Source organism: Panthera leo, chromosome B2 (assembly GCF_018350215.1).
Source record: "Panthera leo isolate Ple1 chromosome B2, P.leo_Ple1_pat1.1, whole genome shotgun sequence".
NCBI classification, from domain to species: domain Eukaryota; kingdom Metazoa; phylum Chordata; class Mammalia; order Carnivora; family Felidae; genus Panthera; species Panthera leo.
This window is the reverse complement of record NC_056683.1, coordinates 17,872,482-18,016,660: the sequence shown is the minus strand read 5'-3', so window position 1 is coordinate 18,016,660 and position 144,179 is coordinate 17,872,482. Positions and strand designations below refer to the sequence as shown.

Genomic DNA, 144,179 nt, shown 5'->3' with positions numbered 1-144,179 from the left:
CTCCTCCAGCTGAGGGAGGTCCCTGGAGAGAGCTCCCATATGAGCAGCCCCCCACGCAGCAGCTTGGGGCAGGGGCGAGCACCCGGGTCCCACGGGGACCATCCACTATTTGCCAGTGCTATTCTAACTTTATCCTTTTAAAACAAATGCTTTTCATAAGAATTAATTTGGATAGGAGGAGAGGTGGATACTTTTTTAAATGACTTTGTTAAGAGCAACTTTAAATTTTTTTTTTTAACGTTTATTTATTTTTTTTGAGACAGAGAGAGACAGAGCATGAACGGGGGAGGGGCAGAGAGAGAGGGAGACACAGATTCGGAAGCAGGCTCCAGGCTCCGAGCCATCAGCCCAGAGCCCGACGCGGGGCTCGAACTCTCGGACCGCGAGATCGTGACCTGAGCCGAAGTCGGACGCTTAACCGACTGAGCCACCCAGGCGCCCCTGTTAAGAGCAACTTTAGAGTTACAATGCGTTTGAGAGGAAGGAACAGAGACTTCCCACCCACCCCCTGTGCACATACCTCGTGGCCTCCTCTGTCACTGCCATCACTCATCGGCATGCTACATTTTTCACCAAGGATAAGCCTATATTGACCCATCATGATCACCTAACGTCCGTAGTTTACGTAAGGGGTCACTCTTGGTGTTGTACATTCTTTGGGTTTGGACAAATGTACAGTGACATATATCCAACCTTAGAGTATCATACACAGTATTTTCACGGCCCTAAAAAGGATACGTGTTCTTAGCCAGCCATTTCCTTCCAGACATACGCACCTCCTAACGCTGACCTACTGTTGGAATATAGATAATAGTATTTTCTTTCTCCAAGATGCATTTTTTCCGTTTTCTCTTTTACTTTTTATGTTTAAACTTTTATTTATTAATTTTGAGAGAGTGAGAGTGCAAAGAGGGGAGGGTCAGAGAGAGAAAGGGAGAGGGAGAAAAATCCCAAGCAGCCTCTGCACTGTCAGTGCTGAGCCGGATGTGGGGCTCGAAGCCACGAACCGCGAGATCATGACCTGAGCCAAAACCAAGAGTTAGACACTTCACTGACCGAGCCATGCAGGCACCCTTCCGTGATGCGGTTTTTAAATGAGTAGATTTTATTTGGTAATATGTTGAAATAGCATTTCTCTTACGTCTATATTCTTTATAAGAGTCCTAGAAATCTTATATTACCAACCTTTTTTAGCTCTCTAAGTGACTCTAAAGTTGCTCTTAACAGGGGCGCCTGGGTGGCTCAGTCGGTCAAGCGTCCGACTTCAGCTCAGGTCATGATCTCGAGGTCCGTGAGTTCGAGCCCCGCGTTGGGCTCTGGGCTGACGGCTCGGAGCCTGGAGCCTGCTTCCGATTCTGTGTCTCCCTCTCTCTCTGCCCCTCCCCCGTTCATGCTCTGTCTCTCTCTGTCTCAAAAACCAACCTTTTTTTAGCTCTCTAAGTGAAACCTATGTATTCATTAAAGAAGCTTTTTATTAAACAATTATGTGCTTGGCATGTTGCTAGAGATATAGCCCCGAGGAGGTCACTCAATGATCCTGGTTGTTAGCACAAATGATGTAACATGTGGTGTGTGTAATAATGGAAGAATAAAGTGATTTTGGAACAGTCTGGAGCAGCTGGGAGCAAGGGAGTCAGGAAAAGACTTTACGGAGGAGAAAACTTGCATGTGCAGGAATCTAGATGGCGGGAAGGAAGGGTGGCAAGGGAGGAACCCAGAACAGGAGTTTGTGTTTGGCAGGTCTGGGGAGCAGTAAGACATTTCACTGTGTCTGGAATTGGTGTTTTAAGTGCATCTGGGGAAGGGGGCTGGGAGGTGATGTTTAGTTCCTAGCTCCTACCCCCAAAACTTCTCTAACAGTTTTCTCATATTTTGTAGAATTCCAGCGGAGAAGAGAATTTCAACCCACTTAAACGATTCTCTAGCGTGTTCAGTGGCGGCCCGGGAGACACGTTGGCTCCAGGCTTTGTCCTCGTCCTACAGGGCTTCCAGCCCCTCAGAAGGGCGCTGTTGTGTTCCTAGGTGAGACTCTGGCGTCACGTGACTAACCACCTCTTGTATCTCCCGGTAGTGGCTCAAACTGGTTTCTCAGCGAGGAAAGGGATTTTTTTTGCAGGCCTGGGAAGCATGTGAGTCAGCCCCTGGTGTTGTGTGACCGTGGACTGAAGGGAAAGCCCCAGCTGGGTGGTTTCGGCCAGACCGACTCCCCTTGGTTTCCTGTAGCACGTGAGCTACAATAATGACAGCTGCCTTCCGTGCAGCACCTTTAAGTGGGCACTTTACACACGCCATCTTGCTTTATCCTCAACATGGTAGTGCGAGGCGATGGTCTCATCCTCATTTGGATGATGACGCAATGGAAACTCAGATGTTAAGTAGTCTATTCGGTGCCTAAGAGCCAGAAAATGGTGCTGCGTTATGCATTTGTGTCTTTCCGTGAGTGAGAATTGGAAGGGCTGCTTTAGTAGACATCTAACTAGACGGTTCAGCGACCCTTTACCAGTTGATAGCTCCAAAGGAGGAGAAGTTCTGGCCCCTGTTCGATCCTCCATAGAGAACACGTTTATCCGTAGCCCTGGTGGTAAAGGGGAGTCCCTCAGGTAGGTGGGAAATGGAGATTAATCACCTATGGAGAGATGCTTCCTCACAAAAACTCTGTGAAGTAGTCCCTTATCCCCATCTTGCGGATAGAAAGACCGAGGACACACAGCCAGTAGGCGCTAGAGTTGGAATTCTAACCCAGGACTGGGGGACTCCAACGTCTCGTGCGCGTAACCACTCCGCTAGAAGGCCAGCAGGGAAACTTGGTGTTCCTGCTACCAGCTGGCCGAGCAGAGCCACTGACGAATCACGGAGCGAGCAAAACGTGTTTTATTCGCCCTCCCGCCTTCTAGCAGGCTCCACACCCCTGTTTCCACCTCCTGTGCCTGAGCACCCAATAGCGTCGCGTTACTCTTTGGCCGGCCGGAGGGGAACACTGTGCCCCAACTGAGTATGTGGGACAGGTTGGCCTATATTTTGAAAGGAATCTCTACTTAAAATTGACAACCCCCACAACCTATCCACCAGAAAATTCCTCTTGTCTCTATTTTCTTTTTTTTTTTTTTTTAACGTTATTTTTTGTTTTGAGAGACGGAAAGAGAGAGCAGGGGAGGGGCAGAGAGAGAGGGAGACACAGAATGGGAAGCAGGCTCCAGGCTCCGAGCTGTCAGCACAGAGCCCGACGCGGGGCTCGAACCCACGAGCCGTGGGATCATGACCTGAGTGGACGTTGGGCGCCTAACCAGCCGAGTCACCCAGGTGCCCCTCTTGTCCCCATTCTCAAAATGTATCCAGAAATTGACAACCCCTTACTGCCTCGGTCACTGCCAGTTTGGCATCATCTCACACCTGGATGAATACGATGGTCTCCTCGCCAGTCTCCCACTTCACTCCCGCCTTTGCTCCTGCACGGAAAATGTCTGCAGTCCCTCTGGCTGCATTTCAGAGGCTCGACAGCCACGTGTGACAAATGGCTTTCGTATCTTCTTTTATCATTACAGCAGACGGAGTGATCCTTTTAAAATCAGAATCAGGTCGCGTCTGCTCCAGGCTTCTCGTGGCTCGTTTCAGAGTAAAAAGTGAAATTTACAACAGCGTGCACGTGCCTGGTGATGTGGCCCCAGTTACCTCTCCTTGTTGCCCTTCTCTTCTCCTCATCCCCTCCCTTTCTCTCCTTCACTCATGTGTCTCCACACTGCCACGTGCTGTTATTTGATAGTGCCGAGCATAATCCCACCTCAGGACCTTTGCACGTGCTATGGTCTCGGTCGAAGAGCTTTTTCTCCAGAGATGCTTAGGGCTTCCTTATTCACCTCATTCAATTCTCTGTTCAATTCTCTGTTGCACCTTAATGAAGAAGCCCCTCTGACCGCTCGATTTAAATAGTCCATAGTCCCCATTGCTGCCTCACACTCTCTATTCCTCTACCCTACTTTGACTTTCTCCATAGCAACTGAAGGGTTATATATAAGTTTGTTTATGTGTATATTTAGTCTTATGAATATAGGAAATCTGTGTTAGTTTCTGAAGCATTTCCAGAACAACAACAACAACAACAAAAACTAGGCCACATCTCCAGCATGTGGGTACACGTTGGATGCTCAACAAATATTTGCTGAAACAATAGTGAAGTCGCAGATGAAATAAGGTGTTGATGGTTATATCGTATTGCTGAGATATTTGCGTTTTATTTAAAGTTTACACAGAGGCACTTTCATCTGAAGAAATGGATGATGAACACTCAGATACTTTCTTTTGTAAGTAAGGAAAATATTTTTGGTGGGGAGGCCTCTCAAATTACAGCGTGCCAGAGAAATTCTTTTCTTGTTACCTGCCAGCTGGACTCAGGGTGTGAATCAGCAATGGAATCTTAGATCTAATAGTGCTGTCTGATGGAACTTCCTGTGACAAGAGAGAGATTTTTTACTTGCACTTTTTTTTTTAACTTTTATTTATTTTTGAGACAGGGAGAGGCAGCATGAACGGGGGAGGGTCAGAGAGAGGGAGACGCAGAATCTGAAGCAGGCTCCAGGGTCTGAGCCGTCAGCACAGAGCCCGACGCGGGGCTCGAACTCACGGACCGCGAGATCACGACCTGAGCCGAAGTCGGCCACCTAACTGACTGAGCCACCCAGATGCCCCTTTACTTGCACTTTTTAACAGGGTAGCCACAGCCACATGTAACTGTTGAGCACTTGAAATACGGCTAGTGTGACCAAGAAACTGAATTTTCTATTTTATTTTTTAACAACTCGGGGAGCTGAGTCTAAATGATGACCAGAAGTGGGCTCTGAAGAGAAGAGCCAGGGGGCTCCCTGCAGGCTTTGTGAGAAACCTCAGCCCCAGCTTCCCTGATGGTAACACCAGGCCAGTAACATTGACCTTGCAGCTTCCACCAAGGTCTAAGAGGAACTGAGACGACATGATTCCTTTTTCTTTTTTTTTTTTTTTTAATTTTTTTAAATGTTCATTTATTTTTGAGAGAGAGAGACAGGGAGTGAGCAGGGGAGGGGCAGAGACAGAGGGAGACACAGAATCCAAAGCAGGCTCCAGGGTCTGAGCCGTCAGCACAGAGCCCGACGCGGGGCTCGAACTCACGGACCGTGAGATCGTGACCTGAGCCGAAGTCGGGTGCTTAACCGACTGAGCCACCCAGGCGCCCCATTTTCTTTAACTGACTAGTCGTCTCATATCAAGTTCTGGAAGCTCAGTATATACTCTCCAAGAGTCTCACGACCCCATTAGATAGCATCTTCTCTCTGTTGTCAAGAATAGGAAACTGATTCACAGCATGACTATCATGAGCTGAAGCCTCAAAATGATTCATAGAAGATGTAAGGCTAGACTTAGCAAGATACAAACCTCGCTCCCTTAGCAGGCAAGCGGGTCAGTGACTCGAGTTCAAACCTACAAGAACCTGGGGGTAATAATTACAGCACTGATGGATGGGGCGGGGGGGAGCCTCGGTGGCTCAGTCAGTGAAGCATCCAACTCTTGATTTTGGATCGGGTCACGATCTCACGGTTCGTGGGATTGAACTCCACATCCGTCTCTGTGCTGATAGCTCTGAGCCTGCTTGGGATTCTCTCTCCCCTCCCCCTTCTCTGCCCCTACCCTGCCCTCTCTCTCTCAAAATAAATCAATAAACTTAAAAAAAAAAATTAAAAAGAGCACTGATGATGCGCAACAGAGTGTTCTAAGTGGTTTACATCGTGAAGTACATCCCGGTATTTCCTCTTTCACAATTTAAGAGATTGAGATACAGAGAAGTCAGGTTTGCCAAAGATGACACAAACTGTGGAAAAATAATAAATGTTGTTGTTTTAAAAGCTACTACATTCCGGACAGCTTTGTTAGGCAGCACTAGCTAACTGATATCAGAGCTTTCGGGACTCCGGCCATGGCAGGATCTTTCACCAAAGATGACCCAGCAGGTAAAGGCTGAGTGAGGACTTGAACCCAGCAGTAGGATGGCCGAGCCAGTGAGCCTGCCCAGGGCGCTCCGTTACGTCTCATGTGGCACCATCTGGGAGGGCACACGTGGCCTCTATTCCCCCTCCTGTCATCCACCTTGCACAGCTTCGACCACGCGCTCGTTCCCACTCACAGCCTCGCTGTGTGTCATACACCCAGAGCAAGTCTTTCTTCTTTTTCTACTGTCAATACCTGCCCTTCTTCCTGCCAGTAAGTGGCTCAAAGAAGAATCACGGAATATCGAAATGTGCCAAGGCCATTAGCATACAAGAAAGAGTTGTGGTTTTCTCAGTGGGAAGATCACCACCAGACTGGGCTGATGGGGACTGAGGGGCAGTTGGAAGACGTGTAGTCTAAAGATGGCCATTAGATCATGAGATAGCAGATCTTATCAAGACTGGGACCCTGACCTTGGAGCCAAAGGATTGGATGAGAAGCAGGATGCTACAGGGTCCCCCCAGAAGGCGTCAGCATCAGGAAGCTTCTGCATAACAGAACACCCAAAAGCTCAGCAGCTTTGTTATTTTGCACAGTTCTGAGGGTTGACTGGGTGGTTCTTGTCTGGGCTTGCACAGACTAAGGTGGTCTCACTCATACGTCTGGGGCCTCGGCTGGAAGAGTTGAGATGATGGAGGCCTTTCTCCACACGGTTTCTCATTCTCAAGGAAGCAAGCCAAGACTTGCTAACAGACAAGCTGCTGACAGCAGCAAGAGAAGGTGAATCTCAATGTATGAGCACTTTTCAAACCTCTGCTTGGATCACGTGTGCCAATGTCCAATTGGCTAACGCAAGTCACCAGGCCAAGTCCAGATTCCAGGGATGGAGACACAGTCTCTTGATGGGAGGGAGGAGCTGCAAAGCCACACTGCAAAAAAAAAAGGGGGGGGGGCACCCGCAGTGTCCCCGGGGGAAAGAATGTGCAGGCAGCTTGCAATCTACCGCGGTTTCTGAGCTCAACGGTCATTTCCGAGTACTACCCAGGACGTGTTGGAGATGTTGTCACCTTCTGATTTCTTTACCGTGGAACCATTTTCGCCTAAAGGGCAAAATAGAAATCACACCTCGAATCTGAAATACAGCAACTCTGGAATGATAGCTCAGGTGATGGGAGAAAATTCCAAAGAATCCCAAATTTGGTAAACTTGGCAAGACCAGTTCCTAGTAGTATCTTTTATTTTGAATGTTTATTTATTTTTGAGACAGAGAGAGAGAGACAGAGTGCCAGCAGGGGAGAGGCAGAGAGAGACAGAGACACAGAATCCAAAGCAGGCTCCAGACTCTGAGCTGTCAGCCCAGAGCCTGACGTGGGGCTCGAACCCACGAACCGCGAGATCATGACCTGAGCCGAACGCAGACGCCTACCCGACGGAGCCACCCAGGCGCCCCTAGTTGCTAGTAGTAACTCTAAGAAATGCAGTAGTTCAGGGGTACCTGACTGGTTCAGTTGGTATAGCCTGTAGCTCTTGTTCTGTGGGTCATGAGTTTGAGCCCCATGTTGGGTGTATAGATTGCTTAAATAAATAAATGTAAAAAAAAAAATACAACAGTTCAGTCCTCTGGGTTGAAAGAGAATGAAATCCCTGAGTGAGCCTGCTGATTGGGTTATGATGAACATTCCAGTTAATTTATCTGTGAGGCCAAACCCCCTCTTCTTACCTAACTTCTCCTGACCCTATAACCCCTGTAGCGCTCTAGGGACTATGTGACCCCATCTCCCCGTCCGTAGCTGACTGAGTGTCAGAGGTAGATGCCTGATACACAGCCTGGTCCATATGCGGCTGAACAACGAAGAAACTGAACCAAGAAACACAGAAGTTTGGGCATATAAGAGGGACATTTGAATGACAGTGGTGGAGAGCTCCGTCCGGACCATGACAAGAAAAGTGTAGGCAAACTCAAATGATATGAAGGCAGAAACCACACACAAGCACGATGAGAGTATTCAGAGGGGAAAATGCACTGCCCATGCAGAAATGAGCATGTCCGGATGTTTTCTTATGTCCTGTCTCCCGACCAGCTCCTCTTAGCTTTACCTTGAACATGGCTATAACGATTCATTTGTTTCTGGGTTTATTTATTTTGGGAGAGACAGAGAAACAGTGGCGGAGGGACAGAGGGAAAGAGAGAGAGAGAGAGAGAGAGAGAGAGAGAGAGAGAGAATCCCAAGCAAGCTCTTTGCTGTCAGCGGGGAGCCCAATGCGGGGCTCGAGTTCTCGAACATTGAGATCATGACCTGAGCTGAAATCAAGAGTCAGACGCTTCACCAGCTAAGCCACCCGGGCACCCCGGCTATAATGATTTGATTCTAGATTCATTAGCTTTTCCGACTCTAGCACTTATGACTTATTGATCTGCTGTCTCAATACCCCTGTTCCAATGTTTCAAAAGACTTTGACTTGCCCAGCTCACCTTTCAAGCCAAGCTGCACAACAACATAGCTGTTGGAAAGCCAGTCGTGGCTCCTGTCAGCCCACATGAGCGAAGCACGGTCCCTCCTCAAAGATGCTGCTGCTGAACAGATGATGGCAGCCATGTCTGGTATATAACCCGGTTCACAATTTTATACTCATGTATGTGTTCACCCATACATGCATGTCTTCAAGAAGCATTTATTGAGCACCCCCTCCGCCCCAGATCCTTCTCTGAATTTCCAAACACCCACAACGTCATGATGGACTGGTAACTTCTGTCACTGGGCACGATTCCTTTCGTACAAGCAGAGCCAACGAGAAGCATTTGTGCGTCCCCAAACTCCCTGCTCTCTCTGATGTAGTTCCCCTCTATAGGCAGAAAGTACATTTTATAAACTGGCTGGTTGCCTCATCCTCCAACTCATGGTATCTTAGCCTGTGTCCCGGGCCGTCACGTTAACAGCCAACTGGCGCCCATGCCCACGAGGTGGGGTTCTGGAGCCCCTTCACTTTGGCAGGCAGCTCATGGGAGCTTCCGTGGAGCCTGGAAAGAGGAACCAGAGATTCTAGCCGCTGTGCTAAGTCTGTGTTACTTCTCCTTGCCGTGGCCTGCCTCAGTGCTGCTGTCGTCATTTCTTCTGTGTCTGTTCTCTCTTGCTCATTGGTGTGAGTGACGGCTTCTCGAACAACTTCATCAGCGATAAGAAGTCGGGAAGGGAGTGAGTTCAGTCGGGCTGGGGTCGGAGTGCTACACAGCACTCTGGGTTGCACTTAGTGCCATCCGTTCTAAACCTGCCCGGGGAGTACATTCTGGAGCCGAAGCTTCCCTAGTGTGCTGTGATGGGCAGACTAATGGTCCCCCTTAAAATGTCCATGTCCTAATTCCTGAAACCTTTGAATAGCTTACCTTACGTGGCAAAAGGGACCTTGCGACTATGCCGAAATTAAGGAACTTCAGGTAGGGAAGATTATCCTGGATTGTCTGGGTGGCCAATGTCATCACGTGAGTCCTTACGAGAGGGAAACGAGGGTCAGAGTCAGGAAAGAGGTGCAATAAGGTTGGAGTGATGCTCTTTGAAGATGGAGAAGGGGTCCAGGACCCAAGGAATACAGGTGGCCTCCAGAGGCTGGAAAAGGCAAGGGAACAGTCTTTTCTAGAGCCTATAGGAGGAACTGACACCTTGATTTTAGCCTGTAAGGCCCATTTCAGACATCTGACCTCAAGACGGTCAGATAATAAGTTGGTGCTGTTTGAAGTCATTAACGTTTGTGGGGATTTGTTACAGCAGCAACGGGAAACTAATGTGTCAGCAAGGTGGCCGGCTGGGCACGAACACAGACATCTTTTCTCTGGTTGTGTGAGCTGAGATCTTGGTGGCCAGCAACAGAAAACAATGCTTGTGCACACACACAGAGAAAGAACTGGTTGATACACTACCAGGGAGTTCATGGAATGGATGGGAAATCTGCAGATCCAGGCTTAAAACTAGACAGGACCCAAGGGAGGCCAGCCAACGGGGGTCACAGCCAAGGCTACACGACAGAGATGATTGGGTAAGCGCATTGGCCCAGGACATCACTGCTGTTGCCGTGAATGACTTCTGAATTGTCTTTGCATCATTGCATCACTTCCTTAGAATTCAAGCACTTGGCCGCAGCATCTAGATGGCAGAGCTTGGATCACTTGCTTGGGCTCTGGCTGATGGAGTGGGAGTCTGATCTCCCCACTTTCGTTTCCACAGCGGGAGGCAGGGCACTGAATCCTGATGGTGCCAGAGAGTTTGCAGAGGCAGAGGGAAGTTTGCCCGAACATCTGATCAATTCTGAATACAGCAGCCTTCCTCAGCTGCTCTCCTATTTTCAACGCACCCCAAAGAGGTGCATTGAATTCTGAGGGTGGAAACGTAACCAAGTTCTGATGTCCAAGGGACTGAGAGCCCAGGCAGAGGGCAGATCTAAGTGGGAGACAGTGGGGGAGTGAGGTGGACACCAACGGCGGATAGGGGAACAGGCACATTATAAAAGTCCCTTGTGGGGTGCCTGGGTGGCTCAGTCGGTTGAGCATCTGACTCTTGATCTCGGTTCAGGTCATGATCTCATGGTTTGTGGGATCGGGCCCTAAGTCAGGCTCTGTGCTGACAGCGTGGAGCCTGCTTGGGATTCTCTCTCTCCCTCTTTCTCTGCCCCTCTTCCACTCATGCTCATTCTCGCTCTCACTCGCTCTCACTCTCTTTCTCTCTCTCTCTCTCAAAAATAAATAAATTTCATTTCCCTTCCATTGTTTCTTAATATAGCCCCTGATGATTCAATCGGATCCTGCTGAAACCACAGTAAGGGCTCTTGCCCACATCCTGCCCACTCCCTCCACTCCCTCTTCCTCCTGAGGAACCTTGGTGATTCCCTGTGCGCCCACTACCCCATGCATGACGTGTCCCCTCCACTTGTGAACCCTGAGTAATAAACCATCTTTCCAATGGCCATTGTCTGAGCTGTTGGCCTCACCACACTCGAATGATCATAAAATTCATACTTCAGGACGTTGAGTCACATTTCTGTGGGCGTTGGATGAGTAAAATTTTGGTGCTGATTGAATGGTGTGCAGGTATCAGTTTTATCTGTGGCTCTGCCGATCTTGGGAAATCACAGGACAAGGGGTCTGTCTAACTAGCTCCAAAGAGGTTCGCCATCAGGCATTCCAAGTTACCGTGGGGTTTATTTCTGAGGAAGCACCAGCCTTCCAGGGAGAACCAGAACCCCTATGGAGGTAACTTCTGGTAGCAGTCTCCACCAACCAGTGGCATGAGCATCACCTGGGCGCTTCTCCTGAAATCAGAATGTACGTGCTACTCTACCCCCAACAGGTAATTCTTCTCCATTCAATAGTGATCTATTAATCTGTGTTCCATGAATCCGTGATCACGTCTACAGCATCCAGAGCAGGATGCTTGTGCATCTGACCACCCTCCTCACCAGCAAGGTTTGTTCTTTCTCCTGTGCTACTCTCTGAGCCCCAAATCTATGTCTCTGAACTCCACATCACTGCCCCATTTTGCTACAAAGGATAACAGTTACACGGTTCAGGACTTAGCGGGGTGACCCCAGTGTGTGGTCTAAGATGTTTCCTCCAGGGCAGAAGCCCCACCCATTCCCTTGTGACTTTCTTTGTCTTCTCCTTTTTATTGTGGTAGAGTATACACAACACAAAATTTTTCATTTTAACCATTTGTAAATACATAGTTCAGTGGCACTTACGTATGGTCACATTGTGTTGCAAATATCCCTGCCGTCTGTCTCCAGATCCCATGTTCTTTACTCTTCTAGCTAGATCTCCATAGGTGGTGACGCCACAGAGGGGTTCCTGCTTCCTCTGTGACTTCTAAGATCCTTGCAGAAATCTCTAATGGGCATGGGAAGCCTAGCCTAGGCCACGCCAAGAAGGTATTTCCCGAGAGATTTAACAAGAGGGTCTCCTCTGATCCAGAATCTGTTCTTCAGCCGTGCCAATGCAGAATCGAATTTGTCAGAAAGTCGAGAGCCAATCTGTCTGTCGGGAATAGACATTTACCAAACCCTCGAGACTGATGGGAGATCAGAACACCGCATACCTACCCTGTGCATGAGAACTGCAAATTCTTCCCGGCCGGGGCAGGTAGACTGAAATACCACGTGGAAAATGAAACGTAACCAGGAGGTGATTTGATGAGCCCATCATCAAATCAAGAGGCATTGCTAGATCTGAACATCTAATGTCCCAGGCTGCTGCTCTGTCTCCTCACGCTGACCCCAAGTCCTTGACCAAGCACTGGTTCCCCAGGACAATTCTCAGATGGCTTTTCCAAGACTTTGCCACCCTCTCTTCTCTCCTTGGGAACATTAATATCAGCAGTTAGGGTCAAGTTCTGTGCCTTGCCGCCTAGGCTGGTTTCACAGTCTCTCTCTCTCTCTCAGGGAAATATTTTATTTCCCAGTTCTTGGGAGAAGCTCATGGAAACTGATACCAGCCCTATTATTCAATGGCTTCTTTCTTTCCTTTCTGTGGTTTTATTTTTCACTTCCTGGGCTCCATTAGGGCCTCTACTGAGGCTTTCATTATTGATGTACTTTTGCTATGAATTGGGTTTGCTGGGGGAAGGGCATGTTCAGCATTGCTCAACCTTTGGCCTTTTGACATCAAGGCTATTTTTCAGAGCTCTGTGAACGTCTCTGCCTCCCACAATACTGTTCCACACCAACTGTGTCGTCACCACTTCTTCCCTTATGCGCATGCTCATTATTTCACATTTAGTGATTTTCAACCAGAGCTCCGCTTTCCATGTTTGGGTTCTGTTTCCTGTTTTCTTCAACACCGTCCTGCTTCTCCTGCCCTGTAGACTTTGCTCCTGTCCCTTGCCTGATCCTTGGCACCTTTTCTCCTAATACCTTAGATCTCAGCTCTGGCTGCACTGTTCACAACCACCCGGGGGGAGTTCTGACAGTCCCAGATGCCCGGGCTGCATCCAGACCAGTCTGTTCAGACATTCCAGGATGGGGCCCCAGCTTTGGTACTTTTCCAGCCCCCCCAGACGTTAGTCTCCAGATGATTCCAGTGGGTGGCCCAGGTGGAGTCATACGGTGACCCAAGGGACTGTCCCCACCAGCTGCCTCCAGGCTCCCTCTCAAATAGGGTTTGTGTGTGCGTGTGTGTGTCTGTGTTTTAACTGAAGTATGTTTGATGTATACTGTTGTGTCTGTTTAAGGTGCACAACACGTTGATGAGATACATTCATATATTGCAATATGATTGCTCAGAGAATTCTTTCTTTTTCATTTTTCTGCTTTTTTTTTTTTTTTGAATTTAAATCCAAGGCAGTTGACGTGGAGTGTGATAATGGTTTCGGGAATAGAATTTAGTGATTCATCACTTACGTATAACTTCCGGTGCTCAGCCCAACGAGTGCCCTCCTTAATGCCCACCACCCATTTAGCCCATCCCCCCACCCAACACCCCTCCAGCAACCCTCAGTTTATGCTCTGTATTTAAGAGTCTCTTATGATTTGCCTCCATCTCTGTTTTTTATCTTACTTTTGCTTCCCTTCCCTCGTGGTCATCTGTTTTGTCTCTTAAATTCCACATATGAGTGAAATCATATATTTGTCTTTCTCTGACCTATTTCGCTTAGCATAACACCTTCTAGTTCTGAGAAGGAACTAGATTGTTGCAAATGGCAAGATTTCACTCTTTTTGATTGCTGAGTAATAGTCATATATATATATATATATATATATATATATATATATACATCACATCTTCTTTATCTTTTTTTTTTAATATATGAAATTTATTGTCAAATTGGTTTCCATACAACACATCTTCTTTATCCACTCATCTGTCAAAGGACATTTAGGCTGTTTCCATACTTTGGCTATTGTCAATAGTGTTGCTATAAACACGGGGGTGCATGTGCCCCTTTGAAATAGCACTCTTGTATCCTTTGGATAAATGCCTAGTAGTGCAATTGCTGGGTCGTAGGGTAGGTCTATTTTTAATTTTTTGAGCAACCTCTGTACTGTTTTCCAGAGTGGCTGCACCAGCTTGCATTTCCACCAGCCGTGCAAGAGGGATCCTCTTTCTCTGCATCCTCGCCAACACCTGTTGTTGCCTGAGTCGTGAATTTTGGCCAGAACTGTTTCTTTCTTATGGTGGGAATAAGGGATCCTTTGCTTGGCTCTCCAGAGATCAACTTTGAGAAGTCCATGGACCCCTAAACATGTTTGGTTTTAAAGGGAGGGCTCACAGCTTTCAACCAATTCTGAAAGGGAGCTGTGTCTCAAAAAAAAAAAAAAAAAAAAAAGGAAATTGCCTCGAATACCCTTTATTCCCAGACGAGATCTTAGCCCAGGAGCTTTCCAGCTTTTCTGGCACAGAAGCCCTTGCTGCTCTCCTATAAGCACGGTGGACAGCAGGTGGCAAGGCCTGTCACAGCAGGTGCTTTGCCTCCGTGATCCCTCGATGCTCACAATTCTTCCGAAGTCCTTGTTGGTAATTTGTTGCTCTCATGTTTGCTGCTGAATCTCCTGCACTGCGGGTCTGTATATCTGCTGGCCCAAACTTTCCCCGTGGTGTCATAATGCTTTCTTAATTCAACCTGTATGGGCAGAGATTTTTCATTCTAGACTTCTTATTAGGTATAAATGAATGTTTCTGGGTTTGGCCCTTGTCATTGTTTCTGATATTTGTATTGTACGGGGCGGATTTCTACAAGAGGCCATACCTTGAACTTTCTCACGGGAGAGAAAATCCTTCTGTGCCCTTTCTCTCTGTCGTCTCCCCAGAGGTAGGGGACAGGAGGGTCGGTGATGTTTATTGAGTGCTTAGGCGTAACCGGGGGCTGGGCTTCAGCTACTTGCTCAGGTTTGATGACCCTCTGAGGAAGTCAGCAGTATTTGCTAGTGTGGAAGTTCCCCTTAATTTTTTTTTTTAATTCATGTTGATAAGTCATTTTCTTTTTTTAAATTTTTTTTTAACGTTTATTTATTTTTGAGACAGAGAGAGACAGAGCATGAACGGGGGAGGGACAGAGAGAGAGGGAGACACAGAATCAGAAACAGGCTCTGGGCTGCGAGCCATCAGCCCAGAGCCCGACACGGGGCTCGAACCCACGGACCGCGAGATCGTGACCTGAGCTGAAGTCGGACGCTCAACCGACTGAGCCACCCAGGCGCCCCGATAAGTCATTTTCAAGGGAGGATAAGCTCCATTCTGTCCCATCCCCCGACACACCAATCCCATATACACCATCTCACCTGCTTCCCTATTCAGGAGTGAAGCTGTCTGCACTAAGGCTCCTGTTCCTTGGTATGTTGTTAAACTCTACCCTTGTCCCGATTCTGCCTTATCCCTGTGGGACCCAGCAAAGTGCCTATATGAGGTAGGTGCTCAGTCAGTACTTGTGGAATGATTGTTAACCTCCAAGTACCGCCTCTTTAAGAACAGAAAAGGTACACTCATGGGACATGGGCTCTGGACTTTCTTCTTTTTTTTAATGTTTATTTATTTTTGAGAGAGAGAGAGAGAGAGACAGAGAGAGAGTGAGCAGGGGAGAGGCGACAAAAGATCCAAAGCGGGCTCCTTGCTAAGGCAGCGAGCTGATGTGGGGCTCGAACTCATGGACCGTGAGATCATGACCTGAGCCAAAGTCAGCCGTTCAACTGACTGAGCCACCCAGGAATCCCGGGCCCTGGGCTTTCCAAACAGTCCCTGAAAACCAGTGCTTGGCTAATACTGTTGGTACAGCCTCCTCATTTCCATACCTTTTCCTTTTCTCCACCCAGTTTCAAATGGCTTTAAGATTCTGGATCTTTCTTTCACCCGTCCTCAGACTTGGTGACCCCTTTTGCTGATCCCTGGTGCTTGATCTCAGAAAAAAAAAAAAAAAAAAAAAAAAAAAAAAACCTCGAGATTCTCATGCACTCTGCTCATGCCTGATGTGGGTGTTCCACCTCCGTTCCTGCTGTGTGACAGCTTCCTGAGCCAATTTCCAATCTGTGGTCTCATGGTTGCTTCTGCCATTCTGAAAGGGCTCTGTGTGAAGCCTTTTCTGTTTGATGTGTTAATGAGGTAGCCGGTGTGCTCCTTGCTAAGCCGGAAGAATTCATAAAGGAGATTCCACCACCCCCCCCCCCCCCCTCCCCGCCAGTGGCCAGAGTATGGAAAAGTCAATAAATGACAGCCGCGATCACAGGGCTCCAGCCCGAAAAGGAGTGCAGTGTTGGAAAAGTTTTATGACTGATGTTTGTCCAGTGATGAAAATGCTGGAAGATGTGTGAGACGGGATATGACTTAATGAGGAGCACCCATGTTCTGGGAGAAATCAGCACTGACTGTCTCCTGGGATATATGACATTCGATGAGGATAAGGGATATAAGCATTTATCAAGTGCTTTCTACTTGCCAGGCACTGTGCTAAGTGCATGATCTTATGAACTCTCATGGTAATCCAGGAAGTTAGGCACTCTTTTGGTCCCTATATTAGTGTGGTTTTAAAATTTTTCTTTGTCACATTTATTTATTTTTGAGAGACAGAGTGAGACAGAGCTCAAGCGGGGGAGGGGCAGAGAGAGAAGGAGACACAGAATCCGAAGCGGGCTCCAGGCTCTGGGCGGTCAGCACTGAGCCGGACGTGGGGCTCGAACCCACGAACCGTGAGATCGTGACCTGAGCTGAAGTCGGACACTTAACCGACTGAGTCACCCAGGTGCCCCTGGTCCCTATATTCATGTTTTCAGGCTGCCATAGCAAAAAATGCCACAGACCAACTCGCTTAAACAACGGAAATTTACTTTCTCACAGCTCTGGACGCTGAGAAGTCCAAGGTCAAGGTGCCAGCAAGGTTGGTTTCTGGTGAAACCTCTCTTCCTGGCTCATGGATGGCCGCCTTCTCACTGTGTCCTCACATGGCTTTTTCTCTTTGCACGCGTGCGCACACACACACACTCTCTCTCTCTCACACACACACACTGATTCTTGGTGTCTCTTCCTCTTCTCATAAGGACACTGGTCATACAGGATTAGGGCCACACCCTTGTGACCTCTTTAACCTTAATTATCTCTTGAAAGGCTCTGTCTCCAAATATCATTATATTGGGAGTGAAGTTCTTCAACATGAATTTTGGGGGGCCCAGTATAATCCATAACAGTCCCTCTCCTGGGGATAGTGAGAGTGAGATGGAGAGAGGATAAACCCCTTCCTTGCCCAAGGTCACAGCGAAGATGAGAAAAACAGAGATTTGAAACCACATCTGTTTGTCCTCAAAACCCACACTCCTGGCCACCCCACCACACTGCCACGGGTGTCAGAACAGACGTGGCCTCACCGACCGCCCGAGGGTAGCACACACTGCCTGCTGCCGTGCTGTCTTCTGGGCCTGCGTCATTTTGTGCGGGGCCAAGGCACTCTCTCTCTGTGTTCTGACCGGCTTAGTGAAGCAGGTTCTAAGCATGACTGTCCACCTGTGGACGTGTGTCAGGAAGAGAAGCCTTTCCATCCCCGGAAGAGAAGCCTGGTTGCAGCGGGCACAGAGGCCAAGGTTCCCCGGGTTCATCTCGTCCTCCAGGTGTTCATCATCAAGTGTCTCCATATGTCGCGGAGGGGGACACGCTTGTGTGTGAGTTAGTATTTCTAGCCACAACTTCCTAGACCCACAGTGACATCGGTGTGGCCTATTGTTGCCGGTGGGGACTTCCACCAGGATTTCCAGTTACTCTGAGTTCTTTGAAAGGCCCTTCTGGGGCGCCCAGGTGGCTCAGTCGGTTGGGTGTCCGACTTCCGCTCAGGTCATGATCTCACGGTTCGTGGGTTCGAGCCCCACGTTGGGCTCTGTGCTGACAGCTTGGAGCCTGGGAGCCCGCTTTGGATTCTGTGTCTCCCTCTCTCTCTGCCCCTTCCCTGCTCATGCTCTGCCTCTCTCTGTTTCTCAAAAATGAATAGACGTTAAAAAAAAATGTGTAAAGGCCCTTCTGTCCACGCCTGCCCTTCGGATGCTGATCACCCAATGTCTTACACTTTGCTTGTTCACAGGGGTTCTATTGGAGACATTTCTTCTTCTTCTTTCTTTCTTTATTTATTTTGAGAGCGAGAGCAAGAACAAGCTGGCGGGGCAGGGTGGTAGAGAGAGAGGAGGACAGAGGACCCGAAGCAGGCTCTGTGCTGACAGCAGCCAGTCTGAAGGGGGGCTTGAACTCACGAACTGTGAGATCATGACCTGAGCCGAAGTTGGATGCTCAACCGAATGAGCCACCCAGGAGCCCTAAATGTTTTTTTTTTTTTTTTTTTTAACATTTTTATTATTTTATTTTCGAGAGAGACAGAGTGTGAGCAGAGGAGGGGCAGAGAGAGAGGAAGACACAGAATCCGAAGCAGGCTCCAGGCTCTGAGCCGTCAGCACAGAGCCTGACGTGGGCTCAAACTCACGAACTGCGAAATCATGACCTGAGGCAAAGTTGGATGCTTAAACCGCTGAGTCATCCAGGCGCCCCTAAATTTTTTTTTTTAAATTATTTTTATTTTGAGAGAGAGACAGAGAGAGAGTGCGAGGGGAAGGAACAGAGAGAGCGAGCGAGAGAGAATCCCAACCAGGCTCTGCACTGTCGGCATGGAACCTGACGTGGGGCTCAAATTCCAGAAGCGTGAGATCACAACCTGAGCCAAAATCGAGAATCGGATTCTTAACCCACTGAGCCACCCAGGTGCCCCTTCCTAATGTTTTTATTGTCCATAATTCCACCAAACAAACAAACGAAAAATCTGAGAATTTACTTTGTGAAACAACTTCTTGGTAAATTACCTTTTAATTAAATGATCTTGTAAATCTGTGTTTTCACAGACGATGGCTGCTTGAAACAGCACACACTGGTTAGGGTGATCCGTCAGCTGGACTGCACGAGGCAGAGGGCATATTAGAAAGGTAAAGCTTTTCACCAAGACGGCACAGAGGAAGGAGGTTGAGGAAACACTGGCGAAGGTGACCTTTAGCCAGGACTTGAAGAATGCGTCCTAGCTCACCAGGCAGGGAGGTGAGGAGAGCAAGATAGCTGCAGGAAGGAGGGATTCCTTCATAGGTCTCCATTCTCCTTTCTTCTTTTTGCCCTTGGACTTTCCGCTTTGCTTAATGTGCCTTCAGGATTTCTTGGTCATTGGTAGAAACTCTCAGAGCTGAAGATCTGGGTAACTCTGTACATAATAGATGAATGAGGGTGCTTGCTCCGGTCTTCTTGGGAAAGGGGTGAGAATCCAATAAATACAACTAATGTCTGCAGGGTGACCCTAGTCCTGTTACTTCCACAGTTGAATGAAAACGGAGGCTTTGACAAGGTACGTGGTGGGGGTCTCAGTGTCTGTTTTTACATACTATTGAAGTACATGATAAAAATATGTGCATTATAATAGCAACGTTAGGGGCGCCTGGCTGGCAGTGTTGGTGGAGCCGGCCACTCTTGATCTCTTGATCTCGGGGTTGTAAATTCAAGCCCCACATTGGGTACAAAGATAACTTAAAATTTTTTTAAAAATCAGGATTAAGGGGCGCCTGGGTGGCTCAGTCGGTGAAGCGTCCGACTTCGGCTCAGGTCGTGATCTCATGGTTCGTAGGTTCGAGCCCCGCGTCGGGCTCTGTGCGGACCGCTCAGAGCCTGGAGCCTGTTTCGGATTCTGTGTCTTCCTCTCTCTCTGGCCCTCCCCCACTTGCACTCTGTCTCTCTCTGTCTCAAAAATAAATAAACATTAAAAAAATTTTTTTAAAAATCAGGATTAAAAGTGAGATAAAGGCAAAAAAAAAAGTTTCTAAGGTGTAAGTAGACAATTTCTTTAATGATGTTTCCAACACAGGGACAGGCTATTGGGGTAAAAAAAGAAAAGTTATTCATGAAAGCAGAGGCGAGCTGGTCTGGGGTGGCCCCGCAGCCCCAGTCCTGATCAGGCTTAGTCTAGAATGCAATGGCTAATCCTAATGGGGAATTCCAATTAATTAGCCAACTAAATGGATTCCGAGGCAGTCTGGTGCGGCTGATAGGTTAACATGTTCACATCGATCTCAGGAGCACTAGGACCTTGGTTCCCTATCACTGTATGGAGGGATGGGACCTCTACTTGCATCTGGGATCTCTGGAGGCACCTGGAAAGGAAGGAACATTCCTCAAGTGTGTTCTCACCACACCCACCTCCCAGGGTGGGTTCTCTAGAACCAACCTCAACTGCCTTCTTGGAATGCAAACAAAGTTGAAGGGCGGAATGGTCAGACAAGTTTGATCTTGCCCCAACTTGAACTTTGGCTTGAGAAAATTGTGGTCATTTACATTCCCTCCTTTCAAAATGGCTGAGAGATTGTCTCCTGTCTCTTAGGGTTGGGCAGCTGTTGTGGAATCCTGGCTCTCCCCATCTACCGGCGACGTGAGGAAGGAGTGTCACAAAGGACTCTCAAAGCTTCACCAGTCCTATTCTCCATTGCCGTTAGTTCTGGAAGCATTGATCTTACTTCCCATAAATGTCAAGTGAAAAAGGGGCCCTCCTGACACCTGCATCGATAAAGGGAAAAGACTGAGCCTGACTGGATCCACTCAGAGCTTTTGCTGCCCCAGCGGCTCAGTTGAGCCTCCCAAGGGCTGGAAAGCTTCAGGGCTGCTGCATTGACTTCTTCACTGGAAAAACGTGCAGAGGCCCGTGCCCAATCCTTCAAGAAAAGCAAGAAAGTGGCATCGAGAGTCACAGCCTTCCTCGCTGCCCAGTGAGCACCTGACAGGAAAGGCAGAGAGGGCATCATAGTGCTCTGAATCACGGTGGGTCACTAGAGAAGCCTGCTCTGAACCATTTGTATGGATTCTGAACATTTTATGCTGCCTAGGTCTTGCTTTAAGATTTACGTGTATACAAATAAAAAAAAAAAGATTTACGTATATACATATGTATACACACACACACATATACGTATATATATATATAGGTATGACTTTTAGGGTTGGATGCCATATATATATATATATATATATGTATATGTGTGTGTGTGTATACGTATATATCTGTATATATACATCAGGTGTTTATTTGGCTCTCCGCATGAAAGCGTCAGTTGTGGAATAGGAAGTTTAATTGAATGAAATGAAGTGCTAACTCAATTTACAGTAGCTTCTCCTAGGAGCATCTTGATTATCATTAAGGTCTCTGGCCAGCCTTAGAAAGCCCCTATGGAGCAGCAGTCACCTATTTGTGAAGTCACGTCCTGGCAGCTGAAAGCCAGGTGGCTCCTCACATTTGCTCATTACTTGGCTGTTTTCGGATCACCGTACACATGGCTCGAGTCCTGTGACCTCATCGTCGGGGCTAGTTGGCTCCATGAGGCTGGTACCAACCGTGGTAGATTAGCGCTAATGACTTCTCGCAGGCGATGTTCGCTAGTAGCAATCGCTTGCGCTTTCTGGCAATGAAAGCAAGAAATATCTGGAATCCTTAGCCTATGAAAAAGCCATGTTTTCTCCAGAGCATGCGTACATACACATTCCTCTGTCTCTGTGTGTGCTATGAGGTGCATATGATATGCTCCAGAGCCTGGTCTCGAGTGGGTTGTTTTTGTCATTGTATTGCACGCTTTTGAGATGAATTACGTCTCCACGGCATCGGACAGGGAGCCCACCCCCTAGGAAACACAGCCCTCATTGACCTACTCACCCAAACTTACGTTTGTTTGGAGCTCTACAACCTGTCTACTGTTCTGAGAAGGACAACTGTTATTGTCCATAGAATAATGCCGCTTACATTTTTTTTTGTTTATTCATTCATTTTGAGAGAGAGAGAGAGAGAGAGCATGAGTAGGGGAGAGGCAGAAAGAGAGGGAGGGAGAGAGAATCCCAAGCAGGCTCCACACTGTCAGCGTGGAGCCTTATGCGGGGCTTCAACCCACAAATGTGAGATCTTGACCTGAGCCAAAAATCAAGAGTCAGACGCTTCATCTACTGAGTTACCCAGGCACTCCAGAACTCTGCCCTTTTTACCAGAGCAGCAACCCAATAAAGCTGAGACAGTTTTTTTGTACTTTATTCCAAACTTTTCTAGAATGTTATCAAATCAGATTATCAATGGATGCCACAATTAATGAAAGAACACCCACCCTTATTCTCTTTATGGACTCAAAAGACCTCACGACAATTTTCTACTTAGAAGCTGTCAATGTTTAAGCTGCCCCAACAGAATGTTAAATGTCAGCCAATTGGCATTCTCTGGACTTGGGGCTTGACCTTGGAGACCTGAATGCAGGACCAGAGGATCTGTCAGCGGTGCTGGATCGTGTCTGAAAGCCAGGCTGCATCCACAGTGCCCCTAAATATCTCACTGCGCAACAAGGGTCCGAGCTCTGCTTTTGCCTGAATAAGAGCTACTAATCCGATTTCTTAAAGAAATAAATGCTATTTTGGAATGACCTTAAATTTACAGAATAGTTTTAAAGAAAGTACAGAGAGTTCCTATATACCAGTCACCTGGTTTTAGTTTTCCACTAATGTTACAATCGCACGTTACTTTGGTAGTACCTTTGTCAAAACTAAGAAATTAACACTGATACATTGCTACCGAACTCCAGACTTTATTTGATTCCACCCAGAGTCCCACCCATCATACCTTCATTGCATTGAGTTGTCCGTGTCTCCTTGGTCCCCTCTGGTCTCAGAGTTACTGTTCTGCCATGTTTTTGTGACCTTGATAATTTTGAGGAATACTGGCCAGGTGTTTTCTAGAATGTCCCTCAATTTGGATTTGTCTGATGTATCGTCTCTAAATTATCCCGCAATTCTGAGTTTTGGGGGGAAGGTGGAAGTGAAACGCCCTTCTCATCACAGCTTATCAAGGAGTCCCCGACACCCATGCAATGACACTGAGGTGTTAATTTTGATCACTTGGCCAAGGTAATGTTTGCCAGATTTCTCCACGGTAGAGTAATGATTTTTCCCTTTCCATGCTCCGTAATTTGGAAATGAGTTGCTCAATCCAGCTTACCCTCGGGAATGGGGTTTTGAACTTAAGCTCCTGAGGTGGGAATAATTAGATTGGGTTTTTTTCGAGAAGTGGGGATCACTCTCCTCATTCCTACTCTCCGTATAATTTGCCACTTATCTGTATTACGTGACAGAGGATGTGTCTAATATATCACAGCTGATTTAGGGAAGAAATTGGGCCTGTAGGACATGAAGGAGAACAGGAAATAGACTAGTGAGCATTTGTATTATATCCAATTTTTTTTTGCTGTTACAACTAAAGATGCCCTGCTCAGCCATACCCTGAACAGACTATGCATGAAGATATGCTTTGATTTTTCTTCATTATTTTTTTTAATGTTTATTTTTGAGAGAGAGAGAGAGAGACAGCACAAGTAGGGGAAGGGCAGAGGGAGAAGGAGACACAGAGTCCGAAGCAGGCTCCGGGCTCCAAGCTGTCAGCACAGAGGCCGATACGGGGCTCGAACCCATGAACCGTGAGATCATGACCCGAGCCAAAGTCGGACGCTTAACTGACTGAGCCACCCAGGCGCCCCTGATTTCTCTTCCTTATTAATGGGTTTGATACTTGCAAATTCACCTACTCACTAACATTTGTAACCCCAAATCAGTACCCGTGGTCATCTGCCCACATGTGCAGAGCAAAAAAAAACGAGTCTCCAGACTTGCACATTCCCAGCCAGAGTCAAACAAGACAATGCTCTGTCTGATGCTCTGCCTTCTTGTTTCTTCTGTCAAACAGAGACGACCAGACCGTTCAGAGGTGTACGTAAAGCTCCAGACCTTGGGGTCAGTTGAATAGGGATTGAATCCCCACTCGGGCACCTGTTAGGGGGGTAGCCTCAGTCCATTCACTTAACATTTCTGAACTTTGTTTTCTTTTTTGTAAAATAAAATAGAACCTACTGGGATGAGTTGTCTTTAAGATTTAAGACAATAATCTATGTGACATATATATACACATATGATATGTATCTCTTTATATCTTTTATGTATGATATATGTATTTCTTCGAGGAGCAGTGATTCATTGTTAGCTAATTCAGACTTTGTGGTGCCTTTATAGAAATAACTCCCTCCAATAATTAGAATCTGCTGTATGGTACTACTGGAATGGGTGGGTCTTACAGATGTTATATATTTAACATTTGAAGAAACTCCCAGGGCGCCTGACGGGCTCAGTGTGATCAGTTTTGTTTTGTTTTTTTTTAACAAAACGAGAGTCTGACGCCAATGATTTTTTTTTTCTGTTTTCCCATAGACCTCCTCTGTTTTCGTTTTCTGTTTCTACTTTAGTGGTTTCTGCAGGTATTGTTGACAATAGGCAAAGGTTTGAAACAACCCAAGTGTCCATCAACAGATGAATGAAGAGACAAAACATGTAACATACATACAACACAATACTATTGTGCCAAAACAGAGTGAGATTCTGACACATGCCTCAACATGGATGAGCTTTGAAAACATTATGCAAAGTGAAAGAAGCCAACCCCCAAAGGGCAAAGATCATTTGGTTGCACTCATATGAGGTATCTAGAATGGGCAAATTCATAACGACAGAAAGCAGAATAGAGGTTAGCAGGGGCTTGGATGGAGATGGGGAGGTATTGTTTAATGAGTACAGAATTTCTGTTCAGGATGATCAGAAAGTTCTGGAAATGGTGGTGGTAGTTGAACAACATTTTGAGTGTATTTAATGCCATTGGATTATACATTTTAATCTTATGTATATTTTACACAATAAAATAAAAACTAGATTGGTAAAAAAAAATGAGGTTGGACAACACTGGATCGAATACCACATGGCATCTCAGAACCTTTTTTTATTTTATTTTCTCTTTATTTAGAGAGACAAAGTGTGAGCAGGGGAAGGGCAGAGACAGAGAGGGAGACACAGAATCAGAAGCAGGCTCCAGGCTCTGAGCTGTCGGCACAGAGCCGGATACAGGGCTTGAACTCACAAACCATGAGGCTATGACCTGAAGACGTTTAACCAACTGAGCCATGCAGGGCCCCTGGCATCTCAGAATTCGTTAGAATTGTCAGTCTTGGAGAAGGGGAGTTAGCATGTCTCAGATCACCTGTTTTTGCAGAAGTAATCCACAATAAAAGTTGATAAATAACTTTTAGGCATTTAAATTTGAAATATAAGACAGCAGAACAAAATAGAACAAGGATTGATCTTGAGCACTGTTTTCATTAATCAGTCCAGGGTTCCACTCTATAAGCATTTGGCCAGGAAGGATATAACAGGTGGCCTGCGTGCTGCACTCAGTGGCCCAGAGGTCAAAGTCAAGGAGAGGGCAGATGGAAGAACTAAAGGAAATGAATGCTTCTACCCACCCTCCCCCACCCCAGCAATCTTTCTCAGCTATGGAAAGACTATGTAGAAAGAAAGACAGTGTTTTATTTCTTCCTGACTAATCTCTTAATTTCATTAAACTGAATCAAATTATCCAGGACACAGAAAAGAGCTTAATAAAAAAAAATCAAATACTATTTCTTTTTCTTCTCATTGATATATGCCACCAGAAGTCTCTGGGTAGTTCTCTTAGGAATTTCAGATCCACAGTCATTTTGAAACAGGAGGCCCACACTTAGTGCTCTGCGAAACTCACCTCCACTTTGATATTTCTGGATTCCAGTATTTACCTCTTAAAAACGAGACAAAACAAAATGCTTCCCCCTGAATAAAAGCAACGCATACTCTGGAATAGAGTGAAAGTAACAAAAATAATCCATAATCCTGGCCTGGCTGGGCCGGAGCAGTCCAAGATGGCCGACTTCGAGGATCGGACGTTGGATGTGGAGAAGGTACTCATAGCTGCTAAATTCATCACTCAGGCACCACCAGGGGGAATTTAATGAAGTGTTCAACGATGTCCGGCTACTACCTAATAATGACAATCTCCTCAGGGAAGGGGCAGCGCATGCATTTGCTCGGTATAACATGGATCAGTTCGCTCCTGTGAAGCTAGAAGGGTATGAAGATCAGGTCTTAATTACAGAACGTGGTGACCTGGGTAATAGCAGATTTCTAGACCTGAGAACCAAAATTTCCTTTAAGCTCCATCATTTACAGAAAGAAGCAAGTGACCTCCCAGCCAGAGGATGCGGATGGAGGTCTGAAGTCTTGGAGAGAATCCTCTGACGGTGCTTTCAGGGCCTACGTGAAAGATCATTACCCCAACGGCTTCCGTACTGTTTGTGCTAAAACTATAGACGGGCAACAGACCGTTATTGCCTGTATTGAAAGCCACCGTTGCAGCCTAAGAACTTCCGGAATGGTCGCTGGAGATCAGAGCGGAAGTTCACCACCACACCACCTCCAGCCCAGGTGGTCGGAGTACTTAAGATTCAGGTTCACTGTGACCAAGATGGTAATGTTCAGTCGGTGAGTCAGGAAGGTGTACAGGAAGCAGGAACTGTTTCGAATGAAGTCCGAACCGCCAAGGAGTTTCTTCAAATCGTAGAGCGTGCAGAAAATGAACGTCAGACAGCAATTAGTGAAAACCATCAAAACGACGTCAGACGCCGCATTCAAGGCCTTGAGCCGGCTACCCCCACTGAAATCGACTGGAACAAGATCCTCAGCGACAGGACTGGCAGAGAAATGCAGAATGCTTAAAGGCTGAATGTAGGATTCTTCGGTCTGTGGAAAGAAAGGATTCAACATGCAGTCCTAGGGTAATAAGCGATTTATAAACAAGAATGATATTTTGCTAGGGCTTTCAAAGTTAACAGGTTTTCTAGCTTCCTGGAATAACTGTTGAACGTTATAGCATCATCTTGATTCTTTTGTGTCCTCTGCCTTGTAATTTTCAGTTTTCACTATACCCACTTGTACTTGTTTTTTTTTTTTTAATTCTGTCACGTTTAACAATGGAGAGAGAGAGAGCTATACTGGAGTCATTTTACTGTTTAGAAAATTTTCCTAGCCATGAAACCCTGTTACTGATGTCGACAGTTAACAAGCTCGCCACTTTTCTACCCCTATCCTTCAAAGCACTTTCGGCACTTCAGTGCTTTCTCCTGATCCACCAACAGCTAAAGAGGTTATGCTACAGGGGCGCCTGAGCGGCTCAGGCGGTTGAGTGTCCGACTTCAGCTCAGGTCACGATCTCGCAGTTTGTGAGTTCGAGCCCCGCGTGCTCTGTGCTGATGGCTCAGAGCCTGGAGCCTGCTTTGGATTCTGTGTCTCCCTGTCTCTCTGCCCCTCCCACACTCATTCTCTGTCTCTCTCCGTCTCTCAACAGTAAACATTAAAAAAAAAATTTTTTTTTAAAGGCTATGCTACAATGAAAGACACATTCATCCTTCTCCCTCTGACTGCTTTGATCATCATTTACAGCATCTCATAACTACTTTTCAATAGTTTGGATTGGGCTTTTCTGGTCCTTTTGTGGGGGCAGAGGAAGTTTTCTGGAAATTCCATTATAGCCAGCTTCTCTGGAGAAGTTGTTTTAAATCCAAGGACTTGAACCACATTCCCTGCACGTGAACGTGTTTGCTTTTTTCTCTTCCCTCATTGTCTCCTTCCCACCTGGTACCATTATAGTTATAGACATCTGCATTTTTAGAAGAGTTTTACCCATTTATTTTTATTATTATTATTATTATTATTATTATTATTTTATTATTCAAGAGCTGCTGACATACTAGGGATGTAGTACAGTATAAAACTTGAAAAATGCAGATGTTGAAGCACTGACAGTATCTCGTGCTTTAATACTTTGTGGCGGGATTGTACTACAGACAGATGCTTCAAACAACTACGTAAATCACAAACAAAAACCAAAAACAAAGCCAAGTGAAAAGGACACACTCCAAGCTTTCTCTTGTAACCTGTTATTTAAGGGACTACTAGTGAATTGTTCTAAAGAGGATGTAAAACTTGTTCCAAGTTATTCTTCCTCCTTCCTGCCCTGCCAAGAACTTAAATGTAACTGTGATACAGCAACCCTTCCCGGGTATATTGGCAGGTGTATGTGTGATCTCCGAATACACAGGTGACATAGATATGATATGACAGCTGGTCATGGCAGATTCATTTACATTGTTTACACTTCTATGACCCGGTCTTAAGGGAAGCTCAGTTTTTTAAAAAAAACAAGCAGTGGCTTACCTACCTATCCAAATACATGTCAAAAAAGAAGGGGGTTTGTGTTTAAGCTTTGTTTTTGCTCAGTAATACAGTCAAACAAGTTTGTTTCCAAGGGACCTGGTGAGCTGTGTAAGCATTTTTGTTTATTTTAAATAAAATATGTTTGTATATTGAAAAAAACCTGTAATCCTACAACTTAGAGATAACCACTATTCACAAACCAATGTACATGTGTGTGTGTGTGTGTGTGTGTGTGTGTGTCTAGAAAGAACCTATCACTCACCCCTGTCTCCCAAGCACTGAGAACCTATTGAGCTCAATCCCTGTTGTGGAGAAGTTATCCAATAAATTGACTAAATATTCTTGCATAAATGATCGTAAAATTATACACATTCAATTTTATATCATACTCCCTTTGTATGACACCTTGAGAATAAGCAAATCTATAGAATCAGAAAGTAGATTAGTGGTTGCTGGGCTCTGAGTTGGGGGAAGGTTAGAGCAGTGACTGTTAATAGGCATATGATTTCTCTGGGAGATAATAAAAATGTTATTGAATCAGATAGCGGTGATGGTTGTCTGACCTTGTAAATATAGTAAAAACCACTGAAGCACACACTTCAAATGGGGGGATTCTATGGTGTGCACACAACATCGCCTTAAAAACATTACAAAAAACACATCATAATGGCAATGACCTGTATTTGTAGTCAGTTTAAACTTTCAAAGTACCTTCCTTTTCGTATATAATTTTAATCTCATTATAATCTTATGAAGGACACGGGGCAAGTTTATCTAATCTCCTTAACAGTAGGTGGGATTGAGACCCAGAGGGACTGACTCAGTGATTTTGCCAACATCACACAGCAAATTACAAGTAGAGCCCAATTAGACGTAGAATAAAAATATGGCAGTTCCCGTCCAGTGAACTTCTATTGTCCAATGTCATATTAATGAGTCATAATCAATATCCGGCTAATCACTTTTATCTCTTTTATATAACATTGTTATTAAATGATGACTCATTTCTTAGGTGTTTGCTGCTTGCCAGGAGGGTTCATTCAGTATTTACTAGTCATTATACGAATCTCGTGAAGTAGGTAACATTAGCTCCATTTCATGGCTTTTAGAAATTAGCTTACTGGGGGTGCCTGGGTGGCTGGGTCGGTTAAGCGTCCGATTTCGGCTCAGGTCATAATTTCACAGCTGGTGAGTTTGAGCCCCAGGTTGGGCTCTGTGCTGACGGTTCGGAGCCTGGAACCTGCTTCGGATTCTGTGTCTCCCTCTCTCTCTACCCCTCCCCGACTTGCACTCTCTCTCTCTCCCTCTCTCCCCCTCTCAAAAATGAATAAACATTACAAAAAAAAAAAAAAAAGAAAGAAATTAGCATACTTGTCCAAGGTGCCTCACAGAGGACGTTTGACAATGTCCGGGAATATTTTTGGTTATCACAGCTGGGGGTGTGCTACTTGTATCTAGTGGATGGGCCAGAATTAAAAAAAAAAAAAAAAAAACAACGTTTTTTAAATGTTTATTTATTTTTGAGAGACAGAGAGAGACAGAGAATGAGCAGGGGAGGAACAGAGAGAGAGGGAGACACAGAATCTGAAGCAGGGATCCAGGCTCTGAGCCGTCAGCACAGAGCCTGACGCGGGTCTTAACCCACGAATCATGAGATCATGACCTGAGCCAAAGTCGTTTGCTTAACGGACTGAGCCACCCAGGTGGCTCTTCTTTTTTCTTTTTTCTTTTTTTCCTAATGTTTATTTATTTTTGAGAGAGGGAGACAGAGAATGAGCAGGGGAGGCACAGAGAGAGAGGGAGACACAGAATGGATGGGCCAGAATTTTTATGCTAAACTTCCTGCAGTGTATAGGACAGCCCCCACAACATAGAATTTTCCAGCCCCAAACGTCAACAGAACTGAGACCGAAACACCCTGCTTGAAATGATACGATGGCATAATATATGTGAAAACACTGTATAAATACAAACTACTCTGTTGTTTTACTCTCTAGTATGATAGTAATTCCCGGGAACATTCGCCAGCACCAGGCCCTCACCTGGTGATTGCTGGATAGAGCGGTGCCTGCTAAAACGTTTCGGCAAACATTACCTGATGAAAAAAAGTCAGTCACAAGAAGACAGAGACTGCGAGATATCACTTACATGCGGTATCTAAAGTAGTCACATTCATAGAAACAAAAAGCAGAATGTGGTTACCAGAGGCGGTGGAGGGGGGGGTGCGATTTGGAAAGTGTTCCGTGGGTACAGAGTTTCAGTTACGTAAGATGAAAGTTCTAGACCTTTGTTGCACAATAGATGTATGGTTCACGCTCTGTACTGTGCGCTTAAAGGTGGCGAAGAAAGGAAGTTTTATGTTGTGTGTTTTTATATCGCGAAGGAAAATGATTTGGCGCGTCGTCAACGTCAGTGACTAGGGACAGAATTTGAATCTTACAGGTTTCGGACCTCAGTACTAGGGGTTAGAAAACGATTCTGTGTCAGATTTTCCTGGGGCAGCAGGCACACCTGTTCCAGCCAATCAGACAGAAATGCAAGCATTTGTCAGCCGTGGAAGGACGGAGTGCTGGTGATGGAGGGGAGAGGGGTGAAAAGATCCGCAGTGGGACCTCACGGTGGAGACATCAAATGTATGCGTGGAAGTGGGCTCGTGTGCTGGGTCCGTTCTTGTTTTTACCAGAAATATTCTACTGACGAGATTGGGCACCTGGGTGGCTCGGTCGGTTGAGCGTCTGACTTCGGCTCGGGTCACGATCTCCCAGTTCGTTGATTCAAGCCCCATGTCAGGCTCTGTGCTGACAGCTCGGAGCCTGGAGCCTGTTTCAGATTCCGTGTCTCCCTCTCTCTGACCCTCCCCCATTCACGCTCTGTCCCTCTCTGTCTCAAAAATAAATAAACGTTAAAAAAAAATTTTTAAAAAATAAAAGCACAAATGTTACCTTTGGCTTGGGTTCTGAGGGTAGAAACTGAGTATAAGAACAAATCTTATGAAGATCATCTCAGCCCATGTTCAATTGTCTTTCCGTTGGGGGGTGAGCTGGGATAGGCAAGCGCTTGTGAAATGTTGTTTTCTGAAGTCTTCTCTGTCGGACAGAGGAAGGAAACACTTTGGAAAGTGGCTGGCTGCATTGGTCAGCTGGCACTCTTGGGGCCGGCGTTCGATAGCCCTGTGACTTGAGGCAGGTCCCTTTCTTTCTCAGGACGGCACCTTGCTTTCCCGTGTAAAGCGGCAGCATGGGATAAGATGACCCTACCTTCCTTCCTATTCTCTTCTGTAGCCGTTTAACTTTCTTAGAAAGCACTAGAATGGAAAATGTAATAGTCAAACGACACGAAAATAATTACGACGAAACTTGAATTTTGAGGCGAGCGGACCTAGGACGTTGGGGGACGACTGCATGTTTAAGGCATCTCTAATTCCGAACATGATAACGTAAGTGATGGTGCATGACCCCAGACTTCATCTTCCTGCTTTCGTATTCCCTCCTGCCTTCCCTTCCTGCCAGCACACTATGAAGGATGCCCGATAGCACCCCACACCCCAGAGCTCACTTGCTTTTCTTCTAGCTAAGCCAACCTGCTGCTCGTCCCATTTTCTCAGACCCTCTGTTGAGTGGCATTGGTTGCTAATGGCTTAATGAGATGGAGAAAGGAAAGCTGTGTCACCCTTCTTGGCGAAATCACTTAAGTCATGGGCTTCCTAATGAGACCTCTTCAATAGCATTCTGGACCCCTTGGCTGGCTGGTGGGACTGAGACCTTGAGGGGGACACGCTTTCCAGAGCCCCGCCGATGCCCCATTGAGCACTGTTCCTATGTCTTTGAAGACGTGTTCTTTCCTCCAAGTTATGCCCACTCTAACGGGGAACGCAATGCTATAATGGCCTGAAAATCTTTTGTCCTCTCATTCATGAGATTTTCAACAACGGAGAGGAAAGGAAAGACATGTCAAGCTACATGGTACAGGGCCATTGTGTGGCAACACCACATCTTGTCAATGTCTGTGAACGACAGAGTCAGGCAGAGTGCTGTGCTACGAATTTCCCATTCCCTAGGGGTGCTGGGAGACTTTAAAAGTGACCATGTGCAGATAATAATAACCAGCAGTTTGAGAATACTTTCCATGTGTCAGAGTCTGCACAAAGCGCATGCCACTTATGAACTCATTAACTCACAAAAAACCCCTACTGGTATCGTCTTTATTTTACAGAGGCTAAAACTGAAACAGAAAGGTAAGGCAGCTTGCTCAAGGTCACCCAGCGAGGAACCAGCACAGCCACATAAGCCTCTCTTGAAAACCCATGCCCTGCTATTAAATATGATGTTATTCTAGCATTCACAAGGAAAAAGAGTAAAGCAAGGGAAGTAATCCAAAAGTTGTAAAATTGTACGAAGTCCACAACAATCATCTTGACGTGAAAAAAATACGACTTCTAGAGACATCAGTAATTAACAGGGGAGGGATCAGCAAACTTTTTCTGGTCAAAAGCCGGAGAGTAAGTGTCTTAGGCATTGGTGGTCAGATGGCTTGTGTTACAACCAGTCAACTCTGTGCTTGCAACGGGAAGGCAGCCAGAGCCGATTTGTGAACAAACGAGTATGTATGAGTTCCAATAAAACTCTGCTGATGGACGCTAAAAGGTGAACTTCCTATCATGTCCATCCATCACAAAGCAGTTTTTTCTTCAGATTTTCTTGCAACAGCTTAAGAATGTAAAACGATTCTTAGCTCACGGGCTGTAAAAAAGCACATGGAAGCCTGCATTGAGGCCCCGTCCCCACCCCCTGCCATAGTCTGTGTAGAGGGAAAAGGAGACACCAGACTTAATTCAATGATGAGTGTCTACTATAAGGTAGGTGCTGAAAATACAGTGATCAGTAGACAGAAGGACCTTCCATGGGCTAATGGTGGAGCAAACAAGCAATCAGAAGGGTACAAAGTCCTATATGGAAGGTGGAAGTTCTTCTAACCCAGACTGGGGAGAATAGGGAAGGGACACCAGGGAAGCAGTGCCCCACGGGGACCTGATGGGTGGGAAGGACTCAACAGGAAAAGGTAGGGGAAGAGAATATTCCAGGAGGAAGACCCATGGAGTCAGAAGAGTTAGACTTGAGAATCGATGGTACCATTAACTCATTATTGGCTACCAGGCAAGTCAGTGTACATGTGGGCTTCCATTGGTGCCTACTGGTGTGCCAAATGGGTATAATGTTGACGCTTACCTCACCAGTTGTCAGTGAGAAAATGGAGACCAGAGTGTGAAAGAATATTAGCTATAGTTCATTGTCAGTGTTCCCCGTGAATTGAATGAGTTGGTCTGAATAATCTGCAACACTCCCTCCAGTCCTGAAGTTCTATGAATTCCTGATTTTTATTTTTTATTTTTATTTATTTATTTTTTTAGTGTTTATTTATTTGAGAGAGAGAGAGAGAGAGCCCGTGCGCGCGCATGCACATGAGTGGGGGAGGGGCAGAGAAAGAGGGAAACAGAATCTGAAGCAGGCTCCAGGCTCTGAACTGACAACACAGAGCCCGTTGTGGGGCTCGAACTCACGAACCGTGAGATCATGACCTGAGCTGAAGTCGGATGCATCCAGGTAACCCCTTGATGTTTATTTATTTATTTAAAAAAAATTTTTTTTTAATGTTTATTCATTTTTGAGAGAGAGACAGAGCAGAGACAGAGCATGAGCGGGGGAAGGGCAGAGAGAGAGGGAGACACAGAATGTGAAGCAGGCTCCAGGCTCCAAACTGTCAGCACAGAGTCTGAGGTGGGGCTCGAACTCACGGACCACGAGATCATGACCCGAGCCGAAGTAAGTAAGACGTTACACCGACTGAGCCACCCAGGCACCCCCCCTTGATATTTATTTTTAAATAAAGATAAACGCTGCTATTGAGCAATTCTGGATGCCGTCAATATTAATGTCAACAGTGACCTGCCTTACCACAGCTGAAACTGCCCGAAGTTGAAGAAATATACTGTCCCTTGTATTCAGAGATGACATCAGTGATTGTGATGGTGGCCCTCTCTGGAGTAAAAGGGCTGCAAGATGGACAAACGACCCCCCACATGGGAAGACCCCCTGGAAGGGGCAGCTGTGACAGATTCATCAGGGTCTTCACTGGAGGTTGACCTGGACGAAGGTAGTCAACACTGCCCCGCTCTTGCTCTGTCGGCCCCAGTGGCTCATGTTCTCAGATCTGCTCCCGCCGTTCCTTGTAAGAGAGGAGCTGCGGACTTGTGGTTGATCCCCTTCAGTGAGTGGCACCATTTCTCTTCTTGCTCAAAATCACAAGTGGGAGTAGATTTCCCAACAATCTCAGGATAAACGTGAAGACTGACGTCAGCAACGGTATGAAGTCCAGCAAGGGAAAAATAAAAAGAGATGATGGGGAAAATGAAGGTGAAGGTGTTTGGGTTTGTTGAAGGGCTTCTAGCCATTTCTGTAACTGTTGTGTTCCTGTATGCCAATTTAGTTTCACAAAAATACCCGCGAATGAGGAAAACCTCAAACTTCAAAATTACTCCAGTGTTTGCAGAAGTCCATGACAGGATGGTGACAGGAAAGGAAAACTTCTGGGATGAAAATATACCAGCGACACTGCAGGGGAGAGGAAAACTTTCCCCTCTTCCCTTCTAGGTGCTTTGGCTGGTCTAATAATTAAATTGACATAAGAGAGATGAACAAGGAGAAAAACATTTAATTTCAGAGGTGTGGGAGCTCATAGAAATTTGATACTCGAAGAAGTGACCCACGGAGGCAGCTTTTATATCTTTTAGACAAAGAAATAATGAATACGTGAAGAATTCAGAAGATGAAGTTTGGGCTGGGGTAGTAAATTAGTGACAAAGATACAAGGTTTGCTTATATGGCCTTCCTTCTTGGCCCTCAATTCCTTACCTCTGGTGATAAGAATGTCTCCCCTTCTCCTGGTACAAGGAGGGTAACTTTCGCAGGAGAGATTTATCTTCTGCTTTCAGGGGAAAAAGGAGAGTCAGTGCATTCCTCTTGAACTACCTTTTTTCAATCTTAATTCAAAATAATCAATATGCCCAAGAGGCATATTTGGGGCAGGCTGTTCTGAATCCCATCAACACCACTGAGAAACGTAACTTGTCAACAATACTGGATCTCAAATCACTACCTACTGAAGCCTCTGCCTGAAGGTGAAGCTGAGTTCTCTTTGGTATAGGTCGTGGTTATCCCCAAAGGCTTGAATATATTTGAAAGGCTCTTTGAGACTATTTGTACACCTCAAAATTTCTACTATGTTCATGCAGATGAGAAAGTCATCTCCACTTTCAAAGATGCAGTGGGAAGGCTATCGAGCTCTGCTAACCGTGGATATTCCTGTGTATTTCTTTTTAAAAGCTATTTGAATTAGGGGCGCCTGGGTGGCTCAGTCATTTAAGCGTCCGACTTCGGCTCAGGTCATGATCTCACTGTCCGTGAGTTCAAGCCCCACATCGGGCTCTGTGCTGACAGCTCAGAGCCTGGAGCCTGCTTCCCATTCTGTGTCTCCCTCTCTCTCTGCCCCTCCCCTGCTCACACACTGTCTCCCTCTCTCTCTCTTTCTCTCAAAAATAAACAAACATTAAAACAAAAATTTTTTTTTAAGCTATTTGAATTAAAGAGCAAAGGAGTTGCATTATTGTTTTTCTTTGCAATTCAGTGGAGGTGAATTTTTAATGCATATTAGCCATTTTTCTGTGTCTGTGAGTTACCAGTTTTCTCCGTGGTGGGCGTGGAATTTAAATGTTGTCTTGCTAATTATGGAGAAAAGTAGGTTAGGTGGGTCCCTAGAAGAAATGATAAGGGTATTTAGAGGAGAGAATGCAGCTCCTAATGAGCAGGGAAGGCCTGAAGTTATTTGAATGGGCGGGACCTGTTAAGGAGTATGGTGAAGTAATTAGGTCATCGCCAAGGAATGGAAAATCCATTTGGCTGACATCATTTGGCTTGACTGGCTCTTTAAAATGAGAGGACCCAATCCTTAGCCCTCAGAAGAGCTACTTCTTCTTCCCCTCTTCCATCTTCATAGGCTGGAAGGGTCTGAAAAACTCCGATGTATACGAATACAGATATCTGTTGACTTTATTCCTTTGTTGGTAAAAGATGTAGACTCCCATAAAGCATTTTATTTACCTCTGTAGCAAGAGTCCTATGGAGTGGGCTCTGTTTTTTATACTTTTGCAAATGGTACAGAATGCCAGGCTGTGAAGAAGTTAATGAGGAAGTTGAATACAAATAAGGAAGTTGAACTGTAGATCTGTGTCTACACAGAGCACAGTGTAGGATGAGGGAAAAGATAACCAGCCAAAGCAGTTACAAGTTTTCTCTTCAGATTAGAAAAATAATCCATGACTATAAACATGGAAAACAGGAATAAGTATATAAAGACAATAATTTCTCAATATCCTTAACACTCAAGAGAAAATTCTATTAAAACAGTTGGGCTCCTTGGGGCGCCTGGGAGGCTCAGTCGGTTCAGCATCTGACTTCGGCTCAGGCCACGATCTCCCAGTTCCTGGATTCGAGTCTCATGTCAGGCTTTGTGCTGACAGCTCAGAGCCTGGAGCCTGCTTCCCATTCTGTGTCTCCCTCTCTCTGCCCCTCCCCCTCTCATTCTCCCTCCCTCTCTCTCTCTTTCTCTCTCTCTCTCTCTCAAAAATAAATAAACATTAAACACACACACACACACACACACACACACACACACACACAGTTGGGCTGCTTTTAGTCTTTTCAGGAGAAAGTTGTTTTAAGAATTGCTGGGGCCCCTGGGTGACTCAGTCGGTCAAGCATCTGACCCTTGATTTCAGCTCAGGTCATGATCTCACAGTTTGAGATTGAGCCCGAGTCAGGCACGGAGCCTGCTTGGGATTCTCACTCTCCCTCGCTCTCTGCCCCTCCCCCAACTCCCCCTCTCAAAATAAATAAATACACTTAAAAAAAAGAAAGAATTGCTGATTTGCTATTCCTTTAGCTTCTGTTGACTCTACTACAAATTTGAGTTTGAAAACCTATTGGATTTTATAAGTTGCTTCTAACCATTAATGGGAAAAGAGGAACTTGGGTAAAAGCGTAATAGCACCTAGCCTGTTCCCTGGAACGTGAATCATAATTCATTCCTGGAAGAGTACCTTAAGAGCACATAGGCCCTCCTGTTTGCCTGGCCTGAGGCTCGGAGTGAAGAAGTAACTTGTTCAGGTACAATTTGCGTCGTGGATGGTAGAATCTGCCCTCCTAACTCCTAATCTGGGGCATTTCCTATGAATTGCCTCCTTGTGATTCCCCTTCCTTCAGTGGGCTGATGTGTGTGAGGAGTACAGATCTAAATCCCTTAGAACTCACTGTGGATCTGAGACTATAGGATTTCCCAACGGAACTAAATTTAAGGGGAATCTTCAGCACAAATGATCTGTGAAGAGAACCCCAAAATCCCTTCTCTGGCAAAAGCGAACTTTGAGTGGGGGAAATGGAGGGTAGTCTCTGAAAAATACCAGAGAACCATGCTTATGCATCCTACTTCAGGGAGCCCTCGTGGGAGCTCCGGTTATATCAAGGACGACTATTTCCCTATGCAACTTCTTATAACCTCTCTCGGGTTGGAAGCCTTAGATTCAAAGCCCTTCGGGATTCTGTAGAGAAGGGATCAGCTGGTAGTAACCCGATTACAGTAACTTGAGACATCAAAGGTCCAGCCACAGTTCCTTCTTGTGTTCCCAGGCCAGCCCTTTGAGGGTGGGACTAAAGGCGAGCAAAACTTTGTGTGGCCACATTCCAGCTTTTATTATTCTGCTTCTAAACACCAAGGGTAATTTGGTTAGGCTGCCTTTACCTTAAAGAGAACAGGTATTTGCTGTAGGGTGTTTCTGGGCAACCTTATCCTCCTGGGAAGGAGAGAGAGAGAGATTAATTTGGGGAAAATGACCAGAGAGAGGAGATTGAAGGAAGAGGCACACTGCACTACCTCTATTTAAATTTTTTCAAATATTTTTTTAATTATTTATTTTTGGGAGAGAGAGCATGAGTGGGGGCGGGGGATAGGGACAGAGGCAGGGGCAGGGGGAAGAGAAGGTCCAAAGCAACTCTACGCTGAGCAGCAAGCCCGACAAAGGGCTCGAACTCACAACCCACGAGATCGTGATCTGAGCCGAAGTCTAAGCGCAACCGACCGAGCCACCCAGGAGCCCCGAGTTACCTCGATTTAATCCTGAGAGCCGTGTACGATCCCATACGATTGTACTCGTGTGGGCTGCCTTTACGTTGTATATTTCCAGAACGTAGCATCCTGCCTGGCCTAAAGGAAATCCACAAAACATGTTGAACAAGTGAATGAGCCCTTTGATAGTGGTACATGGGATTTCCATTCCTCAGGGTTTCTCAAAGAACAGCTCGGGTTAGCGTGGTGTTTCATTATGTGATGTTCTTCCTGGGGACTGTGATTTTTCATTTGTCTTGGTAAATCGTTGGTGTCCATATATGTTTAATTACAACTTTAAAGTTTTTATTAAAGGACAACACTCATTTCTAATTTAATGGTTTACATTATGTGCCCCGGTTTCCTTGAGGCAAGGGGAAAGTGTTTCCAGAATTTAATAAAATGCTTGGCACCGTCTGGTGGTTAAAACGTACTTTACTTAATCAGTCCCCACAACATTCCTGTGAGGTATAAACTTCAGCTGAGAATAAGGATCACTGAAATGGAACGCTGGACCAGCTAGAAAAAGAACGTAGTTTTGCAAGTGATTTCTACGACAATCCGTCTCCCAGAACCACAGACGGATCCACTCAGTAAGTTGGGGTTTTGCCAAACACGGAGCTACTGTTCTATTTTTCTTATTTTTGCAAGCTGGGCCCGTGGCGAGCGCGTTAGGAAGGCGCGTCCTGAGGTTGTGTCTTTCTACCACGTTGACTTTATTCAATCCTGAGGCGAGGTGAACATACTTGTAAAGCAGGTTCGGGATTCTAAACTCCCGGACGTTTCACCGAGAATTTGACTTGGCTTCCACTCCAGCACACGAAACAAAGCACGGTACAAAGTCACGCAACAAACAGGATGCAATACGGAATACGACACGAAGGAAACCACGCTTGAAGTCAATCCGCGGGCGCGCCGTTGGGGTGACGCCTTGGTCTGGTCTGGGTCAGCTCTCGGTGTGTACCACAGCGGAGGATGTCTGTCGTGTTCAGAGATCGACCAGGCACACAGCCTGTGGTGGCAGTTGCCTTTCAAACGTGGTCGGACGTGTAAGAGCCGACGTGTGGAGCATTGGGCAATTTGCCACGAGAGCCCTTCCTTTTTAAGAGTTTAATCAGTCTCTGGCCTTTGCAGGCCTCTTCTGATCCTATTGATGATCAGCTCTGGTTCTTCCAGGTTCGTGTAGCCTTACGAATTAACCGTCCTTCGTCCTGTCAGCCCGTGCTGCACTGGGGGGTATCTGGTCTTAGCTGCAGCACCCTTGGCTGCTTTCCTGATCGCCTCACTACTTGACGTGAGTGACTCCATCTTGCTCTCTACAAAGCCTTTGACCTCTTGTAAAGAAGGTTTTTGTTTTTCGAGTGAGAGCACGCACACGAGCGGGGGAGAGGGGCAAAGAGAGAGAGGGAGAGAATCATAAGCAGGTTCCACGCTCAGCGCAGAGCCCGACGCAGGGCTCAATCCCCCGACCTGGAATCATGACCCGAGCGGAAATCAGGAGTCAGATGCCCAACCGACTGAGCCACTCAGATGCCCCAAGAAGGTTTTTCCCATCCAGTGGGGTATTGGCCAAAGAGGGAATAGGCATTAAAGAGTTTCTTGTAGACTGTGGGCTTTGGGAATTAAAAATGGGGACCCTGTAACTCCAGCGTCCGGGCGTCCTACAGATGAGGGGCTCATTTCTTTGTACTCTATTCTGATCGAACAGCATATTGCAGCTGGAAGAAGGGAGGCTATGCTCTTTCAGCCTGTTATTCTCAGTGATCAGAAGCACAGGGTCTCCCCTGTCGTAGGATCACTTGCTGCAGCAGAGGCCTTACGTTCCTCTAACTTCAAAATCAAATTGATGACTTTCTGAGGAATAGAGCAGAAAAGAGAAAGCAGAGAAATCTAGAAAGGCACCAGGATTGGACGGACCCCTGTTCTATTTTCTCTCCTGACACCCAACCTCTAAAATCCAACCAGAACCCAAACCTGAGGATTTTCTGAACTGGGGGGAGGTCCAGCTGTTCAAACATCTGAAGTCCGTGGGCTCAGACTCCTCCGTTGGCCCCTGGCATTGAAACTGAGGGTTGCCCATTATCTCTTCGTGTGCAAATGAGCTGGAAAGTGTTTGGGCTCAGAGACCCAACTTGACACTATTGAAGTGCTGTTCACTTTTCAACATGTTTCCTCAGCTCTGCATTGTCCCAGTGATACTTAATTGAGTGCTTGAAAAGAACCAGCTTTTCCGTGCCTTTCCACACTATCCTATATCCAGTTTTTCTGTGTTAAACTACCACAGCCTTCCTCATTTCCTCTCTGCACCCTGCTTTTCCAAGCCTTTCCCTCAAGGTCTGACGCCTCCGGCCAGCCCCGAGCTGGGTGCCGTATTCCATCTAGAATCCTCTCAGCTCCACCAGGAGGTTGATGTTGCCTAGATTTGGGATATGAAAACCCAAGACTCGGAGGTGCGGGTGACATGGCTAGGAAGGAAGCAGCCGTTGGGAGTTAGAACAGCTACAAGGGTGTTTTCTCAAATTTACCCACAAGGAAGCTGTGAAGTGTGAGACTAAATGTGTCGTTCAGGGGCTCCAAGCTGTCCACGTTGGCGTTGGTCCAACTGGAGACTTTCTGACTTGCGAGCCCGGGCTCTTTTTGTCTATTTAAAGCCCTGTTGCTTCAGGCTATTTCCTGTGGTTAGAAAAAAAGCACTGATGAGGATTAAACAGGGTCCTGAGTTTAACGATAGTAAATACACAAATAAATAGAGGAAGACAGAAGAGGAAGAGAGGAGAGCCAAGGCTGGGCAAGAGCTGGAAGAGTGAAAAAGGGCAAAATATCAAGTGCACGTAAAACCAACTTAATCCAAGACGCTTGTTTCCTGCGACCTCACCCAGGCTTTCGTAGATTCTGAGCAAGTCTCCATGTGGCTTCCCTGGTTTTTCTCACTTGGGCGCAGAGGTGATGTCACGACGATACTACGCAGAAAGCGCTTTGGGCATCATGTGGCCCCCAAAACAAGTAAGGTGAAGATCATGACAGCTTATCCACCTCCGTAGAAACGAAGCCCTTCTGCTCCCTTCTACAGACCGTTGTTGAGATTACACTCTAAGTGCAGTTTTCTTAGAGGAACAGAAATTCATTGATGTCCGGGGGTGAGAATTTATAGTACGTGTAATACTAACAAAGCAAGCATAGGTTGAACTGTGGGACACAAATATGCACCCTGCAATTTATTGAGTGACCAAGCCACAGGTCTGTACTGGTTCCCACGTTTTTCAGAACTCCATCTCACCCAGTCGCTGCCTCCAACTTAGAATTTGGGACATGAACGTCGATCTAATGCTCAAGCTGGGATGGAGAATCATCTGTTCTTTTTGGTCACCCATTACCATTCCCTTCTATTATTTCGCACAAACGCAAATGCATCAGAGCTCAGGACTTAAGAGAATGAATGGTGCACGTTGCACGGGGTCTCAGGAAAACCGGGAGGATCAGAACCAGCGTTTCCCACGTTTCCTACATGAGTACCAAGAAGGAGAGAGAGCATCAGATAGACTGGGTTGATGAAAAACAAACCAAAACCGATTGGGACTAGTTCTTTCTTTATTTTTTTAATGTTTATTTCGAGAGAGAGTATGTGAACGAGAGGGGAAGGGGCAGAGAGCGGGAGAGAGTGAATCCCGAGCAGGCTCTGTGCTGGAGTCCAACACGGGGCCCAAACTCACAAACCGTGAGATCATGACCTGAGCCGAAATCAAGAGGCGGATGCTTAACCAACTGAGCCGCCCAGGAACCCTGATACTAGTCCTTAAAAATGTTTAGCATTGTTGAAGATTCTATTTTACATAACTGTGAATGCTTCTCTGGCATCAGCGGGCTTTGTAACAGTGCCAAAAAGTTCAGGTGAGGTGCAATTAAGGATTCAACTGCAGCAAAGCACTAAATTATAAATGTTCTTCGCTCTGCAACTATAAATTCAGGGAGCTGTAGATTCAGAGAAAAGTCAGCCAGCCGTTAGAGATGCATTTCCGTACAAATCCAAACCACAATGAGATACCACCTCACCCCTGTCAGAATGGCTAACATTAACAACTCCGGCAACGACAGATGTTGGTGAGAATGCAGAGAAAGGATCTCTTTTGCACTGCTGGTGGGAATGCAAGCTGGTGCAGCCACTCCGGAAAACAGTATGGAGGTTGCTCAAAAAATTAAAAATAGAACTACCCTATGACCCAGCAATTGCACTGCTAGGCATTTATCCACGGGATACAGGGGTACTGTTTCGAAGGGACACATGCACCCCCATGTTTATAGCAGCACTATCAACAATAGCCAAAGTATGGAAAGAGCCCAAATGTCCATCGATGGATGAATGGATAAAGAAGATGTGGTATATATACACAATGGAGTATTACTTGGCAATCAAAAAGAATGAAATCTTGCCATTTGCAACAACGTGGATGGAATTGGAGTGTATTATACTAAGCGAAATTAGAGAAAGACAAATATTATATGACTTCACTCATATGAGGAATTTAAGATACTGAACAGATAACATAAAGGAAGGGAAGCAAAAATAATATAAAATCAGGGAGGGGGACACAACAGAAGAGACTCGTAAATATGGAGAACAAACAGAGGGTTGCTGGAGGGGTTGTGGGCTAAACAGATAAGGGGTATTCTCGAATCTACTCCTGAAATCATTGTTGCACTGTATGCTAACTAACTTGGATATAAATTAAACAATAAATAAAGTAATTAATAAAAAAACACATTTTTTTCATACAAGTTTTCAGTGAATAAAACTTAAAAGGGCACATCGAAGGAAACACAAGCCAATACAATTTTTGAAGAACAGAAAAGAAAAAACAAAAGGAAAGAAAAGACATGCATTTCCCGGGGCGGTGCCTGGGTGGCTTAGGCCGTTAAGCACACAAGAAATATTATGTAAACAGGTATTTGGGTTGATCCAATTCTATTTTGGGTCCTATTGACAAGACTGTATGCATCTGAATCATGCTCTAGAACTGGATTTAGAAAACAAGTAAGACTTGACTCACCTAGTTCTGGAGAATTTCCACAAGAATGGCCCTATCATCGTTTCCTGCTCCTGAGGCTTACAAAATAAAATTGACAATCACCTCATCAATGCGTCAGCTTTCAACTGGGGTGGGAAAAACAACACGAGATACTAACTCCAGTCTTGTGTTCTAAGGTGATGATTGGGAAGACAATGCCCAATGAGGACCCGGTGGCCCCGTGGCAATGATAGTAAACGCAAGACACGGGCTGCACACGGGCATCGCCCTGGTGTTCTCAGGAAAAGTCAGAACGTGTGCGTCTATGGGCAAGAGGTAAATAGACTGCCTGACATGAAAACACTGTGTTTACAAAGCAGTCTAAAATATTATGCTGTCTTTTAGAAAAAAAAAATTTTTTAATGTTTATTTATTTTTAAGAGACAGAGAGGGAGATACAGAATCCGAAGCAGGCTCCAGGCTCTGAGCTGTCAGCACAGAGCCCGACGCGGGGCTCGAACCCACCGGCTGTGCGATCGTGACCCGAGCCGAAGTCGGATGCTTAACCGACTGAGCCACCCAGGCGCCCCTATTATGTGGTATTTATAACGAAGATGCATTGAGAAAATAGAGACGTCGGCTGTACCCACGTGTACATACACAAAGATGAGAAATCCTTAATACTTGGAATCTCACACTAATGTGATCAGGGAAACAGGGAAATGAAAACTAGAGCTCTCTCGATCAATAAATATTTGATCGTCTAGCCCGGGCAGACGATGGTGGGAGCCATAAACAGACAAGAGAGATGCGAGTGCAGCGCTAACTTCTGTGAGTGGGCACGGCACACTCTCACCCCCACATGCATCAAGCTACCAAATAAAGTAAAAGTGATCCCTGCTGTCTTTGACAGATCATCTAACTGGCATAGACTCACGGAGCAAAGAATAAGGGAAGTGTAAAAAAGGTTGCAAAGGAGAAGTGATGATTGCGTCATTTTCTTGACTCATGAAGGGGGAGGGGGCTTTTGTTCCCTCTCCTCTCTGCAGCCCTGGGTGTCGCTGGGCGTGGCCATGAACTCTTTATATGTTGTCTCATGACTGACCTATGAAGGCGGTAAAATTCATTTTTTTACACAGGGATACTCCTTTGGAAGCGCTCGTACGTTTGTAAAGCCTCTCTCCTTGAGTTCTGGAACCTCCCAGACCGAGACAACCTTTCTCTCCTACCTCTCAGGGCGTCAGTCTACTCCAAGGGTGCCCAACTTGGGCCGGGTGTGAAATCAACCTGACATTTCACTAACTTCAGTTTTAGCCTTGACACAATTTCTGGGTAACCACAACTGTTCCTTTTGGGGGTGGCTTTTTTTTTTTTTTTAATTAACCTTTATTCACCAAGTCCCCCCAGTCGCTTTGTGTAGTAAGTTAGGCGGTGACATAAGTTTGCTAATGTACCTTTTAAAGGACCTCACCTCGCCGCAGAGAAAATTAAGCCCTGGAAAGAATTTGGCTCAGCAGCCAGTCATATGCCTTGCTAAAATAGCACAGCCGGCCAATATAGGGAGGAGGGTGTGTGTGTGGAAAAAGACAGGGTTAAGCAATTAATTTTTAAGCACTAAATATTTATTGACAGAGTGTCTCTCCAGGCAGTGTTCACATGCTTAGATCTGAAGCTTTTAACTTGGCAGTGCTGTTTAAGCAAACAAAGTCAGTCAGTTGAACGCAATGATTAACAGGAAGTTGGGGAGCTGACATAGTGGGCAACCTTTGTCCGGGAGAAGAAGCTACGGTAGAAATCTTAGAGGGATCACTTGCGGAATGGTGACCTCACCCTTCGGTGATTTTAATGTGGGGACGGGGGGACACATCAGAATCAGAATCTTCCCGAGGCAGCTGGTTTTCGTGTGGTAACAGGTGGCAGGTTCATCGGAGAGAGAGCAGAGCAGATGTCCCCAGGAGCTACTTCAGAAATGTGTCATAGAGAGGTTGAAATGAAACACAGCCGTGAATGAGCCGGAAAGGAAGAAAGAAAAAGGACAAAACCGTCTCCTGGAAGGGCCCAGAGCAGTCGATCAGAATTGCGAGTCCCCAGAGGATGATTTACGGATTCCGGAGGCAATGTAAGTTAAATATATCTACACTCTGATCCGATCTCAAGAGGCATTTACTCACTTTCTGGCTTTGAATGATGGTCTCTTGGAAGCATTGTCTTTTTAGTGTGTCTCTTATCATGGCCCTGATCTTTGTATTTGTTTATAAGAACGAGTTAAGGGAGGATAAGCATTTTCTGAGGGCATCTCTGTCCAACGCCTCGCTGTTAGCAGAAGTCTGTCATCAGATTTTTAAGGGGAAGTTATTTTACCCAACAGAGAATGCCCTGAAAACTACCTTCCGTGAATCTACCTGTTATGACTACATGGCTCAAAGTCACTATATAACAGAAACGCTCTCTAAGGAAGAAGCGGGGTTCCCTTTGGCTTACACAGTGACCATCCACAAAGACTTTGGCACTTTTGAGAGACTCTTTAGGGCGATTTACATGCCCCAAAACGTCTACTGTGTTCACGTGGATGAAAAGGCGACGGATACATTTAAAAATGCGGTGAAGCAATTACTAAACTGCTTCCCAAATGCTTTTCTGGCTTCTAAAATGGAGCCAGTGGTCTATGGTGGGATTTCCAGGCTCCAGGCCGACCTGAACTGCATCAAAGATCTCGCGGCCTCCGAGGTGCCATGGAGGTACGCCATCAACATGTGTGGGCAAGATTTCCCCCTGAAAACCAACAAGGAGATAGTTCAGTATCTGAAAGGATTTAAAGGGAAAAACATTACCCCAGGGGTGCTGCCCCCCAGTCATGTTATCGGACGGACTAAATATGTCCACCGAGAGCTATTACACCAAAAAAACTCCTACGTGATTAAAACGACAAAATTAAAAACTCCACCTCCTCACAACATGACCATTTACTTCGGCACTGCCTATGTGGCCCTCACGAGGGAATTCGCCAACTTTGTCCTCCAAGATCAGCATGCACTCGACTTGCTTTCCTGGTCCAAGGACACCTATAGCCCCGATGAACATTTCTGGGTGACGCTCAATAGGATTCCAGGTACGAGTGTGTCTCTTAACTTTTGTTCTTGTGAGTAAACGTTGCACGATCGGTACTGAATAAAAAAAAAAAAAAAAAAAAATTAAAAAAAAAAAAGTTGAATGGGGAAGACCGTTACCGTTTTAAATGTTAATCAAAAAATCTTTCCAGCAGTTCTGCTCCCAGATGTAACTCATGATCCGACTCATCTCCATGCCACAGATGAGGAAACTGAGACATAGTGATGAGCAGGGCAGAGCTAGAGCTCAACCGTCTGACTTGATTTTGCTGCTATGCCACGCTGCCTTTTTGGATTCGTAGACTCACTTCAAATGTGTGGGGCAGTCTCGAGACAGGCCAAAGGGTTGAGGGCAAAGCTGGCTGTGCCTATAAAAGATCAAACCCAATTCTCCTTTAAGGGTGATGTTATTTACAATCGGGAATAAAGCTCATAAAGTAAATTTGCATGGCAGTTCGGACACTTTTTTTTTTTAAATTTTTAATGTTTATTTATTTTTGACAGAGAGACACGGAGTGTGAGCAGGGGAGGGGGCAGAGAGAGGGGGAGACACAGAATCCGAAGCAGGCTCCAGGCTCTGAGCTGTCAGCACAGAGCCCGACGCGGGGCTGGAACTCACAAACTGTGAGATCGTGACCTGAGCCGAAGTCGGTCGCCTAACCAACTGAGCCACCCAGGCACCCTCGGACATTTTAATAATACTTTTGCTCCTGTTGCAAATTCCCATCCTTTCAACATGGGAGCAGGGGACGACTTCAAAATTTTTTATTTGCAAGTTCTTTCCTGGAATCAAACCAGACATGTAGAGGGGCTTAAAGGAATGTGATTGCATGAATGTGCTCAAGGTACCCAGCTAGCACGCGATCCTGCCCATTGTATAAACCAGGTCTCGTAAGCCTGGTATTCCTTTAACTTGATTTCAATTAGCTCTCAGTGGTTACTAAATTAACTGTACCTTCCCTTTGGTCCACGTTCTAAATGAGTTGAATGATCTCAAGTTGTTGACACTGAACTGATTCAGTCCTGCTAGTTCAAATCAAAATAGGAATTCAGATTCACAGCCAAGGGAAAAGCAACTGGAATCAATATGACGATCAGATTCACGGTTTCTTGAGCTTGTTGCTTCATTAAGGCCAAGTACCATTTCCCAAAGGGCCTGACCACCTGGGTGGACTTCGCCTTAAATGTTCATTCATTCCGTGTCCAGGTAATTCTCAGAGACGCCCAGGGCTGCGAACCAGGTGCCTGTTTTAGATGTTGTTATACAAAACTTCATAGACCTAGAAACCTGTTTTTTCTCCCCAACCACTTGAAAACAACCTCTTTATTTATTTTTAAGATTTTTTAAAATTTTTATTTAAAAGAAAAATTTTTTTCAATGTTTATTTATTTTTGAGAGACAGAGACAGTGTGAGTGGGGGAGGGGCAGAGAGAGAAGGAGACACAGAATCCGAAGCAGGCTCCAGGCTCTGAGCTGTCGGCACAGAGCCTGATGTGGGGTTTGAACTCACGAACCGTGAGATCACGACCTGAGCCGAAGTCAGACACTTAACCAACTGAGCCACCCAGGTGCCCCTAAGATTTATTTTTAATTGAGGTATAATTGATATATAACCTATTAGTCTCGGCTGTAAAGCATGGCTTACTGTGTGTAGATATTGCAAAATGGTTACCACTATAAATTTTATTTTTCCCGTGATGAGAACTTGTTTGTATGTGTGATGAGAACTTTTAAGAGCTTTCTGAATAGCAATTTTCAAATATATTGTCGGAGAGGAAAAAATTTACCTCTTCTCTTCAAAGTTCTTCTGGCTGGTCTAAAAATTCATTTGACATGCGAGGAATTAAGGGGAAGGGGGGAAAAAAACCCAAAATTTAATTACGGCATGAAGAGACCCAGTAATGAAAGTGAGACCCAGAGAAATGACGAGGGCATCCAGCTTTTATACATTTTAGACAAAGAGACAATAAATCTGTGAGGAATTGACAGGACAAAGAAAACTTATTTTGGGGAGCTTCAATCAGTAAGAAATTCTAAACAGGATTTGGGCTGAGATAGTGAATGAATAGAAGTACCAAGGTTTGTTTATATATTCTTCTCAGCTCTGAATTTCCTACCTCTGTTGATAAGGATGTATCTTCATCTCCTGATACAGGGAAAGTAGCTTTCACATGGGAGATTTACTTCCTGCTTTCTGGGCACAAAGGGGAGAGGGGAGGGTCAGGATGTTGTTTTTGTACTGACTCTTAAGTAACTTTTATTCAAAACAATCAAAATGCCAAAATGGCACATTTTGGAGTGGACTGTCCTCGGCCCCCACAATACAAAATGCTGTCATTAACGACAGTCACCATGCTGGACGCCCTCCAAACTTATTTATTTTAAAACTGGAAGTTTGCAACTTTTGACCACCTTTACCCATTTTGCCTACCCACCCCCCACCCCATCTCTGGAAACCATAAATCTGGTCTCTGTATCTGTGACTGTTTTGTTGGTGGGGGTGGTGTTGTTTTTCCCAGATTCCACATATAAATAAGATTATATGGTATTTGTCTTTCTTTGTCTGACTTATTTCATTTAGCATAATGTCTTCAAGGTCCATCCGTGTTGTCACGAATGGCAAGATTTCTTTCTTTTCTATTTTTTTTATGGCTGAGTAACATTTATATATAAAAAAAATTAATATATATATAAATTTAAATATATATTTAAAAATATGTTATTTATATTTTTATATAATATAAAAATATATATAAGTAATAACTATATTATTTATATATTATGTATATATTTACATAAAAATATAACATATTTAAATATATTAATATATAAATATAATCTATATATTATATATATTTTATATATATTTAAATATATATTTAAATATATATAAAAATATATATATATATAAATATATATTTAAATATATATTTTTTATATATAAATGTTACTCAGCCATAAAAAAATAGAAAAGAATGAAATCTGGCCATTCGTGACAACATGGATGGACCTCGACGACATTTATTTATTTATCCATGCGCCCACTTACGGATACTTAGGTTGTTTCCATGTCTTGGCTGTCGTAAATAATGCTGCAGTGAACATGGACTGCCATATCTTTTTCATCTAGTGTTTTTGTTTTTTTCAGATAAATATCTAGAAGTGGATTGCTGGATCATAGGATAGTTTTATTTTTAATTTTTGGAGGAACCTCCATATTGTTTTCCCTGGTGGCTGCACCAACTTACAGTCTTACCGACAGTACAAGAAGGTTCCCTTTTCTCCACATCCTCGTCAAGACTTGGTATTTCTTGTCCTTTGATAAACTGCCATTCAAGCAGGTGTGAGGTGATATCGCATAGAATGTTTTTTAAAATGTGGTTTTCCAAAAGCTGGGAGACGTGACGTTGTAGAGATAAAAGAAATCAGGGCTCAAGAAAGTGTGGTGGGGGAGTCATGACCATATAGTTGTCTATGTGGAATTCAGTGTCCAGAATGAAGGAGGTAAGAGCCCCACTTCTCTCTCACATGTTGCTAGGATCAAGTATGATGCACGCTGTTCAGGTATAATCACCATGCTTTAAGGGAGGCATTGACAAAGCGGCTTCCAAAGATAGCTTTGGAAAAAGGCCAAACCCCATTTTTTTTCTCTACAAAGGACTAAGACAAACAAAAGGCATATTCGATCTGAAAAAGATTTGAAGAAGAATCGCTATCTTCACATAATGAAAAGATTTGTGCATTTGGGAGCAGAATCCAGGGTTAGTGGTGGGAGATATAAAAACCCATCAGTCTGGGATTAGAATGGGTAGTTTCCTCAGTGGTGCACAAGCCCAAGGGACATGGAGACACAGAGAAGGAGAAATGCTGTAAAGGCGCCTCATTTATCAAGTGTTAGACAAGATGGCCTTGTCTTTTCCACTCCGAGGGTCTGTGATTCTAAAGGAGGATTCTAAGCAGACACCCCAGCTTCTCAACCTGATTTACCTGTTGGAGATGGACTTTTACACCTCTGGTTATCGGTTACAGATCAGTGAAACAATGGAAAACAAATGTGCTGCTCCATGCTTTTCAAAAATGTAGAGGAGTGAGCCCTTGAAGTCGTTTCTGTCTTATGTGTATGTCGGATCCTTTCTGGAAGCCAGTGTCCCTTCCCTGGAGCGGGCCTGAGTAGAGTGCTTGGTCATGAGGAGGGAAGGGAACCGAAAACTTAAGTGGCTGTCTTGTTTAACTACTGCTCTTGCTGTGTGGAAGTCTGAGTCCGTTCTATTTTGAGGGTACTTCTAGTTGACATACGAATTGGTGGTTGGTGGTTTAGGACATTTTAAGATTATTGTAGTTGACTGTAGTGATTGGGGGCTTATTAGGCTTCTCAAAGAAGTCATAGGTCAGGGGAAAGAAATCTCACAGACAAAATGGCCTCATGGGGAACTAGAGCAACGCCACCCAGTAGAAATATACTGTGAGCCATAAATGTAATTTTATTTTATTTTTATTTTTTAATGTTTTTTTTTTTTTTAATTTTTTTTTTTAACGTTTATTTATTTTTGAGACAGAGAGAGACAGAGCATGAACGGGGAGGGTCAGAGAGAGGGAGACACAGAATCCAAAACAGGCTCCAGGCTCTGAGCTGTCCGCACAGAGCCCGACGCGGGGCTCGAACTCACGGACCGCGAGATCATGACCTGAGCCGAAGTCGGCCGCTTAACCGACTGAGCCACCCAGGCGCCCCATTTAATGTTTATTTTTAAGAGAGAGAGAGAGCGTGTGTGGGGGGGGGGGGGGGGAGAGGCAGAGAGAGATGGGAGACGTAGAATCCGAAGCAGGCTCCAGGCTCTGAGCTGTCAGCACAGAGCCCGACGGGAGGGGTGGCTCGAACCCACGAACCATGAGATCATGACCTGAGCCGAAGTCGGACGCCTAACTGACTGAGCCAGCCAGGTGCCCCCATAAATGTAGTTTTAGATTTTCCAGCAGCCACATTAGAGAGCAAGAAAAATCAACAGGTGCCATTAATTTAAGTAATATATTCTGTTTAACCCCGTATACCCCAAATATCATTTGGACACGTGGCTGGGAGCTACGGTAACGGGTGTACCTGTACCAGGCGCCCTCCCCACTCTGGGTAAAATGGTCGGATGATAGCAACGCCATCGCAGCAACGCTGAGAAGTCAGCCACGCTTGTGTCCCAGCGTCTTCATCCCTGTTCCCTTCCTTTGCTTTGCCTGCTTCTTCTTCCTTATCTGAAATTCCTACCCCTGCCTCAGAGCTTCCACTCGTCTCCGGTGCCCCCTGCCCCATGGCTTATACTTTCTGCGTCTTTCCACTCTGCTGCCAGAGCCTGTGCGGTTCTGTTTATACCAATTTCTCACTGTGTCCCCTTCAGATACACCCAGAGTCTTGCTTTGCGTCACGTGGGAACGGCACGGTGAGCATCTCTGTTCTCATTTCGCATCACTTCATAGGGTGCCTCGGCCTTCTCTATAGATGACTGACCTTCGTCTGGGTCCCAAGTTGCTGCAGTCAGCGTGACCCAGGTGGCTGCGTCATGTGGCTTAAAGCGCAAAACGAGACGTGGCCCCCCTGTCCATACAGTAAGTTCCTTAAGGAGCGGCAGGTCCTCTGGAAAGCCTCAGAAGGTAAGAACTTGTGCCTAGTCCAGAGGAGAAGGTGCTCAGGAGGACAAAAGGGGCACAGAAAGGGGGTTCGCGTGTGGTCTTGAAGTGATTGCCCCACCCGCCACCCCCAATAAATAGAAATTTAAAAAAATAAAGAAGTTGCCTAATAAATTTCACAAGCTGTTGTGAAGTCAGGGCTTCCTGCCCTTCCTGCTTCCTCTCTCTACCTCCATCTCCTGCCCCCCTCTAAACTCTCTCCTCCCCCACCTCTTTTCTTTATTCCAGTCCGCAACAAGATGGCACCCTCTTAATCCTCTGACATAGCTGGGCATGATTTCCAGTTGTGGAAAAGATCCATCTGGAGACACCTCCACTTTCCTTCTGAATTACTTCTGAGTTGCTCACCTGGGTTGCGTGGTTTTGCCTGGGATAGGGACTTTTAGGGGGTGTTGCACTGGTCCAATATTCCTTGGATTTAAAGATTTAAAAAGTGACCGATGATTTCTGCCTCACTTGCTACAAAGGAGCATTCGTAATATGATTCCGTGGGAGTTTCTTTGGAATTCACATTATAATCTGAATGAGTGAAAAAAAGAAACCTGACAGCAGGTTTTTGGTGGAGATGGGGTGGGGGGTGGGGGTCGGAAAGGAATGTCATGGTGCCTGGGGGGGATGAAACAGAGAAAGGAAGAAAACTGGAGATCATGGACCTGGAAGGCAGACTCCCTGCTTCTCATCTTTCTCTCCCCCTGGAGCCAGCCTATGGACCAGAGCTGATGGTTTTCTGTGTCATCCATGTACCCCAATGCCCTTGGTAGGGGAGGCCTGTTGCTGTCGATTCCATACTAGCTTGACTCCACCGTTATCTGAGATTGACTGATCTCTTTAGTTCCAGTCTTTATAGAAATGCGATGTTGAGATGCCAAGCTCTTGAGAGAGTCAGGGAAGAGCGGATCTGAGTCACGACGGTCCTGGGAACTCATGCTTGTGCCCCCAGTGACTGGGCTGATATCTTCTAGACCCAGACCGAATTCGTGTTCCTCAAACGCATTATGTTCACGGAGCTTCCAAGATCCACTGGGCGTAAGGGGTGGGCTTGCAGGGGGAGGAAAGTTTGGGGAGGTAAGCCTTACAAGTAGCTTGAACAATCTCTTCATGTATCTGTTAGAAAATACCAATTTTTGTCAACTTACAGGAAAGGGAATCGGTGAATGGGGAATCGGTTCTTTTCAAGGAAATGTGGTCTCTTGAGAAGAGGATAAATGGTGTGACAGACCTCACCTTTATGTAGATAACCAAGGAAATGCTAGTATCAGGGTTTTTTTTTCTCCAGAAGAGATGGGGGCACGTCAGGGGGAAGTAGTTTGCAACCTGTGAATGGTCCCATCTGTGCTGCATTTTTGTCTGCCCTCCTTCCCTGATCAATGGATTTGTTCTTGGGGTGTTCTGTGGCTCATATTCTCTCCTGAATTTTCTATTTATCCTTCCTCATGAAGTTAGGCTATTTTTTCCCGGTTCTTTTCTCTCAAGAGGATAATTCAGACCTGTGTCATCTTGCCAGTTTCACCTTGATAGGAACAGGGCACCTAGAAATACAGTGTCTTCTATGTTTTAAGTTATGGAATAACAAGCTTACTTGCTTCTGATGACCCAACAGAACCAAGGACCGCTGGAGATTTTGACTGGCTTTTTTTTTTTTTTTTTTTGAGTTTTTAAAAAGATTATAATTTCTGCAAATCAGAAATTGCCCTACGATGTAGTTTAGTTGATTAATGTGCATTTTACATAGCCCCAAGTATTACTCTCAAAAATAGTTGGCCTAATAATGATGATGTACATGAACAAGTTTGCTTTGTTAATTATGCCATCTTCTGGGATTTCTGAGGAAGAACCAGAGACATGACCCTAACTTCATTAAATTAAGATACTAATATTTGGACTTAATCAATGTAATGAAAATATTATGAATATTTAATGTTCAGAAATTACATCTCTTCCTTCGGCGACTCATCTTAATTTTATACCGAGGAAGATCAAAGTAGATTGAAGAGAGAAAAAGTAAGGGCCATCAGGCCTCACAGAACTGGAGTCAGGGGTCAATTAGAATGCATTCCAGACTTAAGAGGTCTGTGAAGTGCGTTGAATAAATGATCCAAAGATCTGTTTACCCCGGGGTGTCAGAGGTGGCTGCTATTTGCTGGTGGGATTTAAAGCAGACATCTTGGCTCCTTGTCAGCCTGTTGGAAGGATCTGGCACATTGTAGGAACTCAGTGTTCAAAAAGAGGGGACACAGACTAACTTCTTAGATACTGATTTTTGAAGGTTGAATGTTACTATTCCAAAACTTCTGTGTGTGACAACAAACAAACAAAGAAACAAATTAAAAAAAACAAACAAACCCAAAAACCATGAACGTTTGGTTTGGAAGGTGCAGGGATATTTTGCTAGAAATGGGGTCTGTGGCCCACGAGGTGACCCTCCCCCTCCCCCAGCTGTAGCTTTTCTTAGCCATGTCAAATGTGTAGAGCCTTAAGAAGTTGGTTTCTCTTTCCTCTTATTAGGAAGGAGGGTTCCATGACTGGTTGAAAGCCTCCCACTCTGCCAGGCTTCTGTCATCGAGATTGGTCCAAAGACAAATGGTCTCTCCACCCTTGCAGGGTACCATCCCCTTGTTCTGGAATGTTCTTCACTCTCCCTGTTCGTGCTCGGCACTTCTTAATATTCAGCTGATATGTCACTTCCTCAGAGAAGTTTCCCTTCTCCTTTCCTCCCCCACAGAGGCAGTCACCCTCCCCACCAACTCTACTCCTGGGTGGATTCTGTCTCCTCCCTGCATTTTAACTAAATGCGTGGATCTCAGGCTCCCACCTACCACACGTGCCCCAGACGTGAGAACGTGAACTCAATGATTGGCACCAGGACTGAGACATGTGCCTAGCCTTATCATTCTGCAGAGTTCCCATATAATGTTGACTGAGGAGCGGATGAGTCGGACAGAGGAGCCCTGTTGAGCTTGTCTAATACAAGATTTTCTACAGATGAGGACAATCCTTTTTTTTTTTCACATTTTTTTCCGTTTCTTAATTTAATTTAATTTTTTAAATTTACATCCAAATCAGTTAGCATCTAGTGCAACAATGATTTCAGGAGTAGATTCCTTAGTGCCCCTCAGTGCCCCCTTTAGCCCATCCCCTTTCCCACTCCCCACCGCCGCCAGTAACCCTCTGTTTGTTCTCCATATTTACGAGTCTCTTCTGTTTTGTCCCCCTCCCTGTTTTTATATTATTTTTGCTTCCCTTCCTTTATGTTCATCTGTTTAGTCTCTTAAAGTCCTCATATGAGTGAAGCCGTAGGATATTTGTCTTTCTCTGACTAATTTCACTGAGCATAATACCCTCCAGTTCCATCCACGTAGTTGCAAATGGCAAGATTTCATTCTTTTTGCTTGCCGAGTAATACTCCATTGTACATATGTACCACATCTTCTTTATCCATTCATCCACCGATGGACATCTGGGCTCTTTCCATCCTTTGGCTCTTGTCAATAGTGCTGCTATAAACATGGGGGTGCATGTGTCCCTTCGAAACAGCACACCTGTGTCCCGTGGACAAATGCCTACTAGTGCAATTGCTGGGTCGTAGGGTAGTTCTATTTTTAGTTTTTTGAGGAACCTCCACACTGTTTCCCAGAGTGGCTGCCCCAGCTTGCATCGCCACCAACAACGCAAAAGAGATCCTCTTTCTCTGCATCCACGCCAACACCTGTTGTTGCCTAAGTTGTTAATGGTAGCCATAAAAGGTATAATGTGGTATCAGATGACGACAATTCTTAAGCTTTGCAGAAAGTTTATTTTCTTTTCAGTTCTGGTTCAGCTTTTAAGCAGTCCACAAGGCAGGGGTCCTGTCCCCCAACTTCCCATCTCCTTTTCCAAAGGATAAGCCTATGCTGAATCCTCTGGAAAACACTCTTGGGAGTGCAGTTGGCCTGTGGGAGTTCTTAGCCATCGGATTGCTAAGGTCAGCATAATTTACCCTCTTTATGCATTTTGGAGATGGAAGTTGTGCCTTTCAGTTTGGGTCTGGAAAAGTGAAATCAACAATGAAGGGAATTCGCCAGACTCATTTTGGCCTTGAGAGGCTTTGTTTTAAAATATCCAGAAAATAAGGGCGCCTGGGTGGCTTAGTCGGTTAAGCTTCCGACTTCGGCTCAGGCCGTAATCTCCGGGTTTGTGAGTTCGAGCCCCGCATTGTGCTCTGTGCTGTCAGTGTGGAGCCCCCTTGGGATCCTCTCTCTTCCTCTCTCTCTGCCCCTCCTGTGCTCTCTCTCTTAAAAATAAACTTTATATAAAAAATAAATAAAATATCCAGAAAATATAGTCAAAGATATTTGACTACAACTTGAATTCTCTGTGTAATTGTAAGGCCCCAAACAGGCCCCTTGGCCTTCATGCCAGATCTTCCCCTGGGCCCTTCTTTGCCTGGAAAAATCCTGATTTTCTTTGAAGGGTGGAGCTGAGTTGTACCATCGCTGTGAACCTTTGACAAGCCCCAGCCCCAGGCCGAATCCACCTTTGTCCTCTGTGCCCCGGCTGCTCTGTTTTTGCCAAATAGATAGCCCTTATCTTCTTTGGTTTTGTCATTTTAGCAGCTGCCTGGCCTCATGGAATGTAGGCCTGGAGGGTCCTGAGGGCTTTACCTTTTTGCCAGCCTCAACCCACACAAAGCTGGGTGTCAGATTGAATTTAATTCACCTTATGTTGTCACTACGAAATAAATAGGGTGTTGCTTTCAGGCAAATCCAGAAGTTTCCTACTGTCCATGTCTGGACAGCCTACAAGAGTCTGATGGAAATTGCCAGCTGCTTTGTCAACCCTGGGTTTAGGTGCTGTGAAGCCTTTCCAGAAGCCGTGAGTCCTTACAATGTCAGGAACTGGACAGATAACCTTTTCTCTTCCCCTAAATTCACAGCTTCTTTGAGGCAGTATTTACATATCGCAAAATCGAGGTATGCAATTCAGCCATCCAGTTCACACACCTCGAAGCACCAAATTCCCCCATTTCAAGTCTTCAACTCAATGAGTTTTAGGATGTTTATAGAGATGTGCAACCATGACCCCAGCCTAATTTAGATTATTTTCGTCACCTCGTGTGCATTTACGGCCACTTTCTATTTCCACACCCAAACCCCACTTTTCTGTCTGCCTGGGTATGCCTTTTTTGGACATTAAATATAAATCAAATGATATGTGTTTTGTCATGTCGGGCCCTTTCTACTTTGTGTGCTATTTTGAATCAGTACTTTACTCCTTTATATGGACGACCTACTATTCCATAATATGGTTATAACACATTCTGTGTATTCATCCGTTGATAGAACATTTGGGTTGTGTCCACCCTTTGGCCCCTAGGAATGATGCTACTGTGAACATTCCCGAACGAGTCTTTGTATAGACATGTACTTTCTTTTCTCCTGAGTAGATTCCAAGAGTGAGATTGCCGATCCATATGGTAACTCTCTGTTTGGCACTTTGAGGAGCTGTCAAGCTGGTTTCCAAAGCAGGTGCAACCTCTCACGTTCCCACCGGCGGTCGGTGAGGGTTCCAATTACTCCACAGCGTCACCAGCCCTTGTTACTGCCTGTCTTTTTTATTTACACCATTCTAGAGGGTGTGAAATTATATCTGCGGTGTAGGTTTGCCCCACTCAAACGAACAACAACGTTGAACGCCTTTACACATGCTTGGTGGCTTTTGGTATATCTTCTTCGGAGAGGATGAACTCCCTTTTGGACATTATTTCTTTGAATCTTGGTATTATTGCAATCCTATTTTATAGACGGAGAAACCGAGGTATGGAGAATTTGTGGTACTTGCCCAAGGACACCTGGCGTGGAAGTACCATAGCCAAGATGGTTAAATTCATTTTGAAGATGGTGTGGATTAAGAGATGAAGTTGTCCAACACTGAGTTAAGGACACATTGCATGGCCAGAGCGTTAGGGTTTCTGCCTCTTGAATCCTCTGATAAGCAATCGGCTAAGACTCTTTTAAAAAATAAATATGGCGGGGGACCTGGCTGGCTCCATTGGTGGAGTCATGTTGATCCCCTGGTCGTGAGTTCGAGCACCATGTTGGGTGTAGAGACTGCTTAAATAAATACACTTAAAAAAAAGAAAACCTTTAAAAAGTAAGTAAAGCAATCCATGTAATTGAGACGTTCTTAGAATACGTGGTTGCGGTGATATGACCCTTTTTCTCTGGGTTTATGCAAACCATAATTCCTCTTCTTTTTAAGAACCGAATGGCTGCAATTCCTTCCTTTCTAATAAAACCCTGTTGGCTATTTCAGTCCATGTCCTTATCTTTGCTCTTCTCTAGAAGTGAGAGGAAGGGTTTGTACGGGAGTCCTGGTTAGAGTTTCTACAGCTTTGAGTCTTTGTTCCTTCCATTTCTCAAGAGTCACCCGATGGCTGTGGTCTCCATTTTGGGGTGTGTTCACTGTCATTCGAACACCAAGAAAAGCAGGAGGGGGGTTTGTTTGAAGCCACATCGGTCTACTGCTTCCAATACTAATTCTTGTGTTACTGAGCTTGACAAATTTAGGGCAGTGTCTGACAGGGTTTCATAACCATTTTTTACCTCAGAGGATTTGTAAATGTGTCTCTGTGTGTAGTTTTCTCCTTATTAGGAATGAAGTGAACTTCAGATTCCTGCAATGCATACAATCCTGCCTCACCCCCTTCTTGCCTTGGTGAAAGATCGTAACAATTTTTATGGAAGGTAAAGCCACCCTTGTAGAATTTTCCATGCACATGCTGAGCCGTGTGCAGCTGTTTTTAGCAGCTCTTGGGACTTTACAGGGCTCAGTCCTGTTCTGTCTGACTCCAGTGTCTTCGGTCTCATGAATCAGGCAAAAGCCAGGCGAGGGCTGAGGCTTGAGGCTCTGGTGTTTACTCTCTCTGAAGCCATAAAAGGGAAGGTTGAGACAGCAGGGGAAAGGAAATCAATGACAAAGCAGGATTGGGAATGAAAGAACACGCAATGATAGGTCGCTATTGACAAAATGTGCGTCCTGAGAGTAGAGACCTTGACTTGTTCTGAAGGTCATAGTACCCAGCACAGCCGAATGCACAGTGCAGCTGGAAACAGCTGGGCCTTTTTCCAAAGTGTGTAGCGTGCTTTTAGCTTCTTCCCAAACTGTCTCCTGTAACAGCAACCTCTCTCCTGGTTATGGTTTGTGCTCACAGCTGTGCCTGTGTGTGCCAGTGGGCTGGCGGTGGTCACAGACAAGCTGCATGTTTATATGTATATATATATATATATATATATATATATATATACACACGTGTGTGTGTATATATATATATACACGTATATATACACATATATATTTTTAAACTGGTGCCAGACAAATCATTGTTTTCAATATACGTCATGGGGTAGAAACTGCGGAAAAGTATTCCCTTAATAAAGCATCCCACAGTAGAGCCTACATTTCAGAATCTCAGAGGGGCAAGATTTCCAGTTGTTCGTAAAATGTAGGGAAGAGCTGAATCCAGTAACGGAGCGTCGATCTTCAGGTAGCATCATTATCCTCTGTTAATGCCACAAAATGGGGATATTTCCACATTCTGGACAGCCCCAACATTGGCAGTTTTGTTGACGTCAGTAATGCACATTGTATCAAAGAAGAAATTCTGTAGACCAAATGCTTTCTCAAGGAGAAAGCAGAAAGACTTGACATTGAGGCTTCATTGAGTGAGTCATTTAAGTGCCACAAAAATCCTCTGAGGGAGGGAGATATCATTACTTGGAACTTGCAGATGTGGAAACTGAGGCCTCAGAAGGTAAAGTGATTTAATCTAGGCTTGTTTGACCTTTAATTCAGGATCGGTCTAATCCACCATGCTGCCCTGTAAGAGCTCCCACAGCTGAAGCAGTGTATTTAAAATTTGTTTTTTTAACGTTTATGTATTATTGAGAGAGACAGAGCGTGAGCAGGGGAGGCGCAGAGGGAGAGGGAGACACTGAATCCGAAGCAGGCTCCAGGCTCTGAGCTGTCAGCACAGAGCCCGACGCGGGGCTCGAACTCACAAACCGCGAGATCATGACCTGAGCTGAAGTCGGACGCTTAACTGACTGAGCCACCCAGGCGCCCCTGAAGCAGGGTATTTAATGGAAACATGACTGGGGGAAAAAGAGAGAGAGAGAGAGAGAGAGAGAGAGAGAGAGAGAGAGAGAGGAACCAAAAACCAAACTCTTAATTAAAGAGAACTGATGGTCACCAGAGGGAAGGTGGATGGGAGAATGGGTGAAATGGGTGATGGGGATTAAGGATTGCACCTGTGATGAGCACTGGGTAAAACCGTTGAATCGTTGAATCACTCTATTGTGCACCTGAAACTAATACAAGAGTGTATGTGAACTCTACTGGAATTAAAATCTTTAAAAAAAAAAAACCTAACCAAAAGATACTCTCCTACGTGCTCCAGCACAATGATCCAATGACACATCACCACTCTTTCAACCACAGACCCTATTCCAGTCTTACTGGTTATCCTAAAAATGTCCTTCATAAACCTGGCATCTGATCAACACTCTCAAGCTGCCCTAGCGGTCCTACCTCTTTAATCTCCTCAAATTTGAAACAATTTCTCCGTCTGTCGGTGTCCTCTCACATCTTATCATTTTCGAAGAGTGCAGTCCTGATGTTTCCTCATGATTAGATTCAAGTTATGCCTCTTGGGTAGAGATACCAAAGAAATAATGCTGTGGAAACACGTTAGTTGACATTCATCTATAAGGTAGAGCCTTCTCTTCTTCCCGTGTGTTTGTTTGTTCATATCCCTGTGAACACGGATTCCCATTTCACTCACTGGGTTCCAATCCACTACAACCTGTAGTTATCTTTCTGCTGAAATGATCCCAGGCTTAGCCAACGGGGGCTCCTTCAAGCTGGCTGTTGTGTCCCTTCAACACCGTGATTCTTTGAGAACTTCCTTCCTTGCATCTAACCTGTCTTGGAACCAGTCATTTTCTTCAAGGAACCCAGTTCCATTTCATAGAGAACGATATTTAGAAGCCACGGTCTGGGCCCTCAAGCGCATGATTACTTCTACGTCCTTTCAGGGCTCTGAGCTAGAAAAAAATGCACGTGTGTGTAGGCATAACATCGGTCTACGCGCATGACACACACTCACGCGTGTGCATTCTCGAACAGGTACTCCAAGTCATTCACATATTCACACGCACATGCCCGTCTATAGTTTAGGTTTCCAAATAGATATTACAACCACAAGTTCACACTGAGATCTCCAGTGCCAATCCAACAACACGGGGTTTCTTCCCGCCACTTCCTTCCCTAGCAGCGAGGAACCCAGCCCTGGTTCGCCTCAGTGCCTTCACGGATTTCCTCGCTCCCGCCCTGGGAAATCAGTCCTCCTCGGGGTGCTTAGCTGAAATGCCCACCCCACAACGTGCTCCCAGGATCCACCTCCCCCCTGGCTGTAGCTTTAGCCCCTGGGAGAGACCGGGAGCTCGGAATGAATTTTGATACTTTCATAAACTTAGTTGTGTTGGGAGGCCGTTCAGTACGTCAATATGTAAAACACAAAGTTTGGCTCCAACTCTACCTGACATCATGAGCTTTGGTAATATGTTGGGCCTCTTTGAGTCTCACTTGCTCATCTGTAAAATGGGGCTAATGACGGTGCTTACTTTGCAGAGTTGCTGTGAGCCTTGAATGATGCTCTCTGTGAAATGCTGACCGACGACTTGGCACCTGCCGAGTATCATCTCAAGTGTTATCTTTATCAGTGTTGTATGGGTCAGCGACCCAGCAGGAAACCCACATTGTACTTAGAAATTAGGCTAAGCAAGAAAGACTTACCACAGGGACTATTTCTGAAGGTGTGGGCAGAGTGGAGGGAAACTCTAAGGGGTATTACAAAACCGAGGGCCAGTAATAGCGGAACTATTACCATTTCTCGACCTGAAAGGAGTGGTTGGAAAAAAGTGCTGTGGCCAGGGGCCCTTTGAGAAGAACTTCAGTCAAAGGAGGCAGCTCTCCTACTGAAGATGGCAAGAAAAGAGCTGGGGAGCCAGCCACTTGAGCCCTGTCTTGTGCCCTCATTGGCAAACCCAATGGGAGCCAGAGCTGCTTGACCCTGTATGTCAGCCTTCTTACAGGGTGGAGAACAGAGGGAGGGATCTACAAGGGCCAAATGGAGGGGTGTCTGGCTGGCTCAGTCCAGAGAGCATGTGACTCTTGATCTCAGGGCTGGGAATTCGAGCCCCACATTGGGTGTAGAGGTTATTTACGAATAAAATCCTTAAAAGTATATCAACGGGGGTGCCTGGGTGGCTCAGTCAGTTGACCATCCAACTTCGGTTCAGGTCATGATCCCGCGGTTCGTGAGTTCAAGCCCCACATCGGGTTCCCTGCTGTCAGCCTGTCCGTGCGGAGCCCGCTTCAGATCCTCTGTCCCTCTCTCTTTGCCCCCTCCCCTGCTTGTGTTCTCCACCCCCACTAAATAAATATATATATATATATATATATATAAAGGGGTGCCTGGGTGGCTCAGTGGGTTAAGCATCTGACTCTTGATTTTGGCCTAGGTCATGATCTCATGGTTCATGAGATCAAGCCCCATGTCAGGCTTTGCACTGTCAGCACAGAGCCTGCTTGGGATTCTCTCTCTCCCCCCTCTCTCTGCCCCTCCCCTGTGCTCTCTCTCCCTCAAAATAAAAAAAAATAAAAATAAAAAAAATATATATATGGGCCAATAACAATAAAAGGGCCAAATGAAAGCTGTTCGACTCCATTATTCAAGTTGTGGAGCAGGGGCATGTTTTGGTAAAACTGGTGACTGATTCTGGCAGAATTCTTGCAATAGTGTATCAAACCCCTGTCAATATATCAGTCATGTGGATGGCCTCAGACTTAGTCTTCCTGTGAAAGGAAAGCTTAAATTAAAAAAAAAAAAAAAAAAAAAAAAAAGAAAGAAACTTGGCAAAAGTCACCGGGACAGCAGGTGTCTGAGAACTGCGAAGGGCTGGGGATCCAGGAAGCATGAGACAAGATCTGAGCACCTGGTGTCCCCAAGTCAGAACGGAGGAGGAAGAAGCGATCGGGCACATCCGGGTACTGATGCCATTCGGGGGCCTGCGTGCAGAGGCGCAGGATGGCACAATGACTCACATTCCAGCCCTGGGTCACCCCTCCTCACCGAGTGACCCCAGACCGGGAGGTTCTTGAGCGTCAATTCCGCGTCGGGCAGGTGGGCTGGTGTCAGGAGCCAGAGGGGGAACGCCCTTAGCAGTCAGGTTGCTTAAGGAACAAGTAAGGGGGCTCCAGTACGTGGTACTGGAGAGTATTTGGCCACAGGCGATGATAACTCGTGAGCGTTCGTTATTCCAGGACTCCTGATCCCCACTCACCTGGAAGGTTCACCTGGCAGAGTTTTTCTGGCAGAAGGACCATGACTCATTTCATTCATTCATTCATTCATTCATTCTTGGTGAAGAATTTTATAACATAGGAAAGTGCACAGATCAGTAAGGAGTGTTGGGCTCAGTGCGGTGTGACTGACAAAACACACCCAAGTAACAACCATCTAAACACAGAACGTTGACCAGGATCCCAGTCACTACCCTGATGTCTAACACCATAGATTACTTTCACCTTTTTTTGTTCTTCATTAACATGGAAATAACGACATGTACTCTTTTTCTGTCTGGCTTTTTTTGCTCGGTGTTGTGTCTGTGAGATTCACGTTTTGTGTGGCAGGCAGTTTATATATATATATATATATATATATATATATATATATATATATATTTTTTTTTTTTTTTTTTCAGGCAGCTATATTTTTTCATTCTCATTGCTGTGTAGACAGAAGGAGGTGCATGAGGTGAGGAGGGATGATTTTGCCTCCCAGGGACCATTTGGCGATACCTGGAACTATTTTTGGTTGTCACCACTTGCGGTGGGGTGGGAGGGGGGCAAGGAGGCTACTGGCACTTAGTGGGTAGAGGCCAGAGATACCGCTAAACATCCTACAATGCAAGGGACAGCCCCCACAACAAGGCACGTTCAACCTAAAGTGCCAGTAGTCCCAAGGCTGAGAAACCCTGATGGCATTTGGGTTGGTGGGCGTTAGGGTCTGCTGTGAATATGGCTGCAGCGAATATTGACTTGCATGTCCTTTGATAAACGTGTATGCACTTCTATTGACGAAATCCCCGGGAAAGGCATCACTGGGTCGTAGGACCTGCCTGTGCTCAACTTTGGTAGATACTGCATTTTCCAGAGTTGTGTCCATTCCCACTTTGACCAGCAGTACATGAGGTTCAGGGTGTTTCACACCTGCACCAAGATTTGGTATTTTCTGCCTTTTTTTCTCTCTTTCTCTCTCTCTTTTTTTTTTCCTCTTGGTTGTATTTTCTTTTTTTTTTTTTTTAGTTTATTTATTTATTTATTTAGAGAGAGAGAGCATGTGTGAGCAGGAGAGAGGCAGAGAGAGAGAGGGAGAGAGAGAATCCCGATCAGGCTCAGAATAGAACCCAACGCAGAGCTCAAGCCCACGAACCATGAGATCATGACCTGAGCCGAAATCAAGAGTCGGATGCTGAGCCACCCAGGTGCCCCTCGTTCTTGTTTTTTAATCTCTCTCCTACACCCCTCCTCTAATTCAACTTATGGCATATTAGATGCCCAAAACATCAGCTTTTGTCAGTAAATAATCCTGTTCCATATTTTGTGGGAGACTGGGATTATGCAGAGGTGTGCTTGCTGTATATGTTGGTCCCAAGAGCCTGCTAGAAATGCAGACTGTTAAATTTCACCTGGAAGTTACTACCTCTTGCCTGCAACCTGTATTTTAACAACCCCTCCAGGTGATGGGATGCTTGACAGAAGTTTGCATACTTTTGATCTGGATGATCCTTATCCCCAAGCCACGAGAACACCTAGTTTGGGCTGAACACTTTTAGAAACAAATGTTTTAGTTCTTCCAGGGTTAAAGAATTCACTTCCACACGTACATTCAGTGGTACGTTTCATCAGTGGTAATTGGCCGTGACTTCTTTGGGGTCATTTGTTTTTCATTTTCTAAGCCTCCAGCTACGGGGAGATTGCCTCCTATCTGCACATGCTTGGACATTTGCCTATTTGAATGTGTGTAGACTGTGCTTTGCAAGTATTTGCTTAGCACTCTTTAGCATCCAGGAAGTGTTTCCATGATCCCTTCACTCCATCAAAATCAGAGGCAGATCACTTCACCTCACACCACTGTGATGTGGCCCATCTAGCTGGACCATGCTCTGGACCTGCTCTCTAGGTTTTAAGATTCTGCACGTTAAACTTCTTCCTGCCTCCAAAATGAGAGTTTTAATAATGCTTTGGGTTCCACGATCTAGAAAACAGCTTCTTCTCTTGCTAATTAGATGAAGGGTACAGAAAGCAAAATGATTGTGTCTCAGGAGAAGGTGGATTTTCCCCAGTGAACCCCAGGACTCCCCAGTTATGGGAGAATTGTTGTTTTAAAGATGTGCTTTGGAAATGTCTCCTTTCTTCTCTTTAACATCATGATCATTATCATGAAAAACACAAACAAAAACCTCCATTGACAAACTATCTGGTCCCCCAGAACAGAGTTATGTAGTTGGCCATCCAAACGGGATTAGATTGTCCGCATTCTCTACTTGCCTGTGAATTCCTGTGAATTTCCTGTGAATTGCATTCAAGGGAAAAACATAAATCCCTATGTTTTATTTTTTTAAGTTTAGTTATTTATTTTGAGAGACAGGGGGTGGGGGGGTGGGCAGAGAGAGAGGAAAAGAGAATCCCATGAATCATGAGATCATGACCTGAGCCGAAATGGATGCTTAACTGCTTAACTTGAGCCAAGTTGGACGCTTAACCGACTGAGCCTCCCGGGTGCCCCCCACCTACATTTTATAATTAAAAATGAATCCCTGCGTCATTTGGTCTGCTTCAATAACAAAGGAAACCACACAAAAATGACCTTCCAAAGGACAGCCATCAGCAAACCCAAGAAATGATATAATCTCACCTCATTCACCCAACCATTTCTGCCAGCGTGTGACTTATGCTCTCAATGCTCCTTCAACAAACTTCATTCTGCTGTTACTTAACATTTTAAATGTGGTATGCCTGCTCAAGCCTGTATCCCCTCAATGTCTCTCCCAACTAAAGGACAACAGTTAATTGGGAGTGGAAAAACAAGTCCCAGAACAATGATGAAAGTGTAATGAAGTTTACATAAGTACACACGATTAAACAAAGAAAAGGTACATGAGGAAATGCAAACACAGTTCAGTGCTGACGTGGGACATTCATAGTTAGGTCTCTCTAGGTGTATGCTGAAACATGAGAGTGAAGAAAGGACTATCGGGACAGTAAAATCACGCATCTAGAACTAGACGTAACTAGAACATCCACTTAAGAGAAAAAATCATGAAGGGCTCTCCTAGCATAGCTCTCCTATGCTATTCCAATATGTAAAATAAAATGGCGGGTATAAATTAAAATAGAAACAGAAATAGAAATTTATATTATAGGTTTTAACACTCCTTCCCCATCGCTAAATTCTGGACCTCTTAAACACGCATTGAACGCAGTGTGTGCCCAATGGCCCGCCGGCTGTAACACAAAGGGAAGACCCTTGGAGTTGCCGGACCACGGTAGGAACAGGGGGGAGATGTCCCTGCCGTCCTACAGGTCACCTTCTAGCTACGACTGGTACTCTGAGGTCGCGGTTCACTGATAGGAAGGTTTTATGTGCTGCTCAGCCCGTGAGGTTCTAGATTCACAACTCTGCCTGGGAAATTTCTCCACATCGGGCTTTCCTGTTTTTGCGTTCCTGCTCCCTCCTGTAACGTCTCCAACTGGAATGAATGCCTTCTCCAGATTCTGAGTGTAGGAACACACACGTTGGAGGCGCTTTCTCACCATCCCAGCTTCTAGGGAGCTTTTTCTCCTCTGAGCACCCCCTACGTTTAGTGGCTACCCTCTTGTTTGGAACGGATCCATAGTCTTCGATGTTTCATTGGTTATGTATTTTCTGCTAAATGTATTTTGAAGCCTAGCGAGGAGACGATCTCCTGCGGGATGGGGCCATACTTCACACTTCCTGGATTCGTCACTGCTGCTTTGTGGACTCACCTTTCACATCCTGAATTACGGCTCAAAGGGCCATAATTTTAGCCAAAAGGGACCATAGAGAACATCCTTTTTTTTTTTTTTTAAGTTTATTTATTTTGAGAGAGAGAGAGAGAGAGAATGCACACAAGCACAAGAGTAGGGGAGGGGCAGACAGAGAAAGAGGGAGAGAGAGACAGGCTCTGTGCTGTCAGTGCTGAGCCCCATGGTGGGCTTGATCTCACGAACCATGAGATCATGACCTGAGCCAAAACCGGGAGGCAGACACTTAACCGACTGAGCCACCCAGGCACCACGGGAGCATCTTCTTTTTTTAAAGATGAAGCAAGTGGGGGCCCAAGATCATATAATCAGTTAAAGGTGGAACAGTAACTAGAACGCAGGTGTCCTGAGTTTTGCACCATGACCTGTTAGCAATATTGTGGGGGTGAGTGGGCACCCCTTCTTGATATTCGAATGAAAACACATCTTGCATGGTTTCCCACAGAAATTTGATTGAAAGTTGTGGGTTTTTAAATATCGTTTAATCTCTCTGGTCAATCAATCTGGTCAGTTTTTGTGTGTCAAAATAAAAGACACCAGTTGTTCTGTTCCCAGTTCCAGCTAAGAGCGCATTTACCCATGAGCACCTGGAACCATGGGGGGGGGTGTGGTCTTTCATTCATTCATTCAACACATACAAACAGGTAAATAGTATAAATAAGGTAACATTCACATTTCTACATTACAACGTTGAGGGAATGAAAAAGCAAGTCTACACTTTCCACTAATTTCTTAGCGACCCTGGGACTTTAAATCCTTCTATCTGCATTTCTTGATTTAAGGAAAAACTCAAAAGATGCCATATCTGATGTTCTGGTTCATTAAAGCCTTGGACTTGTTTCTAGAAGACACTTAATTAAGGTGTAGCCAGCACCTTTACCTCATACTTTCAGAGGCTTTATTTACAATTATTATTTTTTAAACACTTTATTTTTTTAATGTTTTTATTTATTTCTTTTAAGACAGAGAGAGAGCCCGTGTGCATGTGCACAAGCGGGGGAGGGGCAGAGAGAGGGGGGAGAGAGAGAATCCCAAGCAGGCCCCACACCTTCGGCGCACAGCCAGACGCAGGGTTCAAAGCCACGAGCCCTGAGATCGTGACCTGAGCTGAAATCAAGAGTCAGACACTTAACCCACTGAGCCACCCAGGTGCTCTGATTATTATCATTATTAACGTGATTATATTATCATTATAAACGTAAGCGTTTATGGGCTGATGTAAACTTCTCACCTTGGATTATTTTGCTCTCGCCCTTCCTCCTGTTCTCCTGTTGGCACGTGTTGCCTGGGAACACTCCTCCACCTAAAAATGTCTTTGGTGGTGTTCCTTTGCAGCAAGATGAAGGCCAAGTGCTTCATGCAAGGTCTTTTACGACTGCCTGGTTAGCCACAATTTCTGTTGTGCCACTGTCTTCAGCTCAGCCCTCTTTATGTCTCCCCCTTCACATGGGAAGCCGATCAGTGCTGGGATGTCAGAGGATACTCTTTCACCTCTTTGATTATTAAAAAAAAAAATTTTTTTTTAATATTTATATTTATTTTTGAGACAGAGAGAGAGAGAGAGAGAGAGAGCATGAGCAGGGGAGGGGCAGAGAGAGAGGGAGACACAGAATGGGAAGCAGGCTCCAGGCTCTGAGTGGTCAGCACAGAGCCTGACGCGGGGCTCAAACTCACAACCTGAGATCATGACCTGAGCTGAAGTCGGTCACTTAACCAACTGAGCCACCCAGGAGCCCCTATTTCTTTATTTCATAGAGATTCTGAGTCTTCTATCATTTCAAATAAAGGGATACCCTCTTCATTTTGGAGCTGGGTTCTGGACAGCTCCATAGCTGGAAAAATTCTTAAATAATGTACAGAAAATAAAAACTGCTGAATGGAATGAAGAGCAGGCTCTGAATGTGGCCCCAGGGGAGAGTCAACACGTCTAGCCTGATTAATTGGCTGGTTCGGGAATAACTGCTTCCAAAGGAGCCCCAAGGTTTGGTTGCTAGGCTTGCAGGTGCCAAACCGGTCCCTGCCTGTAGTCAAAGGTGTGTAGGGAAGGAAGGCTGAGCTGTTCAGTCTCAGTAGTGAAAACACACACCGTGGTGTGTGTTCTGAGTAAGCAGGTCTTCTGGCCTATTAGGAGGGAAAGGTAACAGGTACAGCCTTTCTCTATTGCAACATGAAGTTTCTTAAAAGGTTCTCCTGTGAGCTTTTTTTTTTTTTTTCTAAATACCAGAATCGGGGGCGGGGGGGCAAATTGGCCCAATGACAGCCGAAAGGGCAGAGAGGAAAAACAGCTATATGTTTAACACGCAAACAATGCCATTCGAGGTAATAGATTGAATACAGAAACATTAGGATCGCTCCTAATTTGGCTGGTGTGTGTTTATTTCTTAATATAATGGCATTAAAGTCTGTCCCCTAAGCCTGTGTAGATCTGAAACCCTGTGTTATCGGCCAGTTGGAAACAGCAATGTAAACAGATTCTGTTGGCCTGATTAAGTTATGCGTCTGTACCCTGAACACTTTGTCAGACTGCAAATGCATTAATATTCACTCTAAGCCAAGAGGCTTTGCCAAACGAGATGCTGAAATTACTCTCTGTTGTTTTGAAATAAAATATACAATAAGCTAATCTTTAAAGGCATTTGGAAGAAGAGAAGCTCGTCACTGAGCTTTCCATTATCATGCGCTCTCCATCATTTTCTTTGCTCTATTCCATGGAAGACACTGAGAATTAGACTCATCTGCTTTACCCGCATAAGGGTTACCTTTTCTCTTTTCCGCTTGGCCTAAAAATCTGAAGGTGGGTTCTACATGGAGTTTATCTGTGGCAGGTCTTCAAGAACGGGGAGGATTTAGTAAAGGAGAGAGGAAAATAAGGTATAAGTTGGAAGAATAAAAAATGGGAACAATGGACACTGGCAGAAAGAAAACTACAGGGCTCAGTTGGTGGAGCATGTGACTCTTGGGCTCTGGGCTTGTGAGTTCGAGCCCGGCGTTGGGCGTCGAGCTGACTTGAAAACAAAAACAAAAACAAAAACAAAAAAACCACTGTGTTCAGGAAATGACGTGGCATTTACTTGGAGCAGGGTGGTTTCGTATCGCGGGGGCTCACATTTGTTTTCCTACCCGGGCCAAAGCAAGGAATCAGCATATTGTCCTATTAGTTCCATTAATAGCAGTGTAGAGGCTTTTCCAGAGGAAGGAGAGAAGGCACCTTGGAGGGCATCATTTCTTCACGGGGTGGGGGCTCAATGTGCATTGTGAGTTAATGCCACAGGGTGGAGGGACTGGGGTTCTGAATTCAGAGAGCAAGGAGAGATGGGAAGGCATTCAGTGGTTGAACTGGCATTTCCAAAGTCATTTGAAATAAAATATATTCATCTATATTAAAAAAAAAAAAAAACAGCTGGTGGGAAAGTGAAGGGTTGAAGACAAGAAACTTCTAAGTCGAAGAGCTTGATATTCTTTACCCAAAACACTGCTATTTACAGGTTGGAGGAAATCGCGTCCATCCTAGGTGGTCAGTATCCGACTGAGCCGATATAAAGGATGTATCTGAGTATTAGATGATGTTCTCTGGGTGTTTAAAACTTGAGTGACCCCTCCCCCCGCCCTGGGGTCCCGGAATCTGAACGTCACTTGTGGCCAGGATTCAAGTTCTTTCCGGTGGAGCTCTAGGGCTTTAAGGAAATCAGGGGGTGCAGCTGGGGACTTGTTCTGTGACCCCAACATTCTGTGACAAGCCCGCAGTGGATGCCGTAAGCCGGTGGAGGCGGGGGGTGGGGGGGGGGGGGGTGGGGGGGGGGGGGGGGGTGGGGGGGTGGGGGGGGGGGGTGGGGGGGGGGTTGAGGGGGTGTGGCTGGCACCTCATGGCACCTCACCTATGAGTCACAGGACCAGGAGCCTGCGCTGTCAGATTCCCCCCAGGACTGGAAGTCCTGTGATCTCTGGTTTTAGAAAAAGGTAGGGCGGGGCCGGAAAGCCAGGATGGATGATGTTGTTTTTTTTCATTTTAGATCTCTGTCACCTCAGTCACTTTTGTCATTAAAGCATTGGTTGTTTTCCTTAAAGCATTTGAGCATGGAGGCCGCGTCACCTGGAAGAGTGGGGGGACCCCTGGAAGGGGGGATTGCCACGAGCCACAGGAGGGGATAACCCGGCAGCCCGTGGATGGCCAGCAGGAAACGGCACGCCTGCCAGAACACATTTCAGCTTTGCCTTTCACTGTGCTAATTCCCTGAATGGCAATAACAAGCGGGGGAGGGGGGAGGGGGGAGGCTGGGGGGGGGGGGCGTGGTGCGGGAAACACATGGGAACTGAAAGAAAAGAGATCTGAGAGACGAAATCCGCAGGGGAAAGAAGTTGCCGGTGTTTTAGGGCCACAGCCAGCAGATGCGGGCAGGGAAGCGGAGGGAGGGGAAAGGCCGGGCTTCTGGAACCTGCTGCTGGGCTTTAGACAAAGGCGGTTTGAGAAGCAGAGACCGCGAGGCGGACCGGTTGCTAGTATCAGCACGGGGGTGGGGGGGCCGGAGCCAGCAGCGGGACTTCCCGGCCTGAAAGGGGATCGATTCCCAGCGCGTCCTTCAGGCTAGGAGTTCCCGGAGTATGTGCCAGAATAAGAACGCAGAGGGAGAAGTAAGCTTGGGGGAGGCCTGGCAGATTTTGCCCGTCGTTGACAACCTGCTCCTCCGGGAGGCATGCTGCCTTCATCCATGCGTTACCTCTTCGTAGTTTCTGTTTCCTGCGTCGTCCTTTTTATCGTGCTCTACGTATTTGGGTTCGGGGGAGAGCCGGGCTTCCAGAGGCTAAATAATTCAGACACTTGGATGCTGACTCAGGTTTGCACATCCTTTATCAAAGGCAGAACGCCTTTCCTGTGGAGAAACAAACTGAGGATACAAGACAAGTCTTCTTGCAGGGAATACCTGACCCAAAGCCACTACATCACAGCCCCTCTGTCTAAAGAAGAAGCTGAATTTCCTTTGGCGTATATAATGGTCATCCATCACCATTTCGATACCTTTGCAAGGCTCTTTAGAGCGATTTACATGCCTCAGAATGTCTACTGTGTTCACGTGGATGAAAAGGCGACAGTTGAATTTAAAGGCGCGGTGGAACAATTACTGAGCTGCTTCCCAAATGCTTTTCTGGCTTCTAGAATGGAGCCAGTGGTCTATGGGGGGATTTCCAGGCTCCAGGCCGACATGAACTGCGTCAAAGATCTTGCGGCCTCCAAGGTCCCATGGAGGTACGCCATCAACACGTGTGGGCAAGATTTCCCCCTGAAAACCAACAAGGAGATAGTCCGGTATCTGAAAGGATTTAAAGGGAAAAACATTACCCCGGGGGTGCTGCCCCCAGCCCACGCCATTGGACGGACTAAATACGTCCACCGGGAGCACCTGGGCAAAGAGCTTTCTTATGTGATCAGAACCACGGCGTTGAAATCACCTCCTCCCCATAACCTCACCATTTACTTCGGCTCTGCCTACGTGGCTCTATCAAGAGAGTTTACCGACTTTGTCCTCCGTGACCCGCGGGCGGTCGACTTGCTCCGGTGGTCCAAAGATACTTTCAGTCCTGATGAGCATTTCTGGGTGACGCTCAACAGGATCCCAGGTATGTGCGACGCCGTGTTTCAGGGGACAGCAGCGTGCCGTACTTGGAAAGGCCGTTCGAGAGCCTGCTCCCTTTTAGTAGATGTGCAAGATGAAAGGGAACATCTGTAGTTCTCTCTGATCCTTTCTGGATGCAGAATCAGGTTCTAGCACGGCCAAGGAATACCTTTCAGAGGTATGGCTTTACAACTGATCGTGTTCTTTTGCGTTCATCTTACTAAATCTTTACCACAATAGGTATCGCTGTTGTCAGTCCATAGTGGTGTTCTTTCTTTCCCCCAAATTTGCCAGACCCTCTCTTGCCAGCACTTCTCCTTCCTACCCCATCCATCAGCCAGATATGAGCTGACCACTCCCCTTATTCTTCCTTCAAAGGGTGTATCACCCCTTGGAATAATCACATTGACGTCTTTGTATGAGGTTGTTCTTGGCCTCCTCTGCATTATTAGCTGTGCGAAGTTGGGGTCATTTTCCTATCTTGTTAACTGCTAAGCATCCTCAGTGCTTAGAACAGATAGTAAATGGTCAATAAATATATATTAGATAAGTGAGTGAGTGAATGAACGAATGGCCAAGCATGAAGTTTTACACCAGAGTTGTCTCCCTCAGACCCGGCGAGTTGAGAAATGGTTGGACTCATGTGTATACCGTATCACACGGGTAGGGTTTTTTTTTTCTTTTGGAAAAGAAAATACATTTTGCTTTAGCTCAAGAATGAGATTCTAGGAACAGCTCCTTCTTTTCTCATCAAAACATTTCCACCTTTACTAATGAACCAGATGGATTCTTTTTAAAACTACATGAAACATGATAGAATCTCTTCTGCAGGAAATCTCAAGCTTTGGTCTCCATGAAAAATACAAAATGGACCTCTGATGAACTCAACAGCATTATTATAGCAGGAGAAAAACAATCATTGTTCTGGTTTTGGGGGCCTGCCAAGTTGGAAACACTGGTAGGTCCTCCCAGGCTGCAGGGCAGGGCCTGCTGGGCAATAAACATGCCAGCATTCTCTGGAAAATACCACGTTTGGGCTCTGAATCTCAGGGCGACTGGCTTGGGGAACAGGGTTTGCTCTTGTACTGTGCCCTCTGTCTTTCCTGGCCTCCCTCTCCGTACGGCCGCCATCTTTCCACCTTCTGTCTGTTGTTTCCATCATTGTCATATAATTTGGGAGGGACTCAGTACTTAGAGGCTGATTTTCACATTTCAGTATTTATCCCTTCCTTTTTTCACTATTCCCTTTTGATTTATAACATTTGGTACCAGCCATGCGGTTCCTTACATCTGGTCTGAGATGAAGGCATTTCTTAACAAAGCCTGAATCGTCACATCTTGAAAGAAGAAAAACACGTATTTAGGCTGGGGTTAAATGTCTGGTTACTGTGACAGATGGATGATCAGTCTTCTCAATGTCAAATCAATATAAGAAAACCAAGGAGGGTCGCCTGAGTGGCTCAGTCAGTTGAGTGTCTGTCTCTTGGTTTCAGCTCAGGTCATGATCTCACAGTTCCTGGGATTGAGCCACGAGTGAGACCCCGCATTGAGCCCCGAGTTGGGCTCCTCGCTGTTAGAGCAGGGCCTGCTTGGAATTCTCTCTGTCTGTCTGTCTGTCTCTCTCTCTGCCCCTCCCGCACTCTCTCTCTTCCTCTCAAAGTAAATAAAGAAAGAGAAAACCAAGGGAAAAAAAGAATCTTCCCCCCCCTCCCCCATTTTCCAGCCCTAGAAAAATAGACAAGATAGGAGACCAAGACTGATATGTAGATAGGCAGAGGAAAGGAAACCATTTTTGCTATAGGCTGTGGTATGGTATGCTGGCTTCTGCCTTCTCAGAGAGATAGTATGGCTCCATGTAAATCACATAATCTCTTGGAGCCTCATATCTCCCCAGCTACCAAATGAGAGCCCAGGTAAGAAGACCCCCTTCATCTCTGCCTTTGCCTCTCCTCGAGGAAGACTCAATGCCCAGAACGACATGAACACTGCACATACAGCTATGAGGAATTTGTAGGAAGGTGGAAATGCTGGTGAGTCTAGATTCCCGGTTGCCCATTAGCCTCGGCAAATGCATTCCATCTCCTTCGGAGGTGAGAGCTCCACCAAGAGCATCCTCCAGGGAGAAAAGCAAGCATGGTCCAGGGTCAGTGGTCTGTCAGATCTGATTCTACAAGGGATGCTTTTCAGGATAATGTGACGTCTCCTGTGGCTTTGCTTCCTTCCTTTCTTACATGCGGGATGGCATTCTGGTTTAGGGAGAAAGCAGAAGGATATCCTGCTTGTACGTGGGCCTTCATGAATTGCAAGGTATTAAAAAAAAAAAAAAAAACAATCATCGGGTGCCTGGGTGGCTCAGTTGGTTAAGCATCTAACTCTTGGTTTCAGCCCAGCTCATGATTTCATGGGTCCATGAGTTCGAGCTCCAGGTAGGGCTCCTTGCTGACAGTGCAGAGCCTGCTTGGGATTCTCTCTCTTTCCTTTTCTCTCTGCCCCTCCCTTGTTCATGCTCTCTCTTTCTCTCTCTAAATAAATAAATTAAATTAAATAAGTATCTTCAAATGCTCTAGCCCGTGTTGGATATCTCCATCTTCAAAGGCAATGTAAAATCCAATCATACCCTCAAGTAACTCCAGGATTTTATGCTTGAGTCTCCTTTGGGACTTAAGATTTGGGATGTGAGTCTGGTCCTTCATTACCAGATAGCTTTTAACCATATCAGCTCTTTTTTTTTTTTTTTTTTTTTGAGAGAGAGAAAGAGTGCATGTGAGCAGGGGAGGGACGGAGGGAGAGAGAGACTCTTAAGCAGGCTCCACGAGAACGGAGCCCCACGCAGGGCTCAGTCTCACAACCCTGGGATCATGACCTGAGCCAAAATCAAGAGTCAGACTCTTAACCAACTGAGCCACCCAGGTGCCCCAGCTCTTCTATGTTCGATGTCATGTTATAAGAGGAAAAGTCCTTCAGTAAGTACGGTGTCAACATCGTTTTTGCAAAACGTGCAACTACAAATAGTGTTGTTCCTTTCCTGTCTCAAAAGTTCCTTCTCTCTTCTACCTAACACCCTAACTTAAAGTGGTTGTGTTAGAAATACCATGCACAGGTACATCAGCTTCCCCAAATCACCCACAGTTGTCATAGGACCAAGGAAATGACTAGTACCCTACCGTTACATGACATCAGAAAACCAAGTGAAAATAGTTTATGAGACTCAATAGAAAGAATATTCACAGAGGTAGCACTGAATTACGTAGCTTCACCTGGATTTTTTTTTTTTTTTTCAAGTTGTGTTTCTAATTGAGAAAATGATTTCTTTCTTGGTCTTCAACCCTTAGGCTTGTTCCAATCTGCATTAGAATTAGAAATGGTGCTAGGGGCACCTGGGTGGCTCAGTGGGTTGAGCGTCCCACTTCAGCTCAGGTCATGATCTCACAGTTCGTGATTTCAAGCCCCGCGTCGGGCTCTGTGCTGACAGCTCAGAACCTGGAGACTGCTTTGCATTCTTTCTCTCTGTCTCTCTCTCTCTCTCTGCTCCTTCCCTGCTCACACACTGTCTCTCTCTCAAAAAGAAATAAAGATTAAAAAAAAAAAAAAGAAATGGTGCTAAAACAGGCCAAAAAGAGTCTCTCCGGGTAAGAGGCCCCAGTCTCACATCCTTCTTCAGGGGAGGCCAGGTGGAGCGGCTATCAGCCCATTCCGTGTGGCTCTTGGAGAGACAGATGGTCTAGACCTCTCCCTTCTGGCCATATTCTCAAAGGAAACCCTCCAGGAGCACAAACAGAGAGCCAATAGTCCACCTTGAATTCTGGTGCATGGTTAGATTTTCTAACTCATCAGATCTTTGTAATCATTTGTGTCACCTTAAGAAACCACCATTTTCTCTAGCTTTTCTGGTTATTCCTATAGCATTGTCTTTGGCCTCCCTGCCCCATGGTGGAATGTTAGAGGCCATTTCGATTTTTGCTTTAAATCTTGTGAAATTGCTCAGTACCCACAGAAACAGCCGCTAGGCTTGTTTCTTACAGTCCATTCCCATGGCTAAATTGTCTTCTGGTCACACTTCAGGGCCAGTCCATCCCTAATGGAAAAGGCAAAACTGTTACTTTTTTTTCCAGCTATACTTTCCCCCCCTTCTCACTGTGTAAGTTTATTCTTTTGAATTTTTGCTCGTGCATTCATTACTCTGACCTTTCTCATGCCGTGAGGTTTTTCCTCCATAAGAATGTTTTCGTTTGCCTCTCTTCCTTTTTCCATTTGTATACATTTTTTTTTCAGAGCCCCTTCTTCAAATAAATTATCTCAACCTCAGCAGTGACCGCATGGTCGCATTTCCTCATTTTTCAAACCTAAAAATAGCGTGTTTCCTACTTCGATTTATTTTGCTTTTTTAACGCTGAGTTTTATTTATATGTGCACATTCTTTGGGAATGTGCTATGACTCTTTAAGTGGCAAGCAACAGAAACACAACTCAAAGTTGCTTAAATAGACGCAAGAGCCTATCGGGTCACAGAATTGAGATGCCCAAGAAAGGACTCCAAAAAATCTGGATCAAGAGTGGAAACAACATATTCAGGAATTCAGGACTCTGTCTGCCAGATGGTCTCTCTGTGGTGTGAAAACCTGTCTCTTTGTCCAGAGCTAAAAGTGGGGGGGCGGGGGTCCCAGGATGGGACTCCCAGTGCTACAACCAGGAAAGCCCCAGGTGAATTGGGCCAAGTTGGTCACTCTCCCTGCCTGTGGTGGCCCCATTCAGACAGACTCCCCCCACCTGCAGTCAGAGATGGCCACAAGTAGCTCTCGTTTCTTGGTTCTGACAGTTGGCACTCTTAGGGGACAAGAGAGTCTTTTTCCTGAGAGTTCTAGCAACAAGTTTAGGGGAGACCTCGTATTTGTCCTGCTTGGTGCCAATCACTATACCTAACCAAATCGAGGGGGTGAAGGATACTGACGAGCCTTTGTTGGGTCACTTTCCCAAGGGGCAGGCTACAGTTGAAGATGGTTCCTTAGGGTGACGCTGGTCAGACTAAAGGACGCTCCCCACTGCAAAATCGTTCCTTGTCTTGTAGGTAGAGTGTTAATGAACATCTCCATCTGGTATTAGAAGGGCAAGATTCAGGTTAAGACCTAAAGCTTTAAGCCCTTGAACAATCGTAACTTAGAGAATACTAATTAAATTACTTCTGTGGAAGTGGTGTCATCTCAATAAACATACCCCTTCTGTCTCATAAAAACATTTTTAATAATGTTTCTTTGTTATGTTTGGATAGTACTTATTTTGCAAAAGTACTTACGCAGGATCTCGTCTAATCCTTACAAGACCCCTGTAAAAGGAAGGCTACCATCCCCATTTTGCAGAAGAGAAACTAAGATGAAAATATGTGACTTACGCAAAGACAAGTATTTCATATAACCTAGCAAGAAATTTAAAAACAAAAAAAGAAAAAGAAATTTCTAGAGGAAGGAGAGATAAGATCTGTGTTACACATTTAGATTAAATTATACCTGGTTTTATGAATCCTTCATTAATTATTGCAAAAACTGCAAGTGTCCAGAAGATGAACCTTAGCGGATTCTGAGTCTTGTCGAGCTTGAGGAATGATGTATAATGGGAACCACCCAAAAATATTCTCTCTTGTTCCCTAAGTCATCTGGATGGTTGGCCCCTCTTTCTGGAACTCGGGGCTTTTTTGTGTGAGCAGGAGGTCCAGGAAAGAGGAGGGGACTGCCCATCTGCCCCATCTGGGTCTGCATTATCTCAGCTTAATCTTCTCAAGAATCTCGTCTGGTCAGTATTGAAACGCACATTTCGCCATTTTACCGAGAGGCGAAGAGGGAATCGGAAGGGCTGAGGAACATGCTCTGCTCCAAAAGCAGGAGGCACAGTGAAGGATAGAGTGGATACAAGGAGCACCGCAAATCCAACGCACTCAGAACACAACTTACACAGTCGCCTTTGTGTGTCCTCTTCTAGCTCTTCCCTGCAGGCTGGGTTCTCTCTCTCCGTCGTTCTCACTGCCCCATCCTGGGGGATCTGGCTTTCCCTGGAGCTTGGGTTCCAAGAGTTGGGGAGAGCCAGGCTGGAATCCTAGCTGCCCCATCCCAGCCACATGACCCGGTGTTTATACAAAAGCCCAGTCTTCAAGTAGCAAAGCCAAGGTGGTGAAAGCGTGGAGCCTGGAGCCAAACTGCCTGCATTTGAATCCCTGCTTTGCCGTTTACAAGCTGGGTGACCTCGGATCAGTGACCTGAATTTGGGGACCTCAGTTTCCCATCTGTAATGCGGAAAATAATAATTTTGTATCAAATACGTGAGGCTTCAATGAGTTGGACTGTTGCCCAGCCCATATTTTAAGCGTTAATTTTTATCGTTGTTATTGTTGTGATTCTGGCCTTCGCCTCTAAAAGGCCGTCTGTAATAAATATCTATAAAATGTCATCATTTAATAAATGTTGAGCACCTAGATACCGTGCTAAGTACTGGGATACAGTAGTGAATGAAACAAATAAGACCCCTGCTCTCGTGGAGTGTATGTTCTAGACGTGGGACACAGATAATAAAAAGCAGACAGATAAGATAATTAGAGATTCTGTTAAGTGCTCTGCAGAGAACACAGGCTGATATGGAAAAGGATCTGCTTTGAATGGGGTGAGTCGGGGAAGCCTTCTCAGTGGACGTGGTACATGAACTGAGGTGGGCACCTCGTATGACGGCCACGGGGACGATGTGACCTGGCCACCCCACCTTCATAGGTGTTACTGGCAGAAGCAGCAAGGCGATGCGTGTAAGTTTTTGGCATAGCGCTGACTACAGACTGAACAGTCAATAAACTGAACCTGGCTGTCAGCCTCCTCTCTGTTTCTGGTGCCGCCATCTGTCTTCTCTTGTCTCCTACAGTAGTCTTGTTTCTTTCTTTCTTTCTTTCTTTCTTTCTTTCTTTCTTTCTTTCTTTCTTTCTTCTTTCTTTCTTCTTTTTTAAAGTTTATTGGTTTATTTTGAGAGAGGGAGAGAGAGCACACACAAGCAGGGGAGGGGCAGAGAGGGAGGGAGACACGGAATCCCAAGCGGGCTCTACACCGTCAGAGCAGAGCCCAACGTGGGGCTTGAACTCGCAAACCGCAGGATCATGACCTGAGTCGAGATCAAGAGTCGGATGCCTAACCGACTACACCCCCCCCACCAGGTGCCCCTCGTCTCGTTTCTAATTACAGCAAACCTGTGAACCACACGGGTTTGAACTGCGTGGGTCCAGTTACAGGTATTTGTTTGTTTTTTTTACAATAGAGCCCTATAAATGTATTTTCTTTTCTTTATGATTTTCTTCCTAACATTTTCTTTTGTCTAGCTTACTTCATTGTCACAACACAGTCCATGATACATATGATATACAAAATATGTGTTCATTGGCTGTTTGTCATTGGTAAGGCTTCCAATCAACAGTAGGCTACTGGTACTTACGTTCTGGGGGAGTCAAGGGTTATGTGGGGCGCGCCTGGGTGACTCAGTCCGTTAAGCGTCCAACCTCAGCTCAGGTCATGATCTCGCGGTTCGTGAGTTCGAGCCCCGCATCATGCTCTGTGCTGACAGCTCAGAGCCTGGAGCCTGCTTTGGATTCTGTGTCTCCCTCTCTCTCTGCCTCTCCCCCACTCATCCTCTCTCTCTCTCTCTCTCTCTCTCTCTCTCTCTCTGTCTCAAAAAATAAATAAACATTAAAAAAAGTATTATGTGTGGATTTTCTCCTGCACAAGGGGTTGGCACCTCTAACACCTGCCGTTATTCAAGGGTCAATGTATTTTCCCTGACTATTCTCAGCCTGCTTTCATCCATCTCCATAGTGACAAGGATGACATTTATAAAAATTGATCATGTGATCATCTCTCTCCTTGAAAACCTTCAGGCGGATCCTCATCACCTCCAACACGATGTCCTAGCCCCTTCACTGAGTGCAGGGCACTCATTGCCGTCTGGTCTCTTAGGCTTTCCAGCACCTTCTCTCGCTATGTGCCCCATCCCATGCTGTACTCCAGCTCTACCTGGGTGACTTGTGAGTCCCAAATGTGCCACTTCCACCGTCCCTGCCTCACTCATGCCGGTTGCCCTGCCACGATCTTCTGGGCTTTTTCTCCTTCTCCCTCACTTGACTGACATGGGCCTTTCTTGTAAGAGTCAACTTACGGTCACTCTCTAAAAAGACTTTCCTAATTCTCACTGCCATGGACTCACTCCTCCCATATCACACTGTACTATTATTAGTCTTGTAGTGCTGTGTTTGTGTTCCCAGCGGACTTTGAGACTGAGCTTCAAAGGTAGAAGCTACACCTGATAATTTTTGTTTCCTTTACACCTAACACAACCCCTGATACGTGAGCAATGCTCAACACAATGGAGTCTCAACTTTTATTCGTTCAACTTGCACAAACTCAACTGTATGCACGCACACATGGGCACACACAGGCCCACACGGTGGGTAAATTTAAATGGTTTGGGCCATCCCACCCTGCCTTCCATTCCATGCAATTTGTCTGGGGTTTCGAGTGAGCCCGAGGTGGATTCTGTTTATTCCCATGATGGGTCTTCGTCCCCATGGCTCTCTAACGTTAATGATAACCGTGTACATCTCATAACACAGAGTTCCTCAGTTCCAGCCAACTTCTTCGTCTGGGGCTCGTTAGAAGAAACTACCATCTAGATCAAGATGAGAGGGAAAATTGGCCATGTTGGAATTCGGGAGACTCTGTGTCGTCTTAATGTGGCACGTTCCCCAGGGATTTCTCCAGAGGAATTTTGACTGTGTGTCATCTCCTCTTTACACCCTGACTTTGCAACCTAGACTCCCTATAAGATGTGTACAGTTCTTTGAATTGGATTTATTGTACGTTTATTGTATAAATATGTACATTTATTGTATATGTGTACATTTATACGATACATTTAGGTAAATGCATCGTATACGTTTATTGTGTAAATGTATATATTTCTCTCTCCCAACACTTCCCTACAGCAGCTGGTGCTTGTCACAACAAATGCCCTCCTTAATCCCTATCTCCTATTTCACCCATCCCCCCACCACCTCCCCTCTGGTAACCACCAATTTGTTCTCTATGGGTAAGAGTCTGTTTCTTGCTTTCCCTCTCTCTCTCTCTTTTTTTTCCCCCTTTGCTCATTTGTTTTGTTTCTTAAATTCCACATATGAGTGAAATCATACGGTATTTATCTTCCTTTGACTGACTTATTTTGTTTAGCATAATACACTCTAGCTCCACCCATGTCATTGCAAACGGCAAGAGTTCATTCTTGTTTACAGCTGATTCATATTCCGTTGTATCTAGACACAGCTTCTTCTCTACCCATTCATCCGCTGATGGATGCTTGGGCTGTTTTCGTAATTTGGCTATTGTAGATACTGCTGCTATAAACATCAGGGCGGGTGCACGTATCCCTTTGAATTAGTATTTTTGTATTCTTTGGGTAAATACCTAGCAGTGCAATTTGGGGATCGGAGGGTGGTTCTGTTTTTAACTTTTCTGAGCTACGATTTCAACACTATGTAAAGGCTGTCATGTTGCCAAATGTGTGAAAGGGCATTGCTTTTACAATCCCTCTTTGAGGAACTTGGATAATGGATATTATCCATCCAACTATGGATAATACTGTTCTTTTCAGATTCTTGGTCGCCGACCATTGAGCCTTGGTTAATAGTTGATTTTAGAGTCACTACTCTCAGAGAAATTCAGAATTACGGGGAAATTTTAATTTGCAGTGACTGTCCTCCTTGAATCTTTCCTCAGCTTGCTTTTTGGCTCTTAATGTTCTTTGTTACTTGGTGATTCACATCACGGTTTGGGTTCTGATGAATCATAACACTGTATCATGCCCCCCACATTTCCCTCTTTTTTGGATATCTCTTCCTGAGGCTCCCACTGACACCTGCTGATATGTTCCCCCTTCCACCTCCCTACTCCCCACAAACCCACTTCTCCAGAGTCTCCGTGACTGGCACTGCCATTCTTTCCTGGGAGCCAACTGCTTTGTGCCCCATATCTAATCAGCACATTCTGTACATTCTGTCTGGGATGGTTTCTAGCGAGTATTACCCAACTTGTTCCTATCACGGCCACTCTAACTCCAGCCCGTCATGCCTCTCAAATAGATTGTTAGATCCGTCCAAGTGCCCTCTCTAGCCCGGGTCTCTCTCTCTTCAAACCATTCTAACACTCGACATATTTTTCTAATTAAGGCATGGCTCTAAGAATAACTTCTCAATCTCACATGCTGCAGGGAGTTCCCACAGCTTATTGATTTGCTCACTATAAACATCTCATGGGATGTCGGATATCCACATACTCCTAATAGATATCACCTCATTATCACCAATACCACCTCACTGTCAATTCTCACTGCTGCTTTCTCTGAAAAGAATATTCCAGAAAAACCACCTTCCTTGTGTGCCTGCCTTTGGCACTTTTCTTCAGGTCATTCTCTCTCTACCGGGGCCACTCTTCTCCATCTCTCCCATTTAAATAATGGCCTTAATATGTCTGGTTTTAATGGCCTGTCATTTAGGAAGCTTTTCCTGATCTTTTTTTTTTCCTCTCTCGATGATACACTTTGTAAACCTTTGTAACGCTTGTATGTCATTTTATAATCTTCTTTACATTATGATTATGAATGTGAATATCGTATTACCCTGACTAAAGTATAATCTCATATGGGGTCTTTCATGTTTTTGGCAGCCCAACACAGTGAGCATCCAGTGGGATAAGAATAGTTATTGAATTGACATAAATGCAAATAAATCTTTTTTTTTTATGGTGAAAAATTTTAGATTTAGATATAGCCAGCTGGACTCAGTTTAGATGGTCCCAATTTTGTTGCCAATATCCAAAAGCATCATAATTAGGAGCCAGTCAAACATATGCCTTCTTCTTTCCATCAGGCCTGATCTGGGTGTTGACGTTGGCCACGTCAAGGTAATAGAGTTTCTTCACAGTGTCTTTAATCTGGTGCTTGTTGGCCTTGACATCCACAGTGAACACAAGTGTGTTGTCCTCTATGCTCTTCATGGCCAACTGGGTAGTAAGGGAGAACTTGATGATGGCACAGTGGTCCAGCTTGTGTCTTCTGGGGGCATTCTTTCAAGGATATTTGGGCTGCCTTCAGAGACATTTGGGTCATCAGAAGGTAGATGACCTGCAGATCTTCCTTTTGTGTGTGTGTGTGTGTGTGTGACTGTGAACATCTTTCAGCACCATTTTCTTGGACTTCAAAGCCTTTGCTTTGCCTTTGGGAAGGACAGGAACTTCCTTCTTCACCGTCAACACCATCTTTGTGAAAGGCAGAAATAAATTTTTTTATTCAAGTGTAATTAACATGCAATGTTATATTAGTTTCGGGTGTACAATGTAATGATTCAACAATTCTGTACGTGACCCAGTGCTTGTCAGAGTGTGCTCTCAGACGCCTGGGTGGCTCAGCCGGTTAGGCATCTGCTCAGGTCATGATCTCACGGTTCGTGAGCTCGAGTTCCCCATCAGGCTGTGTGCTGAGTGTGGCGCCTGCTTGAGATTCTCTCTCGGCCCCTCTACCGTGTGTGCACGTGCTGTCTCTCTCTCTCAAACTAAATACATTAATTAATTAAAAAAAATAAGTAGATTCTTGATTCCTTTTATCTATGTCACCCACCCCACTCACCCACTTTCCCTCTGGCAACCCCCAGTTTGTCCTGTGCATTGAAGAGTCTGGGTTTTTGTTTGTCTTTTCTTCTTTCTTTCTTTGCTTTTTTTTTCTTTCTTTTCATGTGTTTATTGACCATCTGTATATCTTCTTTGAAAAAAAGTATATCTCTTTAGGTCCTCTGCCCATTTTTTGATCAGATTGTTTGGGGTTTCTTTTTCTTTTTGTTTTGTTTTGTTTTGTTTTGGTGTTGAATTGTATGTGTTCTTTATATATTTTGGATATCAACTCTTATCAGATATATCATTTGCAAATATCTCCTCCCATTCAGTACGTTGTCTTTTGTTTTGTTGATTTCCTGCACCATACAAAAGCTTTTCATTTTGGTGCAGTTCTAATGGTGTAATTTTGTTTTTGTTTCCCTTGTTTAAGGAGGCATAGCTAGAATTGATGTTTCTACAGCTGACATCAAAGAAATTACTGCCTATGTTTCATTCTAGGAATGCTACTGTTTCAGGTCTAACATGTAGGTATTTAATCCATTTTGAGTTTATTTTTGTATATGGTGTAAGAAAGTTGTCCAGTTTCATTCTTTTACACGTAACTGTCCAGTTTTCCCAACACCACTTGTTGAAGAGGCTGTCTTTTCCGCATTGTACATTATTGCCTCCTTTGTCATGAATTAACCGACCATATGAGGGTGGGTTTATTTCTGGACTCTCTGCTCTGGTCCATTGATCTGTGTGTCTATTTTTGTGCCAGTACCTGCTGTCTTGATTCCTACAGATTTGTAGTATATCTTGAAATCTGGAATTGTGATACCTTCAGCACTGTTCTTCCTAAATGGAAATAGTTTTTAATATGCCCCTCAGCCTGCTGCCCAGTCAGTTGCAAATCATCACCCCTTCCACCTCCACCCCTGTCACACACACACACACACACACACACACACACACACGCACACACCCTAGATTACTTTGCCATGTCCTGAGGGATCAGTTTCAGACAGCATTTTCTAGCCATGTTCAGTCCTTCTGGGACATTTCTGACATTTCCTTTCTACTCCTGGTCAATAGCAATGGTACTGTTCTCTCTCCTTGTGCTTCCAAAGCATCTTGCTCACCTTGGGAATACTTCACAGTGCCAACCTTATTTGGGGAGCAGTGCTGGCCCTAGCCAGACTATGCCTCAATCCGAGGTCGACCGTCCCTGAGCTTACCAAACTGGTGCCTTACTCCACACCATAGAAGTAAAAAAGAACAGCCCAACAGCAGAAGCCCCTGCTTTAAAGGACGTATCTGGGTTTTCATAAGGCTACTTATTTGTTGAAATTAACTCATCAGTTGGTGAACCATCTTAGAAAGTTATATCCAGGGGCACCTGGGTGGCTCAGTCAGTTGAGCGTCTGACTCTTGATTTCAACTCAGGCCATGATCTCACGGTTCGTGAGTTAGAGCCTGTGGTGAGCTTGGAGCTGGGAGCGTGGAGCCTGCTTGTGATTCTCTCTCCCTCCCTCTCTCTCCACCCCTCCCCTGCTCTCTCTTTCTCTCTCTCTCTCTTAAAATAAATAAACTTAAAAAAAATTTTTAAGGAAAAAAAGAAAGTTACATCCAAAGCAGTAAATGTATTAGTCACTTTCTGAACTAACCTTGTGTTAATGTGGTTTCTTATTGCCACAGCTGCTTACAAGCCCATCTTTTGAAATCTCATCTCCTGACCTGCAGACTATATCGTGTTCTTTCTTGAGCTGCTTTTGGTCAAAGCCATGAGCATCAGAAGGTTTTCCCCGAAGTATATTTACCCCATAGCCATGTTTTCTGAGAATAGGTGGATGATATTCCTTCCCCATAATCTTTCTTTTCAAGCCAGGTTTAAAAGATCAGAACTTAACTGTGAACATATTGAAGGCTGAAGCTACCATTTTTTTCTTTTTTTTTTTTACTAAGCAAACCGAAGATATTCAGATCATCCTAACGTAATTAGCTTCCCGCCATCATTAGTCTCTTCTCTTGAGCCATCTAGTCTCTAGCTTCTCTAGTTCATCTAGCTTCTCTAGTCTCTTCCTCTTGAGCCATCCCCTTCCTTAGCCCCACTCCTCACAGGATTCCTCCTTCATGAAAATCTGGGATTCTGTCCTCAATTCAAATCAGAGCTCCTTGGGGGTCTACAGAAGGAAAGCCCTCCTGCCCGGGACCCCAAACACTCTCCTACATCCCTCGTGAAAACTGCCCAGTTTAGACCCTGAAGTCCAGGTGGGGTGTTCGGTGGGGGGGCCTCCCGGAAAGGCTGCTTACCCCTCCCCCCATGTGGTTTCTCCTCTCCAAGGACTTTGGTCTGTCTGAGCCAAGCGCCCTCCACCCCACCTCCAAGTCTTCTTGGATTTTATCTCTGGTCAGTTATCCTACCACGTTTTGGACTTTCCCCTGCACTTAAGTGAATTTAAACAAAACTCCCCAGTGCAGTTTTCCTGTAAAAACAGCCTCCTCTTTATTCTGGGAAGAATCTAGAATAATCACAGCATTTAGAGCTGAAAGAAGCCTGAGGGAGCATCTAGTTCCAATTTGTGCTAAGCTTGCACAAATTTGGAAATTGAGAGTCGGAGAGATCAAATGGCTGGTTGACTCTGCTGCTGTTAAATGAGTTAACGTTTCCTGGCTTTACTGGCCATTTCTTACACATGTTAAAATAAGTGCTTCCATTCATAAGACCTTCATGCTTTTCTATTCGTCTCCCCTTAACAGAAAGAAGACCTCTCGAGTCACATGTGATGTGGAGAGGAGGGGACTTCAGACACAGTTAACACTGCGATAGCTGCTATCTTCCTTTTAGGTTCTCCCTGCATTATATAGGTTGTTCCTAAGACATTCTCCTACCCCCTGGGGAACATCTGTGTAGTTAGAATAACGTATGTGGGTTCTTTTCAGCTCACTGTAAAGCTGTCCAACAGACGCTGATCATTTGGTCCCCACGCCTTAGTGATTTGGGATAGGTAAGGAAGGGCTATATGGGTTTTACACACTACAGTTTGCAGACTTTTGATGATCTGCATTTCTACTCTGCATTCCCTCTACTCCCTCCACCCGGATCAATAGTTTAAACATTTCTTTTCCTTCCACACTCATCCAGTTATTGAATACTTTTTTTTTTTTTTTTTTTTGCTTAACATTTTTATTTGTTTTTGAGATGAGAGATAGAGACAGAGCATGAATGGGGGAGGGGAAGAGAGAGAGGGAGACACAGAATCTGAAGCAGACTCCAGGCTCTGAGCTGTCAGCACAGAGCCCGCCGTGGGGCTCGAACTCACAAACTGTGAGATCATGACCTGAGCCGAAGTTGGACGCTTAACCAACTGAGCCACCCAGGTGCCCCGAATACTCTTTTGTCAACTATCTTGCAGCTGTGAGTGGGTAGGACAGCTGGTGTCTAGGGTGATTAATTCATCCTGGTATGCCCAGGACTTTCCTAGTTTTAGCGCTGGTAATCCCACATCCTGAGAAATCCCTCATTCCTGGGCAAACTGGGACAGATGGTCACCCTAAGTGCTGCCCCAACACATTCCTGCTTGCTTCCCAATGCCCAGGTCATCTTGGGATCAAGAATTAATGCCTTAGATATTTGTGTTCCACAGAACAGCACTGATCAGTAAATTGGAAAACTGTTATCATCAAAAGCACTTAGCTCTGCAGATTCCAAAACACTGAAGACACATCGAAGGGTAGTGATTGAAACTACGCTATCATTCACGAGGGCCCTAACTAAAGCAGACTGGGGCCATACTTCCTTTATTTATAAGAAATTTTCCTTTTTTTTTCTTTTTTCCTTTCTCTTTCTTTCTTTCTTTCTTTTTTTTTTTTTTTTTGAGGAGAAAGGATAGAGTTTAAGGAAATCATTTCAAAGGATAAATTGGTAAACATAAAATCTGAATCGAAAACCATTTAACCAGTGGGAGAATCAAATACAAAGATCTTCTTCAGTTACGTGCAAACACAGGACATATCCTGGAGACAAATTTGTTTGGCTTTAACGTCTAGGAAAGAAGAAATGCCTGCTTCTTTGGGATTGATCCAAGCCCTCTGCCCTAATACACTGTCTAAGCTCAAGTTAATGACAGGTTCTGTGGGAAAGAAGCTAGTAGGAGAGTGGATTAAATAAACTGAACTCAAGTCAAGAATTTAATAGGGCTATTAAAAGTAGAAGTTGGAGGAAGCCACGCCCTATTTCTATTTTAAAACTGTTTTGTTTCCACTTATTTGAAAATGTTCAAAAGATAAAGAGTATCTTCAAGATACAGATCTCCCGCAGCTGCTGAATGGTAAAACACTGGGTCTTAGTAGAAATACCAACCCCTTGCAACATCAGTTCAACTTTCAAAAATATGTAGGTGGAGGAGTTTGGAGGCAGTTGGTACGAGAAGGGTAGCAGAAGCATATCCCAGATTTGGACAGACCTTGAACGTGCAAATTCACTTCATGAATCTGCCATCATTTTTCTCAAAGGAGACATTTGGAAACCGACACGTTGCATAGAAAGACAACCGTCACTATTCTGTTCCTTGAAGTTGAGCAGAATATAACCAAAGATAACATTTTTGTTTGTGTTTCTTGCCTGGTTTTCGCTTTTGTTTTTGTTTGGGCAATTGACCCCGGAAGGGAAAGAGCTTTGCTACCCCAAGAAGGCCTCTAGGGAAGTAGAAAAGGGAGTGCGACCCCAGAAGAGTGAGGTAAGCTAGGGTGACCGTATGTGGAAGATCAGGAGAAGATTCGGAAGAAGGCTTCATAGCCAGATTGACTTTCCACCACTTAGAAAGACTATGCCTTTTTAACAATTGGGAAACTAAGGGACAGTGATCCCCAAAGACTTTTCCAAGGTCACGTAGGAGGCAGCAGAGCTTTGTTTAAACCCTGCTCCAGGGGCGCCTGGGTGGCTCCGTCCATTAAGTGTCTCACTCTTGACTTGGGCTCAGGTCATAATCTCATGGTTTGTGAGTTTAAGCCCCATATCGGGCTCTACGCTGACAGCGTGGAGCCTGCTTGGGATTCTCTCTCTCTCTCTCTCTCTCTCTCTCTCTCTCACTCTCTCTCCCCCTCTCCCTCACTGGTGCACGTGCTCTCTCTCTCTCTCAAAATAAATAATGTTAAAAAACAATAAAATAAAGTCTTAAAAAATATATAATGCTGCTCCAAAGCCTTGGTCTTCCCCCACTATGCTGTGTATTTGTCTCTGTGGTAACCTTTTTGTGGGGTGACCCAGCAGGCTGGCTCTCTGAAGAGGTAACCATTTGGAAATGGTTTGGAAATACAGGCTGAAGAAGCCTGAAGTGTAGTTGCCCCACTTTGGGGCAGGGGCACAGGACAGAAGAGGCCAATGCCACCCATGATAACAGTGACCTTGAGGGCTCCCACCTATCCTTTGGGATCTTTCAGGCGGCAGAATGACCCCTCAAACACAGTTGTTTTGCTTCACTGCTTAGTATCTAGGAAGTAGACGGGGCAGGTATGTTCCTGGGTGAGCCAAGTTTGGCAACAGAGAGATGCCTTAAGACTTGTTGAGTAATTCTTACGTGCAAGACATTGTTCTAAGCTCTTTTTATATCCTGAACCTATTTAAATCTCCTTAAAGCCCTATAAGGTCAGTCCTCTTAATACCTCCAATTTATAGAAGGAAGGAAACTGAAGCATACAGTCCAGTGCTGTGCACTATAACCCAGATGATGGATGTAAAGGGGCTTCAGGCAGGTGTAATTGGCCCCATTTCACATTTCTTTGTCTGGAAAGATACAGAATCTATAGGTGATTGCAAAGATTCCAGTATTGCAAAATATAGGCCTGGAGGAACCCGATTGCAGTCTAGAACAGGGATCGCCAGACTATACACAGCCCATGGGCTAAGTCTCACCCATTTCTGTACCCTCCACAAGCTGAGAATGACTTTACATTTTTAAATGGTTGGAAAAAACCAAACGAAGACTATTTAGTGACATGGATGTTATATGAACTTGAGATATCGGTGTCCACAAATAAAGACTTCACAGGACACAGGCGCATATTATGGCTACTTTCGAGCTGCATTAGCAGATGTGAGTGGTTATTACATCAGAAACCAAATGTCTCACAAACCTAAAATATTTACTCTGTGGCCCTTTATAGAAAAAAAAAAATGCTGATGCCTGACGTAGAATCATGTGCTCAACATAATTGCCTAATACTTTCAGGGAAAAATTTTTGTCATAATTGTGATTACTAAATAATTAAAAGCCTCCCCTTTTGTGCAGAAACTGGTTACTTAAAAAAAAATTCTGAATAAACATCCTTTACAAATGACTTTTTAAATAGAATGTGCAGCAGGTATGCATAAGATAGATAAATACATTTATATACCTTCTCACTAAATGTTAGCGCTCTGCTTGTTTTCAGAGACGGTCTGCTTGGCTCAATGTTTGCACTGATCTTTATGATTGTCAAACCCTTTCATAGACATTAACGTATTTGGTAATTTACAAGTGCTGGGGGTACTGATCGGCAGTAATAAAATGGTCCCTGAGCTGAACGGATGGCAGCCATCCTTTAACTGAATGGTCTTGGAAGTGCTCTGCTTCTGGATTTTTTCTTGAACCTACTCACCCGCAGCCCATCACTTGCTGACAACAGGGTGCCTGGGTGTCCCCGTGCTACATCCCTCTGTTAATTTGTGGCTTTTTAAAATAATATTTACTTATTTTTGAGAGAGAGAGAGCACATGAGTGAGGAAGGGGCAGAGAGAGAGGGAGACAGAGAATCCCAAGCAGGCTCTGCACTCTGAGCACAGAGCCTGATGCCGGGCTAGAACTCATGAACCGTAAGATCATGACCTGGGCTGAAACCAAGAGGTGGACGCTTAACTGAGTCAGACAGGTCCTCCTGAATTTGTGACTTTTTAGCTGCTTGGGTCTGAATAACTTTGTCGACTGTGCAACTATACTAAGAGCTCATGGCCTAAGACCGGAGAGGGGTTCAACGTACATGAACAGGACCTTTGATGCTTAAAACAAAGATGATAAATTTGCATCTTGAAGGCTCCATGCAGCCTTCAGGGTGCATGTACATGCATGCACTTGTGTTTTAAAAATTTCTTAAGTACTTGGTCACATTCAAAAAGAGTCTGGGAATTTTTAAAAAAATTCAGGGTAAAAAAAAGGGTAAAATTCAGATTTCTCACTTCTGAAAATATTTGAAGAGTGGGGCGCCAGGGTGGCTCAGTCAGTTAAGCATCTGACTTCAGCTCAGGTCATGATCTCACGGTTCATGGATTCGAGCCCTGCGTCGGGCTCTGTGCTGATGTCTCAGAGCCTGGAGCTTGCTTCAGATTCTGTGTCTCCCTCTCTCTCTGCCCCTCCCCCACGCATGCTCCTTGTCTGTCGCTCAATAATAAACATTAAAAAAAAGTACAGGCCCCGTGGCCAGCGTGGCATTATTGGCCAGCGTTGAGAGGGAGCTGCTTGCTTTAGGTGGGACATAGGCTCTTTGCTGCAGTCCCCACCCTCCCTCTGTGTCCATGACACCTCGCCCAAATGTGAGCTGCCACTTGTGAACTTACCAGCCCTGTCTTTCCCTTCCTCCTCCAGCTTCACCTACTATTTTCTTTTCTCTTCCCCAACACATTCACGTGTGTGAATCCAGCCCATAAATTGTGATCGTTGGTTGCTGGGAGATCCTTTCTTGTTTATTTTCTGTGTCTCCCGCATAGCCAAAGCATTTGGGGTTGCCAGACTGACACAGCATGGTATACATTTGGCGGAAATGAGGGGACCCGTCAAAAAGCGTTGTCGTGAGCCAGCAGCAATAATTAAGCTGAGAGGAGTGATCTGTGGTAGAGAGGTATGAGCACTTGGAAAGGAGTCAGGCCCGGATTCCAAGCCTGCCCCTGCCGAGAACCAAACCAGCCTCCACGTTTACCCCTCATGGCTCAGCTGGGGCAGACACGTGGCTCCTAAGTTACTAAGAACCCAGTGACTGTAAGGGAGAAAAGATCCCGTCGTGTTCTCAGAAACCTTTAGGTAGCCTCGCCTTGTGTGTTCGTGCAGAGCTGAGCTGATGATGTGTTGTTAGCTGCCTCCTGTGCTATCTCCTCGTTTGTGATGTTAAAGATTATCCTGGGGTACGGAGAGGCAGGGGAAGGTCATACAAAATGCCCGCTTGATGACAGTTTGCAGTAGGTTAAGCCAACTGCAGTGACCAGAGCAGAAATAATGTACTGGTTGGAAGTTGACAGCTTAGCCCGCCCCAATTATTTGCTAGAAGAAAATGCCTGTTCAGTTGCCACAGATACCAAGCAAAACAAACCTACCCGCTGGGCTAACTGCTTAGCAGGGCATCACCTCGCAATCTCACGTTGTTCATCTAAACCATTGTACATAAGGTCTGTCTCAGGACAGACCAGAGAGGCGTCTCCTGGGTCGTGCTGTTTGGAGCTGTAAATCACATCGCGCCTCTCTCGCAGCCCCGCTTGCAATCTGTGTTGAATAAATCCTGATGAAAGATTTGTTGAGTTTGCTTTGTATTGGCATTCCATTGGGACTCTACTGTAGGGTCAAGGCTCAAGGCAAAAAGAGGGGAAAACCACCCCGAACCTACAATGAGAGCCCAGAATTCCCTCCCCGCCCCCCAGCCCTCCCCTACTCCTGCTCTCCGAGAAAGTTCTGCCAAGGATGTATTTTACAGAAAAGGGTGTGGTTCTACTAAGAATGAAGGGAAGTGAAGGCATCCACATGGGCTATTCAATTCTTCCCTTCCTACAGCATATTTCTATTTTGTGTCTGGGGCGAAGGGGGAGAGTGATGGGGAAGGATAAGAGTGGAATTTAACCTCCCCTCTGTTTCAGTAGAAATAAAGCAACCCACTGGAAAGCCTTAAGAGGGTAAAAATTTCTCTTTGCCATTACTAAGAACAGAAGTCAAAATATCAGTTTATTAACAAGGTCAGGAGATGTTGGATATTTTTCTAAAGAGAAACAATAACAAAGTCGGTAATGCTTATTGAACATGTATGATCATAAACATAAACCCTGAACAAGAGTCATCTCTCTTTTTTTTCTTATTTTTTTTTAATGTTTATTTATTTCTGAGACAGAGAGAGACAGAGCATGAGTGGGGGAGGGGCAGAGAGAGAGGGAGACACAGAATCAGAAGCAGGCTCCAGGCTCCGAGCTGTCAGCACAGAACCCGACACGGGGCTCGAACTCATGGACCGTGAGATCATGACCTGGGCCGAAGTCGGTCGCTCAACCGACTGAACCATCCAGGTGCCCCCAGAGTCATCTCTTTTTATGTTCTTCTCAGCCATGTGAAACGGAAACCACTGTGACTGTGCATCTCACAGATGAAGAAGCTGGGGCTCAGAGAGGTTCAGTAACTTTACCCTGGTCTCACAGCTGGTCAGCGACCAGCAGGGATTTGAGGCTCAAATGGACTGGCTCCAGCATCTGGACTAGGGAGCTGCAGAGTGAAGCTTTCTGGCTTCTCTCCAGCTGAATGACTTGGGAAAAGAATGTTCTTCTTGGCCTCGGTTTTCTCATCTGTAAAATAAAGGGTTGTATTAATTAGATATCTTTAAGGTCCCCGCCAACTCTTCGGGTCTGTGTCCAAATCCGTATCCATCACATCCGTGACACTGTTGTCATTCATTAGCTCAGCCCATTACAGTAAGCTGGGGAGTCGGGGGAAGGGGAGAGGGGTGGGACAGGAAGGGGGCAAGGAGATCGCTGCATTATACACCGAACACTTTCCTAACAGAGGCAGCTGATCCTGCCCAGACAGGTGGGACGGGAGATGGGTGCAGGCATTTTTAGCATACCACTCTGACTGTCACAATGGATTTTGTAGTTGGACCAGTCCCTTTTCCCCAGAAGCGTCCTTACCGCCCTCATAGGTCTACAAGGCACTCCACATTTGCTGAGTGCTCCAGGCACCTGGCACAGGTGAGCTGTGACAACCCCTGTGTAATGTGACCGGACCTGCTGGGCTTCTCTTTCTTCCTGCCTCCCTTGAATTACACTGAGCGATACTTCCAGGAATTTTGCAGCGGCCCCGAAGCCTTTGTTCTTTCTTCAGAATAAGGAAGTGGGAGAGGTGGCTTGGTGGGAAGGAGACTTCTTTGAGTTCTGTGAAATGAACTCAAATCTGAAGCTGTCAGACTTTTCAAAAGACCCAGTGGCTAGTCACTCCACATTTCGTAGATAAATACGGTGTTGACAGCTCAAGTTATCTGAAGCTCTGTGTGAAAGGGGAACCAACTTTTCTCTCTGGGAACAAGGACTCTCACGTTTCGGTCTGGTGTGCAAACTAACGTGTGTTTGTTTCATTTACATTTGTGTCATCCACACGGACCCTTCAATGTTACAAGTCAGTCACCGCTAGGTTCCTTCTGCCATACCCCAAGAGGGTGATGCTTTTTTGCCTCTTCCCATAGCCTCCACAGACTCGGTGGTATATAACACCATGGGAAACTGGCTGATTTAATCCGGGGAACACGTACCTCACCAGCCTTTTTTCTTTTTCTTTTTCTTTTTTTCTCCTTTCTTTTTTCTTTCTTTCCTTTTTTTTTTTTTTTTTTTTTTTTTTTGCAGCTGATAATCTGCTTAACACGTGTTACAAGTGCATTTTTTTCTTATCTGTGTCTGCATGCCCAGAGGTAGAAACAACACTGACAAGCAAAAAGAGGGGCAGAGAAACAAAAAAAACCCGAGGGGCAGAGGTCCTCAACCTTGTGGTTTCCCCGGGGCGGCTAGCAGGTCGCGGGGCTCCCCGGAGGGCAAAGTGGGAGCATTTACTCTGCCAGGTGAGGGGGGGGGGGAGCCTGGGAAGAGAAGGGAGATGGTATCGGAATAGATTGGATGGGAGGGGGGCGGGGTGAAGCCGGGGAGACTCAGCCCCGGCGAAAAGGACCCGTCCTTCCAATGCAGTAGGTAATTTGCAACGATCCGCCACTCGCATTCCGTATGCAAATGAGGAGGGCCTCTGGGCGGGGCGGAGCGCGGCCGGGATTCAGCACCGAGGGTCGGAAGAGCACGCCGAGCCCGGGGAGCATCGCTTCTTCTCCGGCCGGCGCCCCGGAGGAGGGACGCCGCGATCCGGGAGACAGTAGATGAGGCTTGAAGCGCTCACGCCCCGCTGCGAGGCTGTCGAAATCCCAGACTGCGAAGAGCCGTCAGTTCAGCCTCTTCGCGCGCGAGGTTTCAGGGGCCGGTCATTTCTCCATCCCTGGAGAGAGATCCCTTCTCCAAGGAAGTGAAAATAATGAACTTTTGGAGGTATTGCTGTTTTGCTTTCATCCTGCTCTGTGTGGTTATTTTGGTGATCCTTTATAGTAGCCAGTTAAACGTGCCAGAGAGTTTCGGGAAGGTGAACAGTTCCAGTCCAAGGTATTCTCCAGTGCAAGCCTGTGATGATGCCTTAGGAGCTAAGTCAGCTTTTCTGTGGGGGAAGACCTTACCATCCCCTTTGGGAAGCGTCCCTTGTAAGGACTACCTGATCCAGAATCACTACATCACAAGACCCCTGTCGGAAGAAGAAGTCGCTTTCCCTTTGGCTTATGTCATGGTCATCCATAAGGACTTTGACACTTTTGAAAGGCTCTTCAGGGCTATCTATATGCCCCAAAACGTCTACTGTGTTCATGTGGATGAGAAAGCCCCGGCTGAGTTTAAGGAATCTGTATGGCGGTTACTGAGTTGCTTCCAAAACGCTTTTGTCGCGTCAAAGATAGAACCTGTGGTCTACGCAGGCATTTCCAGGCTCCAGGCTGACCTGAATTGCCTAAAAGATCTTGCGGCCTCCAAGGTCCCATGGAGGTACGCCATCAACACGTGTGGGCAAGATTTCCCCCTGAAAACCAACAAGGAGATAGTCCGGTATCTGAAAGGATTTAAAGGGAAAAACATTACCCCGGGGGTACTGCCTCCGGATCATGCAATTAAACGGACTAAGTATGTCCACCAGGAGCACATAGGCAAGGATGGCTCTTTTGTGAAAAATACTAATATTTTGAAAACCTCGCCTCCACATCAGCTGACCATCTACTTTGGCACTGCCTATGTGGCCCTTACGAGAGAGTTTGTCAACTTTGTCTTCCATGACAAAAGGGCCATTGATCTACTACACTGGTCAAAAGATACTTACAGCCCCGACGAACATTTCTGGGTGACACTTAACAGGATTCCAGGTAGGTGCCGGTTGCCGTTCCAACGTTTTCTTATTCATAGATTGAGTCCACTAACATGGAACGCTTCTAAGAGAACAGACCCATTTGAAATTATTTGGGAAAAAATGTTAGCCCTTAGAAAACTCAGTCTGGTTGCTTTTTAGTGACAGTTTAGTGCCAGCTCTGTCCTCTTGTAACTATGTGCAATATGGTGATCTAAGAAGTATGCAGACTAGAGGTCTGGCAAAGCTGTTTTGATCATGTATCACATAGTAACCGACTTGTAGCTCAGTGTTTTGTTTTTGCTTTTGTTTTAACTGAGGTGTAATCGACATGTGCTAGCTCAGTCTTGTGAATGAATGCTTTTCATGCTTTTCTGGATAAGCACAGCTACAACGTGATGGAATTGATTTTTCATAAGCAGTCTAGAATTATGAGTTCTAATAGGTAGTGTTTCTTTCAGAGCGTGTTACGGGGTATTAACACTGATCCTCAAAGTCAATACTCCAAGTCGATGGGGCTGTTTTTCGAATCTTAGAATCTTTGGATGTTGATAAATGATCTCTTCAGTGAAATGTCTCTAGTCTGAGATCTGATCAAGTGCCCAGGTCTCGACCGACTGGCTTCAACACGAGCGGTCTGGTACGGTGTTGCCTAGAAGAACTGGGTAAAATGAGTTGGAATAGACAGAGTTGATCAACAGCTGGGGTCGATCCAAAGTAAATTCTCAATTTCGAAGTCACAGATAATTAGAAATTCCAGTTTGCAGCCGCTTGGTTTTATATACTGTTAAGTCTTTTCCATTGTTTATGATAATCTGGAAAGGGGTCCAAGGGGTGCCAGGCGACTGAAGGCAGAAAACAGAACGCAATTCCCTCTTTGATTCAGGACTGAGTATCTTTTCAAAGTTCTGTTCTCCGTATGCTGCCCGAGAACACCTGTGTGGCCTGCACCACCTGTTCCTGGTGATGCCTCCATCGACTAGTTTCCACTGTTGTACCAGCCTGGCTGTGGGTACCGGCCTTGTGTGAGGGTGGCCCGGTGTCTGCTGTGTGTGAAATCACTCCCTGTGCTTACATGTAGGACTGCCGGTGACACATTGGAGTGTGGTTTGAAGCCACCTTCATCTCTGAAGTAGATGCATAGTGGTTGCTCCTTTCTCAATCACTCCGCATTCCTCAGAGCCGGACTGGAGTCATGGTCTCAAAAGTCTACTCAGGGCAGAAAGAGGACTGGCAAGGGGACTGGGAACAGAGACATATGCTATCCCATGAGCTGCTAAATTGTCAGATCACACAGACTTGTAGGAGCAGGAGTAAACCAACAGTATCATAGTGTAGTGAGTGTTCATCCTGATTATTTACAAACGACTGTCTTAAACACGCGTAAATAGGGGCGCCTGGGTGGCTCGGTCGGTTAAGCGTCCGGCTCCGGCTCAGGTCATGATCTCGCGGTTCATGAGTTCGAGCCCCGCATTGGGCTGTGTGCTGACAGCTCAGAGCCTGGAGCCTGCTTCCGATTCTGTGTCTCTCCCCGTCCCCTGCTCATGCTCTGTCTCTATCTCTCAAGAGTAAATAAACTTAAAAAATTAAAAAAAAAAAAAGTGTAAATATATGATACATGGTGTCTAATATTGTTTTCTGTTGGTATAGTTTGCTGCAGACGTATGTATTTCATCATTTCTTTCTTTTTAATTTTTAAATATTTATTTATTTTTTGGAGACAGGGGTTTATTTAACCCTAAATAAATAGGGTTATTTATTTTTTGCAAGCAGGGGAGGGGCACAGAGAGAGAGAGAGAGAGAGATACAGAATCTGAAGCAGGCTCCAAGCTCTGAGCTGTCAGCACAGAGCCCGACGCAGGGCTCGAACCCACAAAGCGCGGGGTCATGAGCTGGGCTGAAGTCGGTTGCTTAACCTACTGAGCCACCCAGGTGCCCCCATCATTTCTTTTAATTAGGAGAAATGATCATTGTAATCCTCACGAGCAGAGGAAGAAAAGGAGGTTTAGAGAGACTGAAGTACTATGCTCATCTTTACACGGCTTGTCCAAGCAAAGCTGGGATCTAACCCTGGATTTGTGTGACCTGAAGTTTGAACTTGCACCAGCAAAGAAGGGAATAGTCATTTCATCTTTCCTGTATATCTGAAGCAAATTCCCTGCAGAATCCCAGAAGGGAGACAGGACAGGGGAAGGGTGGGGAAAAAAATGAGGGGGGGGCCATGGAGGTAAGTTCCAGCTGACCACTTTAAGCTGGAAATAAGTTAACAGGAATAGAGAGAGAGAGAGTGTCTGTGTGTGTGTGTGTGTGTGTGTGTGTGTGTGCGTGTGTTGGAACACGGTGAACACGCTGAGGCTTAGCAGGGCCGCTGTGCTAACTGGAGTCATGGGAAGGTGTCCTTGTTGGAACTGATGGCCAACCCCACACAGGCTTCTGTGACAGCTTCCCCAGTCCCCATCTGGAACAGGCTTTGGTCTGGCTCTTCCTTCTGTGAGCCAGTGGAAATGGCCAGTGTTCTTACAAAAGGCTGGGGGGGTGGGGGAGGAACAAGCAGGCTGAGACTTTGAACCTAGTCCCTGTGAAGTGTATCGAGACTTTGTCTTCACAGTGAATAGAAGTCTTCAAAAATTAGTAGAACATTTTGACATTTATATTTTTAGCAGTCAACAAATATTTATTTAGCCCTTAGTTGTACCAACTACTGTTCCATGGACCAAGAGTGCCTTTTGTAAGAAGACAGACATGACCTCAAGGAGTTTGTTTCCGGATTTAGAATTTTAGTATATTGGACTCATTTCCCCCCACTCCACCACTCAAAAAATGTGTTGTTGTTGTAGTTGTTTTTTTTCTTTTCCTGAATATCTGCCCCTGTTTTTAAAACATTTTTTTTTAAGTTAGCTTTCTAAAAAACAGGAAATATATTCAAAAGGTGTCAGATCTCTTTATTTTGCACTCTGTCAGTTCCTGATAGATTGCTTCCTTATATATCCTTCCAGAGATATTTTACTACGTTTACAGACAATAAAATTAATGAAACATCATGCGTGGAAAACTGTACACATCCTTTTTCTCTTTAATTGAGATAAAATTTGGCATAGGATTAGTTGCAGGTGTACAACATAATCATTTGATTTATGGACACACTACAAGGTGACCACCATAAGAAGTCTAGTTACCACCTGTCATTATGCAATTAACCCCCTTCACCCATCTTACCCACCCCCCAGACCCTTTCCCTTCTGATAACCACCCATCTCTGTATTCTATGAGTTTTGTTTTGTCTGTTCATTTTTTTTAATAGTATTTTGTCCGTCTATTTATGTATTTATGTATTTATGTATTTATTTATTTATTTATTTATTTATTTACAAGAAATCCCTACACCCAATGTGGGGCTCGAACTTACAAGCCCGAGATCAAGTCACATGCTCTACCGACTGAGCCACCCAGGCGCCCCCACCTATACTCTTTCTATCCCACAAATACACAGACGAAGAAAAATGATCTTTATAGCAGGTCCCCTATTGTCTGTAAGCGAGAAACAAAGGACGACAGACACAATGTGTTCTTTATTTGCACAGATCATCGGCCGATATTTAGGAAGCTGCTTTTGACTTAAACGCTTTAGTTTTCCTTACTTTGAAGCGATTTGTCACCTGGATCCAAACAAGGGGTGGCGTAATCTTCGATAGTAAGGATTAGAGAAATGGCAGGTAAGATACCGCGTGGAGGTATAATTCCACAAGAGCTAGGCCAACACGTGGTATCAGTGAAGGAGAAGATAAAAGTATCAGAAAGACCTTGTAGAACTGGCAAGCCTCGGAGTTCCAGTCGGAATGTCATAGGGCAAAGTTCCTCCTTAAGAAATCTGGTTTCCGGGTAGCCGCCCCGGGCCCATCATGCAGTCGCATCTGATTCCAAGAGAAAGCACCTGCTCCCAACGTGGACGCCTGCGGTTCGTTTCCATCTTACGTGCGCCTGCTTGGAGTTTCTCCCCCAACTTGGCGCCCCTCCAGCCCCGCTGTTAGTATTGCTGTTAGATTCCTGGCCTGCTCCCCTTTCGTGCAGTGGGCTTCTCCTGTCTTCATTTGATCTGGGCTGCTCCTTCGCTACTGGATTAGGGGGAAAGAAACATGGGTATAAGGAAATGAAAGGCTAAGAAAAGACAACAATAGAAAGAAACTTGAAACATTTCTCCAGGTGTCGCTCCCAGCAGATGTAAACACTGAGCTATTTAGAAGGTAGGTGTTTCCCTACCCGAAAGGTTACCTACCTGGCCCTTAAATCTGGGCGTGGCCGGATCACTCCCAGTGTTTTTCAAAGTATGCATTGTGTTCTCTGTACATCAGCCTAAGTTTAGAAATCAGTTTCTAGAACCACAAAGGATGCATTCAGTCATGCCGGGGACCGAGAATTATAAATATTGATGGACTGGTAGGATCATGTCTTAAAAATGTCATTAGAACAGTCAGCTCTACCATACAGCTATTTGTGTGTGTCTGCGGCCAGATGAAAATCCACACTGACACTTATTTGACCAATATGGAGGTGAATTCTGGTTGAAGGAAAAATTGTATAAATCAGAAACTTCCATGGGTTCCTATCCATATAACAGAATTTTAAAACGATGCTACGTTTGTATAGCCAGGTCATAATATTAAATACGCGTAATAAATTTGGACATGATTTTTAAAATATTGTGTTGGTGGTTTGGGCCTTCTGGCTTGTGTTTCCTCATGGAGGAAACCTAGACCCTTTGAGGACCAGAAATTTGGGGGAAGATTGAAAATTTACAATTCACTCTGGCTCTTGAGTACCTAGACTGATGGATGAGTCTGGATCACAACGTGCTGAGTTCCTAGTAGAGAAACTTTAGACAGGTTGCATACAATCTACATAGTTGAGCTATGCCGAAGCTGTAGGCAGTTGAAGGATCATTTATGATGCTTCCGGTCATTGGTGATGCTATAATATTTGGATCATCTTTACTGGGGAATCTGTGCCCAAACATACTTTGCTCCCCACCTCCGTGAAGGAAAGAATGCAGAAACACTGCTCTCAGTTAGCTTTTAATTCCTAATCTCTAGAACAACATTCTGCAAGACAAGAGAAATTGGATTAAAGTATATATGAAGATTTAATTAAGTATAAATACCATTATGATTGGTAAACATTCACTAAGCTGAACTTAATGTGACTTTATTCGAGCACAAAGGATTAATACAGCCTCCATTTTAGAAGTGGCAAGACCATTTTTTCCAATTTTCAACCTGGCATCATCTCGACCAAGACAAATATTTTCTAGAAGCAGCAGTTGCCTTTTTTTTTTTTTTAAACAAAAACATAGTATTGCATTTCAGTGACCCTTTAAGCAATAAAATAAACTATTTTGTGTATCAAAGCCATAATAGATGTATAATCAATGTCAAAATTATCTTCTTAACCTAAATGTCTCAACTCTATTTCTCTGAACCACTACAACGGCATCTCCTTCCATCCCCCTTTGAGTCCAGGTGATACTCTGAAAAGGCTTTGGAGCCAGACAAACAGGGTTTAAGCCCTGGCTCCCCTTATTTGCTAACTATGTGCTGCTGGTTTTAGTGTCTCCTGACCCTCAGTTTACCCATCTGCGATGACGGGAATAACGTATAGCACTTAGTTCCCAGAGCAGTTATGAGTATTAAATAAGATAATGTATACAGTGCAGTGGTTCTCAGACGGACCCCCAGGATCTGCCTGTTGGAACACAGATAGCCGAGTCCTACCCATAGACTTTCTGATTCAGGAGGCCTGGGGCAAACCCCAGAATCTGTATTTCCAGCAAACTCCCAGGTGACTTGATGCTCCTTGTCTAGGAAGCGCACTTTGAGAACCACTGGTGGAGACCATCTTTCACAGACACTGGCCCCTTTTTAGACTGGCAGCAAATGTTGGTTCTGTTCATTTCCGTCAGAGGTTCTCCTTGACTGTGAAAAAAAGGCAGTCACCAGGGAAAAGGAAAGCGAGCCTATATAAGGAAAAGCGTGATGCTGGTTGCATTATAGTGGCTGTTATAAAAGTGATGTGCAAATAACCGATGTTTGGGAAGTACTCGTATTGAGCAAATATCCCCTGGACTCGGGAACGAGGCAAAACTGCTGATGAATTTTAGCTTTGCCCTTGTTAGCTTGGTGATCATGGGTAACCCTAACCTCAAACTTCTCATCTATACCTTCATGGTAACAGCAGCTACTTCTCAGCCGTTCTGAGAAGGAAATGAAAAACTTGAGTGTAAAGTGAGAGGTTAAGAATTTGTCCACTTAGGGACACCTGGGTGGCTCAGTGAATTGGGCATTCGACCCTGGATTTCAGCTCAGGTCACGATCCCGGGGTCGTGGGATCCAGCCCCAATGTTGGGCTGTGCACTGAGCAAGGAGCCTGCTTGGGATTCCCTCTCTCTCCCTCTCCCTCTGCCCCTCTTCCTCACTCCCATGCTCTCTCTCTAAAATAAAAAAATAATAACAATAAAAAAAAAAAGAGTTTGTCTACGTGGTAACAAGAGGATCCTCAATAAGATAAAATTTAAATATATTCTTACCACAAAAGGGTCTACACTACAGTTCCACCACCATGTACCAGCTTAATTTGCTGGGATGGGTACTCATTCTTTCTAACTTTGATTTCCCTTAATGTTACTGGGTGTAATTTTTAAAACTACTAACACCGCTTACTTCATCCTCCCAACAACACTGTGAAGTATCCTCCGTGAGAAGCATTTCCTCGGAAATTCAAAGGATGTCGATAGTGTCTTCAGGACTTTATTTTTGCAATCACATCATGGGAAAGAAACGGGGATTGGGATTCATAGGTTGTTTTGTTTTCTTAAGCCATACCGTGAACCCGAAGGGACTTAAGGCAGTATTTATGTGGAACATAATATAATTTCTCAGGAAAGGAAATCAGCGCGGCAAGGACCTGAAAGAAATGAGAGCTTTTTCACAATCACTCTGTGCAGGTTTTTGCTGGCCCAGCCACATCCTTCCCATTTTGGGCGTTCAACTTCCTCAAAGTTAAAACAGACGTCGTCCCTCCTAGCTGCTTACACCGGGATAATGTATAAACTCTAACATGAAATTCACCAACACACACCACCATAACCCTCTTGTGCCCACTGACCAGCTTTGACAACTACCACACAAACTCAAAGCAAGAAAACACGATTTATAGAAAATCATGGAGTAGACTCCAGTTTTCAGAAATGAGTAAGCTGCTTCTTTTCAAAGGAAATATAACATTCCAATAGTCCAGGCTAAGGCTTTCTATGTATCCCATAATAATGATTTGCTGAAAAGTGAAACTCTTTGTATCCAACTTAAACTTTTAGGATATGTTACATCAATCAGACTACATCTTCTTCTTCCTCCTCCTCCTCCTCCTCTTTTTCTTCATCTTTTGTTTCTTCTCCTTCTTCTTCTTTTGTTTCTTCTCCTCCTCCTCCTCCTCCTTCTTCTTCTTCTTCTTCTTCTTCTGTTTCTTTTTCTTCTGTTTCTTCTTCTTCCTCTTCTTCTTCTTCTTCTTCTTCTTCTTTAATTTTTTTTAATGGACAAAGCTGAATCTACAAATTCTGTAAGCATTAGAAGCAAGAGTCAGAATAATGATTGCTAACAATGTCCATTCTCTTGGCCTTCCTCTTTCTGTAGGGAAGATGGGTAGAGAATGTTACTAAGAGTAGTAAGCTGATTGGTGACATAGACTGTTCATGGGCAGTGTTTAGAGATGCTTTTTTTCATCTCTTGTGGCTACTGTATACTGCTTCCTCTATTTAGGAAAAAAAAAAAAAAAAGGCCAAGTTGACCGTCTATTTTATGAGTCCCTGTATGTTTGACTTTGGAAATGACAAAAGGAAAAATTTTGCCTTCAGCTAAATCTTAATGTATTTTCCATCACAAGTCCTCGTAGAGCCTTCTCTGTTGGGTTTAATTATCTTGTTAATTTTTCACATATGTCATTTAATCTGAGATTCCCCAGGTTTCAAGCTTCTGAGCTTTGTGCGAGGTTTCTCTCATCTTGCAGGACAGTGTGGAGGGGAGAATACAGACTTAGGCATCCCAGCCTTGTCAGCTTGTAGGACACTAGCCGAATGACTTAACCAAACTGAGCCTCAGTTAATTTTGGTTTTAGGACATTGGAGACAGTTGGGAAGGTGTTTGGGAATTTATTAAAAAGTAAGAATTGTATATTGGGCAGTTCTGATTCAATTTCCCTCCCCCAAATACATAATACATATATATATGTATGTATGTATTCTCCAGATACATACATTTGTGTGTGTATATATATATGTATATATACATACGTATGTATAAATATGTATATACACATACATATGTATATATCTGGAGAATAATGCATTTCACAGCATTGGCTATGACTTGCTAGTATTTCTCTTCAAAGATGTTTGTAGAAGAGCCGGAAGAATCTCTGGGTGGCCTCTAAGGATGAGGTCTTGGATGACCCCAAAAGACTCTCAAGGATTAGAACACATAGGCTCTTCAGATTCCAGCCACTGAACCATGTAAGAAAGGCCAGTGACCTACATATGCACATTACAAAATTATCTTCTAGGTTCTAGCCTCTTGTCCTTGATTAACTGGACTTCAGTCACTTCATCTCTTAGAGCCTCGGTTTCCTTCTCTATAAAATGAGGAAATTGAACTGGGTGATCTCAAAAAAGTTTTCCTGCATTATTTTGCTTTAACTCTGGAGCATGCAGTGGAAGGAGTAAAAATTTTAGAGGCAGACAGGCTTAGGTTTCAGGTACCTGGTGTATGACCTTGAGCAGTTACGTTAGTTATCCTATGTGGGCTTCAATTTACTCATATGTAAAATGGAGACAATGCCGATGATTTACAAGATAATGGAGAATGTTCCTCCCAGCTTGGCCATTGGTGATTCTATGACCAATTCCATCCCTCCCCCCCTCCTTCCAGTGGGATTACTGGAACAATGGCCTCTGGGCAGTGAATTTCTCTCCTTGTCGCAGTCACTGTGTTCTTGTCTAGATGCCAGCTACCACTCCTGCCATGACTTAATGAAACTCAGGCCAATCGCCTTAGGCAGTGGGGAGAAGTGATTTTTGTACCATAAAATTCTGACCACATGAGGATATTGGGTACCTAGTACTAACACAATATCCCCATTTGCCTGCCTGTTTTAATATAGCACATTTCTCCTTGTTTCTGGAGGGTATTTGGGGGGCGTGCCTATAAATGCTGAGCGAGACAGAGGCTGGGTCGTGTATGAACTGTGGGGGAGGGGAAGAGGCTCTCTGGAACCAGACTACTTGGCTTCGAGTGCAGCTTTGCAGATTCCTAGTGTATACAATGTGAGGCCAATTATGTAATCACTCTGAATTTCAGTTTCTGTATTTGTAAAATGGGGACGAAAATAGTACTACCGTTATAAGTAAATTACGTGTCATAATACCGGTTGCTGAAAATGCCGCATGGTGCCTAGTAAGTATTAAAAACTGTCAGGGTTTTTTTGTTTTGTTTTGTTTTTTGATTCCACCCAATCGTCCGCATTAAGAGACAACAGGCTCTGGGAGAAGGCAGTTTCCCAAGATGCAGAGGCTTCTGAGATTACTACCAAGGATCTGGAAGGTTTTCTAGAACGCAAAGTGCGAGCAGGGGAGAGGCAGAGAGAGAGGGAGACACAGAATCTGAAGCAGGCTCCAGGCTCCAGGCTCCAAGCTGTCAGCACAGAGCCCGATGCGGGGCTGGAACTCACCAGCCGTGAGATCGTGAGCTGAGCTGAAGTTGGACGCTCAACCGACTGAGCCACCCAGGTGCCCCACAACCGTTCTGTTTTTCACTTTCCATACAGTACTCAATCAATTACATGAGAGGGTCGACACTGTATTACGAATAAGTTTTGTGTTAGATGATCTTGCCCAACTGTAGGCAATATGAGCATTCTAAGCATATTTAAGGTAGTCTAGGGTAGGCTTTGAAGTCCCATAGGTTAGGTGTATTAAATGTATTTTCAACTTGATATTTTCAATTTACAGTGAGTTTATTGGGACTTAACCCCATTGTAAGTCAAGGATGATCTTTACATAGCGGGAATGTCACAAACTTAATTGGAAGAATAACAAAAACTGAATTCCACTTTTATTCCAGAAACACATATGACCGACTCACAAAACTTCCATTGTGAGTCCTTTCAGTCAGTCATACAAGAACAGCCTAATGAGCACGTCACAACATCCCAATATGATCTCTTATCAGAACTCATTCAGGGGGCACCTGGCTGGCTTAGTCAGTGGAGGATGGGACCCTTAATCCAGGTTATGAGTTCAAGCCCCACATTGGGCGTGGAGCCTACTGAAAATCAAACAAACAAAAAAACTCATACAGAAGAGGATTTGTCTGGATTTTGTAGATGACTTTAGAGTTTATCTTTTACTGGGCTCCTGGGTGGCTCAGTCGGTTGAGGGTCTGACTTTGGTTCACGGTTTGTGGGTTCGAGCCCAACACTGGGCTCTATGCTGACAGCAGAGAGCCCGCCTTGGATGCTCTGCCTCCCTCTCTCTCTGCCCCTCCCCCACTCACTCACACACACTCTCTATCTCTCAAAAATAAATAAACATTAAAAAAAAGAGTTTGGGGCAGCTGGGTGGCTCAGTCGGTTAAGCATCCGGCTTCGGCTCAGATCGTGATCTCACGGTTCATGAATTCAAGTCCTGAGTCAGGTTCTGTGCTGACAGCTCCGAGCCTGGAGCCTGTTTCGGATTCTGTCCCCCTCTCTCTCTGCTCCTCCCCCGCTCATGCTCTGTCTCTCTCTGTCTCTCAAAAAATAAATAAACATTAAAAAAAAAAAAAAAGAGTGTATCTCTTACTATGAATTAAGTGTATTAGTTATTGGTCTTGATCTAAATATGTCCATAATTCAGAGTTTCTAAAATACTGAAAATAACAATTGCACAAATGAAAACACCAGTATCAAGTCCTTAAGAATAGAGGCCTCAAAACCTCACAGCTGGATAACTCAGAACTGGCACTTCCATTCCTAAAACGACTCTGGGCGGAGGACGAGAGACAAGGGCAAGGAACTGAAGGGGCCAACGTTTCTTTGGCTCACGTTTTATTTTATCACTTTCCTACACATTCTATAACTTTCTTAAACCGAAAAAAACTTGTTTAATGTTTTATTTATTTTTGAGAGGGAGAGACAGAGCACAAGCAGGGGTGGGGCAGAGAGAGAGGGAGACACAGAATCCGAAGCAGGTTCCAGGCTCCGAGGTGTCAGGACAGAGCCCGACGCAGGGCTCAAACCCACAAATCGCGAAAATCATGACCTGAGCCGAAGTCAGATGCCTAACCAACTGAGTCACCCAGGCGCCCCCACTTTCTTAAACTTTTTATTGAGCTTTTGCATATAGACAAAACTGCACTTATTAGAATTGACCACTGAACTCTCAAACTGATCCCTTACCTGAGTAACCATCACAAGAACCCATGTTAGGCTAGTACTCCAAAAAACCCCGGTCACTTCCAAAAGTGACAACCATCCCCACCCCCATAAATTACTTCTGCCTTTCTTTGGGTTGCTGTGCTAATTGCAGCCCAGTGCTTTTTATCCAAATGTTCAGCTTCAGGAGATGTTTCCAGAAGAAATGCTAGGCCTACTCTGTGGCTTTCTGTATTTCTAAAAACAGCTGCAAACTCCATGGGGTGAGGGGGTGGCAGGGTAGGGGTGGGGGGGAGGTCCTCCCCCACGTATCCGGGGCACATCCCAAGACTCTTCCTCCCGTGTTCCTTCTCTTTTGAAAGTTTGTTTAGATGTTTCTCATTTTTGCAGAAGACTACTGTAAACAGAAGAACTACTTGTCCCGTTCTGTATAAAAGATTAGGCTTGCTATAGATAGGCACTTAATTCCCAGAATTGGCAACCTGTATATACACCCCAGTACGTGCAGCAACAAATGCAACTTACCAGGGACCTTCAGCTCCTCTGGACCTGTCTTGGGTTGAAAATAGGGATTAAAATCAGACAAGAGTCCTAAACAGGCATGGTTTTTATTTGGCTGCTTTTACAAGGAATTGGAGGAAACGTTCTACCACTTGCAAATGAATTCTTGATGTACGTCCAACTGGGTGTAGCCTGGTGCCTTGTTTTGAAGGTGAAGAAGGCCCTGTGTCCTGGGCAAGATGAAAATTCGTCTAATGGATTTGCTGAGAACCTCTTCCCAGACAACACAGCAATACAGGGCATGCTATACTCAGTTGATTCCAATAGCAAATGACCCTGACGAGAAATCTTTATCATGTAAGGGAATGGCGCTCTAAACAAACACATCTAAATAAATAGATCACAGAGAAAATTACCATACTTAATGTTCACATGCTGCAAATAACAGAATCTGTCAAGTTTCTAGAATCTAATAAAACTTCAGTCCTAAGGTAACAGTTTTTTGAATTGATAAACTTTAGAAAGCAGTAAACACGTGCATAGGGAATGCCTAGACTCATTTAAGGAAACCCAACCCATATATCTCAATGGTAAAAGCCACTTGTGTAGGGTTATTTGCAATCATTACCCAATATAGGTTAGTCAACTGGTTAATAGGTATGTTGAAGTCTTTTTTTTTTTTTTTTTAATGTTTTTACTTATTTTTGAGAGAGAGACTGAGCACGAGCAGGGGAGGGGCAGAGAGAGAGGGAGACACAATCTGAAGCAGGCTCCAGGTTCTGAGCTGTCAGCACAGAGTCCGATGTGGGGCTCGAACTCACGAACCACGAGATCATGACCTGAGCCGAAGTCAGATGCTTAACCGACTGAGCCACCCAGGTGCCCCGCTATGTTGAAATCTTAAGGTGACATGGAAATATTTATTTGTATAAGAAGATACTTTATGAAATAATGTTTTCTTTTTCTTTTTTTAAAAAAAATCCCATGGTTAACATACATTGCTACATTAGTCTCAGGTGTACAACATAGTGATTCAACACTTCCGTACATCATCTGGTGCTCATCCCAAGTGCCCTCCTTAATCCCCATCCCCTATTTAATTCAACCCCCCCAAGCCCTGCTCCTCTGGTGACCATCACTTTGTTCTCAATAGTGAAGAGTCTGCTTCTTGATTTCTCTCTCTCTCTCTTTTTTTTTCCCTTTGCGCATTTGTTCTGTTTCTTAAATTCCCCATGAGTGAAATCATTCAGTATTTGTCTTCCTCTGATTGACTTATTTCACTCAGTATTTCACCCTCCAGTTCCACCTTTGTCATGGCATATGGTAAGATTTCATTCTTTTTTATGGCTGAGTAATAATCCATCATATGTAGATATACCCGTTCATCAACTGATGGACGTTTGGACTGCTTCTGTAATTTGGCTTTATAAATAATGCTGCTATAAACACTGGGGTGCATAAATTAATGTGTTTGCATTTGGGGGGTAAATACCCGCTAGCAGAATTGCTAGATCATAAGGTAGTTCCATTTTTAATTCTTTGAGGACACTGTGCCAGTGTGCTTTCCCACCAACAGTGCAAGAGGGTTCCTTTTTCTCCATATCCTCACCAACACCTGTTGTTTCTTGTGAAATAATGGTTTTGTAATGGTTGTTACCAGTAGGTGTAGGATGGTGTGGTGTTTGGGTTTTGTGTTAACTTCTCAGTTTTGTTCTTTGTGCTTTTACGCATTATATGAATCCATTCCCATAACCAGGGTTCAATTTTTCACCAACGATAGGATAATATTTTTAAGAGGACAAAAAGGAAATATTCACAAGGCAAAGGTGCCACGATGACTAATTTGGGGCAGCTGGAACATAACTGGTCCCTTTGGAGTGTTCCGTACTTTTAGAGTCTCTAAAACTTTAACTTGCTTTCTTTGGTGAAAAAGAAAATCTCTCCTTACTGAGGCATAACGCGTGGCATTTTAGAAGCTAAAAAGTCTTATCCCTATGAAGGGATGTTCAATAAAATATTCTGTGAAAAACAGGTGCTCTCAACCCTGGCTACACCTTAAGATTATGGGGACGTGTTGAAAAACATTAATGTCTGAGCCTCACCCCTGACCGCTGAAAATGGGAGACCAATTTAGGAATTCCCCCGAGGGTGGCGGGACAGCCAGGTGTGCGTGGACAGCGATGCATGATGAGGTGGGCAATGTGAAAGACGAGGTCTGGGAACCCACTTTTACAAACTATGCGTTGACAGGGCCAGGTAGACAATATGAGTGAGTGAAGCATGGTGGGGAACAGGGCAGTAGGAGAATCCCTGGCTTCTCAAAGCCCCAGTGAATTGTTGTCGAGGGACACTGGCAATCTGAACTTCCGTGGGGAACTTTTTTTTTCTTTTTCAGTGTTCAACCCACACTTCTGTGAGGGTCGAACCAAACAGGCCTACGATCGATCGCATGCGGCCTGTGAGCGGCCAGTTTGCTGTTTGTAGTCTGGGGGCAAGATGGCAACAGTCCTTCTGCGTCACGGTCAGTATTCTGGCATCACCCTGGCCTGAATGTGACCTATAATGTGGTCTGAGTGGCCTGAATGTGATCTATAATTTCGGTTCTGGTGAGCTCGCTGGGGCGAGCTGCTTGATTAGCGACCATCCAAAGCAGGAAATTAAAAATGCTAGTTGAGAGTCAAGCTTTTGGGAGAGGAGATAAATGTTAAACTGGGTCCAGGGGGAGCAGAAGCAGCGGTAAAATGAGAAACGGAGCGAGGAGAGAGAATTCTAGTAAGAGGTAGAATGGGCACCCACAGGAGAGGTTTGGGATGATGGCCAAGTGTGAATTTGCTTTCATTTGTCGGGGATGAGTGGTTGGTGGGTTTAGCATCTCCAAGTGGCTTGAAAAAACAGACACAGCGCAGACAGTTCAAAGTAATCCGACACCTCCCCTCTTGAGGGGAGGGTTCGGGCTACTCAGAAAAATATTAATAAATATATAATTTCTGAATACTCTAGGCCAACAGCTCCAAGGACATCTCGTTCATAGCTCTACCCTCAGCATCTATTCTAGAACATAGGAAGCATTTGGGAAAACTGAATAATTGGGTGAATTATCTTGAAACAAAATCAACAAGGTATTTAGCACATCCACACTCCTGGGTAATTCACTTAAATTTCCTAGGCTCTAGTTTACATGGCATGCCAATGAGAAGGAATATATTAAAATATTGAAACATACTAAAATTTCTAAAAGCCTTTTGAGTCTAAGATTCCGGTTTTTTTAAGGGCACCTGGGTGGCTCAGTCGGTTGAGCATCTGACTCTTGATTTTGGCTGAGGTCATGATCCCAGGGTCATGGGATCGAGTCCAGTGTAGGGCTGTGATAGCACAGAGCCTGCTTGAGATTCTCTCTCTCTCTCTCTCTCTCTCTCTCTCTCTCTGTCTCTCTCCCTCTCCCCCCCCCCCCGCCCTTCCCTCCAGTTTTTTCTCTCTCTCAGGATGGATAAATAAACATTAAAAAAAATAAAATAAAATTCTGGGTTTTTTTTTTTTCCTTTACTCATTTCGTCTTTTCATTTACAACCAAAGGTGAGTCAGTTTGTTGGCAATTATCTGAGCTGAATGCAGTGATGTTGTTTTAAGGATACTATGCCATTGTCTCAGACTGCAGAGCTCTAGAAAACATCCACCTGAAACAAAGCAGGATCTCTTTTAGTAAGTTTGTGTGTTACAGATCCTAAGTGATTAATGAACAACCAAAAATGTACCTTTTTATGGCTAAATATGACCGTAATTAACAATGAGACAAAAAGGCTACAAGTTACTTAACGGTGTATTTCCCACTTACTAGATAATTTTCCATTTTGTTGTTGTTGTTGTTGTTGTTGTGAAAGCGAATCACCACTGAACACTGTGCATCTTTTTCTTTTGTTGCTTTATTCTTAAAATATTCACAAGTACAATTCCTAGGTCAGCAAAGCAGATAAGTCTCAGAGGTATGTAAATAAACTCATTAAAAATATAAAAGCAGTACCGTTGAAGAAAGTTTTATAAACTAAAAACTATATGGTCATTTTACATGCAAATATTTGTTCGTGATTTTATTAATAATGGACAATTTTGTGCTCTCAGTCAAGGGCAGTTTTGCCCTCTGGGGGACATTTGGCAACATCTGGAGACGTTTTGGGTCGTCATGGGGGTGGGGGGTGGGGAGTGGGGAGTAGGAGGCACAGGGATGGGGACTGCTTTGTAGCATCCGGTGGGTAAAGGCCAGGGATGCTGGTATATATACATCCTCCAGTGCACAAGAAAGTCCCCAGAGCCCAAATTATCCAGCCCAAATGTCAGTAGCGCCGAAGTTGGTAAACTTGCTTCTGGTTATAGTAAAGAAGCAATCTCTGCCACAGCTACCCTGTCCCCGTGATTTTAATAGATTATGTTTTCAACCATTTATTTAGTTAAGTATGCCAGGCACTGTGCTAAGCACAACACATACATTATTTTATTTAACATTAACAAAACCCCGTGAGGTTTTGAAGATTAGTGTGTGATGTCTTATAGAGATTGCCTAACTGTTCAAGGTCACCCGGCCAGTAATAGCAGAGATAAGGATTTGAAATGTTGACTCTGACCTGAGAGCCTGTGATGTTAATCATTATGTATAAATAATGTCAAAATAAACACCTTCATATATAAATACTTAAAAAATGATTTCCTTAGCTTATTGTGAAGCTATTGGTTTAAAGGGCCAAAGGGAATTGAGGGCGATGGTGACTTTCCCCACGTATTTCCAAAGTGATTTTCCAGAGTCATGCCGATTTACGGCACCACCATTAATTGTGAGAAAACCCTTGTCTGTACATTGGCATTAGCATTGACTTTTGACACGTAAAAACAAAATTTGGTAAGTTGAAAAGTATATATCTGAGCTTAAGGAATAAGCAGTTGCTGGAATTGTTACCACATGGAGGTCTCGCAAAATGAGGCCAGCACTGCCTAAGAACAATAAGGAGAAAGTCAAATCAATATAAATAAAGTTTGCATTTCAAAGAACCATGTTCATTTATTCAACAAATGCAGTTATTTGACTAATAATGGCTAAGCTCCAAGAAAAACAGTCTTGGTTACTCTGTAAACTTATCTCAAATCTTTTGTTTACATTAGCCTATGAAGAGCAAATCAGAGAATTGGATTTTATAGTTTAAGATGGTTCCTCTGATAATATCGGTGTATTCTGTTTGCCCCGTCCTAGAAATAATGCAAAATAGACCCTTCCTAGGACGCTTAAGAATGGAGGGTAGACTTTATCCATAATACCTCATAACTACCCTCCCAGAATCCTGCACAATAATAATCATCATCATAACAGCAGTAATAATGACACAGTCATCAAGTAAAGTGCTTTTATTTATGTTTCTTTTTTTAATTTAAGGTTTATTATTTATTTTGAGAGAGATAGAGACAGCAAGAATGGGGGAGGGACAGAGAGAAAGGGAGACAGAAAATCCCAAGCAGCTTCCGCACTGTCATTACGGAGCCTGATGTGGGGCCCAAACTCATGAAACTGTGAGAAAGTGACGTGAGCTGAAACCAAGAGTTGGATGCTTAACCGACTGAGCCACCCAGGTTCCCCCAGTACAGTATTTTTAAAACAGCACTATTTCCCATTTAGTGGTTCCAGAAATCACTTGAGTCGGTTTTGACCAGAATTTTATTATGAAAAAATAACATAAAATAAACAAGTGCCTTACTTACATGTAATAAGCCTGAGTAATTTGCGAAACTTTCATTTACTTTACATATGTGTGTGTGCATATGATGATATATGATTGTTTTGGGGTGCCTAGGTGGCTTAGTCGATTAAGCATTTGACTCCTGATTTCTGCTTGTCACGATCTCACAGTTGTGAGTTCGAGCCCCCCTTTGGGTTCTGCGCTGACATCTTGGAGTGTGCTTGGGATTCTCTCTCCCCCCTCCCTGGCTTGTGCTCTCTCTCTCTCTCTCTCTGAAAATAAAATAAAATAGTTTTTCTGTAGATTGCAATCTAAAAGGTTGAAAAATCAGAGCTCCTGAGTGGCTCAGTGGGCTAAGCGTCCCACCTCTTGATTTTGGCTCAGGTCATGATCTCATGGTTGTGAGATCAAGCCTGGAGTCAGGCTCCGCACTGAGCTTGCTTGGGATTCTTTCTGTCCTTCTCCCTCTCTCTCTCCTATGCTTACATGTGTGCACACTCTCTCTCTCTCTCTCAAAAAAATAAAATAAAATAAAATTCTAAAAAATGTGTAAAAGGTTGAACAACCACTGATGTGATCTATGCTTCATTTGAAAGAGAGACTATGTGGTGTTAAATGGTTTTCCAGCATACATAGCTGGTTAGCAACAAAGCTGGGATAATAATTAAGTTCCCCAATCCCAGCGGGAAGGCCAGTGTGTTCCATGGGGAGGGGGGTGGTAGATGATTCTGCCTTGGGTCAATCTCTGGGAGAAAAACAGGAAATAGTTATGCTTAGTGGACACTTTTAGAAGAGAAGGTGCATCTGGACGTTGGCCCAAGTGATGGGATCAGTAGCTTTGGGGTCTCCATGTATGTTTTAACCCAAGGCCCCTTCACTTACTGAATAGTGGTCACATGGCACATTTAGACCATTCAGTCTCTTGCTTGCCATTATCTCCTCAAAATAATAATCAAGCGATGCCTGCAAAGTATTCACATTGAGCTGATATTCGAGCTGTGACCAGAAGTCTTGTTGAGGGTCTTATCACTTCCCGAAGCTAGTTGCACCAGTAGGACGGATGTGGAGAATAAGTGATTGGTGGCCACTTAAACAATTGCTGGAAGGCAAACTGAAGCTGGTTGGCCTTGGCTGAGAGAATTGAATAAGTACTTTTTGATATCAAGAGGTAGAACATGATTACACCTTAAAGTACAGTGGCCTGTTGGAAAACCAAGGTAGCAAGCAGGCCTGTCCTGTCGACACCCAAGCTAAGCGGTCCTACCGCCATCCCTGAAGACCGAGTTGAGGGGCAACCCTTGACCATGGGCACTCATTGACCCCTTTAACATTGACTGAAAATCCCTGGTGGGCCAAATGCTATGAAGTCAAGGCACAGTGCAGACTGGTCTTCTGTTCAACATGGCTTCTCCTCACACGGAGGAGGCTGATCATCTCCAAGGAAGTGACTTGAGAGGTCTTCTCAAACGCATGTATTCCTGGCCTTGGGGACGAGTTTGTTAAATTAACCAAAGGATGGAAGGTACACAGTACGAGATTCCTTCCCAAGGGCAAAGTGTGAGGAAAGGGGAGAGAGAAGCTAACTGGAAACCTGCTGAAGGCTGAGGGAGGGACTTCAAGGCGAGGAGACACAGGAGCTCTGTCCTCTTTGCAATGTCGGTGAAAGCCCAGGGCTTCTCAGACTTCCTCGTGTGCCAGGATCCTTTGGGGATCTTGTGAAGATGCCAATTCTGGTGCAGGATGTCTGGGTGGGGCCTGGTAGTCTGCATTTCTAACAAGCACCAAGGGGGTGCCCAGTCCGACAACCACCACACTTGCAACGCTAGGGGCTCTGCCCACTCCTGCCAGTTATTCTTGTGCCTCAGGAAGCATTCTTCGCAAGAAAAGACAAAATAGAATTTGACTTTGTCCGTCTCCTTTGTTCTACTTTTTTCCTTTCAATTTTTTTTTTCATTTTATGTATTTGAGAGAGAGAGAGAGCACGCGCATGTGAGCAGGGGAGGGGCAGAAAGAGAGAGTGAAAGAGAGAAGCCCAAGCAGGCTCCACACTCAGTGCAGTGCCTGACTCGGGGCTCGATCCCACAACCCTGGGATGATGACCTGAGCCGAAATCAAGAGTCTGACACTCAACCAGCCGAACCGCTCAGGCGCCCCTCTCCGATTCTATTTTTCAAACTATGATTTTTGTAGGCACGAATATGAGTAGTATTTAAACAGGCATGTTGGAGATTTGTCATTAAACAGAAAGTATAGAAGTTGAGGTTTATAATTTCATGAGCAGGAGGTTCACATGTGCTATGTGTTTACTCTAAAGACATTAAAGCAGCCATTATGGGGCGCCCGGGTGGCTCAGTCGGTTAAGCATCTGACTTCAGCTCAGGTCATGATTTCACAGCTTGTGGGTTTGAGCCCCGTGTTGGGCTCTGTGCTGACAGCTCAGAGCCTGGCGCCTGCTTCCCATTCTGTGTCTCCCATTCTCTCAGCCCCTGCCCTGCTCACCCTCTGTCTCTCTCTCAAAAATGAATAAACATTAAGGAAAAAAAAAAAAAAGACAGCAGTCATTAATTGTAAATGTCACCATCTTATCTCTAAAATAAGGAATGTGTTTCTGAGGAAGAGTCAGTTTTTGGTGAACAGTATTAACGAAAAGGAGAGGGAAAAAATATCTCATTTTGTAAAAAAAAAAATGTAATGTAAAGGAGGGTAGGGACTTTTTCTCATGGCAATGCATTCTTCACCCTCTTCTGCTATAGTTATTTAATCAAAATAGACTCATAAAAATCACATCCATGTAGGGGCACCTGGGTGGCTCAGTCGGTTGAACATTCAACTTTGGCTTGGGTCATGATCTTGTGTTTCGTGAGTTCAAGCTCAGGTCAGGCTGTGGGCTGACAGCTCGGAGCCTGGAGCCTGCTTCAGTTTCTGTCTCCCTCTCTCTCTGCCCCTCCCCCCCTAAAAAAAAAGTTAATAAAAACAAATAAACAAACAATCATAAAAAAATCACGTCCAGGTCAGCTAATCTTGCTGACACAATTAAATATACCAAATTATCTCTTTGTTTTCTGGACGGCCCTCCCCCCAACCCCCAACTCAACCAAGGCAAGTTTTATTCTGAATTCTTTTAAAATGTGTACTAAGAACAAAATAAAGAAGTTTCTTTTGGGAAAGGCAAATGCTAAAGTAGTTTTTAAAGTAATAAATGCAACTCAAAGCAATAGGAAAAATTATTGCTTAATAAATACTGTTTTTCTTCACTACTCAAGATTTATAAGCAAACTTTTCAAGTTTGGCAACAAGAAAAAAAGAATCAGTCTTATAGTGAGCCCTTGGGGGTAAGGATTCATGCTATTTACAGGAAAGGCTTGCATAATTTAATTTTGGTTGGGAGACCTTGGTACAATTCTTGATTCAGAGCATCATATAATTATCATGTGACATCAGGGCAGAAGAACAGAGCTTTTTTCTTCTGAAGATGCACATTTTTATTAATGTTTTTAAAGAGGAAACATGTTTATGTGCCCAATCCACTTAAACTTCTTGAAAATTATTGGTCTTGCCCAGTTTCTTTTTTCTTATGAAAAAATACTTATCATCTTGAGTAAGTTTTTGTCTAGTTAGTATGTGTATTAGTTTTCTATTTGCCATTGTAACAATCTACCACGGACTTAGAAGCTTAGACAACATAGATGTATTATGATACAGTTCGGTAGGACAGAATTCTGACACGGTCTCACCAGACTAAAACCAAAACATTGGCTGGTCTCCGTTCCTTTCTGTAGGGTCTGGGCCTTTTTCAGCTTCTAATGACCGTGGTCCTTACCCCATTCCTCTACCTTTAAATAGTAAAAAAAAGACTAACTCTTTACCTCCCTCTTCCACTGTTAAAGACCCTTGTGATTGCATTGCACTGACCTTGATAATTCAAAATAATCTCCCTATTTTAAGGTCAGCTGATTAGCAAACTGAATTCTCTTTCACCTGTAACATAACATATTATCAGGTTCCAGAGATTAGGATTCGGACTTCTTTGAGCATATGTCGAGGGGAGTGGTATTATTCAGCCTACCAGATCTTGTAGGAAGGGACTGTTACCGTTTGGGTACACATGTCATACCTGTGTCAATACATTAGAATCACATTCAGATTGCATTGCGCACTGGTGAAAATTGCCGGAGCTCTTATGAAGCAAAATATTTCTTCTTTTGTTGTATTTGCATTTGATTCCCACGTACTTATTTTCCAATAATGGGAACCTTGGGGTAAAACTATTCGATAGGAGTAGGCAAAAGTTACTGAGATGGAGAGGGTTATTTAAAATAGTTTAGCACAGTGTTTCTCAAATGGGGCAGTTCTGCCCCCCCACCCCCGACCCCGGGGACATTTGGCAACACCGGAAGATGTTTTTAATGGTCACAACTGGGGGGCGTGTACTAGTGGCATCTGGTGGGTGGAATCCAGGGATGCTGCGATCTTACAATGCCCGGGAGAGGCCCTACAACAACGAATTATCCAGCCTAAAGTGTCAATAATGCCAAGGAGGAAAAGCCCTGCTTAGCAAGATGGCGACCTCTAGAGCTGTCCTCTCCTCTCTTCAAGGCTTCTTACTTTTCTTTTTTTTTTTTTTTTAATTTTTTTTTAACGTTTATTTATTTTTGAGACAGAGAGACACAGAGCATGAATGGGGGAGGGTCAGAGAGAGAGGGAGACACAGAATCGGAAGCAGGCTCCAGGCTCTGAGCTGTCAGCACAGGGCCCGACGCGGGGCTCGAACTCACGGACCGTGAGATCATGACCTGAGCCAAAGTCGGACGCTTAACCGACCAAGCCACCCAGGTGCCCCAAGGCTTCTTACTTTTCAAAGGTGAATCCGGTAACTAATTGGGTAGTGGGTCGGCAACTAAACGTCTGGCCAAAAGAACACCTGAAAGAAATAGAGAAGTTGGGGAGGTCAGGGCACACCAGTCTTCCTAGGAAAAACTCAAAGCTCACAACTTCCTGCTTGGGGTCAACTGTTCATCTTCTTTGGGTGACCGGCAATCACGTCTTGTCTCCTCTCTCTCTGTTCCCAGGGCCTCACACAATGCTCGGCAACACCAAATGCTCAAGAAGCACTTTAACAAATAAAGAAGGATCGTGTGTTAAGGGATTTGTTTGAGTTTATATGTAGTAAGCAAGATATTTCCCTTCTGTATGCCTCATACTGCAAGTTCACTTAATTAGTGCTTAGCACCTAGGGTAGCCTGTTTCCTAGCTTTCATTTTAAGATCGAGGTCACATGGAAAGTCCGAAATAGCTGTGATATTAGGATTGAAAGTGAATTCAGCTCAAGGCCATTGAGAGATGACCCAAAACTCCTCAACTTGTCCATCTGCATTACGGTTTCCTGCTACGGTATTTCTTAACCTCTATTTTGCAGGCTTGGGTACACATTATGAAAAAACACCTATATGTGCGTATGTATTTTTACTGGTAGCAAGGCAGAGCTCATAACCACCAGCTACTCACACCACGAGCTTCTGAGGTCTTGCACCAGTGATGGAAAATCTAACGCGAAAGATAACGTCGTGAAAAAGTGAACATGACCTGGAGGCTTCACTGATGCAATCGACACCCTTCTGTCTTGGTTCTCATGTCTGCTTTTCTCCCTTATCAATGTTCCAGGTGTCCCGGGCTCCATGCCAAATGCGTCGTGGACCGGTAACCTCAGGGCTATAAAGTGGATGGACATGGAAGATAAACACGGAGGCTGCCATGGTGAGGCACTCACTTCACTCTTTGAGGCCACACTGCTTGTTGGTGTTGGCATGGAGGTAGCTGTGGAATACAGGGGTTCTCGCGGAGAGAACTGCTTGTGTATTTAAAACAATCCGAGTTCCCGGAGTAGCTAGAGGCTTGAAGACATGGGCCTTGAAAAGGAGACTTCGGGGTCTCGCCGACATGCTCCAGCTCATGATTCCTGAGGGGGTTGAGAGGTGGGCTCGACTTATAATGGTATTTTCTTGCTAGTTTCTGCTGTCTTCACATGATTTATTTCTCTTTCTTTTGGGAGTGCGGTGGTGAGGAGGGGAAGTGGTCAGGATGAGAAGTGACGTCATGGTCTCACCACAGACCCAAGCAGGCTCCACGCTGCCAGCACAGAGTCCAACACAGGGCTCCAACCCGAGAACCGTGAGATCGCGACCTGGGCCGAAACGCAGAGTCGGGCGCTTAACCGACCGGGCCACCCAGGCGACCCTGCGATAGAACTTTCTAAAGAAGTGTTTTTATCAGCCCTGGCATACGTTCCATTCACACTGTCTGGTACCTACTCAGCATGGTATTCATTCACTAGGATGAATGACCGGATGGCTTAAATAACAGGAACTTATTCCCTCCCAGTTCTGCAGGCTCGAAGTTCGAGATCAAGGTGGCTGTAGATTTGGTTTCTTCTGAGAGGTTTAGAGATACCGCCTTCTTCCCGGGTCCTCACGTGGTCTTCTTTCTTCTGTGTGCGTCTCTGTCCCAATCTCTTTTTATACTGACACCACCCATATTGAATCAGGGCCCATCCTGTGTGACCTCATTTTCACTTGATTTCCTCTTTAAAGGCTCTGTCTCAGATTTACACCCCACCCCCTTCTCGTGTCTTCCTGAGGTCCCCATCCGCTGAAGATGGTAACACGCTCTCGTCCCGTACACCCTGCTCTTCAGCGTCTTCATCTCTTTACCTTAATCAGCCCACATTTTCCCCAGAGGACATCTCCCGCCCCCTGCCTGCATTCTCATCACAGCCTGCCCTCCTTGGAGCAGGAAGAGAGTGGAGAGAAGGTTGCTTTGCTCTTTGATCTCTGGGGGACTTCTTTAGAAAAGAGACCATGGCCATTAGTCGAGGTCCCAATACTTGAGATGTGTTGCCTTTTCCACAGTCCTCCTGTAACCCTGTCGTCCTCCCTGTGGGACTGCTGTGGTCACCTGATCTGCTTCTCCACCTCCTCTCCAGCTGTAACACTGGAAGACTTCAGCCGCCACGGCAGGGACCCCTGTGACGTCATTACTTTGCGCCTCTGGCCTCTACCACGGAAGCTTCTGTTCTGTGTGTCAGCACCAAGCCCTGCCCCTCCCTAGAACCTTACTCTCATTCTGTCCTCACCTGTATCCAGGCCCTACCCCATAGACAAGGTACCAGCTAGTCAGGTTTCCATTTTTATAGGGACCTTTACTTATCACACGACAGGTGGGCCCATGAGAGTAGCTCCAAGCCAGGAACCTGCAGAGGGTACACAGCTTGGGTAGCCCAAGCCTCTGAGACAAATGTCTCATTTTTCTTCTCTTAGTGCCTGTGATGCCGGTGAACATCTGAAAGCCTGATATGGTTCCGAACCTAAAAATAGTTTGTCCCCCAAACCACTAGATGGGGAAAAGAAAAGACATAACCCAGAGGAGGCAGAACAGTGCTTGCAAGTCTGGAGTACAATCCGGACCTTTCCCCCTTGGTCGTGAGTGGTGGATTTGTTCCAAACCCGTGGATGCGCACCTACTTTATAGGCCCTTAGAATCACAGAGAATACTCTAGCTCTACGGTCTGGAACTTGGAGCTCCCATCTCTGGTGACAATTTCTTGTTACTCGGCTGGTTTTCTTCACTGACTTACAGACTTTATATCTTTACTGTCTTTCTCCCCAGAACAGAAGTGAAGCCCCAAGAGGGTTAGGATTTTTGACCAATTTGTTTATTGCTATATCCCACACCTAAAATGTGTTGTTGTTTGAAATGCGTTTGCTTTATTATTATTATTATTATTATTTTAAGTTTACATATTTATTTTGAGAGGAGGGGGAAAGAGCAGAGGGAGAGGGAGAGAATCCCAAGCAGTGTGGGGCCCGACGCGGGGCTCAACCCACGAACCTTGAGGTCATGACCTGAGCCGAAATCAAGAGTCGGTTGCTTAACCGACGGAGCCACCTAAGTCCCCGATGTGTTTGCTTTTTTAAAATTGGGATTGGGGCGCCTGGGTGGCTCCGTCGGTTAAGCGGCCGACTTCGGCTCAGGTCGTGATCTCGTGGTCCGTGAGTTCGAGACCCGCATCGGGCTCTGTGCTGACAGCTCAGAGCCTGGAGCCTGTTTCAGATTCTGTGTCTCCCTCTCTCTGACCCTCCCCTGTTCATGCTCTGTCTCTCTCTGTCTCAAAAATAAATAAACGTTAAAAAAAATAATAATAAAATAAAATAAAATTGGGATTGCCAGAGTTTCAACGGTCCCAGCTTCCTCCTTCTGCTAGCATCCTTCTGAGGACTCCTTTTCCAGCCTCTATACTGGATCAGCCGTCCCCTGCTGTTCTCACGAACAAACCAGGCTCCCCTGCCATTTGACCCTACAAGGCCAACTCACACATGGAATCACTTCCACCATCTGCTTTTGGCCATTTGTGTTTCCCTGACCAGAGCATTGCTGGGGACTGTTCCAGAACTGTCCCGGTACTTCCCTTCCCGACGTACTTCTTTTCATCTTTCCTGCTTGCTTTGAACTCTCAATCCTATGCCCAAACGGGCTTTCGGACCCCAAAAGGTAACAGTTTCAACCTGAGGAAGAACTTTCAAGACACGTGACCCAAATCCCCTTACCGGATTGTCACGCCGTCCCCTTCCACCATCTCAGGGTATTTTGGACACATGCTTCTCATTGTTCCTTCCTGTCCCGAGAAGGAAAAGTCACCCATCCTCACAACCAGGGTCCCCATCCGGGGTCTCGGTTATGTGCGGGTTTCCTTTAAGGGATCCCCTTGTTTTCTTGCGTCCCAGTGGTGCCCTCGTGCTGGCCCTTTTCCTTCTCCTTCAGTGTCATGATCGCCTGTAGCCTGAAGACCCCGTTGTCTGTGAGCCTCTAGTTCACGCGCCCTGAAATGGTCTCTCCACTTTGTTTTCTTAAGCATGGGTGTGCTTATGCACCTGCATTCTGTTCTCACTCCCCAGTTATCTCCGACTGCCCACTACTCTGGCTTCTGTCCCCCATCCATTTCCCCTCTCTATTGTGCTTCCTGCCAGCTGTATTAAATGAATCACGATTAATGACATTAATCCTGTCAGCCTCTCTCTGTTCTGTTTCGATGACCCTTCCTTTCCCACTCATGCCAACGCCATGAACTTGGAACCAGCTCTCTGGTCTACGTTATTACTGCGGCCTCGTGGTGGATTTCTAACTGTACCCTGCAAAGCTCTGTAAAACTAATGCTGCTAAAGCCCAATTTACCCTCTGATTCTTCCATTCAAACCTCTTCAAAGACTCTCCCTATTTATGGGATTAAAAAAGGCCCAGCCCTTCAGTTTAAGTCAGTCAACCGTAGTCTTTCCAGTGCGCGCCAAGAAACCTCTAGAAAAGAGGTTCAACTTCCTCCCATTCCTTTTCTAACCCCCTTGCCAACCAAATTCTCTCTTGTAGAGAAAATCCGCCCCCTGCACATTTTCCCCAAATGAAGCCACCATCCATGCCCCTGATGCCACCTCCCCCCGCCCCCCCTGCCGGCCAAGTTCTGTCCTTCCACTAACTCTCCACTCATTCGTCTCCATCCTTTCATTCAACAGCTATTAATTTAACACCTAATACTTCCCAGGAACTGTCCCGGATGCAGGTTGGGACAGAGAGGACAGCAAAAGGGCCTCCGGTTCCAGCTCTTTGGACCTTCCATCCCAGGCCAGGGAGAAAGACAATAAGCCAAATATTTGCGTTCGTGGCCCTGACATACCAATCTATCCGTTGGCAGCGAGAGCCAAGAGAAAAATGAATTGGGGAAGGCGGAAGGGGGTCAGAGGAGGCCTCCCTGAGAACTCGGCCTTGAGGCAGATACCTGGGGTGGTGAGAGAGGGAGTCTGCGAGAGGTCTGGCGGAAGCTGGCGGAAGGGGGCTGCCTGGGGAGGAAGAACTATGTGGACTCTCAGGTAGAACATGCCTGGTGTGCGGTGGGGGGGTTGGGGGGCGGGCAGCAAGGAGGCCAATGCGGCCGGAGTGAATGAGCAGCGTTGGGAAGCATTGTAATCAGGTGAGCAAGGGGCCGGAGGTCAAAGGCCAGACTCAGGAGCTTTCGATGCCATTGCTGGGATTTGGGCTGTGCGTGCACATGAGATGAGGCGACATCATGGTGTGCTTGCGAGCAGAACAGTCCCCGTGGCCGTGGTGCTGAGAACATACCAACAGGCAGAGGTGGGGACAGTAGAACCCAGTTGTTATTGTGACAGCTCTGGCGGGAAGATAGAGGTGGCACAGGCCGGGACGGGAGTAGCGGACGCGGTGAGAAGCGATCAGATTCTGCGACGATCTTGAAGGTGCAGCTGCCAGAGTTGCTACCAGGGGTGGGGGCTGTGAGAGAAAGGGGGAGAAATGCCCAGGGCGCTGAAAAAATAGGAGTGGTGTGGGTGTCACGGGAAAGACGTGGCGGGGATTGGGAGGGGAGTCAAGCTGGCGTGTGGAGACATGTCACATCAGTGGGGTTGATTCTCCTCTAAGAGGAGACGAACGTAAGCACTTGGAGAGACTAAGCCCCGGCTCAAAGAAGAGGTCTGACCGGTGCCTCCCAGAAAGACCTCTCCCACCCGTCCGCTTCTGGAACTTCCTACCCATAACCCTCAGGCCAGAACACATGAATCGTCTCACGATGCCTATGGCCGCTCTTGCCTCATATCATTGAACCCTCCTGTTGTTCAAGCACGGATGTGTCCCCCTTAGCTTTCCAGAAGGGGTTTCACTTCCTTGTGGGCCGGGCCGACACGACCCCGTGTCATACGGAGTCCCAGAGCACCGGGCACAGCGTTAGCTACTCAGTAGACAGGCCCCACTCTGCCGCTGCGCCCCTTCACCACCCCCAGCTTTCCAGACCAGGCATGTTCTGACGGTTTCTTCTCTCCTCTGCAGGCCGCTACGTACACGGCATTTGTATCTATGGAAACGGGGACTTGAAGTGGTTGATCAATTCGCCCAGCCTCTTTGCTAACAAGTTTGAGCTGACTACGTACCCCCTCACTGTGGAATGCCTGGAACTGAGGCTTCGAGAAAGAACCCTGAATCAGAGCGAAACCGTGATCCAACCCAGCTGGTACTTCTGAGCCACTCTAACCCGTGATCGGAGGGCAGCCGCGGCCTTTTCTTCGTGAGAGAACCCGGCCCCGCTTACAGTAACGGTTGTAGCCGCGAGGTCACGGCTGCAGGACCTGGCCGGGTTATTATGTGTTACAACCCCCGCCGGGCACTGGGAACTGTGCAATCAGGAGGGCTGCGCAGGTCGATGCTGGCACGTTCGGCATCCTGGCCTTCTCTTAACGGTCATTCCACGTCGGGCTCGTGATCGGAACCCTGGCCAGTGGAACTGGCGTCAGACCTTTACACCAGATACTCATCAGAGAGAGAGATGCTCTCACGGAAAGGAGAGCTATAGATAATACTGTTTAGGAAAATAGGAACTGTGTTTCCCCGGAGAAGGAATCTCTTATGCCAGACCCGTAGCCACGCGTTCATGGATACCCCTCCTCTTTGCTCAGCGGCCCCCCCGGGCATAGAAACAGCTTCCTGGGCACCTCAGCAATCTCCTTTAAAACCTGAGCTGCTAGAATGGAGAACTAGATCATGTTTCCTGAGTTTCAACACGAGCACGGTGAGCTTACCGTGTCTGAAGGTCTGTACAGAATGTAAGTCGTTGACAAGAGGCGGGATATGCTATCAGACAGCAGTCACTGGTGGCTGCTTCGGCAAAGGGACCCCAGGGAAACAGGACCTTTCTTGTGGGTCAGAATGTACTCTGGTCCCTCTTCCATTGTTTTCCATGGCGAATGCTAAAAAGTTCCCACAGAAGGAAGATATTTCTAGAACTGAGGTGCTGTTGCATGGCTCTCTTCCCAAGTCTCTAACCCTCAGGAATGAATCACTCGCCTCTTGGATCACCACCCTCCATCCCCCACCAAAGTGATCTTACCTGCAAAATGGAATCCAGACTCTATGCCGCGACACTTTAAGGACTCCAGAGTATTTTCTGAGTAGCTTTACAATGCTTGGTGCTGATAAGAGTGCCTAGATTTTTAAGAGCTTTCAGCTGTGAGTGAGCTTCTCTGTCGCTTATCCCTTGTCCCGTTCTCTTACCCAATTCGTTCCCTCAGCACACGGTAAATATTTCTTGAGCGTCTGTTACACACCAGATATGTGCTTGAGACAAGGAGAAAAGTAAGACAGAAGCTACTTGCGTCTGAAATTCTTGATAATAGCATCCATGTGGGGAAGGCTGCTCTAGAGAATCTCACAGATTGCTTGTATTTTAACGCATTCACATCCAGGGTCGTAGTTTGGGCTGTCCGGCCAGGGATCTGAGTAGTCAGAAATGAGGGTCTAAATCAGAGACCATTCCAAAGAAAGAAGGGAAGGAATAGACCGAAGCTGAGGCCTGTTAGCGGGCTCATTGCATTAAAACCTTACAAACACTCTTGGGAGGCTCACACGATTACCCCCATTTTGCAGATAAATTAAGCAAGGCTTAGAGAGGTTGTTGATAAGCATTAGGAAACAAGTTCTCTGAGGATTGGGATGTTCTTATTGGTCTCCTTAGTTCAGTTTCCTGAGAAGGTGAAATAAAGCCGTAGTTAGTATACCAGAGAGGGTAGGTTTTAAGAGCAGTGTCAGTGTTAATATGAGAAAATGTCCTATCACGTCAGAAAAATGTGAAGTCTACTTTTGTATTCCTACATCCATTGAGTTCCTTAATATTTATTTATTCTCACCAAAAAAAAAGTTAACTACAGCTAATGATACCCTTAACACGGTTTTGCCTTTTTTCCTCTCACTGTGTCTGTTGAATGTTCGTTGTATTTAAGGGAATGCCTTTGAAGTAAAGCCTTATTTTTGTCCAGCTACTGAAAAAGACGGAACTGTGCAAAGTGGTAAAGGGTTGAAGCATAAGGAACCCATCTGGAGCTAATGAGTCTAAAAATCATCTTTTCTTTCAACTTCTTTAAATGACCCCACCTGAGAAGAAGACACGTTTTACACTGGATCGTTCTCCTCTAGAACGAGAAGCCTTTGGGAATAGAAGATGTTTACATGTCTGTCGTTGGTCCATCTCTGTGTCTTAAAAACCTTAATATTGGAAGATTGTAGTGTTTGGGCAAGTGGGTTTCCACTAGCCTCCAGGGATGGCTGAAACTTCTAAACCCATCCTTGTTTTTCATGATGTTCCATGTTATTGTCTTGGAAATAAATTAATATATTGTTTTCCACCTTTGGGGCTATGGTGTATCTTTATTCGATAGTTGGGTAATATGCACCAAAGACCAAGCTTCACAAGATAATTCTTCTAGCATTTTTTTTTAATTTATTTTAAATATGTGCAAAGCAGCACCTTGCTGCCTCAGTTGGTGAAGCGTGCAACTGTTGATCTCGGGGTTGTGAGTTCGGGCCCAGGCTGGGTGTAGAGATTTCTTAAAAATAAAATCTTAAAAAAATAAATAAATACATAAGAATAAATAAACTTCTCATTTTAGAATAGTTTTACAGACACATTGCAGGTTGCACTGAAAGTGCCCATATACCCCCTAACTCAGTTTCCCCTGCTATCAACATATTACATTAGTATGGCACATTTTATTTAGATTTCCTAAATTTTTACCTAATGTCCTTTTTTTGGTTCCAGGATCCCATCTAGCAGGCCACATGGCATTTGGTCATCAGGCTATGATCGTTTTGCCGACTTCTCTTGTTTTCGATGACCTTGGCGATTTTGACGGGTACTAGTCAGGTGTTTTGTAAAGTGCCCCCCCCCCCCCGCCGCCGCCCCCACCGTGGTTTTGTCCAATGTTTTGCTCATGGTTAGACTGGAGGAGGAAGACCACAGAGATTAAGTGCCATTTCCATCACATCATATCAAGGGTACATCATATCAAGGGTACATGACTTATCAGAGTTGAGGCTAACCTTGATCACCTGACTTAAGTAATGTTTGTCATGTTTCTCCACTGTAAGGTTACTCTTTTTTCCCCTTTCCACTCAGTAAGTACTCTTTGGAAGGAAATCATTATTCGCAGCCTGTATATAAGGAATGGGGAGTTGAGCCCCACCTTCTTTAGAGTAGAATACCCACATCAATTATTTGGAATTCTTCTATAAAAGAGAGTTGTCTCTGAGAAGCTGGGTGGCTCAGCCAGGTAAGCGTCCGACTCTTGATTTCGGCTTAAGTCATGATCTCATGGTCCCTGAGTTCAAGCCCCGCTTCGTGCTCTGCGCTGACAGCACAGAGCCTGCTTGGGAGTCTGTCTCCCTCTCTCTCCCTGCTTCTCCCCCACTTGCTCTCTATCTCTGTCTCAAAATAAAGAAAAATAAACTTCTTTTTAAAAGAGAGATTTGTCAATTCCCCCAGTTCATTCGAATATTTATATCAGTGAGGCTCGTAGATATTTATTTTAAACTTCAGGTTATAATCCAATACTCCTCCCCTCTTCCCCCCCCCCCCCCAACTGTTTCAGCTTTGGCCAGAGGTAATTCTTTTCACGTCGTTCCTGCCTCTCTTCGACACACTCCCATCACTGTTGGGCTTTTTCCTTGAACGCTTTCTTATTTTCTGGCACTGCAGAATGTGCAAGCATCTATGTCCCTTATTCGGGTTTTTTTTTTTTTTAATTTTTTTTTTAATGTTTATTTATTTTTGAGACAGAGAGAGACAGAGCATGAACGGGGGAGGGTCAGAGAGAGGGAGACACAGAATCTGAAACAGGCTCCAGGCTCTGAGCTGTCAGCACAGAGCCCGACGCGGGGCTCGAACTCACAGACCGCGAGATCACGACCTGAGCCGAAGTCGGCCGCTTAACCGACTGAGCCACCCAGGTGCCCCCCCTTATTCGGTTTTGAGGACAAATGAATACAATAGCCATGGCATGAAAAGTCATAGGGATCAGGGGCACCTGGGCGGCTCAGTCGGTTAAGTGTCCGACCTCGGCTCAGGTCACGATCTCGCAGTTCGTGAGTTCGAGTCCCGCGTCGGGCACTGTGCTGGCAGCTCTTAGCCTGGAGCCTGCTTCCGATTCTGTGTTTCCCTCTCCCTCTGCTCCTCCCCCACTTGTGCTCTGTCTCGAAAATAAATAAACGTTAAAAAAAATGTTTTTTAATTAAAAAAAAGAAGTGCATGGTGATCAGAGGCTCGGACCCTCAGATGAGGGTCTGGCTCACCTCAACAAGTAAGCCATCCAAACTCGCTGGGGTTCTGGTGAAGGACACGGGGAATCTGGACTGGGAAAGAGAAGGAGACACTGAGTATCAGTTATGGCTTCAAGACCAGCGGCAGCAGTGGAAGCTGTAAGTCACTCTACTAATCTTCCCTTTGTAAGTTTTCCCTAAGAAAAGATACTTGTGGGATCTTGGAGGAGCTGCTGCCCAAATGTACAAGAAGAAATTGATCCATGCTGCTCAAGTGTGGATTGTGCACTGCACAAATGAGATCTCCTCGGGACGGAAGCCGGCAGCCCTCTCTGAGGGTCACTCTCAGCCTAAGAGAGCCACCCTGCATCCCCGGTCACCTCCCCCATGGGGGTCAGCCCGCACCCAGTGCCTGGATGAGGCTTCATTGTAATTGTATCTCAGCCCGGCTTCTTTACCTAATCCTGATCCCTTCTCTTCCCCCATAAGTACTGAATCTGAAGAGCTCCCTTGCACACAAATTTCCATTTCAGAGGCTGGTTTTGGGAGAACCTCACCTATAACATGTTCCCCACACAAAAGATACGAAAATTTTCCTGTATTTTTTTTTCTTTCGTAGTTATTTTTCCCTCTATGTTTAACTCTTCAGGATTTCAGCCATCTGTAATTTATTTTGTGGCACCTAGTGTGTGTGTGTGTGTGTGTGTGTACATCTAATATCTATAATTTATTTCAGGTGGGCACCTAAATTTTTACTCTGCTAAGGAAAGCCAGTTATCCCAAAATACCATCTTTTCCCCCATTGCTTTGAAATGCCAATATGATTATGTACTAAATTCTCAATATTTGGGGGTCTTTTTCTGGAATCTACTCTGTTCTATTGATGTTTGGGGCTATTCATGTGCCAAAACCGTATTTCAAAAATTACAGTAGATCTCTGCTCTGCACAGGACAAAGAATCCCTTACAACATGTTCATGGCAATCTTTGCTCATTCACTTTCAGGCAAATGCTAGAAACAGTTTATCAAATCCCTTGAAACATCCTGTTAGGATTTTGATGGAATTTGCACAGAATTCATATTGATTAATTTGGGGGTAATTATACCTTGACAACATCACTCTGGAATACATCTATTTATTCAGGTCCTCATTTATGTATTTCACTAGTATTTTTTAAATTTTTTTAAATGTTTATTTATTTTTGAGAGACAGAGAGAGACAGAGCGTGAGTGGGGGAGGGGCAGAGAGCGAGGGAGACCCAGAATCCGAAGCAGGCTCCAGGCTCTGAGCCATCACCACAGAGCCTGACACAGGGCTCGAACTCGTCAACTGCAACATCATGACCTGAGCCAAAGTCGGACGCTCAACCGACTGAGCCACCCAGGCGCCCCTATTTCACTAATATATTTTTCTTAAGGTTTATTTATTTTTGAGAGAGAGAGAGAGAGAGCACAAGAGAGGAAGGGACAGAGACAGAGAGGGAGAGAATTCAAAGCAGGGTTCCTGCTGACAGCAGCAAGCTGGATGTGGGGCTCCAACTTACGAACCGTGGGATCAGTTGGACGCTCAACCAACTAAGCCACCCAAGTGTCCCTATTTCACTAATACAGGTGTTTCTTATGTAAGTCTTGCACATATCATGTTATGTTTATTGCTCTGTATTTTAAAGAGTTCTTTGTGCTTACCGGGAATGGGATGTTTTTTTCCTTTCCTTTATGATTTTTATTTGGCTGGGGAAACAAACAGGTAAACAAATATAGAAATAAGATAATTTTTACAAGTTACATGAGCTACAAAAGAAACAACTCAAGGCAATGTGATTCAGTGTGTAGTTGTTGGGGGTAGAGTTACTTTATTTTTTTTTTTTAATTTTATTTTCTATTTTTTAAAAATTTACAGCCAAGTTAGTTAGCATCTAGTGCAACAATAATTTCAGGAGTAGATTCCTTAAAGCCCTTTACCCATTTAGCCCATCCCCCCTCCCACAACCTCTCCAGTAACCCTCAGTTTGTTCTCCCTATTTATGAGTCTCTTCTGTTTTGTCCCCCTCCCTGTTTTTATTTTTTGTTTCCCTTCCCTTATGTTCATCTGTTTTGTCTCTTAAAGGCCTCCTATGAGTGAAGTCATATGACATTTGTCTTTCTCTGACTAATTTCACTTAGCATAATACCCTCCAGTTTCCATCCACGTAGTTGCAAATGGCAGGGATTTTTAAAGTGTATTTCTGTGTTGTTGTTGATAGTATAAAAGAAAACAATGATTTTGATCATGTATATGGATTTTATTAAACTTTTTCATTATTCCTAGTAGTTTCACAGTATATTATACCTCGCATTTTGTGGTAATTATCTATAAATAACAGTTTTGTCTTTTCCTTCCCAGTATTAAGTCTACCTGTTTCTTCTTCTTCTTCTTCTTCTTCTTCTTCTTCTTCTTCTTCTTCTTTGTCTTCTTACATTGGCAGAAATTTGTGATGCAATTTTAAATGGTAGCAGTGATAGCAATATCCTTGAGTTGTTCCCAACATTAGAGAGCACGTTAACTGCTGTGCACGATGTTGGAGGTCTGATGTAGGTCTTTCTGGTAGATACTCTTTATTGAGTTAAGAATCAAAATGCCAGAAAATAAATATACATTGAAATATATGATGATTCTAATTAAATACACACACACACACACACACACACATCTCGGTTGCCATATATATATATGGCTGTTGCTATCCCAGTTGCTATCTCTTTTTCGTTGCTTGATGCAATTAAGAGAGACTTTGGTTTTAAAAATTTTTTTCTTTGCACACGTTGTTTCAAAAAATGAGAGGGAAAGGTCCTAATCTTTTTAAACGGTAAGAATTTAGTGCAGCAGTCTATGCCAAGTGAGAAACTGGATCAGGCATCCTTTTGAACAGACTAGTAGGCAAACAATTGGAGTTGGGAAAACTAATGACCAAGCTGGAAGGTTCCTTATTGTAACTACTCCCTCTTCTGGTCAGGGTGGCTTAGGGCTTAAGCGCCAATGGGAAACATACCAGAGGTCAACCTCTCAGAGCCAAGTTCTGACTGGTGAAGGAGGACTGTCAGCAACGTCTCTGAGAGGAGGGTGAGGGGCTGTCCATGTTCATTCTTCCGTGAGGGAAGAACCTACAAACTTAAAAGTGATGGGCACCCACGGTAGCTATCTGGAAGACAAGAGTCCTGTTGTGAGCCCCGGGAAGCCTGACCTACATCTTGGGAAGGATCCCAGGAGCTATATCAGATAAATGGGCTCCAAAAATAAAGGGTGCTTGGGAAAAGAAAACAAAATTCAGAAAGTGATGGCCAGCATCCAGTGTCAAACTGTAGAGGTGAATCTCGGGCATAATGTGATCAGGGGCTAAGACTATTAAGAGAAACAGGTGAGAAAGTTAGTGCAAGATTAAAGTGAATTTTTTATGAACTTGGGGCCATTTATTTCAGTTAAAGTGAATTCTTAGTGAACTTCAGGCCGGGTGCGCAAAGCAAAAAGGTAGGGTTTTCGAGGGCTTTCTTTTTGAAATAACTTTAAATTTGGAAAAAAGTTACAAAAATTACAGAGAGTTCTTGTATATCCTTCAGCCCACTACTTCCAATGTTAACATCTTACAGAACCAAAGCTGAATTATCGAAACCGGTTTGTTTGGTTTTTAATTCCACGCTGGCTGTGTATTGAGAGCTGTGGCCAGCTGCCTCTTACCTTTGCCCAGGACAGAGCAGACAGTACGTGAGTCCCAAGAACATGTAGTGTAGTGTAGAACATTAGACCAAATGAAAGCAAGGGCCCGGTCTCAAGTGATTTTTTTCCTGATGAAAATTTTACTACGGAAAAGAAAACTCTGTAGTTCTCTATTCCAGACTATGGAAGTGAGATAAAAGATGAAGACAAAAGAGCAGATCCATAGTTATATCACTAAGAAAATGCGGAGGAGCAAACGGGTGCATGGTGGTTAACGTGCATCTTGCATCTCATGGATCACTGGCTGGAAAACTATCATTTAGATTCATTTTCTCAGGATTTCACTAAGCAGATTTCCTGGGTCACGAAGAGCTCGGAGGAAAAGCACTGATTACTGCCACGTCTACACGCTTAAACTCTGGTGCTCAACACCTTTGGTGATCCCTTTCCGCATACCTCGGAGTGGCCCAGGCATGGAGACGCCACAATTAGCATTCATGTGGTGGCCTTTACAGAGGACTCCACAGGAAGTGTTTAAATTAGACTTTCCACTTGCATGGCTGCGTATCAGAGATGACCCACCCAGTGGAAGAAGAATGGTTTAAAGAGTAACCACAGTAATAGCATGAGATTGATGGGGGATACGGTTACAAAAAGCAACAGTGTGACTTGACTACATTGTAGACTGGTAGGCAAAGATATGGAAAATGTAGGAAATTTACTAAAACCCTAACGGGGTAGTCATTACCGTGCATCCAAATTTTCCTATCTGGATATGTAGTTGAGAAACTTTTCTAAGCAATGGTGGGACTCTGGGCAAATGCCATTGGAAAAACAGTCATAAATGTAAAATAAGGGTAAAGAAATAGGTTGTGTTTTCATGGGATTTTTAAGCAAGAAGATTCCACCTATTCACTTATATATTTTGCAAAGAAATTGTGCCAGTTTCACGCGCTGGCAATTTTCCTGTGTATTTAAACAGATAGATCTTTTATAGCCACGGTGAAGAGATAGAAAAACTATAAGAATATATCAGCAAGCAAGACAATTTTAGACCGTGAGTCAGTTCTGGGAAGAGAATAAAACAAAGTGAGGTGACAGAGATCAACAGACATGGAGGGAGACGGGGTCCTTTAGATTAGGCTGTTCATCCTAAAAGAAAACGCAGGCCATGAACTCTTACACATGGGTCTTAGCAATACATTTTTTTTTTTTTTATCATCTCCTCAGGCAAGGGCATCAAAAGCAAAAGTAAACAGTTGGGACTACATCAAAGTCAAAAACTTTGCACAGCTAAGGAAACCTTCGAGAAAACAAAACGTGCAACCTACTGAACGGGAGAAGATATTTGCAAATGACATATCCAATAAGGAGTTAACATCCAAAATACATAAAGAACATATACAGCTCAACACCAGAAACAAACAAACAACGCTCCCCCACTCTAATTTGAAAATGGGCAGAGGACCTGAATAGACATTTTTCCAAAGAAGACATCCAGATGGCCAACATATACACGAAAAGATGCTCACCGTCGCTAATCACCAGGGAAATGCAAACCAAAACCACGTGAGATACCACCTCACGCCAGTCAGAATGACTAGTATCAAAAAGACAAGAAATCACAAATATTGGTGAGGATGTGGGGAGGAGGGAACCCTTGGGCACTGTTGGTGGGAATGTAAGTTGGTTCAGGCTCCATAGGAAACAGTATGGAGTTTCCACAAAACACTAAAAATAGAAATATTGCTGTCAGCCTGGAGCCTCGAGATTCTCCCCCTCTCTCTGACTCTCTTTCAAATAAACATTTGAAAAAGAGATACAAACTTCCAGTTATAAAATAAATGAGTCACAGGGATATAAAGTATAAAGTATACCATAGGGAATATAGGCAAAATATTGTAACAACTTTGTATGCTGACAGGAGGTAAGTGGACTTACCACGGTGATCATGGTGCTTTATATGTTCAAAGTTTAGGCTGTCAAGGGGACGCCTGGGTGGATCAGTCGGGTGAGCATCCGACTTCAGATCAGGTCATGATCTCGCAGTTTCGGGCTCTGTGCTGACAGCTCGGAGCCTGGAGCCTGCCTCGGATTCTGTGTCTCTCTCTCTCTGCCCCTCCCCTGCTCATGCTCTGTCTCTCTCTGTCTCAAAAATAAATATCAACGTTAAAAAAATTAAAAAAAAAAAAAAGAGGCTGTCAGGCAAGGCTTATTTTGAGATTAGAGTCTTGCTATTTGCAATTGAGCACAAAGACTGTAGTTGGATGTTAAGACTTGCTTGTACCAATGTGTTCCTGGGCTTTGCTAACATTTCAGCTAATCTAAAGCTCCTTGGAGAAAAGACCAGTTCCAGAGCTTGGTCAGGGAAAGTGTAAGATAAGTCTGCAAAACAAGGTGGCACAGAAAGTTGGGTAGTGCTCCAAGAAGGATGAGAACCTTTCAAAGACACCAGAGTCACCTTGAAGGGCCTCTACTGGCCAACATGGGACGCTCTGAGCATGAAAATAAAAATTTAGAGGGGCTCCTGTGTGACTCAGTGGGTTAAGCATCCAACTTCAGCTCAGGTCATGACCTCACAGTTCGTGGGTTCAAGCCCCACATCGGGCTCTGTGCCAACAGCTCAGAGCCTGGAGCCCGCTTCGGATTCTGTGTCTCCTCTCTTTCTGCCCCTACCCTACTCGCGCTCTGTCTCTGCCTCTCTCTCTCAAAGATTATGAATAAACGTTAAAAAAAAAAAATTCCCAGAAACTGATTCCGTTTGATTTAAAGAGAAAAAGAATTTATTAAAAGGTGCTAGAGCTGACTTTTACTTTTTTAATGGACTGTACAATTCAGACCAACCCTTCTACTGAAAACAACCAAGAAGCTGGATGAAATATAAATGCATCCTTTCTAACAGCATGAAAGACACAGCAAGATGTTGAGGCATTAGTAAGCCAAGATACCAGAGAAATGGACGTCCAGAGATTTGTGATTTGAGGAAAACAGCTGAGAGGCTTACTGGCCTAAGATCAGGGGTCTGGAACCTTTTCTTAAGAGGCCAGATATTAAGGGGTGCCTGGGTGGCTCAGTCGGTTAAGCGTCTGACTTCGGCTCAGGTCATGATCTCAGGGTTTGTGAGTTAGAGCCCCGCGTCGGGCTCTGCGCTGACAGCTCGGAGCCTGGGGCCTGCTTCGGATTCTGTGTCTCCCTCTCTCTCTGCTCCTCCCCCACTCACACTCTGTCTGTCTGTCTCTCAAAATAAACATTAAAACATTAAAAAAAAGGAGTCCAGATGTTAAATATTTTAGGGTTGCAGACCATATAGTCTCTGGTTCTGTCATAATTATTCAATTCCACCATTGCAGTACAAAAGCAGTTTATGGTTAGAGATGTTTGCACCCCCCATGTTAACTAGCACTACTCCTAATAGCGAAGACATGAATGCAACTCAAATGCCCAGTGACAGATAAGTGGATGAGAAAATTCGGCCTTGAAAAGGAAGGAAAGTCATAGACATAGAAAGTGACTCTGTGGGGCTGGGGAAGGGGGGAAAAGGTAAATTGCTATTTAATGAATATAGAATTTCAGGCTAATAAGATGAAAAAGGTCTGGAGATCTATTTTACAACCATGTGAACATATTTCACACTATTGAACTCTACACTAAAAATAGTCAAGAGGGTAAATTTTATGTCATTATTTTTTTTAACCGCAATAAAGAATGTATGCAGGGGCGCACGGGTGGCTCAGTCAGTTGAGCATCCGCCAGTTGATTTCAGCTCAGGTCATGATCACAGTGTTGTGGGATTGAGCCCTGAGTCTGGCTCCGCACTGACTATGGCACTTAAGATTCTCTCTCTCCCTCTGCCCTTCTCTCCTGTTTGCACTCCTTCTATCTATCAAAAAAGAAAGAAAGAGAAAGAAAGAAAGAAAGAAAGAAAGAAAGAAAGAAAGGCAGTAATACCAGAAAAGAATATCAATGAGGTTGTTAATGTAGATCAAAATATTCAAAAAAGGTTTTTAAAGAAGTGGTCATAGACTCTCAAAAAACTGAGAATAAACTGAGGGATGATGGGGGGTAGGAGGGAGAGGAGGGTGGGTGATGGGCATTGAGGAGGGCACCTGTTGGGATGAGCCCTGGGTGTTGTATGGAAACCAATTTGACAATAAATTTCATATTAAAAAAAAAAAGAAGTGGTCATAAAAAATATGTAAACAAATAAGCGGGGGTGTGTTCCAATAAAATTTTACAACGTTTTTTACAGTTTGCTTGTACAAAAACAGGTCCAATAACAGTTTGCTTGTACAAAAACAGGTCCTACAAAAATAGGCAGCCAGCCTGTGAACCACAGTTTGCTGAAGCCTGGGCTGGGGGACAAAAGTCAAAGTCCAAAGAGATTGGTTATGGAAGCCCTGAAGTCACCCAAGCTTAACCCATGCTTGCCCATGTGGCAATGACAATCATACCATGATGGCTGTCTGACCAGCAGCTTATTGTAAAAGGCCTTTAGTTGTAAGACGCATCCTGATTTCAGAAATATTAAAACATGAAGGAAAAAAGTGAACTTTAAAGTCAATGAAATTTGGCAAATAGTATTCTACACCCAGAGACACCATAGCTAAGCTGCAGAAAATCCAAACCAAACCAAAATAAAAAATCTTAAATAAGAACTGCATGAGGGTCCTGGGCTCATCCTTAAAAGCAAGAGTTCAGGGGTGCCTGGGTGGCTCAGTTGGTTAAGTTCTCTGCTCTTGATTTTGGCTCAGGTCATGATCTCACGGTTCATGAATCCAAGCCCTGTCGGGTTCCGTGTTGACAATACAGAGCCTGCTTGGGATTCTCTTTCTCCTTCTCTGTCTGCCTCTCTGTCTCTCTCAAAATAAATAAATAGAACTAAAAAAAAAAAAAAAAAAAAAAAAGGAAGTAGACAATGAACACCGAATAAACCCAAGAAAGTAGAAAAACAAATTATAAAGGTAGCAGAAATTAATTAAATAGGAAACACTATACTGTAAAGAAAATCAACAAAGTCAGGGGCTAGCTAATTCTTCGTTATTCAGAGATCTCAAACATAAGTTTCTTGAGGGATAGAGTAAGAAATAATTCTATTTCTCTCTGTCTCTGAAAGTCACATTGAATCTTGGCTATAAATAATTCAACTAGGGGAGCCTGGCTGGCTCTGTTGGCAGAGCGTGTGACTCTTGATCTCAGGGTTGTGAGTTTGAGTCCACAATGGGTGCAGAGATTACTTAAAAATTAAATCTTAAAAAAAATTCAAGTAATATTATTTGGTGACTTTAAGTCTATGTTCCAAAGACTAAAGTTCAAGCAAAGAGTCAAACTTCAAATGGGGAGTGTGTGTTTGTGTGTGTATGTGTGTGTGTGTGTCTAAGCAATTGTAACAAAATATTAAATAGGATTAAGCTCTTGTCCATGGAATGGAGAGTGGTCAAAGGGGTGTTAAGTTTCATACAATTAGGGTCATAAATCTCCATAAGAGATTCTTAAGAGATGACAAAAACAGTCTTTTTCTTTTTTTAGTGTTTATTTTTCTTAAAAAAAAAATTTTTTAATGTTTATTTTTGAGAGAGAGACAGAGAGACAGAGCGCAAGCTGGGGAGGGGCAGAGAGAGAGGTAGATAGAATCAGAAGCAGGCTCCAGGCTCTGAGTTGTCAGCACAGAGCCTGATGCGGGGCTCAAACTCACGAACTGTGAAATCATGACCTGAGCCCAAGTGGGATACTTAACTGACTCAGCCACCCAGACGCTCCTAAAATGTTTATTTCTTTTTCTAAAACGTTTATTTTTATTTTATTTTATTTTATTGTTTGAGAGAGAGAGCTCCAGTGCACATGAGAGCGGGGGAGGGGCAGAGAGAGAGAGAGAGAGAGAGAGAGAGAGAGAGGGAAAGAGAGAATCCCAAGCAGGCTCCACATTCAGCTTGGAGCCTGATGCGGGGCTCAATCTCACAACTGAGAGATCACGACCTGAGCCGAAATCAAGAGTTCGGATGCTTAGCCGACTGAGCCACCCAGTTGCCCAGCGAAATTAGTCTTACTACAATCAACCGTGATTCTCTAACCCAGAGGTCAGTAATCTTTTTCTGTGAAGAGCAAGAGAGTTAATAGTTTAGGCTTTGTGGGTATGGTTTCTGTAAAAAATACTCAACTCTGCCTTGTAGTGCAGAAGCAACCATAGACAATAGATGAATGTGGCTGTGTTCCAATAAAACTTTATTTACAGAAACAGGCAGTGGGCCTGATTTGTCCCATGGGCTGTAATTTGTGGACTCCAGATATACACATTCCCTCCTCCCTAATATCAGGCTAAGACTGATGAGGGAGAAACAGTATCATCATAAATGTGAATTATCAGCCCGACGGGACTGCTGTGGTTGCCCCCCACCTCCCACTCCCACGCAAAATGAGGAAGAGAAGAGAATCACTTGAAAATACAAGATGTGTACAAAGGGAAGACTGGCATCTCCTTCTCTAGTTAGATCTTTGCCCAAGGAGTGAACTTATGGCTCTGCACTTCAGGAATGAAAGGAAAAGAAGGAAGAGAAGGAAACAAGGAAAAGAACTGGAAAGAATTGGCAGGGCAGCAAGAGATAGTAAAACCAAGGAATGAGCAACCATCTGGTGACAAAGACATGTAAAATTCCCTTAGTTCCAGGGGTCATTATGGAACGAAACTGAGCTTGATTGGTTTTGCCCTAATTTTATCTAAGAGGATTTGCATCTTTGCCCAAAGACTCCTTTTGAGGAGGGACCAGACCTCTCACATCAGAGAACCCGGTCAATAGGCAGGCTTGTAGGCTTTCCCAAGAATACACACGATGCTGCAGAGATAGAGTGTCTGGTGACCCGCCATGAAATAGGGTATCCATAACCAGTTGGAATGAAAAACAGAGACAGCCGCAGCCAACAAAAGGCCACATCAGCAGGCAGATCAGTACGAGACACTCATCTGTTCCCGAGAAGAGACAGGCAAGATGACGTGTCCTCTCATCCCCATCAAACCACACACTCGGAGGTGACGAAGAGTGAAGGGGGCTCAAAGAACAAGACCTTGCCTCCCACCATGCTTCAGCCTCCCTCGATCCAGGAGTTTGGTCAGTGACAAGGTAAGGAAAGCTTTAGATTGGAATGAGGTTATAGCTTTAAAGGGAATGGAGTTTTCTTTTTCTTTCTTTCTTTCTTTTTTTTAAGTTTTATTTTATTTTATTTATTTTTTAATTAATTAATTTTTAAATTTACGTCCAAGTGAGTTAGCATATAGTGCAACAGTGACTTCAGGAGTAGATTCCAGGGATTCATCCCCTATGTATAACACCCAGAGCTCATCCCAAACAAGTGCCTTCCTCAACGCCCCTTACCCATGTAGCCCAACCCCCTCCCACAGCCCCTCCAGCAACCCTCTGTTTGTTCTCTGTATTTAAGAGTCTCTTCTGTTTTGTCCCCCTCCTAGTTTTTATATTATTTTTACTTCCCTTCCATTATGTTCATCTGTTTTGTCTCTTAAAGTCCTCATATGACTGAAGTCATAGGATATTTGTCTTTCTCTGACTGACTAACTTCGCTTAGCACAATACCTAGTTTTTTGAGAAACCTCCGTACTGTTTTCCAGAGTGGCTGCACCGGTTTTCAGGGAATGGATTTTTCAATAACCGAAGGTGACCTGAAAGTTCTGGAATCTGCTCAAGGTGCTATTTATTAAGGAATCTGCTACGGAGAAGAAAGGGAGATTTATTTTATTTTATTTTATGTTATGTTATAGTTTATTTAAGTAATCTCTATATCTAATGTGGGGCTCGAACTCATGACCACGTGATCAAAAGTTGGATGCTCTCCCAACTGAGCCAGCCAGGTGCCCCAGAAAGGGAAATTTAAAGTGGTACATTATGCGATTTCACTCATGTGTAGAATCTGAGAAACACAATAGATGAACATAGTGGAAGAGAAGGAAAAAATAAGATAAAAACAGAGAGGGAGGCAAACCATAAAAGACTCTTAAATGCGGAGAACAAACTGGGGGGTTGCTGGAGGGGAGGCGGGTGGGGGGATGGGCCGAAGGGGTGATTGGCATTGAGGAGGGCACTTTTCAGGGTGAGCCTTGGGTGTCAATGTAAGAGATGAATCACTTGGTTCTACTCCTGAAGCCAGGGCTACACGGCATGTTAACTAACTTGAATTTAAATTAAAAAAAAAAAAAAAAGAATATTTCCAACTATAGCTTGTTAGTTCTCAATCACGTGATTAAAATGGCCGGTGTACATTCCTTGATAGCTTGTATAAAGATGTGTACACTAAGTTGTGATTCTTTTCCTTTGTTAACAATATCCTGGGGCACCTGGTGACTCAGTCCGTTGAGCAACCGACTTCAGCTCAGGTCACGATCTCGAGGCGTGTGAGTTCGAGCCCCACTTCAGGCTCGCTGCTGTCAGCGCAGAGCCTGCTTTGGATCTTCTGTCCCTCTCTCCCTCTGCCCCTCTCCTGCTTGTGCTCTGTCAAAAATAAATAAAAAGACATTAAAAATATCCTGTTCAGTTCTGCAGGTATTTGTTGTATGTATTCAAGGGATGATTTGTGTATTGTTAATAAAGGTAAACAACAATACTTAAAGCAAAATGAAGCAGTGCATTTAGGGGCCATGACTGCTGGGAGGAGAAGCTTTAGTGTTTATATCACTGGGTGGAGACCGAAAACTCACTGTCGATGTATAGTAACACTTCACTCATCCGGAGTCCATCTGTTTAGTCTTTCTGGCTATACGTGCCAGTGTTAACGGATTGGAACACACCCTCGTACACACACACACACACACACACACACACACACACACACACATCTATGAAGGAAAACGTCCTTTATATTCTTATGTGAATCACTCAAGTCTTCACTTATTGCTGAATTAGCTAAATGATAAGAGAAAATGAGGATCCAGTTCCAGCATCAAAAAGGATACATTTGGAGCTTAGAGGTAATTTTTTTCTACACACGTTTGAACTGCTCCATGCAACGAAACAACTCTATGTTTTCACCCAACAAGATCTGGCTACCTTTTGGGTAAGTAAGAGGACCTCACGCTTCTCCAAAATTGGGAGACACATAGTCAAAACAGCTATTGTATCCATCACTGGCTCTATTCACGTCGCACTGAATATTCCACTGCCTAAGGAAAACATTGTAAAGTTGACCTTCAATGACTTGTATGTATAAAAATATATACCTAATAGGGGCGCCTGGGTGGCTCAGTCAGTTGAGCGTCCGACTTCGGCTCAGGTTATGATCTCACGGCCCGTGAATTTGAGCCCCACGTCAGGCTCTGTGCGGACAGCTCGGAACCTGGAGCCGGTTTCAGATTCTGTGTCTCCCTCTCTCTCTGACCCTCCCTCATTCATGCTCTGTGTCTCTCTGTCTCAGAAATAAATAAACGTTAAAAAAATTTAAAAATATATATATACATAATAATAATAATGGGAAGAATGAGGAAAAAATGGTTAATATATACAGATAAACATAAGCAATGAGAAAACATGCAAAGCTACCATAGTCCTCAATGTTTCTATCATTTATTTAAATTGCGTTTAAAAACACGTAACATAAAATTTACCATCCTAACCATTTTTAAGCGTACAGTTCGATTGTGTTAAGTATATTCACAGTATTGTGAAACCGAGCTCTAGAACTTTTTCACCCTGTAAAACTGAAACTCTATACCCATTGAACAACAACTCTCCGTTTTCCCTCCTGCTAGCTCCTGGCAACCAACATTCTATTTTCTGTTTCTAGGAGTTGACTATTTGGAGATACCTCATCTAAGTAGAATAATACAGTGTTTGCCCTTTTGTGACTGGCTTATTTCACTTAGTATAATGCCCTCATGTTCCATCCATGTTGTAGTGTGTGACAGGATCTCCTTTTTTTAAAAAAAAATTTTTTTTTTTAACGTTTATTTATTTTTGAGACAGAGAGAGACAGAGCATGCATGGGGGAGGGTCAGAGAGAGAGGGAGACACAGAATCCGAAACAAGCTCCAGGCTCTGAGCTGCCAGCACAGAGCCCGACACGGGACTCGAACTCACAGACCACGAGATCATGACCTGAGCCGAAGTCGGCCGCTCAACCGACTGAGCCACCCAGGCGCCCCAAGGATCTCCTTTTCAAAGACCATATAATATTCCACTGTATGTATAGACCACGTTCTCTTTATCCATTCCTCCATTGATGGAAATGCGAATTGCCTCCACCTTTTGGCTAGTAAGAATAATAATGCTGGAAAAACAACGGTATGGAAATATATCTTTAAGGTCCTACTTTTAATTATTTTGAGTGTGTACCCACAAGTGGGATTGCTGGATTATACAATAATTCTGTTTTTAACATTTTTGAGGAAACTCCATATTCTTTTCCATAGTGACTATACCATTTTACATTCATCCTCAATTATAGTCCTCACTTTTTAATCAGTCACCAGTTTACACATTATAGCTATGACTTTCTCCTTCCACTACCGATTCTATATCTCTCGTGCTTTCAGCTAGAACTTCAGGTGCTCAGGGTTCTTTACCTGGTGGAGTGGTCCAAATCTTCCGTCCTGAAATTTTATCATCTTGCCTTTTTTTTTTTTTTTTTTTGGTTGCTGTAGTTTTCCATTAGCATTTATTATTGGGCATGGAAACGTTAAGAGGTGATCCCCAGAGAACTGCCTTGGTTCCCAGAAGTGTCTACCTTGCCCACACTGGGTAGTGCAATGCAATTACCTTTGAAAATGGTAATCATCCCCCCCCAGTAGAGTGATGCTTTTTTTTTTTCTTTTAGAGTGATTTTTTTCTCCCTATTGGTTCAGTGGCATAAGGAGTTCGGAAAGACCAAGTGGAAATCTCTCTGAATTCAATGGAACCATTGTTGTGTCCCTTAGAGGGAGCATTCGGCCTTAGAAACCAAGACTTCGAAATCACAGAAGTCAAAGTTGTCAGGATAAGAAGTGACAATAGTGTGGGATTCAGT

General features: G+C 44.8%; 1 protein-coding gene and 1 pseudogene across 4 annotated transcripts; both read left to right on the top strand.

The window, feature by feature from the left end:
- Positions 1–25,716: 25,716 nt before the first annotated feature.
- On the top strand, positions 25,717–27,001 carry LOC122218953 (annotated as a pseudogene).
- A 17,375-nt stretch (positions 27,002–44,376) lies between these two features.
- On the top strand, positions 44,377–126,322 carry GCNT2 (glucosaminyl (N-acetyl) transferase 2 (I blood group)). Of its 4 annotated transcripts, XM_042937922.1 has the most exons (4): positions 44,377–46,390; positions 72,088–72,846; positions 120,017–120,109; positions 125,237–126,322. In XM_042937922.1, the coding sequence occupies exons 1-4, from the start codon at positions 45,466–45,468 to the stop codon at positions 125,425–125,427; spliced, it is 1,968 nt and encodes a 655-aa protein (XP_042793856.1). In that variant the 5' UTR covers positions 44,377–45,465; the 3' UTR covers positions 125,428–126,322. The 4 variants fall into 4 exon arrangements, with proteins under 4 accessions (XP_042793856.1, XP_042793859.1, XP_042793858.1 ...); XM_042937924.1 differs by lacking the exon at positions 72,088–72,846 and having other exon boundaries at positions 44,383–46,390; XM_042937923.1 differs by lacking the exons at positions 44,377–46,390; positions 72,088–72,846 and adding an exon at positions 95,129–96,705.
- The last annotated feature ends 17,857 nt before the right edge of the window (positions 126,323–144,179 follow it).

What these genes read in the sequence shown, in the direction of transcription:
- GCNT2 (XM_042937922.1), top strand. Translation starts at nt 45,466, where the DNA reads ATGATGGTCTCTTGGAAGCATTGTCTTTTTAGTGTGTCTCTTATCATG. An exon ending in GACGCTCAACAGGATCCCAG is followed by an intron (nt 72,847 to 120,016) that starts GTATGTGCGACG and finishes TCAATGTTCCAG; the next exon opens with GTGTCCCGGGCTCCATGCCA. An exon ending in TAAACACGGAGGCTGCCATG is followed by an intron (nt 120,110 to 125,236) that starts GTGAGGCACTCA and finishes TCTCCTCTGCAG; the next exon opens with GCCGCTACGTACACGGCATT.